General features: G+C 43.2%; 2 protein-coding genes across 5 annotated transcripts; one reads left to right on the forward strand and one right to left on the reverse strand.

Moving 5' to 3' along the window:
* Positions 1-31,296: 31,296 nt before the first annotated feature.
* lrig1 (leucine-rich repeats and immunoglobulin-like domains 1) lies at positions 31,297-68,453 on the forward strand. 2 transcript variants are annotated; one of them, XM_085405937.1, is made up of 18 exons: positions 31,297-32,234; positions 42,274-42,345; positions 43,108-43,182; positions 53,087-53,224; positions 53,448-53,591; positions 54,531-54,674; positions 55,122-55,265; positions 56,908-57,051; positions 59,172-59,252; positions 60,840-60,911; positions 61,094-61,165; positions 61,292-61,455; positions 61,747-62,103; positions 62,790-63,071; positions 64,303-64,737; positions 64,875-65,009; positions 65,239-65,523; positions 65,981-68,453. In XM_085405937.1, the coding sequence occupies exons 1-18, from the start codon at positions 32,032-32,034 to the stop codon at positions 66,175-66,177; spliced, it is 3,144 nt and encodes a 1,047-aa protein (XP_085262063.1). In that variant the 5' UTR covers positions 31,297-32,031; the 3' UTR covers positions 66,178-68,453. The 2 variants fall into 2 exon arrangements, with proteins under 2 accessions (XP_085262063.1, XP_085262064.1); XM_085405938.1 differs by having other exon boundaries at positions 65,984-68,453.
* Positions 68,454-70,442: 1,989 nt separating this feature from the next.
* On the reverse strand, positions 70,443-121,667 carry slc25a26 (solute carrier family 25 member 26). Of its 3 annotated transcripts, XM_085405939.1 has the most exons (10): positions 121,515-121,667; positions 120,846-121,002; positions 118,580-118,698; positions 112,055-112,159; positions 111,251-111,298; positions 91,034-91,078; positions 83,794-83,863; positions 80,983-81,047; positions 75,985-76,058; positions 70,443-70,867 (listed from the first exon to the last, which is right to left on the reverse strand). In XM_085405939.1, exons 1-10 carry the CDS (start codon positions 121,545-121,547, stop codon positions 70,771-70,773), a joined length of 813 nt encoding a protein of 270 aa, XP_085262065.1. In that variant the 5' UTR covers positions 121,548-121,667; the 3' UTR covers positions 70,443-70,770. The 3 variants fall into 3 exon arrangements, with proteins under 3 accessions (XP_085262065.1, XP_085262066.1, XP_085262067.1); XM_085405940.1 differs by lacking the exon at positions 111,251-111,298; XM_085405941.1 differs by lacking the exons at positions 80,983-81,047; positions 83,794-83,863.
* Positions 121,668-121,896: the final 229 nt, after the last annotated feature.

Below are 121,896 nucleotides of genomic sequence, written 5' to 3' on the forward strand. Positions count from 1 at the left end.
CTTCTTCTTTCACGAGACAGGAAAGAAACACAGGAGGTTTTGTGCTTCGCTGTGGTGGAGGCTGAGACTCCCCACCATCACTCCCAGAGTCCCAACTTGATGTTGGGAGATGAGACGGGAAACAGGTGTCACCCATGACCTTCGGTGCTCAGACACTATGGGCCTCACAACCGGGAGTGCTCCATAAGCTCCTTCACCATTCTCCCTCTCATCCTTCGCCTTTTATACTGAGGCAAACCTGCACAAACACACACACAAACACTCCCGTATGTGTCATCAAAGATTACACCCATCGCCACTGATGAGCATTCAGGATTGTGTGTTTAGCATCAGCACTGCATTACAGTTACAATGCATTTCTCTTGTGCTCCCGCCCTGATTTCAACTCAACTCGGAAAGACGACCCCTCAGACAAAGAAGGGAACACAAAGTAATAACCTCTAAATCCCCACGACTGGCTTATGTGAAGCCGGAGACGATTGGGAAGTCTGCCTTTGAGAAGGCTGGTTGTGGGAGCTGGCAGTGTCAGTGTCCTCAGCATGTCTGTCAGTGCCTCTCCTATCGCCCACTCTGTTTTCCTCATAAGAAAAAGATTAATTTTGCAGATTATCAAGCTCCAATAAAGTGCTTACTGTTAGCCAGTAATTGAGAGAAGCCGATGCCTTGTCCAGAAGCAAATAATAGACGGTCAAATAGAGGTAAAGGACACACAATACACTTCTGGTAAATCTGAAAAGTGCACTATACCAAAACCTGTAAACAGTACAGGGTTTAAAGCGCGCAGCTCCCAAAACAAACAGCATGAATATCAGATCAAAGGTGAAATGTATCCAAATGCTGACTTCAGTTATGACTGGAATGGCTGCAAGCTGCGCCTTGTGGGGCCCACGTGGGATAGCAGCGCAATTTATGGTTTAAGCTAGCTATTGCAAAAGATCTGAGAGATAAGAGAGACTTAATCTAAAAGAAAATATTTTTGAACCAATAACTGGATACTTCATACATGCATTAGCGACTGAGTAGTTGGTAAAAAAAAAAAAAAGCTCTGAAAAGTATACCTCAAACACAAGACTCCACATGACTTGTCGTCATGCTAAAAACCGCATCACATTATCCCACATGATCCTCTGTAAGTAGCCCAGTTATTCCTCGACACATAAACAAACCCCTCTCTGTAAAGATCTTCGTTCTTTTCTGGTTAAATTTAGCCTGCATTTCACATGTCAAAGCTTCACAGCCATTATCCCGCCAGAGACATGACCATAGAAATCCCAAACCATTTGTCTATAGAAGGGGCGCCTGTTTATGGACTAATGGTTATCCTGGTTGTGTGTCTATGGCATGAGCCTGACAGCCAACTCTTTGACACCGAGGCCACATAGGCAGATGGCAACCAAATGCCTTTTATTGCCTCCCTTTACCACTTGTGTGTCCCGATCGCATTAGTCATGAACACTGCAGGGACGACATGACACAAAACTCATATACAATCTCTCTCCCTCTCTCTTTCTCCCCGTGCTCTCAGCCTATCAGATCAAAATGAACACTGTGACACAAGCAGTGAATTTTTTAGTTCATAGTTAAACCTGCTTTCATGCATCCGTGAACAGAATGTTAGCATGTGTGTGTGTGTGTGTGTGTGTGTGTGTGTGTGTGTGTGTGTGTGTGTGTGTGTGTGTGTGTGTGTGTGTGTGTGTGTGTGTGTGTGCTTACAATATTATATGCATGGAAAATGTTTGTGTATCTATGTGTGTTTGTGCTTTTGAGTGTCAGATTGCCACGCTATGTGCTGACACTGCCTAGAGCTACAGGTTGCACCTGGTGTGTGAGAGCGGTTTACCAGCTGCTGATCCTTGAGTGTCACGCACACAAACGCACATGCACGCACATGCACGCACACATTCACTGTACTGTATATTTGCTAATTCCACGTTTACATATGCGTGCATGCACCATGCACTGACATATGCTACTCCATGCCCCACATAACTTAGGATGCATGAATGCATATTTCTAAGAGCAGCACGCACGGTACTGAAATGTTAAACGTAGCTCCTCCCGAGACACAAAACACACACACAAGTGCTTTAAAAGGGATTTTTATTCAGTTAAAAATGATCTAGCCGATCCTTTGTTTGTTCATTAGGTGTTTCGACAGTATAGGCCACCTGCTCACCACAAAAGCTTTTTCATACCTTTTCACAAACTGTTAACAATGTAAGATTTCTTCCTTCTCTGTAAACGGTAGGTATTCTTTAACTCTAACTAAGATATTGTGACATATCCACAATTTTGGCCTTCATAATCCTGAGCTTGGTCGTGTTCCTCTGGCTGTTTACTCTGTTCCAACCACAAGTGCAGTAATTTGCACTCGTGCTCACAGTTTTCCACTGATAGCCCATTAAGGGACTTTACGCGTCGTACCACCACTTCAAGCGAGACATGTAAGATCAAAGACTGTCTAGACTCATGACTCCCGCCGTACTGTGGCTGTCACAGGAAAGCGGGGAGTCGCCCGACATTTTGTTGAGATAAAACGGTTGCATTCTGATCCAAAAAAAAAAAAATCAAACAGAAGCTTGTCAAATGTGTGTTACTTAAGTTGACGATAAGGAATCAAAGTTGCTCTGGCACCGGCCGAGCCATCGTTGGGACTTAAAAGGTGATCGTAGCGTAGTTAGCTATCACTTTCTCCCAGTACAGGCTAATCTAATCAGTGTTAGTACAGTAGAGACAGACTGGAGGTGAAGCTGTACGGACGCCAGAAGCCCAACACTCCAGAGATTAAACCCACGTCAGACAGGCGACACATTATGCAGATGAACATGAAACATGAAAGTGGTAGCATAATGTGCTGTGTGTATAGGATTTCTGATTTAATCTTTTTGAATACCTGCTACATACTTTTTTTTAACTCACAGGGCCACCTCATAGCACCTAATGCACAAAATGCTAAAATAGTGGACCTGTTTTTCTCCACAGGAATTTCCTCCACACTCTTTGTTGACACTTGTTTGTGGTGGAGCAAGGAGTGGAGAGGAATTGCGAGGTGAGAGGCAAGGAAACCATCATACCCCCTCCTGAGATGGACAAGCCCCTATTATCCCCTCGTTCGTCCCCCACTCGCTTCTCCGAGTGGGGGCTTATAATTGGACCTTTGTGCTGTGTGTGAATTCTTCGCCTGCACACACTTTCCCAGACTGTGTCCAGCTACCAAACAGATGGGGTTTGTATCCAGGGGACACACACACACACACGCACACAAGCTTACCCAGAAACATCCACACAGAGTGCACCGGTCCAAGGGACATGTCACACGCCCATGCCAGGTCTTTCTCCTGTGTTGCTAATAATAGGAAAAAAGTCTGATTAGCCCTTGGCCTCTGCGAGGACGCTCTGTACCCCTGAGTCTGTGGATCCCAAATGCACAGAACGTTCAGCCGTGTTTTTGTAACCAGGACGTTTGAAGTCATCGTGGTGGGGAGGGGAGTGCGTCATTTTTTGGGGAAAGGAAGGACAAAGAAAGGCAACGGCCTAAGGCCCATTGTTTTTGTCCTTTCTCTGGTTTTGTTCGCATTATTGAACATTACAGCGGTGAGTGGCACGGCTTGGAAGAAAGCAGCATATTGCCAAGGCAACCAAAGCCTGTACTTGTGTGTTAGGACGTTAGAGCTTGCAGCTGCATGGGCTCTTCTCTGAGAGGGCCCTGTTAAGGCCATTGCCAGTAATGGCAAAAAGAGGGCGTTTAAGACCAGGGGGTGGGTTGGTTATGTGTGTGTGTGAGTCTCACTATTTTTTTGTCTTTTAAAAGTATCAAGCTTTTCTCTCCTTTATCTCTCTAACTGCTCACACATTTCTTTGGCTTGTTTCTGCCACTCACTCACTTTCCCTACTCGTCCTTCACTTCATCACAATTTCTGCCAAATGCCCTCTTTGCTCTCTTCACTCATTCTGTCATTGAACTTCTTCCTGGTCCCCCTGCTCCGCCAACATCCCGCCCCTTCTTGTGAGACATAACTGTGTGCCAATTTGCTCCACTTGTTGAGGCTGTCGGATTTGCTCCTATATGACACTGTCTGTCAACAAGTAAACACTACAATCCATATCTGCAGTGTCATGCTGAACCCTGTTTAGTATCACCACAGTCGCAAGAAAAACATAACCTTTTCACAGAGTGGTGGCATGTTGATGGTAAGAGACAAAAGGATATGATTAATGTCCTACGCGGATAGCAGAAAGCAGTAAATTGGTTTCTTGATATGAAAGAGGCAGCAAAAGATTGTGAAGCAAAGCCAAAAAAAGAAAAAGGTAAAAAGCATGTGCGTTTAAATGCACGTCCATCGGGGTGCCTGTGTTGACCTGCCTGTCTCCTTCAAGCCTTATAGCAAATAGGAAACAGCTTCCAGTGCTTCACGAAGAATATGCCTGCTTCCCGCCATTTAAGAGCAGGACAAATTGGAGCAGGGTGCTTTCATAACTCAAAGCGAACCACATGATGGATTCTGGCAGGGATTTCCTCCAAATCAATAGTCATGCTTTTTGGGGATGGAATGTAGCTGAAACATCTGCTGCTTGAGGGCTGACCAACAGGTGGTGCGGAGCGGCACTGTATCGTGAGAACACAGAGCCCGCTGGGAGTAAGAGCGCGGCCAGGTGCTCCCAGGGCCGTTCACGTCTATCTGTGGGGGGAATCCACATTATTAAACCAAGCAGAACTGTAAACTTGATCCAGGACAGAGCAGAGTTTAACACAGGGGCAGCTCGCCCACGCAGGCTTGCAGTGCTCTGCCTCATGAGGTACCCATCTTCTTTTAAACTCCTACGTAGCCGCTGTCAGCCACTGCAACCCAGCTGAAAAAAATTTGAAAAAATGTAAGAAAAAGCTATTTACATAATTTCCCATTTTTAAAGTTTACATGATACCTGCAGGAAAATATTTTTATCTGGATACACAGGCTGTGTCCTGAAATGGGGGTGGGGGCGGGGGTATATCCAGAGGGAAAACTATTCAGCAGGAAAAATAACTGAAACACACTTGTGTTTGTTTTTCCCATTTTGGCGCTATTGACATAGCTGCTCCTTCGTTCCGGCCTGTCCTTTGCATTTCCCAAACACACCCAGGTGCACGTTTTGGAGTGCAGCAGCCAGCCAGCCGGCCTTGTCACTGCAAGCCTTTACCACGGCAACAGGCCCAGTGGAATTGATGATTTTCAACACTTCACCTCAGGGAGCTTGTAGGTTGCTCAGTGTGGGGATGGCAAGGTGTTTTCTATGTCAAAGACTATTACGCACAAAAATCAGATCTAAAAAATAAATAAATAAAAGATTTTTTTTTTACTGGATGAACATTTTCACACCACTTGGTGCTCAGACATGCTTTTGTTAATTTGGGTTTTGGTTCCAGAAATGTGGTGTGATATTTCACTGAGAGGGGAGAATTGTAAAGTCCAGCTGTTGGCTTTGACAGCTTTGGGCACAGCTGGTCTCAGTCTGTTTGTGTGTGTGTGTGTGTGTGTGTGTGTGTGTGTGTGTGTGTGTGTGTGTGTGTGTGTGTGTGTGTGTGTGTGTGTGTGTGTGTGTGTGTGTGTGTGTGTGTGTGTGTGTTGACACATAGGCATTATGGGTGCTAAAAGAAAGTCTCCATGGGGCAAATCATTACATTTTAAGGTGATAAATGCTTTAAGGTTGGGGTGAGTTTAGGTATATGTTAGTGTTAGGCAACGTGTGTGATGTTTGTGTGTATGTGTGCGTATGATAAGTACGCGTGTGTTATTCGACCAGTTGCTCATAAAAGTTTTCAAATGTGTGTGCGTGGCGTCTGAAATACAGGAAAGAGCACTGATGATGAGGTGTTAAATATATGTGAGATGGAGCTATGAAGCCACAGGAAGAAAAAGAAGACCATTACTAAACACTTCTGGGTAACCACTTAAAATATAACATGAAAAATGTAATTATGAACATTTAATTTATATGATGAAACTGAACCCTGCTCGACCTTTCTAAACTATTCTTACCCATCATATAGTGAGAATGGGACTGCTGGGGGAGAGGGGATTGAAAGAGGAAGGACGAGGGAGGTGAAGGGGGGGTCCCATCCCCTGGGTGTGGTGATGAGGTAGATAAGCCTTGGCTGTACCCACAGGAATAAAAGGAAGCAAAGCAAGGCTCAAACACTCTCCTCTCCTCTGCTCTGCTCTCCTTTCCTCTCCTCCTCTCACCTCTCCTTCTTATCTGATCGGGCATCCACTCACTGTTATTTGCAATTCTAATGAAAATCAGACACCTGCCCTGCCAACCATCAGCACTCTCTGTAGATCCCTGCCACAACAACATGGACCAAAAGAGAAGAAAGGAGGCAGGGAGAAAAGCAAGTGATGTGAAAGCGAGTGGTGGAGAGACCCATATCAGAAGAGGGGATATTATGTTACTGGAGGCCTGGTAGATTGGACTGTCAGATGACCCGGCAAGGGAAGGAAAAATGTTCTCTTTCATTCTGGGTTTAACAACGGAGGTCTTCTCACAAAGTGGAAGGATCACAGTATGATGTTGGCTGTGGCACTGCTACGGAGACCAAATCAGCCCTGTGGGCGGTCTAATATACAGGCTTCTGTCATCCCATTGTACATTTGGGACATGTCTGAATAGATGATGCTATGAAACCTACAAGGACGCTGTAAATTCACCTCTGATGAACTCAAGAAGATGCTGTTGTCAGTTTGGCCGAGCTGTAGGATATCACCTTCACGGTGACATTTCAATTGTTGCCCCCTTAAAGCTTTATTTCTGAACAGGACCATATAATGTTACAGAATGTGTAATACCAGCTAAAGCCACTGTTCAAGATGGACAAGAATGCACTGTTTTCTATCCATTACCCACTGGTACCTCATCTATTACAACACACAATCTGCACCTCTCCCTGCCCATCAGTTGCTGATAGGCAAAAGTTGAGAGTATCAGCAACCCTAAATGGGCCCTTTAACAGCCAACAGCCAAAGACTAGAATGGGGAGAATAGAAGCAGGTGGGGAAGTAGGGAAGTCAGCAAGATGCTATCAGTCCATTACAGACCCCCAAGGACAAAAGCAGCTTCTCTCCCTTACAGTCTGGCCTAGTTGTGGCCATGGCTTAGTCACTTCCCTGTGCTCCACATATGGGTGCCCAGGCAAAGAGGCCTTAATGCAGGTGTCAAAAGGTGCCAGTGATTTTGACTGCTTTGTGTGCTGAGTTCAACCCTTGTTTTAGGTTATTTTCTATCCAAGGATAAAGCAGCAGACGCCCCAAAAGGCCTACTTCTACATGAGCAAGAAAAAAAAAGACCGCCCTACAGGTTAGCTTGATGATGTACTAGAATTCAATTATATTCATATTTAGATCCATTTCATTCTGTTACATTCCCACTCTTATTTATTTCAGCATTGACTGTAAGCCTCCAAACAAACAAGAGATCCTTGGTTCGATCCTGGGAGAAGACACAAATCCCTTTTGGGTTCTGTCAGGAAGGCTATTTGGCATAAAAAGAATCTGCCAAATCAAATAAGCAGAGCTACCCGCTGTGGCAACCCTTTGAGAACAACGGAGCAGCTGAAAGTAGCTTTACTATAACCAGCCTCCCCTCCCCAGTGCTGCTTTGCTGGGACAGAGCCCACAGGAGACAGCTAAGAAAATAAAAACAACAACAACAACAAAAGGCACACCTGTTGTAAACTACTTCTCCAGCACTACCCTCCACTTGAAGCAGCCATTTGATTACATTGTGCTTAATCCAGACAGCGGTATTGTCACCCGTTTAGAAGGTGCTGGGTACATGTGGCTCACCCTTTAGCATGCTTGAGGCGGTGAGGGGTGGGGTGTGAAGGCAGGCTGCAGGCCACAGTGGCAGGTGCTGTGACGGATGTTCTGGAGAGTGCCAAAGCAAACACGGGTAGGCAAGGTGGGGTCAGGGTGGGGCAGTAAAGTGGGTATGGGGAGATTAGTGTGCCATGGGCCTGCCCTTTAGAGAGGTGTGACCAGTGATGAAGAGGGGTGACAGCACAAAGGGTCACATTCTGCCGCATCATGCCCCGTGTGTTTTCAAGGGGGGGCGAGCAGAGTTCAGCTTGAAAATAACACAAGGCAAAATGAGAAATGTCGAAGCCAGCTTTCATTTCCCCGGCCAAACAAAGAGGTAGTGTTTGAACGGCAATCAACTCTTCATCTGCTCGCACTTGTAGGACAACTTTGAAGTCCGGCTCCAACTTGCAGCGGCAGCAGCGGGAGGAAGTATGAATCAGGTAGAGTTTCACTTGCCTCATGTCCTCTAATGGCCCACCCAATCACCAGGACATGAGCATTACACAGAACATGTGCACAGGAAACTTGGAGGTATAGCTGTTACACAACAGAAACTGGATACGCCTTGTTCGCTAACCTTGGGTCTCTGTCCTGCCCTCAGCCCCTTTCGCACTATTATGAGGGCGACGAAAGAAGGGCACAGAAAAAAGTGTGAGCTTTAATCTATTCTGGACCGAACACTGATGGGCAGCTTCTTCGGCTACAAGGGCAACATTTGGTGGATAATCGGTTACATGGAGGTTTGTGGAGATTTCCCAAAAGCAGCTAAATCTCCTGGACACATCTGGGAAACTCTTTAATGCTAGCATGAAATGGAAGCCAACAACACAACAGCCAAACGGTAGTGCAACTACAGTGCTCTCTGCTTGTAAATGACTAGCCTGGTACTCAGCAAGAGACACTAGGAATGAGAGTAGCAGGTGGCGATAAAACTTCCTATTGCCTTGACCTGGCCTCGAGTAAAAAAGGAAGTCCAGCCTTTTTCAGGAAGGTTCAGAGCCCAGTGTGACTCAGTAAAACTTTTTACCATTCCTTGTTGCAGTCTTTCTGTTAACCACAATCACTTCCCTTTATCTTCCCCTTAATTCTCATCTTTAAATGCCTTTAAATCCAAAACCCACAAGTGATGTGGCTTAACTAAATGTTTTAAGCCCAGGATAATGAATTAAGATAACAGTCAAATACCTCAGTTAAAGCAAACTAAAAATCTCACTCTATGTATGCACAGTGCTCTGTTTCAAACAGTATATGGGCGATAAACATGATCCAAAGAATGTCTGATAGAAGTTCAGAGGTCAGAATGAAGCATGCCTTGGCAGGGACAGAAGGACATAGCCACCTGGTCATCTGGGTTAATTATAAATGAGGCAGGCCCGCAACAGGGGAAGATGAGCTGGACAGCTGTCTCTCCAGACACACATATAAATGGGATCACAGCCCATATGCATGGTCCGCTCCACTGAGCGCCAGATCCCGGGGGCCTGTCGTGGCTGAAAAGCGCTCCGCTGCAGCCAGGTGGAACTGGGGAAAAGTTCACAATCACAGCTGCCAAACTGTTTTTCACTCCCTCTTTCTTCGCTTCTTCTTTCTTATAGCGTTCCAAGGAAATACAAGATGGGGAGAGTTGTACGTTCCTCGGATTTGTCTACAGTAATTCTCTGGTATTCTCATGACTTTCATGACAGGAAGTTAGAGAGTGCTGATTAAAGAAAGCGGGAATAAATCACATTATTAACGCCAAATGAAGTTGAAAAAGTCCATTATTTGTCTCGGGAATCACTTCAACCGATGCATGAAAATTTCCAGAGCAAAGTCTTTGTCCCCAGACTTCATTAACAACTCCAAATAGATGTTCATAACAGGACCTCGTTCAACTAAATACCAATTTATCACTATTCTGCCGTGCCTGTGGGGTCCTGTGGTAATATATACTCTTTGGCTTAAATGTGAAATAAGCATTTTTTCTTTTTTCAGGCTTAAACTAGGAGACGCCGTATAATACACACACAGCAGGATTGGGAGGAGCCAGACAGCAACATAGCAGATGCAAAGGTACTGGCAATGATTAAAAAAAAGAGCAAAGCGGAGGGAGAAGATGAGAAATGGTAAAGGTGAAAAGGGGAGAAGTGATGGACAGGAGTACGTGTTAATGAGACACCAAGAGAGTGAGCTATATAAAACTGAATATCAAGCAAGAAATGGAGGAGGGGTGATCATTTGCCAAAGAGTCTGATGCCAGCCGTATGTCTTCCTCACAGGTTATGAAACTGGACTCGTCGGATTTGATCAGTCATATTCAGCACCTGTGTGTTTTACTTGATAATATTTCACTGGCTGAGTGTTGATGTAGGTAAAATGATAAGGGTGATTATTTTTTGCTGATTTGGTATATAAGGCAAAGCACTGCCCCGAGACTCCAGACACATGCAACCAGTGAAGCAGTGAAGCATTATACTGTGGTCCCAGCTGAGAGCGAGCTACGTGAAATATGTCTCATTGCTCTCTGCCAGATTCGAGAGATCTAGGAAGCAGACAGATCGTTGAACTTGAGCTTTTGTGGAGGCATTGTCCAAAAAAAAAGTGCTGACAGTAGAGATACAGCCCCAGGTGCCCCCCCTCCCCCAAACACTGTGTAAGTGTCCAGTCACTGGAAAAGCCATTGTGGTAAAGCGGAGGAGTAATCCTGGCGTGGCCTGTCTTTTCACTTAGGAAACCCATAAGAATCCAAGCCCTGAGCAGAATGTCTCCCCTGATACCCATAGCTGAGATAGCAAAGACGGCACTGGGGACACTGTGTTTGAAACAAACAGAAAAACTGCGTCTGCTGGGCACAATACGTCTGATGCTGGCTCACTTTCTCAAAGCAGCTAGAGAGTACTTTTCATGTTGCAACAAATGTCTCTGTGTCTGTCTGTGTGCATCTGTTTTTTTTTAACATTTGAAGAGTCATGCAAATCAGCAAGTGCACAATTTGAAGGACACTGTATATTAACATGATGCTGGACCCTTTCCCAAACCCTTTTCATGACTGTCAAACTATCTAAAGCTATAAAAAAAAAAAAAAATCCACCATCCATTTTCTGATCGTTATGACAACCTGTGTCTTTTCAAGTCCACTATGATCAATAGCTTCACTGTAATGGTGTTTGTCAGATCCGAGCAGCAGAACATCCTTAATGTTTACATTCCAATCACACGATGACAGCTGGGTGGAAATCCACTGTGTATCAGCCATGCCAGCTCGCTTACATTGACCGACATGTTGCCTTTGAGAAATAACAATGTCACCTGTCACTCACAAGCAGGACAAAAACATTCAGGAAACCTGATTTGGTGAACCTGCCAGAATATAATTCAGAAGGAAAACTAAATGCCACACTCTTGCCGTGATTGAAACCCTAACTCGACAGTACACAAAAGCTGGACAGAAGAAAAATGGATGACAAGTCCACATGGAGAGATCTGGTCTAACATGGATTCATTTTGAAGTGCATGTGGCTGGATTAAGAGTTACGTACTCTCAAAGGATCAATAAAGTAATCTTCGTAATGGTAAAATGATTAGCTCCTTTATCACTAACGAGTATGATCGTAGTCTTATTTCTTGCAATATTGTGCAAAAGTCCTGGGTCACCCCTCATTCCTTTATATTTTGCTTGGAAAAGGGGAACGTAGGTGCGGTGAATTATTCAAACATGCAAGCATGCATGAAAATACAGTACATAAGGCAAAAACTGAATTTGTATAGTTACAACAAGTTTGAAAGTCACTATTTGGTATGACCACTTTTATTCTTGAACACAACCTGAACTCTCTTGAGCACTTTTAGGAATAGTTATTCGGGATTCTTGAAGGACATTCAAAGCTCTTCTTTGGATCTTGGCTGACTTTTGTTCGGTTCTCTGTCAACATAATCTCACCCTGCTTCAGTAATGCTGCGATCCAGGTTCTGGGGAGGCCAATCCATGACTGATGGTGTTTCATTGTGTGCTTTTACTGCACTGGCAATGTGTTTGGGATCACTGTCATGCTAAAAAATGAAGCTGATACCAATGAGATTCTTTCCAGATGATACTGCATGTTGGAGCAAAACCTGAAGTTACCTTTCTGCACTCATATTTCCATCAACTTTGACAAGATGTCCAACACGACTGGTTAAAATACAGCCCCAAACCATGTTGTATTTACAGATGGCTTTAGACACTCATTCTTGTACATCTCTCATGATCTCCTCCATGCATGCTGATAATAATTTCAATCACTCCATAAGGCGTGTTGCCACTTGTTTTCAGCCAGTCAAGAAAAAAGAAAGAATATTCCTCTAAGAATGGGCAGGTACAAGAACTGGACTGAAAATAACATGAAAAACCATGCAATGTCCAAAGATAAACTATGAACGACTTTTAGAAAACATATTGCTCAGGACCATTAAAAAATACAAGACAGTCTGGCTCATTGTAAAGAAAACATAAAGAAACTAGGGGTGGTTGAAGACTTTTGCACTGTGCTGCATGTGTTTGGCACATACAATAGAGGAAAACTTGTGAAAAGAAAGAAACTCAAACATCTTTCCTTAAACTCAGGGCAAATATGCCCAGCTTAAGTCTTTGAATTTCATTCAATCTAAACAGTGCTTTTAAATAGACCAATAACTTCCCAAAGTGAATAAAACACTTCTCTTGAAGTATTGGGGCCTTTCAGAGTAAAACCCACTCAACACTATTAAAAGCATAACTTTGAAAACAAGCATTTTTCATTCGTCAAATCTCAGTCTGACACACAGTTTTCTCTGGTCCTTTGCCACCCAGCTGAAGCATCCAAGCTCATTCAAACAAAGCAAAAGTGCCAATCAGCTGCAAGTTGAGCCCAGCTGTTGCCGGGACTGGGTGTCATGGAGAAGATATTAGGTTGGGGTGGTGACTAAATGTCCAGTGCTGGGAAAAGGGAAGGGGTGGCAGTAAGGTAGCTGTGGGACTGCAGAAAGGGAATACAGGGGATGGAAGAAATCAGGCTGGAGTGTCAGATGAGGGATCGGATGATGTTTGGCCAAAGCCTGAGGAAGTATCATATGCGACACCTTCATGAGAGAAGGTTACTCTGGGCTGAGCAGCGGCCAGGACCACAAGTCTCAGGAAACGCTGACGGATACACAAATCTACAGACAAACACACACACAGATTAACACCCACTGCTCACACTGACACACAAATACTCACAAGATGAAGCAAACACCGAGTCACATTCTCAGCATAAGTCCAATTTGCCAGTGCACACACTCATTGATTAATCCATATGGGCTTGCACAAACACAGCGGCTTCTTACAGCTGAGTGGTGAAATTGGAGGGCTCCACCCAAACAAAGCTTAGCAAGTCAGAATTATTTCAGTAGTTTGCTGTCTGGTATTGGTCTAGAGACCACAATAACTCAGCTCAACGCACAAAGTCCTGACCAGTTGTTTAGAATCTCCTCAAAGCAAACAAAACATTAATGTGATAGCAAAACTGTAGGCAAGCAGAAAGTGTGTTAGAAGACGACTGAAGCATCTGGCATACTTAAACACGGGCCGTCCATATGATGCAGCAAGCCTATGCTAATGTTAGAATGATGAAAGAATCCCATTAATCTCATTTGTCAGGTCATAACCATCACTCATAATGCCGAAAGATGAAAAGAACGCTTTCTATAATCATCAATTAGGGATCCTGTGATCCATCTATCCATAGCGCTCACATTCTGCAGAGCTTTTCCCCCTTACTCGAAGTGTCCAAACAGCAGGTGGTGGTCTGGCGATTGACATCTGAGCGAGATGTGACCACAGATAGCCCTCCCTCTCTATTCCACCTGGAGCTGGCGCGGCACTCATGACTGACAGCTCTGTTCTTAATAATTCATCTGGCCTTGGGTGTCTGAAGGTCAGGAGATCATCTGCTTGGACTTGGGCGCTGAGGAGAGGTGGCGCTGTCATCAAATATTTATTGACCCGCTGTACTCCCAATACACTCTCAAACTCAAAATACACAATCTCATGCGCTAAACACAGCACAGATTCGCACCCGGCAGCGGAATAGCTCGACGACACTGATGCTGTTGGACCGCGTGCGAGGGCGCAAAACGAGTGCACGAGTGATTTGCCTGTTGCACATATGGATTGCAAGAAAGTACGCCACTGTAACGGCTGATGAGTCAGAGCGTTGTCCTGGTTTAACTGCAATCAGATGGGAAACAGAGCTAAAAAGAAAGAACACATAGCATGGAACAATGAAAATGCATTTATTTGGCAATCTGCATATTTTTCTCACTGTCTATTTACTGAAGAAGACACAAAATAAAAATCTAATGAAAAAAAATCTGAAACTATTCTTAAAAATCTTTGAAAATCAAATTTGTGTCCATTCATACAATGTGCAACATTAGAGTCCATACCAACCACCTTAATAACAAGTTTATTACTGATCCCTTTGAAAGGAAAAAGTGGTATTTTCTGGTTCCAGTTCAGCACAAAACGTCGTTAGTATAAAATATTTTGAGAGCAGCAAGAACCTCCATATGTGGACATGTCTCCACCAGTCAAGCCCAGCAGCTGTAGAGACGCCAGGAGAAGTGATGACCTAATACTAGCCCTGTTTCATCACGATCACTCCTGAAAGAACATATGCAGACATCCACTCCGAAGCCAAGGCATTACACGCCACTCGCTCCCCAGATTTCGAGCAGGTGCTGCTGCTGTTGTTTGTAGCAGCGTTTGGCAGCACAGTCTTGGATTGCAGCATTTCTCTGCATCTGTATCAGCTTGATACAAGCCGTTACGTGTTCCTGGTGGTATGCTGCAACTCACAGAGCCCAACTGTTCCAGCGCAGGGTTTCTCAATCTGAATCAGGAGTCATACAAATGTTTTATGACTCTTACAGAATGTCTGTTTGCGCATGACGCCATAGCTATCTAAATGTATTCAATATCTTTACACGTGTGTGCGCTTGTGTGCACTTGTGCATCCGCACACTTTAATGGGCTTCTGCAAGTGAATGTACAGCAAGTGAGGTTGTTTGTGCGGCTAAACTACGTCACCTTATGTGTGAAAGAAAACAGCGTGCGTTCCGTCAAGGTTTCTGAAAAGGAGTCACGCAGCGGCACACGTTGAAGCACTGCTGCTGATTTGTGGAGTGAAGAGAAAGCTGTAAAGCTCACCTTAAAAAAATAAATAAATAAAAACAAGCTTACAACCAAGCTGTGTGACCGGCGTAAAAATAGGCAGTGCTGTGTGCAGACTGTCTGCTTCTAAGACATTAAAAAGCAGATTATTTATTTTATTCATGAGGTCAGACGGGGGGTTTGTTCCTCACCCGTAGGTGAGTGAATATCTGCCTCGGATTGAGTGCGCTCATGCATGAGTGTGGAGTAATTTTCTCCCGCTTAGAGCCTGATGGGCTGTGCACGTTGGACTCGAGGTGTGCACATGACAAGTGAATGGTACACTAGCCTGTACCTGTATCCACAGATACAGGCTAGTGGTACATCAGTATCAGTATTGATATCAGCCAGTATTGCTGATATCAATACCGATTCTCATTATTTTAACCTATGGAGGCAGCTCAAGTACGGCAGAGCAGTGTGTCATGATTTATGAGATGATTCATCATCAATTTGCAAATTCTGAACACCTTTTAATGACCACGAAATCACTGAGATTTTTACTTTCCATAATAATTAGTTTCAACAACCACACACACCTTTAAGCTTTTCATGTATTTTGAAACTGGGCTAACCTGGAATGTAAATGTGTCTGTCAGTGCGCCCCAGGGTGGCTGTGGCTACAATGTAGCTTGCCATCACCAGTGTGTGAATGTGTGCGTGAATGGGTGGATGACTGGATATGTAAAGCGCTTTGGGGTCCTTAGGGACTAGACTAAAGCGCCATATAAATACAGGCCATTTACCATTTAAAGCACTTTGGGTCAATGTCTGATGTTTAAATATGCTATAGGTTAAAGATCAAATATAGGAAATGGTCAATACAAAAAAGGTTCAGACTCACCTGTCTCGCTTCTTTTAATGCACAGCACTTACATAATACACACTGCTAAAACAAACAAACAACAACAAGTAAACATCTCTGCAAGTTAGCATCCTGCAAACTAACTGTTTAACGTAGCTTCTTCCACACTGCTGTGTTTCTGTTTTACTTCTGAATTTTGAAGTTCTCAACTCTGAAATGATCAATAATTGTTTGCAGCACATACATAGCACAGAGGGATTTTGCAATCTAGGCATCATAATTTACATCTCTGTAAGGGTGTTTCATTTATTTAGCAGATTATGGAGTCAGAATGTCAATTAGCCTGGCATCGTGGTTCATATGCTGTTTCGCACCCTGCTGGAGGTGACACTTTCCAGCTAATTAACTGGATAATTGCTCTAGAAAACAACTAAACAATCAAAATAGCTAACGAGCACATGGTCTGCTAAATTACATCACTTTTTAATGCACAGTATGGATGTGCATAAGAATACCTACCTACCTTCCTCTCGCCCTCTCTACAGATTCTTCTTATTATCCCACAAAAAATAAGAAGTTTTTGTTGCATTCAGATGTCCAGAGAACAAGCCGTGACAAATGACTTGCGCCTTGTGTGAAGATATGTGGAAGATAATAGCAGTGTTGGAGCACAGAGGGATGAAACCACAGGTGTTAAACAGCTAAGCGCTTTAGCCGCTTCAGGGGAAAAGATGTTATTGAACCAGGAAGCTTCTTCCACCGGCCCCTCTCTGCAGGGCAGCTCAAAGCCCAGGGGTCAAAGGTCGGTGTCAGCAGAAATAGAAGCCATTTGTTTGGTTGTCGGCTCAACAGGTGAGCCCTGGGTGGGGGACTGGGCTTCTTAAAACATCTCATCCGACAAGAAGAAAGAAAAAAAAAGCTGTCTAAATATCAGGAATGTCCACCGCATACGGTCAGTCACTCACCACACACACGTCACAACAACCTGTGTTTACCCTTATTTCTGCCACTACTGTGTTTGCTTTGTAGCTTTGTAAGAAACTGTTACAGAGAGAAGCAGAAAAAAAGGAAAGAATGGCCACCATTGGTGCATACCTCAGTGTTTGTTTGCGTGTCACAGGGTCAAGTTTTGTTCTTGTTTCGTTCTTTTCTTTTTTGTGCTGAATGAGAGACAGCAGAGCTGCACCTGTGCTTCAAGAGCATGTGGTAGCTTTCCCCTCTGGCTGTGTTGTTTTGTATAGGGATCCAACCTGTGGGTTTGGGCCCCAGCAAGACATTGAACACATTTGTGCACACATGCCTCCTCCTTTAAGCCTATTGAACAAACTGTGTGGCCAGTGAAGCATTCTATATACAAGCACCACAGCTCATTTATGAAGCCGTGGGTGACTTACTGTACCGAGCCTCACAATGAAGCCTGATTGCTTAGTGGTGACAAGTCATTTAAAGCTAACTGTTTGTTATATCCCACACTTACGAGGAAATGATTCATTTTAGTTCATCAGTACATACAAGCTCTTTTGAACCATTCATAGAAAGGAAATGCAATGTCAAGAATACTGTAAAGAAATAAATACAGTCATGTGAAAAAGAACGTTTTTCTATGCAATCCCACGAGAAATAAGTGAGCACACTTTATGATTCAATAAACTTTTTAAATGCAGTGTCAATTAAGCCAATATTGATCTTTAGCCTTGTCCCATGCAGACAGAGATTTCTCCAGATTATCAGAGACTTTTGATGATATGTACTTCAGATGTGCTGTAGCTTTTCCATCCTTTTGTTGCCCTTATTCCAACTTCTTTTAGATGTGCCATCAAATTCAAATGACCTCCTTTTTTTGTTTAAAAGTACAATATGTTTTCCACGTTCTATTGTGAATAAAATACAGGTTTATGTTTTAATACGTTTTGGCAAAACACAGCATTCTGTTTTTATTTCTATTTTACACAGCCTCCCAACTTTTTTATTTTTTATTTTTTTTGGCTAGTGTAGGTTCAAATAAAGTTTGGTAATAAATTGACAGAATAAAGAAATAATAAAAATTGAAGAAATTAAATCCACATGTGTTCATCTTGTTCAACATCTGCTGCTTCCAAGGGTAAGAGGCAATGCACTTTTACTTAAATAAAACTCTAGTGGCCGGGACTTTTATTTGAAATGGAGCAATTCTCCATCACAGGTCTGCTGCTTTTGCTCATGTGAGTGGTCAGGGAACTTGCACCACTGACTAACGGCTGTCAACGTATATGTACAGGCATCATACAAGCCCCTAAACTCAAAATGACCTGCTCTTTCAGACAGCACTAACAAGCATGAAGTTACGGTCCAAAGCTGAACACGGCAGGGCATTAGATGAATTATCAGAAGGGGCCTGTGACTATTACAAAGCTGTAAAAACAAGGAGGTACACATGAAAACATCTGCTGCGTGTGCTGGACTGAGAGAGTGAAAAATATAACAATTTAAGACCAAGAAAAATACTTGGAACATCATCATCTCAATTTTCGAGCAGTCCCCAGGCTCAGCAGCACATGTGAACGCGAACACACGTGCACACACGCACATACATACACACAGATGTCCTATGTTGTCCTGTCTTGATGGGCTGTGCAATGGAGATAATTATGTTTAAATACAGGCGGTTAAAGATAAATGAGCAATAGTAGGTAATGATGGCTTATTTCCCATCTGTCGGTGCATTGCAAGGCAGCTGAGCCTTGTGAATGAACATCACTGTTCTGAGCGCACACAACTACTTCTGAGCGGCAATTTATCTCACCCATTACGAGCACGTCATGTTAAGTAAACAGCAATTCAGCGATTGTGTTGTACCCTAGAAACCTTCCCGTTTTCTTGGGAGGAAATTCTCACCTTTTGGGAGAAAGATGTTTATTTCGTGCTTAATAATGTGAATGAAAAACAGAAAGCGTGGACTTGTTGTCCTTTGTTACCACAACAGTCTTCCTGGTTGTGCGTCACTGGCCTGTAAACCAAATAGTGAGAAAAGAGTATTTAAGGAGGGCTTTTAATGCTTCGCACGCTGACAGAAACCAGGTCATTGACATGCAGGAGAGCGTTGTTGGGTGATTGAAAAAGCAACTGCGCAGAGAGAAAATAAAAGGACTGAGCAGGGGGGAGGCCTCAGAAAACATCCTGCAAGCACTTTAAAAGAAACTTTACAGCTACTCCCAGAGGGAGTGAGGAGGAAAATGGAGCCTTCGCCGTGTCGATACGTTATTCTGTTTGTATTTGTCTAACTGTCACCTCTTTTACTGTCTACTTCCTCTAAATCTTAATCTCCTTTTTTTTCCTCCCCTCATTTTCCGTGGGGCGGTTTTTCTTACTCCCTTTTCACTCTTCTTGAACACGAGCACACACACCAAACACATCTAGGGCATGCAGGTGCGACGGTTGTGTAAGCGACTTATTCCAGGTGCAGCTGTTTCTGCTATGACAAACTGCATTTCCACATTCCAGTACATTATGAAGCTTCTGTTTCATTCTAATCATTTGAAAAGCTGAGCGCTGAACTGCAGATCTGAAATTCTGAGGCATCTGTTGTTTATGTCATGCGATACAGAGCCTTCAAAAGATTTCTTGACAAGGTTAAGCTGGCTGTTTAATCTGTTTGGGAAAAGAATGAAAAGTCATTTCTTACGTTTTCAGGTCAGTTGTGTTAAAGTAAACGTGCGCTTGCCTGGAGTTTTTAGGCAACTTCCTCACCAGCAAACAAGAGCACTCAGAGAGCACAACTCCCTCTAAAGGGCAAGGGCCATATTCTCAATCTTTGATGTTTTATGACGCTTTTATTACAGCATGTTGACGTCAGCCAGTTATGGTGTCATTGTGACGTCCTAGTGAGTCGTATTGACAAAATATAATATAATAAGGTGTGTCGTGCAGCTCTTTCCATGCCCCTTCATATAATATATTACACTCCATATGTTTTCTTGAAATTTTCTTTTCAAGGTCAACTTTGAACTTAATAAAAATGAGGGTTAAGGTCAAATGCTTAGCCAGCCTAGGTACTCTGTCTCCCAAGGCCTAGTACATTGTTGTAAAGTTTGAAGAAAATATATAAAAACTGTACGTAATATAAAGTTTTTAATTATTTTCACATTGGTGAGGGGAGACTAAACTAAACATGTCTCAATAAAAGCAGATCTGAGAGGTTTTCTGGTCTGGAGCATTTAGGTGTGTTTAAGACGATGTCAATCAAGAAAAGACGTCCACCATGGGGGATAAGTCTATTTTAAACTGTTTTTTTAGTCCATTATTCTACAGTGACAAAGAGGGGTGGTAAGTTTGGCTTATTTTGCAGTCACAGTACCTGCACCTTGCAGTCTTTGAGCCGACCATGCAGTTCTCTTCATACCAAAGAATTCTAGACAGGCAGATGTGAGGTCATCTGTCCAACAGCTAAAGCATGGATGAAACTGGATCTCGCAACAGGACAATAATCCAAAGCACAGCATCAAATCTATGAAAGAATGCCTGAAAACTAAAAGAATCTATGTGTTGTAATGGCTCTGTCAAAGTGCAGAAGTAAATCTGGTTAATCTGGAGAAAAAAGGCAAATAAGAAGAAAGAAAAAAGTGGACTTAAAGTCGTCTACAATGATATGTGAAACTGAGAAAGACACAGAAAAGGTGCAGAGTGTGTACTATCTTTTACTATGACTAACCAAATTACCAAAATAAAAATCATAATTATAATCATAATTTGATATAAATATTCAGGAGGAGCTGTTAACAACTTTGCTCACTAGTCACTAGTCAACTAGCACTACTATCACACTAAACTTTTATTCAAAGGTTTAATCCACCAACAGTCCAATGAGCTAGTTTGAAAATGACAGCAGTAAACATCTGGAGAATTCACAGAAAGTGACTCAGTGTGCTAAATACAATACTCTTTGCCTGGGTGCCACCCCTCACCTAAAAGACATCGTCATCAGGCCTCTAACCTGGACAATCTGCTGACAAAGGGCTGGGACTCTTGACCTAATTCCCCTGACACTGTCTGTAGTTCATGTATGAAAAAGGCTGAGGTAAACGTTAGCACTCTGAAAACGCTAAGGCAACAATGGTGAGCATGGTACCAAAAATTATACCAGCATATTGACTTCAATAGCCTTTTTAGCTCAAAGCGCCTGTGCCTGACAGAGCAGCTAAGGTGGTTGTAGCCTACTGTTGTTTCCATTGTAATTTGCTGAACAGATTACCTAGCCAAAGCATTTTTTCCATCTCTTTAACAATCAGAAAGGATACACACAGCAAGGGAGTGTATCTCTTTACATTCTTTAATCTTCTCATCTTTCTTCGACAGCTGGCAGAAGCTTCACTAATCTTTCCAATCAGGCAAGCATTTCCTGTCTGATCCACTGTCAAACAGAGCAAAAAAAAAAAAAAAAAAAGAACAAAAAAGAAAAAGAAGAGGAAGAGGGAAGAGAAAGATGAAAACCCACTGTGAGACGGAATAAACTCTTCCAGGAATCATTGGTGTCATTATTGCATTTGACTGTACACGTCTGCAGGCACGCAAGCACATTTTCACACCTGCAAATGGGTCTGCAACTCACAGAGCAAATGTTCCCTCACATGCCGGCATGTAAGCATTCATGCATGTTGACATACTGTGTATACAGACACACATAGCAGGCAGGGCATGTGGAGAAACGCAATACGGCAGGCACACACGGCCATAAAAATCTGAAAGACAGAAAAGGTAAATACACCGTACTTTCACTATGGAATCATACTTTCAAACTACATCAACAACAAATAGATGTCCCTTTTCATTAGGAAGAGCTCCAATTAATTTGCTCGAGCTAAGTATGATAGTGTAAGACGGGGCCCTCGTCCAAACAAGATGAAATGTGAGACGAGGCAATCAATCTGCTCCACTCGGTGACTGCCAGACTTAAGGGCTCCACATCTCACCTCAACTCGAAATGTGATTTCCACTGCAAATATCCTGCTATAGTCATGTTTTAATCAACTTTGTGTGTTTGACTTGGAAGCGAGTGATTATTATTAGGATATTATACTGACGTCTCACTACATGAGGGACAGGCAGTTGCCGGGACACTCAAAATGCCTGTTTAAAAAGAAAATAAAGCCAAGTGTCATTATAAAGATTTCATTTCCTAGTGCATCATCAGTCTTTACCATTACTAAGTTCGAACAGACCGAGGGAAACAAAGAGAGCAGGTTAGAAAACAAGGGACAGAGAGAAACTGCAAGTGTCTGTTCGGAATTAGATATGCAGAACTGAGGCGCATCTGTCCTGTCACGCTTCTGGTCTCCAACAGCCGGAGGTGCCCACGCTAAATAAGCACAACAAATTCACCACAGGAGTGTGTGTGTGTGAGCAGGAATGGGAAACATCAGGAAGCTCTGGCGCGTAGCAGCACCTTTCCGGTAAAAACAAATTCAGCTGGACGTGTCTGCAATGCCAAAGGTTAAACTGATCTACAGGAGTTAAGTTGGAGGTGGAAAAGATCCAGAAGAGTTTGAGTTTGAAGAGTTTGGGAGTTTGAACGACAGTTCGTCGCTGTCAGCAGCTGTAATGAACTAACGAGGAATAAATGCAACCTGTTGAATGAGCTCAGCTCTGAAGTAAAATGATGTTTACAGCACGGGCCTCAGATGTCCATATCTCACTGTCAGCTCAGATGTCCATATCTCACTGTCAGCTCAGATCTAACGTCTCTGCTTCTCCACACATGCAGACATCTGCTGCGTGTTCATGGTTACGACGAATGTTGAGCAACCAGAACCACCAAGAAGCGACTAATTCGTGGGTGTTTTGTGGCTTTTTTTTTTTCTTTTTTTTTGCATCATGCCAAATGCTACAAGGCAGATGGAAGAGATCGTGAAGATGTTGTGCAATGCGAGATGTTAAGTTATTACATTTGAAGACGGGGTAAATTTGATTTTGGAAAATTTAGTTTGCATAGCGTTTCAAATTTGCACGATGCTGCATGCCCTGCTGCTGATTTGTTTATCTTTTCATCAATGATATTTTATGACCCTGACAGACTGACAACCTGTGACAGCTGAGATGGACTAAAGCTCCCACCCCTGCTGCAATCCTGAGTAGGGCTAGTGGTTAAAAAAAAGGCTGTATAGATGGCTGGATGATTTATTATTCTTGAATTTGACATGTGCGGCAGTGTGCAGGGAATGTGCAGAACTCATATGTGTCTTCAGGTGTGGATGATAGAAGTTGCATGTGTTTGTTTGCCCATATGTGAGTTTATGGAGTCAGGTTGGATTTCTGAACTCCAGCATTCTTCGAGCTCGAGCTCCAAGGGATTAAAGCGTAGGCGTATGATAAAGTGTCATGAGTGTCCATGCCTGCTCTTTTACAGAGGTGAGAGCAGTGAGAGTTTCCCCTTTTGAATCATTCCCCATCATACACATACCTACAGTCTTTCTGCGAGAACAACTGTCCCGTGTCGCTTTAAGAACAGAAAAAAAGCAAACATCTGTTATGTAGGTTAAAAAGCACCTTAAAAAAAACACCTGGCTGAAATTCAGAAAAGCTCCCCAAGGTCTTAAGTTATTGTCCATTTTTCTTCCTTCAATAAACAGAAGCAGATAAATGGAACATATTTTCAGTGCCCTATAAATCCGCCTCTATCTCACTTGGTTCACCCTTCAGTAACAAGTGAATCCAGCCTGTAGAAGTGTCAGCGATTTTTTATCCAACATCTTACTTACCTCAAAAAATTACTCAAGTTTGTTTGTTTAAAAAAAAAAAAAAACATCTATAAACTCTTATAAATGCTCCTCAGGGGCTAAAAACCCAGATGTCCCCAGCCCCGGTGCTGAAACGTTAAAGATAATTCACTCCTCCTGCAATCCCCACAAAGTAATTTTACATAATTTTAAAGACGTCCTGCATCCCCATCTCCACCCCCCAAACAGACAAACCAAGCACACACACACACACAGACACATTGACACACACACACATGTATGCACACAGCCCTCAGCGCTGCTCTGTGGGTCTTAAGTGTGCATAACATGGCAGCCATTATCCTATTAGCAGCAACAGTGGCCTGGGGGCAGGTAAGGGAGCAAAGGAAGGAGGAAAGGAACCGGCACTAAAGAAAAAAACAGGAGCTGCAGCCGGTGGAAGGAGGGTAAAGCAACAGTTCGTAGGTAAAGGGAGAGTATGAATGTAAAGTGCACGGGGAAGGAAAACAAGCTGACATGCATTTTAGCAGCTGTGGCAGCGCAGCAGTGTGGTTGGAGCTGTGGAAAGAAAAAAAAGATTAATAAGCGGAGAAGATAGATGCAAAAATTGACTAAAAATAGAAGCAGGGGTTTTACCCACGGCAATCTTCAGAAGAAAGAATTGGGAGGCCCTCTGTGTGCACATCATTACTTTACCTGGCATGCATTGGAAAGCTCTTTAAATGACTCATATTCTCTTTGAGCTTCAACAGACGCCCTGCCGAGCTTGATTTGGCCACCATTTGCAGATCCCAGCTCCAAAGTCAATCTCTCACTTTGAACTGCCCAAATAATGGACTTCAACCGCTTCACTACCGCATGCTAATTTCCTTTATGATAAACCAAGTTGCTCTTCTTCGCTGTCACACACCAGCCCCAAGAGCTGCGTGCACAGCAGGGGTGTTAGCGACGATGTGCTTATGCAAACCCCACATACCCTCTCTGCTCCCAATTAATCCCCCACCGCACCAACCTCCTCTTTATTCCCCCCCTTTCCTTCCTTCCTTACCTAACTTCCATTCCTCACTTTCTCTCTCATTATTCAGCTGCCCTGTCCAGGCTCTTTTCACAAGGTCTCTATTGAAGTCAGGGGAAAAAAGGCTCAGCAGCAGCTGGCCACTCTTTTCTCCAGAGCAGGTATAGAGGAGCTGAGAGCTCTCTGCATGAGCGAGCCCCATTCCTCCAGCTCTATTCAACTCTGCCTTTGCCTCCACTATTCACCAAGGCTCTACTTTGTCAAGAGCAAGGGAGCAAAGGAAGAAGGGAAAAAAAAAGGAGGGATCAGCCTTTTCACTCTTTGTACTCCACATGGCTATACAAGCATTTCCAAAGCCTCCACTAATGAGTTGGCCACAGCGTTGTGTGAGCGGAGAGAGAGTTAGAAACAGGTTTGCAAAAGAGAAAAGGTTTGATTAATACGGGTTCATTCTTTTCTCTGATGGAATGCCGGTCTTACGTTCATCAGCCTACATGGGTGGCTTCACTTTATAAGTCCATTTGTGTCACGTATAACCAGCTCCGGGATATTTAGAGGGAAAGCGCAGCAATTAAAGATGATAATAAATGTACAAGTGCAAATGCAGTGGAGTGTGATTTCACTCAATCACTGTAATTTATGTGGTTCAGAGGGAAAATGTTTTGTGCCCGAGCTGTGAAGTGGCTGGTAAACATGCAGTCTTTGTGGCAGCAGTTAACACGCCGTCTAATTGCCATTTCTCCACAGTTAATGATACACTCAAGATAAAGTAATGATGCTGAATGAATTGCTCGTAAACATATACAACGCATACCAAGAGGGAGGCCATTTGGCTCACTAGTGAATGGGTATCCAGTTACTTCAAATAAATTGAATTTTCCACCTCTGGTCTGCGGTGCCATTGAGTGTGTTTGAAGACCTAATTGAATTGAGACTTTCAGACCATTCTGATTTCGCTAGCTAATTAAACCGCTCACTGGCTATCTAAATGCCAGGCCGGTGGGTAACCAGCCGTGAAATGTGACAGGTCAAACGTAGGCCTAGCGATTTTAAATCCGTGGATTTGAATCAAGTCGTTTTAAAAGCTTTTTTGCTTTAAGAAAAACGTGCACGGTGGAGACAGGTCACCGAGTTCGGTAATTCCAACTGTTTTATAGCTATATTCCACACAAACAACAAAAGCTGTGTTTAATCCCATTCAGAGCCTGAAGAGAGAGCAAAAGACAAGGGCAAGGGAGAGAAAAGACAGAATGAGATCTCTTTTTTTCGTACAAACGTGTTTGCACTAAAAAACACAGAAACAAAAAGCGCTGGCAGACTGAAAGCTGTTTGGCTGCTGCAGCCCTGCACCACCTTTCAAAAAGTGAAACAAGCACATTCCTCTGCTAGGACAGAACAAAAACTGTTCCGGGCCATTGCTTCTTTTATGAAATATTCTATTGACAAGGCCTATTAAAACAACCACAGCCGAATACACAAGAGAGTCACCTTTCCCCACCCTGTCTGTCAAAGTAGCTGTAAACCGACAAGCCGTGGCTTCGACTTCGCAGGGCGAGGATGTGAGCAATGTAGACACAAGCAAACACCTGTTGAAAGGACCTGGAAACTAACTGCCATTTTGGGCCCCACTTTCAACAATGCATGCCTTCACTGCAGCTGACACTGTGGGCTTGAAATGTAAGCATAGTAGACAAGGTGTGCGCTTCTCGCCACGCCTACCTCGTGATGGAACAGGTTAGGGAGCTGGTATGGTTTGTCTCTCATCGCTCGCCGTTGGGCTGCAAAGCTGCGAGTCTTACCTACTGACAGGAACTTGGCATGGCACAGCCTGATTCACCCTCGTCATAAGGAAAACAGTGATGTGAACTGTGAAGGTTAGCTCACTTTCTATGCAGTGAGAAAAAAACAGGAGAATAGCTGGAGCTATGGTGTTTAGACACCTGCAGGTTGCACCACACTTGAAGCTTCTTTGTTATTGTCTTTCATATACCCGTGGTTTAGTTCATTATCTGGTGAAATACTGATTCCTCTCGACGTAGCTATCACTCCTAGCTTATTTCTTTACTACAGGTGTAAATTTCAGGGGTAGTGAAGTGGCACGGTGGTTAGCACTGTTGCCCTACAGTTCTAGGTTTAAATCCACCATGTCGGCATGGCTTTCTCTCAGTGTCTGCATGAGTTCTCTCCATGCACTTCTTCCCAACGGTGTGCCCTGCCTCTTGTACCTGAGTAACTGGCATTGGCTCCAGTAACTCCCCTTGACCCTGGTAAGGCCAAGTGTAGGAGATGGATGCATGGTTGTTCTCTGTGCATTTTCATAATGATAGCGTTTTACACATGAATATCTGTTTGGTTTGTTGCCAGGTCAGTGGAGACTGTACGGTGGCCCTGAAAGGTCAAACGCAATGCAACTTAACAACACCAGGAAATAGAAAAATGCTGTAAAAGCACGAAAAGTTGAAGTTGAAAAAAACACAGCAGAAATACAAAAAAAAAAAAAAACCCCACTGTGATCATAAAAAAAATAATGCAAAACTAATGGGGAGATGATAATGTAACTGAGTAGCTGGGGAAGTGACAATGTAGCAGTAAAAAACAAATAGCAAGCATGTATCTAAAGTAATTGTGCAATTAAAACACACATTACCTGCATCCTTTTCTCTCTCACAACACTGAAAAATGCTCTACTCCATTAAATGTATGTGAGTGTAGCCTGTCGCATGCTTTGGTTTTATATCTTTACATTTATTTACAACACATATCTTCTTCAGACTTTTAAAATTTATAAAAATAAGTAGTCATCAAGTAATCAGTGATTATTCCTAATTTTGAGGAAACCCTAAGGTAGATCAGAGTCAAGGCCAGAGTCTTTCATCCAAAATGTCTTGCACGTGGAGTGTTTATAGACATCCTGCACCTTCTTGCCTTTACATTTTTCTTTCTCTGCATCTGTCACGCTTTCCTCTTCCCCCTCTTCACTCACGTCCTCTGCCTTGTAGGCCACGTAATCACGCCACTTAGCAGGCAGTCTGGTATCGACACAAGTGCCCAAACTGTTTCTGCTTCCTATTAGCCAGGCATCTCTGCACTCCTGCAACACCCGTTAGCCATCTAGTCCCAGTTTGATGAGTTGGCTGCGTTTCACGCCTCTCCACTTTATAGTTGATGAATAGCTGCAGCAGATGGTTTGTTATCTTTGAAGATTCCAGTAAGATGAGCGTGATGAATCGCTCCAGGCCTCGCACGTCCACCCCTCCTCTCCCCTCCTCTCGCCATCACGTTACCCCTCCAGCACTGAAATAAAGTGAAATGTGAACAATGTGTATTTGACTCATCGTGAACACATAAGAAGCTACTGCCTGCACTTCTCATACCGGCCCTGAAATCTGTGGACGTGTCTTTATGGACACTTTGATTTTGTTCCAGCTGCATAAACACCAATATGAATGGTGTTAAAATCATAAAAAACAGATATAAAAAAGAAGAAGACAAGGGCTCATCTGGTGCAATCGTTATCTTCTTTAGAATGGACTCTCATGACAGGAACATGTCCACTAACACAGACAAGAATGGGCGTGGGGTGAGTCTGAGGAGTTTCCCAGTTGTGATAGAAAAGGCCGTTAATGCTTTTCTTACAATGTAACATCGTTGTTTGACTGTCAGTTTAATGAACGGCAAAAGTAGTGCCAAAACATATGCTATCAAAGTAAAGAAATATCTGCTACTGAAATAAGAATTTGGAGGAAAAAATATGAGAAGAAATATTTCTCATTAGTTTAACTTGCTGTCTGCCTGCTGCACTAGTAGACATTATATGACCAGATAAATCACATTAAGAGACAAGTCAACAGTCCACTCAAAATAGAGCCCCAAAGTACCTGGTCCACATACCCTGTTTGTTGGGCTGGGCATTTGTGGCATTGCTGCGATGGTTTATATGAATAAGGACATTTAAATAGCAGTTCAGTGGCTGGAAGTCCAATATAATAAACTCTAGCAATTTGATATTTATATATTTTACTATTGATATATTATATTACTGAGTATCAATTAAAAATATACTGAAAAAAAGACACGATTTAATACTACACCATATATTCCTAAGAAATATAATTATATAACTGGAATTTACTTTCTAAATACATTTCTTATCAAACGAATAGATATAAATACCATATTATATTTTAAAGTTGAAAGTTTGTGAGATATCAAGCATTTAAAATATTTGAATGATTTTCACAACTCCAAAGAACAGTCTAAAAGAAATGCAGTTTCTGGACAAAACTATAGAAATTTGCAGTTCTCCATCACCATCGAAGTCATGTTTTAACAGTGTCTCATTTTGCAGATATTTTCCTCGCTTCCAAGAGCCAGAGGCCTCACCTGTAGGCCACAGCGCTCACTCATACACATGGTGCAATGTGAAACCTTTGCTTATTCACTGGAAAGGAACCGCGCTGCTAAACTGCCTGCAGTGCTCCAGGTGTGAATATCTATGTCCTTGCTACTGTGATTAATAGCAAAGAAATCTGGGACTTCTCCCAACACGAAGCGATCACAATAGCTCCGACAGAGTCAATCAATACTTATCTTTCAGTGCTGAGAAAAGAAATGTGACGAGAAAAAGAAGAAAAAAAAGCGTACAAGGGGCCGGGAGGCTGACGGGGGCATTGATTTATCACAGATGTGCATTTTTGAGGCACAGGGCAAATATGATTTCAACATTTGGGAAAAATTTTCTGCTATCATGTGGCCATTACTGGGCATGCTCAAATGGTGAACGATTATTCTGGATGGACAAATGACACACATGTGTATGGGTGTGTTTGCAGGCCCATACACACATACAATTATACACATCCACTTTGCGTGCGATTGTGTATGCAAATTGTCAGGTACATGTACACAAAACATTTGCAGCTTTTCGCGGATGGTTATGAAAAAGGTTCTTTACTTAATCACAACTAATTTTAAAGACACCCCATTCAAAGTCATTGTGCAATATTATCAACAAGATCGAAAATAAATCGATAATTTAATCACATTATGTTAAGAATTTTATAAGAGGCCTTTCAATTGCTTACAGCGTATGGACAGTGTGTCAATATGGAGCCAATTTGAGCTACTTGGAATGTAAGAAGGCTTTACTCATGCACCGAACATTCATACATTTTCGTCCGTTTATCCAATTCAGGGTCACAGAAGGGCCTGTACAAACCTATACCAGCTGTCATGGAGCAAGAAGCAGGGTAGACTCTGCACAGGTTGCCAGTTCATCACTTTCTACCAACATAGGGACTGGCAACCATTCACACTCACACCTACAGACAATTTAGAACCACAAGTTAACCTGTGGGATGAATCTGGAGTACCTGAGAGAACTTAAATACAGTTATATTTAATTATGCTTTTACTGCACTTTTGGTATTTTGACTTTACACTTTTTTATGCTCCACTACTAGGAAGCAAATCCAGTATTTTTCTCCAGTTTTATTTGTAAGATGTTATTATTTAAGATTAAATACATTTAATTATGATTGGATTAGAATTAGAATATAAAATGATTAGAGTAGATTAGATTAGATAACATATACATAGGTGGAATCATCACCACAGTCACCGCCATTAATGATGTTTGCACAATCGTCTATCGTTAAACAGAGTAATATCCAACCACCTTTCCATCAATTTTCTTAATCGCTAATCTATTTCAGGGTGATGAGGGGTTGAAGACATTCTCACCTATCACTGGGTGAAAGTGGACCAGAGTAATTAGTATATTTTATTTTGACATTTTGATAGCAATTAATTTAACCTTGATTTGAGCCTGATAAGTATCTACTTTCACTAGGAGTATAGCATTTTTAAACTTGCAAATTTTGAACTTTATAAACAAAGTATTTCTGTAGTATTGTTATTTTTAAGTGATGTAAAATGTCTAAATTACTTTCACAGCAACACTCACTGCTGGATTCTATTCTTTATCTGAACACCTGCAAAGTGCAATTGTTCTCTGAAGCGGAGTGGAGATATAAGGGTTCTTCTTCTTATTCTTCTTCTTCTTCTTCTTATTATTATTATTATTAGGCAACAGTCGACTGAGGTGTTCACTTGGAAAGAGAAATGTACTTACTATTCCACAATTGTTAATATTCATGCATACGCAAACTTTACACAAGCAAATGCACATGCACAATTCAACTTTCTCCAGCTGGAACTTTATCGTATTTTACAGAAACTCCTTCAAATGCGCGTGGCTGAGGGGAATACAGCCAATTGCTTATAATCAGCTTTCCCGCTCTTTCTTCTGTATGTAAATCTTGATGTCAGCCTTACTAACAAATACTTAAATCGGGCTTTCAAACCAATTATGTTATTACGGCTTGTTATAATGCGATTACAGAGCTTGATCTGGGTAATTGTCTCTTTAAGAAGCAGTGAGAGTGAGAGGAGGTGGTGCGGTTTCACACCCCGGGGTGGGAAACATGGGCGGGGCCAGAAACCGCTGAGTGACAACTGCTCAAGGGCTCTCCAACTTCGCGAGGCAGTGAGAACCCGCAACGACCAATGAGGTTAGGCTGTAACCCGGCCGTCAACTCTCACCAGCCAATCACAAGCGAACCGGGGGAGGACCATTGAATTGCTGTTGTGTTTCCAACATGGGATTACCGAAAGGTCCCGTAGGAAAAAAAGGAAAAGTAACTGGGTAAGGGGGAAAAACTCATGGTGGTACTGAACGCTCAGAAGGAGGAGGAGGGGGTACTCAATTTAGCTATTAATCGCATCGTCGAGATTTTGTGACCACAGACTGTACCTGATAAGCAGCTGGTGGAGAACACCGGGCGTGCGGGGGATTTAAAGTTGGATGTATTCGACCGCCGCGGTATGGACGACATGCAACGTTCGGCTTGAGAGACCAGCGCTGGAGTTTTCACCACTGTTCCTGCGAGCCCGAAATTATTTCCTACATATTCAAATTTCTGGTTTCGTCTGGCAGTTTTCTTTTGCTTAGTGTTTACTTTTTTGTGCTACTCCGCTGATCAACTGTTACTTTGAGAGGTGTACAGGCGCAGTGTCCTTTAACGTCTGACTGTTGCATGTTTTCAGAGGTCGGCAAAAGCAATATCACTACTGACAAACTACATTTAGCCTTTTATGCACAAAGTTTGGAGAGTTAAAGGAGTTCGCTGTAGCAGAGTTTCGCTGCTAGTCCGTGATTTACCTTTCATTATTTTTTTTAGCCCGCCTCGGACGCTAGAGGAGAAAGTTGGAAGTGGGGGACTTGTGTCAGAGATGAATGTTTCTGGGACGGAAAACATTTGGCTGCCCCAAAGTTGTCCGTGCTAGCATCTTTAGTACAAGAGGACAATTAATGCGTTATAACGAGCTTTCGTTTTTTTTCGTAGCCACATTAAAGACACCAGGTTGTGGGCACCGGGAGAGAGCTCAGCAGCCGCGCTATTAAAACTGGATACAAAATGGCGGCCTTCCTGGGACGATTTGGATATCTGTCTCGGTGTATTTTTTATTTAATTTTGTCGGTCGAATTCTTTCAAAGTTACGGATTGAGTTCAGACACACCATGTGCCCAGAACTGTACCTGCAGTGGCGACTCAGTGGACTGTAGTAATCTGGAGCTGACGGCGACGCCTTTGGACCTTCCAGTTCGGACTGTTTCCTTGTAAGTAAAGCGCTTAGTTGCTCTAACCTATTTATTGACCAGCCCATAACGGGATAACAGTGTAAAAACGTGGACAGCAGCATAGAGTGTTAGGGCTTTATTTGCTTAAACACGCCGACAGCACGGCTTTGAAGCAGAGGACCCCTGTTGGTACGGGGCTTCTCCCCAGGAATCCCGTCAGAGAAGATTTTTGTGGTTCTGCTTAGAGTTGCATAGTTTTGCTTATGAACTAAAACAGAGGGGGGAGTGACGGGCAGCTGTCATAGAAGCTATGCCCGTGCCTCCTTTCTAACTGTATGTAAGCAAACAAAACTGCCCCCCTGCCCCGCGCGTTTTGTTTTCAGTTAGTTACCCCGTCAAAGTACTCCGGAGGCCCCCCGCGCCTCTAGAAAGTGACGGAACATTAAAACTTTACGCAGGTAGACCCTGAACATCATGTTGTAACTCCACTTGAACTTTTTTGTTTTTCATGCTGTTCGTAAATTAAAGTCGCATAATCTTTCACAACATTGTACCCCCCAAACAAATAAAAGCATCTGTGAGTTTGACACGTGGCCAGATGCTGTGTTGAAAGACTTTTTGTGTAGTTCGGGCATTCCCTGCTGATGTTTTTTGTTTTTGTTTTTTTTGCTTAAATAGTCAGACTTGGGGAGTTTTATTCAAAGTAAGTAGGTTAACAGGTGTTTTTGTTATCGCGAGAAGAGCCACGTGCGCAAACGTGTATTCCAAGTTGTCTGCACTTAAAAGGGTGTCAAAGGCTTTGCTTTGTGAATTATCGTTAACTTCAAGTCATTCTGTATTTTATAACGCACTTACTTTTAGAGATGTGATTGAATGTTCCAGGCTCTGGTTTATCTTCATGCTTAAAAAAAAGATTTATCTTTCTGTGCCTGGCACATGTGCCTTCGGTTGCATCTATCTGAAGGTGTATTCATGTTTCCAGTGTTAGAGTGAGCAAACAGTCCCTGCAGCCTGAGCAAACAAATAGACCCAAACATGTCATAACAAATTAACCGTCATTACTCAGTGAGACTTATGACAGGTATCATCCTGATTCCCCTTTCTGTCTCGCTAGATTCACTTCATAAATTCAATTTCTTGGGAAAGTCACCGGCTCCTGGAAGTAAAGCTGACAACAAATGAAACTCTGTCTGCCAGATCATTTAGGAAATGAGCTAATTTGGCACATTTTTATAAAACATCCCCCAATGTATGGGGAACTTAAGCACTTACCAGACTGAATTAGATAGTTTACTTACAGACAACACTGCTCTCTGTCCTCCCTGTTGACATGTTGTTTCTCACTGGAGTATATTGCACCCACTGTTTCCAGTGACTTTTACAAATCCTTAAACTTTTGAGATTTTTTAGTGTTTGTGTGTGTGTGTGTGTGTGTGTGTGTGTGTGTGTGTGTGTATTCCTGGGAATTTAGATAAAGGCCTTAGGACTGTTCTGGCTCCCAGGTTCCTGTTTGAGGCAGTTTTTCTTGCCACATGTAGTCAGGAATGCAATGGCTTTAAAAAGTCCTCAGAAAACACGAATAATGGCACTTGTGCCTGAGTAGCCCCGTTGCCCTGAAGCACCTCTTAGCCATTCTCAAGTGCAGATGCTGTTTATCATGCATGCACGCAGACTCACAGTACTGCCCTGTCCTCTTGGACAATGATCATGTATTGTGGAACAAATGTCCCATCTGAAACTGCTGCACTGGACCTTTTGGTTTGTGTGAAGACAGGGTTCCCCGCGCAAGCCCTGTGCCGCTCCAAGTCGGCTTCTGTTATCTCGTCCAAACCTTATCAGGCAGAGATTTAAGGACCCGCAATCTTTGTTGTTTTCAAAGGGAATGGCTTTATGGCTTTGAATTATCTTTTAAAACACCTAGGTTGCATATTTCCACACCACTTGAGATAGTGACATTGTGCTGGCGGCTAACTCAAAGGGAACCAGCTCTTTGCCTCTGGGGTCCGTAAATGAGCCAGATTAGTGGATGATTACCGTAAACCCAAAGAGGCAAGTACGGACAATTTCACCTGTGGCCCAATGTGATCCCATCATAGTGAACCCTGTGCTAACTCTGTCCACTTATGTGAAAACATTTTATTTTATTTTAGGGTATGCAGCAGTTTGGAAGGTTATTTTTTTTATTTCTGTGCACTAGAGCTTGTCTCGTGTGTGGTGCATGATGTGCACAGCTGAAAGGGAAACTTTGGTATTGTTGAAAAAGACAAGATAGAGCAGGGGCTGTGGTACAGTGCAACAATAATAGTTTTAGCCTGTCAAAAGAGCTGAAAGAGTCAGTGTGCACAGTCCCTGGTTTCAAACAAAGTGTGCTTGTCTATCTCCACCTTCAGGCATCTTAGCCAAGTAATCAGTGTGGAATCAGTTCATTGTTATGATTTCCCCCTGGGGAGGGAGCGGCAGTGGTGGTGCAAGAAAAGGCAGCATTGGTGGTTGTCAATAAACACAAGGCACCCACACCAGTTTTCTTCTCTCACTCAAGTGCGCAGTGCAGAGGCTTCCCATAAAGGAAAAATCTCATCATCACCTGAGGTAAACGAGTAGAGGCTGTTAATCCACAACAACAAGCACCCTCCGTTAGTCAAACATACAGCGTGCATGCTACAGTCGGAAGCTTTTAACCCTTCAACCCTCTGCTCTGCTGTCTGTAAAATGAACATGGTTCAAGCAGCAAATAAATGAACATTTCCCACCCTTTTGTGTGGGTGAAGAACGATAGCGCTGTCATTTAGCTGCTGCAGTTATCCTCACACAGGCGCTTAAATTGGGATTACAGTAATGAACCATGGCTCTTATGACACAGCAGCGCACTCGAGGAAGCTGCTCTTGGAGAGAGTTATCATACCTTCACCAAGATGGAGAATTTCAAAGCTTTTAGGCAGCAAATGATTGCAGCAACATTTTTCTTTTACACTTTGTGTTAATAGAACTGTATAATGTCAGGTTAAAGCCACAACCAAAGCAGCTCTTGCAGTTGTTTCCTGTGTTACAGAGTCAGGGAAAATGGATGAAGAGTGTAGTTTATTAGAATGGATCTGGAAAAGCCGATGAGCTTTTTGGCCAGTCAAGACAAGTGGCCAGTGGACCGGTGTTATACTGCAGTTCATCCATTACTAGCAGCCCCAAGTCCACAGAGTCCACATCCCTTGGTGGAGAGAAAACAGTAATGCTTTCCAGTTGTCAAAATAATCTCTCCTCAGGATCTTGTGAGAAAGTGGCCTTGATGGTGCATTCAGGGAAACAAAAGATGTTAGCACATCCTGCCTGGGCCACAGAAAGAACAGAGACAAATAAGACTCAAACTTTTAAGGGAAAAATGGGTGATTGACCAGGTGTGGAAATGTACCCTTAAAAAGAAGCGTATTAGCTACTTTTTGCTATTTTAGATCATTGATTACTGTATCGCAGTAATATTGATCACTATTGATCACACTAGAATGCTTTATTGCCCCCCCCCCCCCCCCCCCCCCCGCCTTTAAGCACATGAGATTTATGAGTGAATGCCTAACAGCCTGGACATCCAGCCTCTTTGAAACCTCTGTGGTTATGAACTTCTTCGTTGCACTTGTCCTTTCCTGTTTTACATCAGTGCTTGTAACATTTAACAAACTGTCCACCACTCTCAGATGTTTGCCTATTGTTTCTGATTGATGAATAGCCTAACAACATATAAAGCAAGTTTACTCTCACAAAGTCACATATTCCCTCTCAGGAGTGGTGTCTTATCTTATTTGCAGCCACAGTAATGTGTATTAAAAGCATTTTTGCCCACTGTGCCACTGGCATAATGGGATTTTGCAAGTAAATAAAAGCATGAGCATTACAGATTTTGGCTGCGATTGCGTGCTGGGATAGAGATAAAGCAGATGGAGGGTGTCTGTTTGCCAGCGTCTCTCCGTCTTTTCTTTTTGCTATTTGTTGTTATGGAAAGTTCCATCTTTTCTACATATATATTTTTCACTTGAATACTGAGCCCTTGAATCACTCACCTGCTCTCAAATGACCCCCTGTGTAATGTGGCATTTTGCTAGTGGTTTCCCAAGTTTTTACATGTGCTGGCCAAACTCTCTGCTGCAAGTCATCCCCAAAGTGTAGCCTTCAACCTCACTTAAAGCCTTATTGGTAAACGCTACCCCCAACAGCTGGTTTTTGGCTTCTACCTCAGGAAATAGGTTTGTGTTGGTGGTTTCGGGATGGAGAGCCCAGATGGTCGATTGCAGACTGGTTACTGGGGGGGGGGGGTGTAACTCTGGATCACCTGGCCTGTGGGAGTAGGAGTTCGTGGAGAGGGATGCATTAAGCGGAAGTGTCTTGTTAATGCCACAGTCTGCTTCTGCTTACTGAATCTCAGCTCCACTAGTTGGTGAAAGTCCTCTCAGTGGTCAGAAACCTCAACCACTGTCACACATGTTGTAACACACAGTGGAAACCCAAAGGAAATTGCATGTTACACAGCCGTTTGCTTGACTGCCACATATATGCAGAAATAACACTTTTATTTTCAGGTAGTGTTTTGCTTCATCTAAGCTATTAATAGACACACAAAATAGGTTTAACCACTAGTACTATGCTTGCCCTGGGTTTACTTTTTCCATCATGGCCATTTATACTGTCAGGGATTTTGGATTTTATGTTGGGACTGACTGATGTATAAACACCACAGTGCAGAAATGTTTCGTCTCTTGCTTAAACACATCAACATTTGAGCAGCTGGGGCAGAGATACAGCAACAGCACTCAGCAGGGCTGAGCCCTTTGTGGTTTCTAGGGCATTTCTCGCTACGCAGCCTTGTAATCTTGTGGTATTGGTGATTATACCAAGTTTGTTTATTGTCATAGTTTTGCTGGCCTTGCGACTTTCATGTCTGGTAGATATTTTGTAGACCTAACTTGTGTGTTTAGAAGGCTTTAGGATGATATTATCATTGGAGGTGATCTTTATCAGGCCCACGTCACTTTTCCTCCCACATCAGGCCATTAGATTTTCAGGTTAGTAGAAGTATTGGTGGTTCTTAGATGGAAGATTAAATAGAAGTCTTGTTTTTTTTTAACCGGCTGAGATGATTCATGTAACGCATTAGCTGTGAGCAAATTACGAAGAAATGGCTAAAGCTTGATCCTCTACTCTAATAAGAGCAGATAAAGTCTGACATTAATATGGAGATATGGAATGAGCTCATAGCCTCACGCTGGCTCTAATGACAATCAAACAGCTGCTGCCACAACTCATTCGACAGGAATTCAGTCAGCAGAATAGATGGCTCTTTTGTGAAGACACTTTAGGGCGCCAAGTTTTTCTTTTTTCTCTTTTTTTTCCTCTTTTCCCTCTACCCTGAAGTCAGTATCTACAAAGTGGGCTTGATCAGTGAATCATCTGTGAATTCTGTACATCTGGTAAGAGTTTGGGAATCTGGAGAAGATGTTTGGGGGAGAAAAAAAAGTGTGACTTGGAAAGAGTGAGAGGTACTGCGCAAGTGAAGCAGCTTCACCCCAGAAAACAGACAGCCCTTCGAGACACAAGGGGAGATTGGAGTGCTAACTTGGGCCAGATTTTTTTTTTGGCCTCTGTACTTTCTGATACTGTAGAAAACAGCATCAACTTAAATCCCAAAACAACCACATATTCATGTGTAATCATTATTACCATGGGTAATTATTGTTCTGCTAATAAAATAAACATCACTGGGGAAGGAAATTAACGAATGAAAAACTGTCTGTCTTTTTCTTCACTTTGAAGTTAAGAGCATTAGGCCAGACTACTAGACAGGAGTACAACAATACAGTGTTTATGTTATTCTTCGAGATTAATTTGGGACACTCATTTCCCTGTACTCGGAATGATCTAACATGGCGCCATTTGTAAAACATTACACTGTTATCACACTAGACGGCAGGAGCATGCTCCTGCATTAAACCCTTGGTTTGCCTGCTGTGCAGACGGCATCAACGGGTTTGTGCTTCTCATATGGAGTGCCCAGTCTCGGGTCTGTGGGCCCAGCCGTGGGTTCAAGCAGCGCCTCGGGCTGCTGCAGAAACTTTCCCCAACCTCGTCCTGGTTTGTTTGGAGTGCGCTGCTTCATCTCCTGCTATAACCCCAAAGCGGCAACACTCACAACGGGGCTGCACATGGCCCCAAGATGTGCCTGCATCGGAAAACTTCAGAGTCACGCTCCCTGTCGGGCTGATTTCAAAGGCAGGAGCAGCCTCTTTGAGTTATGTGTGTGGGGGCAGTGAGTATCTGTAATGCAAATGGTAAAATATGCTGAGCCCATCAGCACTACATCTCTCTGATCTTGCACCTAAGTTCTCCTTGCCCCCCCTTCCAAGGATCTGGTATTTACTGTGTTTCTTTGCTCCGATTTTAACGAGTCAGATTTATCACTTCTATAGTAACGCTTGTCGGCCAGTTTATGCTTTTAACCTTGTCGAAACTGATAAGATACCGGCCCCACTTCTCATTCGCTGTATGACTTGTGTGTAAAATGGTGGCCGGGAGCTGGTGTTAGCTTTGTGTACACTCTCACTGCAGTTGCCGGGCTATAAACTGGCCTTTAATGACAGGAAGAGCAGCGTCGGTGTGTGTATGTGTGTTTGTGTGTCTGTGTGTCTGGCTCTCTGACACGCAGGTTATTATTTGACCAGTTTTACGATGCCATGAAGTCGACCACATTAAAGAGCTTTTGTCTCACAACTGGGCTACAGAAGGCTCATCCCTGACATCACTTCACACTTTGAGCGAGCAAAGTTCACACTGCATTTATCTACGATAGAAATGGGAAAAGATAATGATGATGTATCTCTGTATGTCTAAGTCCCTGCACTTTTCCTCCCTCCTCACATCTCCTCTCCCACACACAGGCTATGCGCTGACTTACAAGTGTAGTGTCATACGCTATGACATCACTCCACTACTCACAGGCTTCCTCTACTCCCACAGTACCCATAACGAAGCAATTTTTTAAAGCTTTTTAATGAGTTTTATGTGTCACATCGGCTACACAGTCCAGAAGTGATGGTCTTCTGCAGGCGCTAGGCTCCATTTTTCTTTCTAAGACACCTGCTCTATGAAGCAGGCCTTTCATGAGTTTATCATGCTTGCTTTTGAAGCGTTCCTTCCCAGGTATACTCGGATTGAGTCAAACCTTCCAACTAGTTGTTAAGGCGACCAGCTTAGGATGTTGTCAATTGAAGTATGTCTGTTGCTGTTTCATAAAGAACCTTTGATATGTTCCATCTTTAAGTGTTTTAGGGTACTGGTACTGGGCCAAGTTGACTTGGTGGGGTTGTTGTGAGCAAAAACTAAAAATTTTAGGTGCAATGCACTAGAGACGGCAGAGTGAAAGTACATCCGAGTAACTAAAGAGGCAGCAGATTGTATTGTTCAGTTATTTATTTGGAGGATAAAATAATATTTAATAATTGAAAAAGCTGTTCCTCCACATAAACTCGCCCACGCACACCAAAGGACTCAAAATCTGAGGGAAAACATTGGTAGACTGTGTGATGAATGTTAATTGTGCCCCTTTTTGATTATCCAAAATGCTTTACTGGCATCAGCACATTAATCAGAACAGATTGAAGTCATTGCGAAAATTAGCATTTGATTCAACGTTTAGATTTTCCCACACTTTTTTTGGCTAACTACCTGGCTGAGAGTGCTTTTGAGTGTGATCCTGCTGACTAATGTCAAACAGTCCTGCCCATTATGAAGTAGTTGTACCACACAATGGAATGCAGTGTTTGAACCACTCTCAATTTTTTTTAAGGTAAATTGCAGTAGTGTTTGCCATGTTTAATAAAAGACAGCTACACTTCGTTTTCCAGCTGGTTGAACTATACAGCATAAACTTGCAGAGCTTTATGGAACGCTAAACCCAGTTTAGCATTTGAGAGGATATTTGGATAGTTCTTTTTTTTTTCTTCTTCTTCTGAGCATGTTTGTTTCTGTTAGTGTTGGCGTCTGCATCTCTCCACTCGCGGAGCAGTCGAAAACTCAAAGACTTGTATTTTTCTTACCCGATGCAGCAAATTCTTTCAGAAACTGCATGAGTGCAAGGTCACTTTCTGGAAAGCATTAACAATGCTTAAAGCTGGAGTCACATTCCCTCCTTCTTTCCTGCCATATGAGGGAGTGTGTGTGTGGTGGCGATGGGGGTTGGAGAGGGAGAGAACCCAGCCCTTATCATCACCATCGCCTCCTTTACAGTAGGTGTTAAAATACTGTGAAACTTATCTCATCTGATAGGCAAGAAAACAGATTTGTCTCAATGAAGTGGGAAGGAAAAGACGGAGTTGTGTAAATACCATAGGTGACTGAGGAAAAAAAGGCACAGGCGTGCTTGCATATACACACATAAAGGGCCAGTTCTGTTTGCTGCTGTGGCCTTTGGCACCAACCCGACAGGTTTACCCCCCAACCTCGACTTTGTTCCTTCATCCTGCTTTATCCTTCTCCTTATTTTAAACCTTGAGTATCATATCTGCAGTCAATTTTCTCTGCTTAATTCAATATTAAATATGAAAGTTAGAAATTCACAAAGCTCCATGATTGTGGCGTTTTTGGATAAATCTTTTACTTGCTTGTTATGCAGCATGGACTGCTGAAATTTCTTCTGCTATTTTGTGCCAAATGCAGGTTGATTAGAAACTACTGATAGCTTGTCCAGATGACGGCACTGCCTCTCATGCTGTCGGTGTTGGGTGTATCTTTGGCTCATTATACCTGCCTCTAGGCAAATGCGATCAATGGGGACTCTGTGTGTGTGTTGTTTTTTTGGCTTCGTCATAACAAGGTAATTTCCTCCCGTTGCAGGGAACAATAATTTAGCGATCTAGGCCTGAATGGGAGGTGCCCCAGTAAATGATCATGACATAGACATGCATACACACCTCTCTGTCAGCCCCGAGGGCAGACACACGCTCTGCTATTATCTCGTCTCACACACACACTTTGAGAGAAAGAAATGGGGAAAAAGACTGTCATTATCTGCAATTGAGCACAGAAGACAAGAAAGGGAAATCTGTCAAGTGAGATGGCTATTGAGACTGATGGGCATAAATTGTTTAAGAGAAAGTGTTGTGAGCATGAAGTATGAAAATGGCAGGTTTTTTGTGTTTGTTTAGCTTCAAATTTATCTTTTAAAAAAATATATGTCGCTGTCCAGTCTGTGGGCTTTCAAGGCCACTGTGGTAAAAGCCCACTGTGGGACAAGAGCAGAATGAGGAATGCGTTACATCAGGTAAAAGTGTCCCCAGACTCTGGGAACAAGTAGCCATCTCTCGGCAGGCCTGTGAAACATTCCTGGGCCGTCTCTCACGTCTGGACAGAGGGATGGAGGGGCGGGAGGCAGGCGGCTCGGAGCTGTGGGCTCCCTTTGTCTCGCCTAGCCTAGCCCCACCACGCAAACACAAACAGCGCTCTCACTGCGGCCTGCTCTGCCAACAGGCAGGCGACATGCCAGCTAGGCAGGAGGCAAGTGTGTGACACAGATAGCACTTGTCTACGCGAGATAAACTCGATTCATACGGCGTGGGAATCTCGGTGAAAAAGCAAAGGTGTGTTAGCTGTGTTTTTTTTTTACCTGCACTCTTAACCGCAGTAAGGCTGTGTCACTGGACAAATCGCTCACTAATAAGCTTCTGTACAAGTCAAGTGCCAGCTATTAAATACACCGTTAGCTGAAAGTGCAGATTGACTGCTGCAGATGAATGGCCTGTGGGTAATGTTTGGAAAGTGAGCCAGGAGAGAGACGCTCTGTATCGATGGTATCGATTCGGGCCCTCCTTGAAGGCTGGCGTAAATTTATGTACTGCAGTGTTTTCAGGCATACTTAATGCAGACAGATGAGGATGTTTGTCAAATGGGAAACATAATTGCTGCTATTGATTAGGATCCTTATTTAAAGTGCTGAAAAATGCCAAGGACAAAAGCAATAAAAGATGTGAAACACCATTGCCCTGCAGGTATTTCAAATAATTGTTGTTTCCTGTCTTGTAATGAGCAACTTTTTGTTTGTTTTCAGAAATCTCGGCTACAACAAACTGACTTCCATCAGTCCTGAAGCCTTTGCCAACCTTCCCAACTTGAGAGAGCTGTAAGTAGTCACCCGCAGAGCACTCATGGTTTCTGCTGACAGTCTCCTTAAAATCTCCTAAACCCTTTTCAGTAAATGTGTTTGGCCCTGTTGGATTGTCACCTGAAGTGTCACCTGTTTTTTTTTTTTTTTTTTTTTAAATAAAAAAATAAAAAATCAGTTACTTCATTCTGGCTAACTCCCATCTTTGCCGCGCCGCTTCCGAGCAGCATTCTCATATGTGTTCCCTTGAACTAAGTCCAATTGAGAATTAAGTGGTGGTTTTCTATATTAAGCCCTTTCCCCCACCACCTGATACTGTGGCCAACACTGGCCTTGTAAATATTTTATATGGTGAGGAGAGGGCTTGGTTTTGTGTCACTCAGCGCCAGTACACAAGGCACACACACACAGATACAGGAACGTACTGGTGATACACACACTGGTGACATCTTTGGCAGGCCAGCGGGCCAGTCATACGCTCCCGGACATCTGTTTTACTCCCATGTTATTTTCAGTTTTTAAAAGGATGACTTGCCACTTGCTGTGCAGCAGACGTGAAAAGTCCTATATGTTGATTTATACGTGCTTTGACTGAAATGAGTTATAACAACCATATCTAAATATGTGTAGATATCTGTGCACACACATATATCTATCTATCTATCTGTCTGCCTGTGTGTCTATCTATCTGTCTGTCTGTATATAGTCAATTTTCAAGGGTGCTCCTTTATCAGCGGTTTGCTTCTCTAACCCTCTTCTCTCTGTGTTTGTAACTTTCAGTCGGCTAGACCACAATGAGCTGACCTCCATACCAGATTTAGGACAGGCTGCATCCAAGATTGTGTCCCTCTACCTGTGAGTATTACTACACTTACTGATTAACATGGCACCAGAAGATCTGTATCCAAAAGAGAGACCTTTCCCTTGTAGCCTGTGTGTGAGGTGCCCCTGTGTGTTCACAGCTGCAACACACACACATGCCCAGACTCACAAACAGTGACAACAACAAAGAGAGTTAAACGTTAGAGAGTGCGGTCACACTCACGTCTGAAAGGGCACAGCAAATATTGCTCTTTTAGTAATTTTAACAGATTGATGAAGCCAGCCATGCCTATGTATCCCATGTCTGCAGAGGGCTTCTGTTACTGTATTCTTAGGTCAGTTGCCTCACTGGCGTGCTTTTAAATAGTCTGTTGACATATGTTGAGAAAGAATAGGCCTTTGCATCTCATAAGTAATGTTGAATTCATGTGAAGGTAGCCAAAAATTTGACTCGACTGCATTTAAATTAGCTGGTGTCAGTACGAATTTCTGTCTTCACGGATTAGCATGTGATGGAGTGAGCGACCAGTCCTTTTACCTTTCCATGTGGGCTTGTCTGCAGTGAGTGGTGCTGGCTGTTTGGAGTGTCAGCTCGTATATAGTTCTAAGTCGTTGCTCCCAGTTGTGAAATTGTGGCGGGGGGGGGGGGGGCTGGCATCTTGCTGCATATTTACAGCCGTATTTGGAAAGGGCGTGGGTGCACTTGTGTTTGTCACAAACGTGGGCTCAGCAGTGTCTTTTTTTTTTTTTTTTTTTTTGCAATGGAAGGAAATTGATGAAGTGGGGGTAATTCAGTAACTTTATTCATGCTGCTAAAAGATGGCGAAAGCAGTGATGAGGCAAGCCCACAGAAATATGTGATCTTTTTATTTTTAATGTTGTTCATAATAAGATAAAGTTAATGCAATGCAAAGTAATTGAAGGAAATAAAAGAGTTCTGACACCTTGTTTTCTCAGGATGTTACCTAAAGCAACTCATAATGCAAGAGACAAAGGTTTTTAAAAAACCGGTATAAACTTCAACAAAGGTAGTGATTAGTCACATGGCCACAAAGTGCAGCAGTTTCCCTGAACGTTTGTTAACAAATAGAAATAATCAATATTCTGAGGATGTTTCTCCTCGTGAGTGCTGAGCAGCGGTGGCCTCTCTGCACATGCTCCACACATGTGCAGAGCATGTGACGAATGCAGCGCCTAGCCCCTCAGCTCAGGGTACGGGGGCGGGGCTTGCCAAAAGGGGTTCGATAACAGCAAGGAAAAATATGCCATTATTGTCCTAAATTGCTTGTGTTTTAGTTAATTAAAAAATTATAAATATGTATACAGTAACAGTAATGGAACCAACAAAACGAGCTGAACTACATAATTCACTGTGCAAATATAAATGTAGCTGCAGTGCACTTCTTCCCAACACCTCCGATTGGGGTCAACAAGGCAAATAAATGTGGGTAGTGATGCTGGCCTGTGAATGGATATGGCAGCGTTGTGGTTATTGCGGTATCCACAAACATTCTCACAACTCGCTCAGCCTGAAACGAGCAAGTTAATCGGCCATCGTCGAGTGCGAACCATTAGCTTCACTCTGTATTTTCTTTCACACTTTGCTGGCATCCAGGCGGGCTGCATGGTAGTAAAGTACACAGCTGCTGGTTCCTATTACATTGGTCATCGACATATCAGATTCAGCGGGGATCTTTGTGGGAGTCACACGTCCGCCTCTCCCTGTGTGTCATCTGCCTGCTTCTCAGAATTTATCGTGATGCACTGATGTGGTCAGAATATTACTGTAAGCTGTGGACAGTTGGTAAGGGAAGCATCTGTGGTTTGATTATTCAACTCTAACAGATGTCTGTTGACGTGTATCAGAAGTTTGACCTTCTGTTATTGTGTGTCATGGTTTGTTTGTTTGTTTGGGGTTTTTTTTGGTCTGTATCTTTAAGTTTTAGCACAGTCTCATGTTCACTCTGCCTCTGATATAAAACAGACTGGAGCAAGTTCACCTTTACTTGCACAAACTGTGTCCAGTTGCAGGCCCTGCAAATGATTGGGGTGTCTTTTTTTGGGTCTGACTTGCAGCCTGTTGCTAGGGGAAAGGCCAGTAGTGCTGATGGGAGTGGAGGCTGGTGGGAGGGTCAGATTTTTACTAAGCCATGCAGCTGAAGTGAAGGCCCACCGAAGCACTTGCAGCTGCAGCTGTCAGTCACATAGCTTACAGTAAAATGGGTGAGGGTAGGGAAGGGGAGGAAGGATGAGAAATCAGGGAGGTAGTAATAGATCGTAGTATCAGAGCAGGATGACACCATCATATATCGAAAGAGGAATGGTTAAAGGAGAAGTAGTGGATGAGGCAGCAGGAAGGGTGCAGAAAAGAAAGGAAAAAGGAAGTGAGAAGTGATCTTGGGTTCAGTGTCATTCCCAAAAGTAAATCCAATGTGCTTTAACACACCAACCACTAAGTCCTCTGCAGTGTGTGTGTGTGTGTGTGTGTGTTCGCGCGCGTTCGCGCGCATGCACCTTGGCAGACACAGCAGCTCGGGCTGCTGGGCGGTGTTCCCGTGCTGTTGGTTGGAGATCGTCCGGAATGTAGTCTGACTAGAAGTTTGTGTGAGACAGTGGCTTGCATAAACATACAAACACCCAGGGAAGCAAATGGACAGAGAATCTGTCTTCAGCCGCTCATCAAACAGTAAACTCTCCAAAAGCCCAAGAGCATTTTATATGTGGTTGCTACTGACTGACAGGCTGACTCCCTCCGAGTCTTCTAGTCTATCGAATGACTTGTTGCAGACAAGGTATGCAGTCATGAATAAAAGGATCTATCCAGAAGGTGTCTTGACACAGAAACTGAAATAAATGGTGAGCTCCTAGTAGGGCTGGGCGATATATCTTTTTTTTTTTTTTTAAATATCCATATATTTTCATACGAGATATAAGATGTGACAATATCGTTTATATCGATATAGTCTATGTTACGTTATAATTATACTTATGGAGCCGCAGGTTTGCCTCTCTTTCGTCCACTTTTGTCTCTACGCAACGTTACTCAGCCTTGCCTCTCCTTCACTGAACACAACTTCCCTCCCCCATAGCTTCACCTGCAGGCAACGACAAGATGAACACGGCAAATCTCCATTAACGAGTTACCGCGGATCGCCCCGTGCGTGGGGCTGGACGGCGTCAACGTGTTAGCGAGCTAACCGCGCTAATGACCTAAAATCCTTTCATTTTCTCAAAAATCGATAGTGCGCCTTATGTATGAATTCTGGTTGTGCTTGATGACCGCGAACCAATTTTATGTGGTACACGGCGCTCAGCAATCTGTCAAAAAATGTTTTAGTACGACTTTGGTAAGCTATGGAGCTGCACCGCTTGATGGATTGTCGGAGCATTACGGCTACCGTAGTCTGGAGCCTCGCTGAGTGCACGTACTGTGCTTCAACGTAATATTACCGTATTGTGTGTGTATAAGGGCCATAAATGGCACCTGTTAAGAGACATGGTTGCAAAGGCTATGTCCACACGTACCCGGGTATTTTTGAAAACGGAGATTTTTCTATGCGTTTGCACCTTTCGTCCACATGTAAACAGCGTTTTCGGTCACTGAAAACCGAGATTTTTAAAAACGCCTGCCAGGGTGGATATTTTCGAAAACTCAGTTTTTGCATTTACATGTGGACGAGGAAAACGGAGAAAACGCAGCGTCAAAGGTGTGCGCCTTTTTTGATGTCAGACTGTGCGCCATGTTATTGTTTCGGTGAAATGAATTTCTACAATGGGGGAGACTGTTACTGTTAATTTTACTCTCTGCAGTGTTTAAATGCTTACACATACACACACACACAGTCACTGTCCCTCCACACATAGGACTCGGTTCTGCTTCTATGCGCCATCTTTGTTTACTATCTCCCACCGAGGCTTCTAGACTTCTGATTGGCCAACATTTCTACACGGTTAGGAATATATCGCCACCTGTTGCTTTGGCATGTTCCTAGCAGCGTTTTCCTTCATTTTTGCGTTTACGTGTGGACGGGATTATTTTTTAAAACAAAAATGGAAAATCTCAGTTTTCAAAAATACCCGTGTACGTGTGGACGTAGCCAAAGAGGATTTCAAACTCAAGGCTGCCAGCCACGCAGTAGAACTTGGGAATAGAGCAGCTGTGAAATCTGTCTGTCTTTGTTATTATGCTCATCGTCTTTTAGTTTACATTTTGACTGCACAATTGTGAGCTTTTTGTTATGCACAAAAACAACATTGCTTTCTTTTATTTATGGAGAATTATTATTTAATAAATGCTGATAATTTATTTTTGAGTAATTTCTTCATGTACATCTACGCTGTATGTTAATAAGTGCCTGTGTGACATCTGGGACACAGCTTTGACTAAGAACTCTCTTTTTGTTCTTACCTTATGGCTTTAAAAAAATACCGAGATATATACCGTATATCGCCATCCAGCTAAAAAATATCGAGATATGAATTTTGGGTCATATCGCCCAGCCCTAGCTCCTAGGATTTTTGGCATTATAAATTTCTGCCAAATGAAGAACAATAATTGCAAAAATGAACACTTGTGGGTTTTTTTTTTTTGTACATTCATTATTCACCTTCACTGGAAGGTGAAGAACGAAACTGCTGACTGATTCATGTGGGTGTGCAATATACAAAATGAAAAACAAGTACATCAGCCTGGCTTCAACGGAAATAATAGGAATGCTAAAAAGAGACGAGTGGGCAGATGAGTTGCTTTTGTTCTCAATGTTTTGTTTGATTGAGAAATGACTCAGACTCAAATTTTTGGCCTTTTTGGTGCCTCTTGTAGCACTCTCCCTTTGGTGCTTTCATCCTTTCCGTACATGTCTGCGAGCTCTGTTTTTTGCTGCACTTTTTGATCGGGTACAGACAAGCATGGCGGGGTGGTCGAAACTTGTGGTCACTTTCAATTTGATTAGATGTCCATCAATCATCACATAAAAGACATGAATTACTATTAAGTCATCTGAGCATGTCAAACTTTCTGTTAAATCATCCCAAAACAGTCAAATGTCACATGTCTGAACGATTTCAGACCTGTGGCACTCACCCCCATTCCCGCCAAATGCCTGGAGAGACTGGTCATTAAACACATCAGAGCTGCTTTTCCACCATCCCTGGACTCGCACCAGTTTGCATACAGGGAGAACCGGTCAACCGAGGATGCGATCACCACAGTGCTGCACACATTACTGAAGCACTTGGAACACAGGAACACCTATGCACGGCTCCTCTTTGTAGACTATAGCTCGGCTTTTAATACCATCCGGCCATACAAACTCCGTCCCAAACTCCACCAACTGGGACTTAACTCCTCTCTGTGCAACTGGATTGTGGACTTCCTCACTAACCGTAGACAGAGTGTCAGAGTGGGTAAGAACACCTCTTCCACCCTTGTGGTCAACACCGGTGCCCCTCAGGGGTGTGTTCTGAGCCCTCTGCTATACACTCTCTTCACCCATGACTGTATTTCCTCCTGCGCGTCCAATCTCATTGTTAAGTTTGCAGATGACACTACAGTGCTCGGACTTATATCCAACAATGATGAGACAAACTATAGGACAGAGGTGCAACAACTAGAGTCATGGTGCCACGACAATAACTTGGTCTTAAACACCAAAAAGACCAAGGAGATCATTGTAGATTTCCGGAAGAGGGGTCATAACAACCATCTGCCTCTCTTCATTGGCAGTGAGGCGGTGGAGAGGGTGAGCAGTTTTAAATTCTTGGGGGTAACTGTGACCGAGGACCTGTCCTGGGGCAACCATATCACCTCAGTTGTACGGAAGGCCCAACAGCGCCTCTACTACCTGAGGAGACTGCGGAGCGCACACATTCCCAGATCTCTGATGTTGAACTTCTACAACTGTGCCATCAGCAGCGTTCTGACGTATGGATTTCTAGTGTGGTTCCCCAGCTGCACCAAGGCCGATCAGCAAGCACTCCAGCGGGTGGTGAAAGAAGCTGGCAGAATTATTGGAACAAGTCTGCCAGAGATCAGTAATATCTTCCCCACTCGCTGTCTGAGGAGGGTGCACAGTATCCTGCGGGACCAACATCACCCTGCGCGCCACCTTTTCCATCTGCTGCCCTCAGGGAGAAGGTACAGGTCTATACAGGCCAGAACATCCAGACTGGCCAACAGCCTGTATCCACAGGCTGTGAGGCTCCTGAACTCTCTGCCCCCCTCTCACGGACAATAACCATATCCAACTTCTTAATAGCAATGAACTGGTCTGCATTGGTGCATCATATCTTTATTCTCTTCCCCCTCCTGCCCCCCCCCCTCTTTCTTAAATAGATAACTATCATATCTGATATCATATCTCACAGTACAATAATATTGAATGGGTTGCATTGTTGTATTTTGTCATGTTTCTCAGGTCTTTGTCTGAATTTCTACGAACATTATTGCTAAGGATTGTCTTATTGCATTGGAGTCACACTGGGTTAAATATGTACACTTGGGTTTTAAGGGGTATTTATTATTTTCTTCTTTTTTTTGGGTTGTATGGAAGCCCCAAACGCAATTTCATTGTTCTTGACAATGACAATAAATAAATAAATACTAAATACTAAATACAAAGGCCATATGCCAGGCACCCACAGTTCCACAATACAGTTGGCGAGCCTGCTGATGTCCTGCAGGCTCCCAGAAAGCCACAGCAGGATGACAAGCAAACCAGAAGCAAGTAAATGTTTTAAAATCAGAGTGTCAAAGCGACAGCAGAGCAGCACAAACTTTCCTATTGTGCTCATCGCCTGCTTCAGAGGGGCTCTTTAACACAGCTTGGGATAGAATATGTATGGCCCACTGGATGATCTAATTTTCAAATAATTCTCCCTTTGTCCTGACAGTGGACTTCAAACGGAAAGAGACGGGCCAAACAATCGACTTCAGAGATGGCACTGGAAACAGGAGAATGGGCACGCTAGTGTATCCCCCCCAACAAATGCACTTTCCATACATCAAAAGACGTGTCAAAATGAGCCGGGCTCATGATAATCAGATGGTCGATGGGGCAGTGTAATGAAATTTGGAATTAAGTGGAATCAAAGCGAATAAGGAACTCCTGGACATCAAAGGGAGCACGGGTGAACCGAGCTCCTCTTTATCAGAAATGTCACTAGCCGTATGATAATCAGTTTTCATGATCGCTACTATTGTATGTGCAGACTTCAAACACGATGAGCGCCGAGGCTTTATCCGTCTCTCACACGGTGCAGCTGGGCTCTGGCTGTGGGAGGGGAAAGTTTGATTGGAGCGGTGGAGGAGGAACGGGGGGGGGGGTTCAGCCTCTCCCACCAGTTTGAGACTGATCTGTTTTTCCACAGTGAAGGTCACCAGCTGTTGACCTCGCCTCACCCCATAATCCCCCCTCATTTTCTCCTCACCCCTTTGCTTCCTTCCTTCTTTCTTTCCATCCCTTTCTTGCTCTTATTGCTCACTGTTGCCACTGTCTGTTGCTCTGGCCCATGTGTGCGTTTGTTATTTGTGTTGTGTGTTTGCGCATGTGTGCTCATCCTTAACCATTTCTGCCACTGTTTATTCAGGTGGGCCACTGTGGTTTGAACCCTCCTACATCCCATACACCAATAAATGACTGTGTGTGTGTGTTCATCTGCTGGCTGCAGGCTAGAAAAAGAGGAGGGATTGACCTTGTTTTGATGAGTTTGACTGGTAGAGCACCTGCCACCTCACACTTTCCGTGAAGCACGCACACGCACTGCCCTTTTAAATATAACACTATCAAACTCTTAAAAGGTCAAGTGAATTGATTTAAAGATGCTGCACGTGATTTGGTTAAAATCTCTCTGTCCCTGATGTTTGATAAGTAATAAGCTGCCTAACTTCCAAGAAGACCGTGACCTTTTATTAACCGAATTGGTTCGACATGGTGATAGTGTGTATTATCAGATTTGGAAAGAATCTACAGTAAATCTGAATGAGGCAGGCCACGTGACAGTACTCTTAGGTTTGGATCATAGACTGTGTTTAAAAGCCACTGTGGATTTTTGAACGATTAACCTTAGCATTATGAAGAATGTGATGTGAAAGAACACTATTTTAGACCAGAAGGTGCAATGCTAAGCTATCAGCTACTGTCAGCTAGTGTGAAGCCTTAAGTGGGGTTTTGTTGTTGTTGTTGTTTTTCATTGCTAGTTTGCTGTTTTGAAACCATACATGAGATGTGCTCCTTTCTGAAAAACCGTTTTGTTTAATTGTGGCCATTCTAACTTAATATTTCATTCATTATTTCCTGGAATGAGTGACTTAGCCTAACAACTTATCGGGAAAGTCTTGCCCCCTCCCTGATCAGACGATTGGCTTCATTTTTCAGACCTATATCCGTGCTGCCTATTGCTGTACCTTCAGGGTTCGTACGGGTGCTTGAATTTGACCCTGAAAAAGGCGTATGAACCCTGTACCTTACAACAGGTTGCATCGTCTACCAGAGAATTACATTAAGATGCTCCAAAAAGCACCAAAATCCAGTACTGTGACTGGAATTAGGAGAGATGCAGCTTTACAGACAGTACCTGACGAAGGAGGGGAATTAGCTTCCAGCTATATTAATTTCATGATAGACGTTCAGCGATTAGCATTATGATGCAGCAGGACTACTTTTGGAGCCATGAGAGGAACTGTAGTTTTGTGGCACTCCAGACAGCTTTGTTTAAATTCAAGAGAAAAAAGAAGTTGGTGTCATTTGCTGGAAAAAGGCTCTTGGGAAGTTGTGATTAACTAGTTAGAAGCATCAAATGGTTTTGCCTTACAAGGTGATGTCAAACACGTTGCTTGTGAAAGCTAAAAAAAAAAGCCTCCGTCATGTAGCAAAGATCTCCCTTGAGTGGTACATGTCAGATGATGAAGTGGCAGTTTGCTTATTGCTCTGCCTTTTTGTGTTACTCTGTCGTGTTTCCTATCTTTTTAAATGTTTTGTTTTAGTTTTGTAAAAACAATGGATGTGGTACTAAATGGATCCCCTGACCCTAGTTAGCACCTAGTCATGTGTCAAACGTGTCATCCAGCAAAAGCTTTCATGTACACTCAGATTACACAGGCCTTCAGTCTCCAGACACACACACACACACACACACACACACACACACACACACACACACACACACACACACACACACACACACACACACCACTTTGGTTGCAACACGGATAAATGTCAAATATCACACTCCATCAGTCTATCTCACTCTTTATTATATCACTGTCTTTCTCAACCTCTCTGTGTGGAACACGTCTGCTCCACAAAATAAAGTCAAGTCAAGTCAACTTTATTTGTCAATTCTGCCACATGTACAGGACATACAGAGAATAGAAATTTCGTTACTCTCAAAGAGCACAGATGTGGAGGAGGTCAGAATAGGGTAAAGAGAGTCACCCTCATTTCTGAACAAGAGCTCTAAACAGGACAGCCTGAGAGGAAATTCAGTCTCCTTTCAGGCTTCTGGCTAAACCAGGCTAGCACCCACTGACAAAGCTCGGCGGAGATCGAGGTTTCCTTGTGTGAAAACTCCCTGGGTTCATTAGGACCTTTAAAGTAACTCCTCTCCCCATTTCACAGCATACCAAGATTTTCCTTCAAGTGGCTCTGGTTCATCACTGAGGCCCCATCCATCAGACAGATTTTGTGGCTGTTTTTTTGTCCTTGGGAGTTGTTTAAAGAAGACCAGCCTCTGTTTGGAAGCACTTAAAGTACTACATTTTGTGGTGGATGAAGACCACTTTGTTCTGTGTGTTGTCATTCTCTCACTCTCTCTTCCCGAATGGGCTTACAGAAGCCAGTGGGATTGGAGTGGCTTCCCTGATGGGAAGAGTACACAAAGTTTAGGTAACAGTGAGGACCACACCTTATGTCTTCTGTTTGTGTTCTTTATTTTTCAGACATCATAATAAGATTCGCAGTATTGATGGCAGGCGGACTGGGGAGCTGCTTTCTGTGGAAACCCTGGACCTGAGCAATAATGACATTACTGAGCTGCGAGGACAGTGCTTCCCTGCAGGCCTCCATATCCGAGATCTGTAAGTAGCATCTCAGAGGATTCCTGTGGCACGTCATGCACCAGCTATTTAATTAAAACAAAATTAAATAAATTAGTAAAGATAAATATGTTATTTATTATATGAGGAAACTTTAGTTCTGTAACTAATATTAAGTGATGTTAATGGACATGCACATGCAAAATAACATGTTTTCCAAATATAAGATTTCTAACAAACCTCATTGTGGCTTCCCTTTGTTCAGGTACCTCAGTAACAACAAGATCAATGTGTTGGAGCTCGGAGCTCTGGACCATTTGGGCGAAACCCTACAGGTTCTACGACTGAGCCGAAACCGCATCAGCCAGATCCCCGTGAAAGCCTTCCAGCTCCCGAGGCTCACCCAGCTGTGAGTGCCACTGGATTTGATCAGTTTTAACAATGTAGGCTAGTGTGCTGACAAGCTTGAGCTTTGATCTGTCAAAACAGTTCACCCTGCAAAAACATTACGCTGTTGTCATATCATATTTAGGCTGAAAACCGAGCGCCTTTCCCAATTGTAGTGTTTGGAAACTACACAGAGATGAGCCTTTTCCCTGAGAAGGAGCTTCTAGTGTCTGCTGATTGAGCTGTGTGTGTGTTTAACATTTAGAGTGCTGTTAGTGTGAGCTGTACCACTAGGGATGGATAAGACCTGACTAGGTAAACACCAGAGCCATATTATTGGTGATTTATTGCCTTCTTCCATATCCCCCAAAGTGGTTAGTTTAGTCCCCACACCATGCTCCTTTATCTTCGTCAAACTTCCCTCTAGCATAACGGTGAGGTAGACCCATTTGTAGCTCAACGCCTCCATTCTGGAGAGCAAAGGGACTCGCGTAATGGGAGTCTCTCTCCATTGTGGCTCCAGTAGTTTCCCCAGGTGCCTTTTGTTGGACATGGGGCCCCAGTGACACTGTATCACCACATGCTAGAGGTGATGCACATGAGACACAAAAGAAGCTTTGTGAATGTTTATCTTTGAAAAAGCTGAAGGCTTTTACAGCCTACACACACACACACACACACACACGCACACAGCGGCTGTACAGATTCATTGTTACATCCACAGGCACCTCAGGCTTTTTATACAAAGAGAAAATGAGTAAAGTTTTTAATCATCTCACTCTGTCTTAATTCAAGGGGTAATAACACATGTAGTGTACAACCCTGGCCCCATACCACCACCAATGCTTGATAAATGCCTTTGCTGAATAAGGGCAAAACAAGGGGAAGATGTTTTTTCTGCTGCTTCTCTTTAAAATGGTCTTCTGTTTACAGTTATCTGTTTTGTCCTACCACCTTTCAGTGAGCTGAACAGGAACCGTATACGCCAAGTGGAGGGTCTAACCTTCCAGGGTTTATCCAGCCTGGAGGTGCTCAAACTACAAAGGAACAGCATCGGCAAACTGACTGACGGAGCCTTCTTTGACCTGGCTAAGATGAAAGTCCTGTACGTACTAAACATGACCTTTAATCATACCAAAGAGAATCATTTATTTAAAACTATTATCCGACTGGTTTTGTTTTACTTTCACAAGTTCTCCTGCACAGCAGAGGACAAATCCGAATAGTTGGAAAAAAAAAATCTAATTTAAAGAATTTGGGTGCTGCAGTTAGTTTGGAGCGAGCACTATCTGATTGGCTAATCCTATTTGCACTCATTTACTGCCATTACAGGAATACTCACTGACTAAAAAAGATCTTTTTGTACCCTTACTGGAACTTTCTCACAATTACACTTTTCCCCCCTCCACCCAGAACTTTTACATAATCACTTAAATTACACGCAAAATAACAGAGTAATGCTCACAAATTGCATTGTAATTTATGTCACAGTAATGTGGTGAAGTGTTGTGAGATCAACAGATACTCACTGCAGTATCTCTGTGTCATGCAGGCACCTGGACTACAACAGCCTGACGGAGGTGAACAGTGGCTCGCTTTACGGACTGACTTCCCTGCAGCAGCTGTTCCTCAGTAACAACTCCATAGCACGCATCAATCCTGATGGGTGGAAGTTCTGCCAGAAGCTAAGGGAGCTGTAAGTACCAGCATTCAAATTAGCCCGAACGCACACTCTCTTGCCAGATGTACCGCTAAAACGTTTCACCGGAGAGTGGTTAAATATCCGAAAAACTCAGCTTGGTAACGACAAAAAGCGTATATATCAGTGCAGTTTGCATTTTTTAAAATAAAGGTTTAAATGCTAGCTCTTAAAGTTTCCACTAACACTAAATGTGGATTCTTAAAGCCTCGAGAGCCCAACTCTTTTGACCTGCCACCCATATCATCATCACCATCTCCCTTTCAGGGTTAAACGACATTTTGTTTTAACACTCAGTACGCTTACACTATTCTTAGGATTAAGCCTGTTTATCCCATAATTAGAGCTGGGCTCAACAGCACTCGAGCGCTTCGACATGAGTTTTTGTGCTCCGTGTGTAAACCTGCGGCAAACCGGCGTGTAAATCCTCCGCTGGATGTTGTGGTAATTACACTGAAGGATCACCTTCACTGCCTTTGTCTGCCGAGTTATTATCTGAGAGTCTTTCCTGCACTGTTGACACGACTGTCGTAATGCCGCTTTAAAGTGCTTCGCTCAGCTGAGGCGTTGCTAACTACGAGGTAGCCGGGGCTATCTGTGGCGCCTATGTTTGTTTATGTGTAACAGTCAGAATGGATAAAGTGGTAGATGGTGATCGCGCTAGTTTGCTCTGGGTATCTCAGCGCCGCTTCCTGTACGCTCCCAGCACACGTTTCTCCCAGCACCACACCTTTCCACCAGTTATATGATTTTATTATCTGCGTTTTGATGACCCTCACGGCTGATAGAAGTGAGTGACTCGTCTTTATGAGAAGCCTTGTTATTGCATTCCCGATTCGCCGGGCTGAACTGGTCATCAGGGAGAATCTCTGCACACATGACTAGTCAAGCAAACCTGAGACAGACAGAGAGGGCAATAAAATGCACAATACTGCCTTTGAGCACTGTTTGAAAGATACCGTTGTAAGATTTATTATCAGTGGTAATCAGGATTTGCCATAAAAACCACGAAAAGAAGAAACATTCTTAGAAGTCTCTTCAAGCTGTAGTTTCATTTCTTTTCTTTTTTTTTCCTTTTCTTTTTAAGATTGCAAGTAAACCATCTCTCTGAATTCCTAAAACAGGGGAAATCCCTTGGAAACCCATGCAGTGTCGACACCCCATTAGTATGTTCCTCAGGCCTTTTAATAAAAAAGAAAAGATTTAGAGGCTGGATGTGAATATGAGCAACATTTTGAGGGTTCCAGGACACGAGTAGCAGTTTATTCCCCTGGGGTTTACCACACGCTTAAGTAGTCTTATAAACGGAGGTTGTAGACATGCTGAGTCCCAACCCAGAATTTCTTTTCTTTCCTGTCAGACGATGCGAAGCTCATTTAAGCTCTGACTTCTGCTAAATCCATTCTCCGTTAACATCATGCGGTGTGGAAAACCGTACAATGGAAAAACGCATCATAAACTGGCAAATGGTCATCGAATGGGCTTTGAAACTGAAGTATAATGATGTCGTGAGCGGTCTCAGTGGTCTGCCAACCTTCCAGACCTCACACAGAATATTTCTCTCTGTCTGTTCTGTTTTTTTCCCTCACTTTCTCTCTGTCTCTCCTCTTCTTCTGTCTCTATTTCTTTCTCTCTCCAGGAATTTGTCTTACAACAACTTAACTCGTCTGGATGAAGGGAGTCTGGCAGTGCTTGGGGATCTCCACACCCTCCGTCTGGGCCACAACTCTATCAGCCACATCAACGAGGGAGCCTTCAGAGGCCTCAAGGCTTTACGCATCCTGTAAGTACACCAGCCCACCCCCAACCACCATTACCAAGCCCTAAACAGACCCCTAACTCACACATTATGCCCCTGCTGACCATAAGGTTAAGACGTGCCACTTGGGAGCAGTGAAAATTGAGATGCTTAATTTTGTTTTTTGCCTGGGTGACATTTGATAGTTAATCTCATGAAGTCCCTTCGTTTGACATAGGAAAGAGGGAGCTGTTGGCTTTCAGTGAGGGTTTACTGTCATTTGTATTCATGTCTTTTACAAGGTGTCTATTGTCATGGTTTCTGTAGCAACTTCTTACTTTTTTAGTGCCTTTTTTCACTTTGTTTCTTCAGTTTTGTCTGGGGCGTTTGTTTTGTCTCCAAACACCCAGCAATCTTGGATCTAAAAGGGTTCTGTGTCACTCGGCTCCCTTGAGATCCTTCCTGGCTTTTTTGAAGCCATGAATGAAGATAGAGGATTTTTTTTTCCTTTCCCTGATCCACCATGTGTACAAAAAGCCCAAAGAAAGAAAAGGGGAGAACCACAGGGAGAAAGCCGGTGGATAAATCCAGCAGAAAGACTTGGGGGTCTTGGTCCCTAACCAAGGTCTTCTTGGCTGAGCTGTTCACAAGAGAGCCAGAGAGGAGAGTAATACCAGAGCTTGCTAGAAAGGCTCTCTGACAGCAGGGTCAGAAGCCAAGGCACATAAGGCTTCTCCCTCTGCTGGCACGCTGGATGCCAGATAACTAGCTACAGAGGGTGGAACAGGGAGCTTTCACTGCCATATCTCAGCCCTTCTCATGTTTTTCTTTCTTGTCTTTAATTAACCGCTTTGTTTCATTTGGCTGCACACTTTCAAAGCCCTCTTAATGCCCATTTCTTCCCCTCTGTTATTCTAAGTGTGTTCTGTCATCTCCTAACGATATCCCACAATACATATAATCTCTGTCTTAATTTTGGAATTTTTTCCTCCTCTCTTGTACTCCTTCTGCTCGGTGTCTTTGAGGCAGGCCTAATCTAATCAGCAGTGGGGAGGACGTGCATAGGCTGGGCCCTGAAAAGGAGCCAGGGGAGCTTTAATTGGGCCGGAGTGGCTGGTTGCGCTGGCATGGGGCTGGAGCCTGAAACGGGGTGTGAAAGCTCCAAACAAGCCAGCCTGCCCTCTAATTCGGCCACGGGGGTTGTTGGCTCATCGGGGCCCCCCTCTCCGTGCCCCCATCTCTCCCTCACTCTCTCTCTCTCGCTCGCTCCTCTACTCTGCAGCCCCCGCCGCTGCCCTTGCTTTAACAAGGCAATAGCCTTTAACATCCACCCAGCCAGAAAGAGTAGGAAATTGGCAGCTCCAGTCCAGTCAAACAGACACAGTCGTCAGCGCAAAGTGAAAAGAACCAAAAGGGGATAAGAGATGCTTGGAAAGCAAATGGGAGGAGGAGTGGAGGTGGCTATTGTGGTGGGGGCGGAGGGGTGGGGCTGACCATTAACCCCGAAGGCCCTTTCTCAAGTTTGAGGAAAGTCTTTTTTTTTTTCTTTTTAATGGCTTGGAGAAGTTCTCAGACTCTGCCGCTTGTTCTTTTTGATCACCATGCAGCAGGGCGGAGCGGTGGCCCCTCTGCAGCTATGACTTCACTGAAAGAGGTAGCTCTCAAGCAGAAGCATTCAGCAAGTGTTCGGAAACCCCCAACTTTCGTTCACTCAATCTCTTCTGTCTTTGTCTGGCCATGACTAAGCTTGGCTGCTAACCCCGTCGGCACTCTTGGCTGCACCGTACCTGCCAGCATCGGACTTGCAGTCCGAACTGTCTGGCTTCTGGCATTGTGTTCTTGCCAGTCCCTCTACGCCATCATGAATTATACATGTTTCCCTGCACTAGGGTTTGCCTCAACACACCAGCGCGCATGCACACGTTTTCACACGCACACTCCTTCTCCACCCCTCTAAGGAAAGAATATGCTTGGTTGGCAGAGCAGAGCGGGAGAGGGGCTCTTTAAGCCAGGTGCAGCGGGGGCGAAGGGGGTAACCCGTGACTTCCAAGAGCAGCTTCTGCCAGGGCTGTGAAGCGCTTCAGCGCTGCCAGGACCAATCCCTGTTCCTCTCCTCAACTGCCTTCCGCCGTTCTTATCCTCCTCTTTTCTCTCATTCTCCACAGGGAGCTGGACCATAACGACATCTCAGGCACAATAGAGGACACCAACGGGGCCTTCTCTGGATTGGACAGCCTCATCAAGCTGTGAGTGTCTCCCCTCCTTTTCATCCCTCAGCCCTGGCCTGCCACTGTCTCTCTGCTCTCTTCAGAAAACAAAAATAGAGAAAGCGAAGGGAGCCGCCTCCTTTTCTTGCATCCCAAAGCCACTCCAGTTTAAGTTTGTTTAGAACTTTGAGACACTATCATGACCCCACACTTTACTTTGAAAAAAACATGCTCACACTGAGCAACAATTTAAAGGTCCCCTCTTTATTTAGTTTATTAGTTTTTTTTCTCCTCATCCTATAGAGGCCACTTTCTCTTCAGTTCATTCTAGCGTTCATCTTGTGATTTGATTGTAAGCTTTATGGGCAAACTGGGTTCTCTTTGCTGATAATGGCTGGAAAAATGAGTCATGTTTTTAATTACTCATCGGTGCTTTCAAACACCTTGTATAAAGTTCAATATCAAAAGTTAGTAAGCTTAGAAATTACAGAGGCGTGAAGTTTCTGGCAATGAGCAGCAATCATCAACCCACAGGATGAAAAGATGATGTCCAGCCAAGATGGTTCCCAGTGTGAGCACCGCTGAAAGAAAGAATGAGAGAAAGAGGGGAGAGAAAGGGCTTTTCTTTGAGCTGGCAGGGGTTCGCTCCCCAATAGGCGAAGGACTATTTCTCCTCCATAGCCGCACTCCCTCTCATCCCCTCATTCCCAGTCTCTGTTGTTAAGAGCTGAGAGAGGGTGAAATTGAGGGCCGCATTCAGTCATCAAACATCAAACGCCTCATGAGCCCCGCCCTCTGACCCTGCCCCTTTTGTCACGCCGTTGTCGGAAGCTGCCTGATGCATCCCAACGCTGGCAAAGCGAGCCATGGGAAAAACAAGAGAGAGAATCTTACATCAAAGTGTCCATTACACACACAGAGTTCCCATTTTAAAACTGTTTTTAAAAAGCTGCGTGGGAATGCCGCCACATGGGATGGAAGTGGATCTTACTGTTCAAAAGATGATTTTTGGATTTGATTCAGTTACAAGTGCATGTGACAGCTTCATTGAATTCCTTTAAAAACAAAAAATTATACCGTTATCTGTGTGACAAGACTGCCATTTGTTTGTGTACATGTGGACAAGTTTGAACACTGGGCTCTTCTTTGTGAGCCAGCCAGCCATGTCTCCTCTTCCTGCGATCCAAAGGCTACGACGGGTATGAAGAGGTGGCAGTGGCGGGATGAAGGAAGGGGATTAAGACCCCAAATCAGAGCAGCTAGACTTTGGGCTTGACAGACACTGAAATGATTACACGTATGTCCTGTTCGCGGGGGGGCTTTTAGATTCTAATAAAGATAAAAGTGGTCTTTGAAGAGCAGCACAGAGCCCAGGTGCCCCCGCCCACCTCCACATCCCTGTTCCATCCCCTTTACCCTTCCTCTTGGCTAATCTCCACACAGTTCAGGTTTCCAATAACCCCCCCCCCCCCCCCCCGTCAATCTTATCAGATTCAAACCGGCTAATTGTGCTTCTCTCTCTGTTTTGTTCTCTCTTCTCATCCCCTTTCCCCAAAATGTTCCCTCCTCCCTCTTCCTCTCCCCCCTTCTTCATATATTGACACCCCTCGTGTTTGGAAACGGCAGGACTCTGTTTGGAAACAAGATCAAATCCGTGGCCAAGAAGGCCTTCTCTGGCTTGGATACCCTGGAACACCTGTGAGTATCCCAGGAGAGAGAGCGGAAGAGGGGAAAGAGGGGGTGGAGTGTAAGGGGGTGTGGGTTTTGTAAAAGTAGTTGGCAGGGGGAGGCTGCTAGCGTCGTGGTGAAAGAGAATGATATCGGTGTGGGTAACACTAATCTGTTCACACTTGATGAAACAGTATTTAATATTTCAACAGGAACTTGGGGGAGAACGCTATTCGCTCCATCCAGCCCGACGCCTTCACTAAGATGAGGAACCTCAAAAGCCTGTGAGTTTAACACGGATCTTTCTGGTTCTGAGTGTGCTTACAGAACCTGCCTGCAGCAACTCACTCACAAATACAGAAAAGGGTACAGTGCACGTGACATATGCTTGTCTGTTCCCTCTCCTCCAGTCTCATTCAAAGCAACAGCTTGCTGTGTGACTGCCAGCTCCACTGGTTGCCCGACTGGTTGGTGGCACGTGGTTTGCAGGTCGGTATCAATGCCACCTGCGCCCACCCGGAAAGTCTGAAGGGAAAGAGCGTCTTTGAGGTTCCGCCCAGCAGCTTTGTGTGTGGTGAGTGTGTGTGTGTGTGTTCTCTGGTTACATGGCTGTGTCATTGCTTTGTGATGAGTAGGAGGCGTTCAAGGCACAGATGGGCCACATACATGGGCTCCGCTGTCCTGTTATTGACACATTTGCATGTATTTGGGTAGTGTTTTTGTTTAGTTCTGTGATAAACTCTCCAGCAACATGATGTCAGTTTTTATTTTCCCTTTTTACATTCAGACACCTGCTGAGCAACACTTGTGATAATATCCTCACGCTTTTTAAACACACTTTATTTCACCCGCTGCCTTCTTTTAGACGACCTCCCCAAGCCTCAGATCACCGTACAGCCGGAAACCACAATGACAGTCCTCGGCAGTGACGTTCGTCTCACCTGTACAGCTGCCAGCAGCAGCTCCTCCCCCATGACCTTTGCCTGGCGCAAGGACCAGGAGCTCCTTCGTAACGCTGAGATGGAGAACTACGCCCACGTGCGTGCTCACCACCAGGCCGTGACACCAGATCTGCCGGGCGCAGGAGGAGGAGGCGTGATGGAGTACACTACGATTCTCCACCTGCGCCGCGTCACTTTTGCCCACGAGGGTCGTTACCAGTGCATCATCACCAACCACTTTGGCTCCACCTACTCGAGCAAGGCCAGACTCATCGTCAATGGTATGTTACGTCGTTAATAGCTTCTTTGGGTCACTTTTATTCATTTATTAAAACAGACGAATTGTTTCAGCTGTTTATATTATTCAACTGAATTTCAAAATTATAGGGCCCACAGTGAGTTTGTCTTTCGCTACAATAAAGTCCCCTTCCTCTCTCTCACTCTCTTGAGCGTCCTCTCCTCTAGGCTGATATTTGGAACAAATTGATTTAGCTGCATGTCATCGCTGACAGGCTCGATCTATTCTGCGCTCTGGCAGGGAACCAAACTCTGAATAAATACTGTCCAACTGCAGAAAAGCAGTGTGAAAAAGCCTCCATCAGACCTCTTAACCCTTGCTGTAGCCAAGTGCTCGCTCACAGCAGATCCTGTCAAACTGAATTTAGCATTTTGGCAGTTATTTACCTGGTTGTTGCTTTGGCTTACTCATGTATAAATAAAGGTTTCCTGCTTTTCTAACTGAAAGTTTCTTGATTTGAATGTCAGCAGCAGCTGGGAAAATGAATGAGCAGCTCTGTAATCCTTTACAACTGCTGTTGCAGTTCTACATCCTGCTCGGGTAGACTGCCTATATGTTTGTAAATGAGGAAATTACTCAAACTATGAAGTGGATTGTCAACCTTCCTACAATATATAAAGGTCATATTGTTTTGATCTGCTAATACTGAAGGAATTTTTCCATCCGTAGTTCTTCCATCCTTCATCAAGACTCCCAGGGACAGCACCATCCGAACTGGCCACACCGCCAGGCTGGAGTGTGCTGCAGAGGGTCACCCGGCACCTCAGATCGCCTGGCAGAAGGACGGCGGCACGGATTTCCCCGCCGCCCGCGACCGCCGGATGCACGTCATGCCCGACGACGACGTCTTCTTCATCACGGACGTCAAGCCGGTGGACATGGGCGTGTACAGCTGCACTGCCAAAAACACAGCTGGCACCGTCTCTGCTAACGCCACCCTCACCGTACTGGGTAAGAGCTGGGTTTGGTCAGTCCGAAGCAGAATGAGAATCTTTATATTTTGCTTTCTCGCCAGCTGTGGCCTTGCTGCAGGTCAGGGGTCAGAGGTCACAGTTAGGGGTCAAAGGAGGGGATCGAGGGGGATCACAGAGGGGAGTTTGTTAGGCATTTACACCACACACACACACACACACACACACACACACACACACACACACACACACACACACACACACACACACACACACACACACTCTCTGTGAGGGACAGTCATGGCTGCTTCACTGCAGGCCTCAGTGCTCCCAGTTTATTGGCTGTTTTACACTGTTAAACAGAACAGAGCTTCTCTCTTATAACCATCTCAGCACATAGATCATCATTGTCCTTTGTCTTTGAACTGAGCAAAACAACCCACTGTTGTATACAGATGGGATATATTTTTACTTATACATTTTTAATTGACCTTTTAAATTAATCTGTACAAAGCACTACAAAATACTGAAACAAGATACCGTAGAACCACTCTGAATTTCTAATGTTTGAGTTTAAGTGACGGAGAAGGAGGGGTAGTGTGTAGTCAAGGGGCCCCTAACTGAAAGAAAGTGGTGGGGGAAGAAAAATGGGAGCCAAAGAAGAACTGCAGTGGTGGAGTGTGAGTGCGCATATGTAGGGGGAGGAGGTAGTTAAAAGGGATTTAGAGAAAATAAGAGGGAGGGCAGAAAGAGAAACAGGGAGAAGGAGGACGAAAATATTGATAGACGAGAACACAACTGAAGTGGGTTAAGTGAGATGTCTTAATCTGTGTACATCCCACTGTGAAGGGAAGTGCTCACTCTGAGAGGAGAGGCCACCCTTAACACGCACACCATCGCTCAGTCCAGTGTGCTTCATTCACTGAAATGTGAAGCTGGCAAGGAAACAGACAGGTCCTCTGAAGAGGATCCTGCCCCAGAGGAAATGTTTGTGCTCCAATCAAAAAGCTTTTAAGTTTCAGGAAACTTCGGACTTTATCAGCATTGTGTTTGAGTAATAAATATCAGTCTTAGAAGACGGATAGGCTTTCAGTGGCTGGACATGTCCGTTTGTGCTCAGGCTGTCCAGCTGAATCACCACAATCCGGTAGTCTGTCATCAATACAGTGAACAGAAAGGTGCTAAAGAAAACCGTAGAACCACCAAAACCGTAGTTCTAGAAATCCTTGGGCTCTTTTTATGAGGAAACTCATCACCCCACTTTTCCACAGAAACGCCCCACCTGGCTCAGGACCTGGAGGACCGCAGCATTACTGTCGGGGAGACGGTGGCGCTGCAGTGCAAAGCTCTCGGCAGCCCGCCCCCGCGCATCACCTGGCTGCACAACGACCAACCGCTGCGCCCCTCCGACAGACACCACTTCACGCCGGGAAACCAGCTGCTTGTCATCGGCTCCGCCTTGCTGAAGGACGCCGGGCGCTACACCTGCCTCATGTCCAACACTCTGGGCACAGAGCGCGCCCACAGCCAGCTGGTGGTGACTGAGCGCAGGAACGCTTGCGCCACGCCGACAGGCCCGAGCACCGTTACTATAGGGATCATCGTCATCGCTGTGGTTACGAGTATTGTGGTGACATCGCTGGTGTGGGTGTGTATCATCTATCAGACGAGGAAGAAGAGCGAGGAGTGCAGCGTGACCAACACAGGTGAGCTCAGAATGACTTCTTTTTGCTTTTTTAATTTGTAAGTTAAAAACACATTTAATCTAAAAATGAAGAAACCACTAAAACTTCATGCAGCCCACAGTTCTGGCTCTGATGTCTGCCTCTTTTCTCTCTCCCAGATGAGACGATCGTTCACCCAGATGTATCCAGCTACCTCTCCTCCCAGGGGACTCTGTCCGAGCGGCAGGACATGTGCATCCGTGTGGAGACCGGCGGTGGCCCTCAGCCCAACGGACACGTTGTAGACACCACAGGTACCGCTAAAGTTCGCTCTCTGCTTCCAAATGTTTGCGCTCTCCCCGGCAGTTTCTCCCACGTCCCCTGGTGGGTCACGTAATGATGAGACGAGCGCTGCTGTAAAGCTGTAAAGACCTGCTCAGTGTCAAAAATAATCACAGGAGACGCCCTCAGCACAATTTTGACATGCATTTGTTGACTTTCTGCCTCCAAATCATTTATTTGTTTCCCCGTGGCTGCCCGCAGGTTTCGACAGCACAGTGCTGTGCACAGATTGTATGGAGAATGGCAACAGCTACTCCAAAGATCCCAACTACCTGGCACACGGGTTTGGTCCTGCTGCAGGCATGGAGTACCAACAGCAGCTTATTCCACCACCCTACTCTTACTGTTACCCCGGGGAGCAGCACGACACTGGGTCACACACAACCCCACTCTGCAATGGGACCCCCAGCAGGATCCGAAAGAACTCTGAAGGATCAGTGTTTCCAAAAAACCATAATACAACACTGAACCAACACGATAGAAAAGGTACGGTGATTAGTGTAGTGAGTTTAACTGTACTTATCCAGCCTTATCCCATAAATCCACTACTCTTCTTAAAGCTCCACACTGCCCTGATGGAATAACAGTTTTATCAGGTGATGCCATGAGAAGCTATCAGCCATTCTGGAGTCTTCTTTCTGCAAGTGCCTTTGAATGTGATCTTTGATGGATTGTCTCCTACCAGCATCTGACACTGTATCATAGTTACATGCCCAGAGCCCCTCAGGATATGTATCTCCCTCCTGATGATGCACGCCCAGGCCTGTTCTGGGCTTCAGCTCCTTTAGTTATATAGCAGTGGTATTGGCCTTTGAATACCAATTCTCACCTCCACACAGCTCTACACACACATTCCACTGACTCGCTTTCTTCCAAAGCTGAGCACATATTTGTCTTTGTGCGTGCCACGTCACTGACCCCGCCTGTTCCTTCTCTGTTTCAGCAGTGAGCAAAGCGGGACAGACCAAGACATCGCAGGAAGACTCCTTCCACAAGCCGGTGAAGCTGGCCAGCGTGACGAGCCACGGACACATCGACACGGACTGCGAGCCTGAGCTCAGGCAGACTCTGCTGTCCAATGGACACGCCCTCAGAGCCTCTCAGAATGAGAGCGCCTCTCTAAGGAGAGCCAGTGACTAGCAGCCCCAAAAATGTGGACCGATATATACAATAATTTTTTTTCTTGCACTGGGAAATAACCTGCTACCTCATATCGAGGCAAACGGTCCCGAGCCTCCTGCATCTGAACTGACGGAGGAGGGGGGATGGGCATCCGGAGTTTGAAGGCGGAGCTTGTGTGGGGGGCGTCCCATCTGAGCGTATCAGCTGTACATAGTTAAAAACCTTCCTTTGGGAGGTGGCCGCTAAAAAAAATAAAAATAAAAATTTTAGCTGCAAAAAAGAGGAAAAAAAAAGAAGAAAAAAATGTGACTTGCATTTGAAGCATGTAAATGTGGGGAATCTTGTACAATATGTATGTGCAGGGGGACTAAAAAGAGAAATATGCCTTTTGGACTTTTTTTTGACTGTACATAAGAGTTTTCTTATATATTATATAACTTTTACAAAAAAGAGTGTTTAAATATATGTGCATGGCAAAGAAAGGAGTGATGGTATTTTTATTTTTCTTACAACAAGAAAAAAAAAACAGCCTTTTTTCAGCTTTTACCAACATTCAGCTGCAGTGCCTTATTGCATGATCAAAGAAAACTCAAGTTGTAATAGCATATATCCAGAGACTGTTTCTGTGAGAGATCCTGGTACACTTTTTATCGCAAACAAAACACTTGATCGCACTTGAATGTTTTACCTTTTTTTTTTTTTTTTTTTTTTGCCAGCTATGGCCTTACGGAAACAGCTCGCACCACCGTTTTTGTATGAAGGAAGAGCTTGGATGCTGATTATTTAGGTACGTTAGATGTTGGTGCGAGTGGTGGGATATCAGTTAAAGCACTTTTTTCTTCACTTCACAAACATGCAGACTGTGTGTACACGATCCACCGGCAGGAATGCAGTAGCCTCCTCTCTGAGGAGACGTTCCGCATATCTCGACGCACTAAAGTCAACAGTACATACTGTACCCTTAAGGCTCTTCCACCTGTTTCACAACACTACACGTTTACTGCAAAGCCGCTCTCATCGGGTTGGGATGAATGCTTCACGTGTTTTAAAGAGGACTTATTATGCTTTTTGGTATTTCCTTTTCATATGCAGATGTACGTGGAAACTGTTACAGTGTTGGATGCTCGTATTAAACATAGCCAAAGTTTTCACATAACGAGGTCAGTGCATGTAGAAGTAATCCCTGTGAGCCCAAAGCTCAGGCTTCAGACTGCTCGGTTTTCACCCACCTGCTGTTCAGACACTCTGTTTGCCAGAGGATGATTTGAGGGGGCTGCACTTAGGCCCAGTGTACAAACCTAAATAATTGTTTTGAACTGTGAATCGTGCAAAGCTGCTCAAGTCAATGCCAATAATTTTTTACAAAATTAGATCAATCGATCTAGAGAGAGAGAGAGATCTGCAATAAGCATAATAGGTCCTCTTTAAGTTCGATTTTTTTTTTTATTTGTCCCAGAAAGTGACTTTGGTACAATTCTGCAACCACATGTGGCTGCTAACAGCTAACAGCTGTTGCTTGGAAGCTGCAAAAGCCAGTAATAATCTCTCAGTGCAACTGCGTGACACCTGTCATGAGTTACGGCCCACATTCATAACCGAAGCTGCAATTTTTGGATGTTTAATTGGCCGGCTGCCCAACTGTTTTTTTTCTCTTCTTTTTAATAATAAAATCTGAATGCTATGGAATTAGCAAAAGATGCATTGTGATGTTGTGTCATTCAGTTACTGCTGTAATATGGGTCGACATCCGGGGGGGAAGCTGGGGTACGGGGTGGTGCATTTGGGAGCAAAAGATGGCCAGTACTCCACCTGAATCACTGCAGTTCAGTAATAACGATTCATGCCTGAGGTGGATAAAGGTGCAGCTCACTCCTGTGAACAGTTAGGGAGGCTTGTGAAAAGTGCCGTAACCAAACTTTGGGGGGTGAACTGTCACAGTCCCTGAATGCTTTGGTACCATTCAACATGAATACACCAGTGGCCTTATCAAGGTAAGCTGGAGGACATGCTCCTCTGGTTACATCTGATAGCACTTACTGAGGTGATTTTTACCAGCAAGACCAATCAGAGAGTATGTTTTTTTTTTTTTTCCTCCTCTTCTTTGTTTTTTGGGCTTTGGGAAAGCAACCCCCGTGTAGTAGGTAAAAGGGACTCGAAGGAGCGAGGGTGCAGTTCATATCCTGAGTAATTTATTGATGCAGACTGTCTGAAACCGTTGTCCCAATGTCAAAGTTAAAACAGTGAAGTGTCTAACATGGCATTGAAGTGTCTAATAAAAATCCCATTTTGCTATTATTACAAGTGTTGGGCCTGTTTTCTTGCTCATATAAAAAAAAAAAAGCACACATAGGGAGGATGTTTCGACAATATCACAAACAGCTGAGTTAGCATTTAACGCTGCTCTCCTGTCACAGCGGTTATGGAGAAGCCATCAATTCAAATGGAGCATGCACAAAGACATGAAATCCAGAGTCCTTGATCTTCAAAGTAGTCAAGTAGCCACGCACGCACGCACGCACGCACGCACGCACGCACACACACACACACACACACACACACACACACACACACACACACACACACACACAGAGAGAGAGAAAGCTAATCTTCCAACCAGGAATGTCTCTTGGCTCCTTGGAGCTGCAAAGACAGCAGGCTTTTTTTTTTTTCCTTCTGCGGGCTGTTAAAAATATTTGCTATTGAGTCGAGTCTGACTGAAGGTCAGGATGTGCATTCCAGATGGACGTTTGTCACCAGATGATTGACGTGCCCCTGGCCGCGGCCTCCACCAATCACACTCCGACCATTGTTGTGCTACAGCCTAGTGACAAGCAGCATGACAAACAGTCCCACCTGTGAGGACATTTGTCTTCTCGTGCAGTTTTACCTTCCAGACCGGCTGCTGACAGATGAGAGGAGCTAATTCACTGAAAACACACTGATACCTAACTGTTCTTCCATATGCCAGCTAAATAATCCTTCAATAAGATGTATTGGAGCATTTTTTATTAAGTTGTCCTCTTCTTTTAAAAGCCTGAGGAGCAGGGAGGGGGTGCATGAATACTTGTAAAATTTAAAAAGGCCACACTGGAAATCACATCACGCAACAATTTAAATTAAACTCAGAGATTCTCTCATTCATTTCCAAACTTTTCTTATATCTCGTCCTCGTGGCCGGGTCGCGCAACACTTCTGTGGTCCAGGAGTTGGAAACCGCTGCTCCAATAAACAAGATCAAAGCCGGAGTAAAAATGTGCACGGCCTTACCTCTGCTTGATCCAGTCATGCAGATCGGTTCAGCTGTGGGACTGGACCGCTGATATCACACAACCTCAGCAAACAAAATCAAAACCATCTGCTTAAATGAAAGAGCAGAAAATGAAGCTTCTTTGTGAAATCTGGTGTGCTGATCCCTTCAGTGAGTGTATCAGAGCACAAGTGATTTACATAGCCAAAATCAGCATGTTTACCAGTTTCATGACTTCTAATCAGGTCGATCACTTACTCTAATTCTGTTTGACTTGAATGTTTGTACATTGTGGAGAATGCAGTTGCTCAGAGCGTCCCACAACATACAACTGCCATAAGAGGAAAAGCTAGCATGGCTTTCTATAACTGCCTATCAGCACCGCTAATGTGCAGCACTTGACATCAAAACATGGGGATGTTAAGCAAGTGCAAAATTTCAGAGAAGCAGCCATTTTTTATGCAAACTACCCCGTTTTCAGAAACTCAACAAGTCAACTGGTTTATAAGCAGGTTTCTAGCCCATGAAGCCCATTCCTTCTTTCTCTCTTTACAAAATAAGCAGATAACAGATCTGGAGTGTTTGGTTGCTGTTCAGTCGAACTTCATTTGAGTTCCAAAGAGACACTGATACTAGTGAAGGAGGTCAACAAAAGGTTTAAAAAAAAAAAGCCTTACACAAACCTATAAGAGAGACAGCAAAATGCTTAAGCAGTGGCCGAATCAAAAATCTGATCTATTCATAAATAAAAGATCTGAAGAGCCGGAGATGACAAAGTGCGTGATTTTGTTAATAAAAGGCTTCTACTGTTCTGGGATTCTACAAGAAAAAAAGGACAAAAAAAAGGCTTTTGCATGTGGATGAGGTCAGCTTTGCTGCAGCAGGATTGTAACAATGGTGAGATAGTGCTGTGTCTCTCTGGTGGGTCTTTAAAGCAGGTGGCTTAGTCCAATAGAGAGGAGAAAACGCTAAAATGATCATTAAACTATGCAGAGTTCCAGAGAGTCAAAGAAAGCCCCAAACCTCACTCGAAAGATACAAAGACCGTTTTTAATCACATAACTCATTCTCTCACAAACACGTGAAACATAAATGGTCCCAGTCACTGCCGACTAGAATGACTGCGTTGTCCTAGGTGATACAGTGTTGCTTCATTTCAAAAAATTCTGTGGTGTTTTGAGTGCCTAATCAATAAGTATGAATGTGGCACTCTGGGTAATGCAGTCATCCCCGTGAGTGTCTCCTCTCTGCCTCATTTCAAAGGACTCAGCAGGATGCTGGATCCTCCATTTCCAGAGACGATTTCCCTGCTGTTCTGGTTCTCTCCATCAGGTCAGGACTCAGGACAGTCACAGGTCGTGCTGCTATAGCAAAGTGCGGCGGACCTTCTCATAGGCTCCGAGGAAGATGAAACCGCCCACGCTGATGAAGGTCATCCTCGGTATGCTGCCAGCAAACAGACTGGAGAAAGGGGAGAGAGCAACATGTGCTTCTTAAAAAAAAGATATCTTTGCAGCATTTGTCAAAATTGCGGTACAGTAATGCATTTGAGACGCTACAAGACTATCTACAGCGCTTCTGTGCAGGATGAATGGAGTCCTCAATATAAAGAGCAAAATGTCAGTCCACTAATGTTCGCTTACTGTCTAACAACGTAAGATTGCCTTGTTCGTGACACCCTGTTTGTGAGCTAGAGTATGTTTTTTAAAAAAGAGAACACTTGGCGTTTTGTGCAGCACACTTCATCCGTATTTCAAGGGCGTGGTTAGAGGAAGGACTAGATTTTCTTACACTCAGACGTGTGATCAACTCTCATAAAAGTGTGCTGCAGCTTAAATGACTGCCATGAAAAAGCGCTGTGAAAGGAGGGGCCCGGAGCGTCTCGTGTCCAGCTCTGCATGGTGTTTGGGTGCAGAGGGGTCGATGAGAGCGCCTCAAACATGAGGCCATGTTAGTGAGCCACTTTCACAAAGAGCAAAGGCTGGGGCCCGTGTTACAGCGACCGAGGCTCAACGAGGAGCTGCTAACATTGGTGGTGGTCAAAGGATGTGATGGGCCATAAGAGTCTCCCAAGATACCCCCCACCTCCTGCTACACACAGCTGTTTTTGGGATTAGGCTTCAAGCCTCCACCCAAGTCCTCTCTGGAGCTCTCACTCCCCCCACCTACCTCCTTCTCGCTCTCTCTACTCTCTCTCTATGTGACTGATGGCCAGATGACATCTGCACATGTCTCTCTGCTGTCCATCCATCCATTTCTCTGTCTCTCCGCTCAGCGACGTCCCCCTCAGCTGGCTCACTTGTTTGGGGATTTCTCCTCTGACTCCTATTCGTGCTGCGTCATGCACTTCTAAGAACTCGTGCTCACTCGGTCCTGTCAGTTCATCCGGCTTTTTGTGTCCGTCTCTCCATTTATTTCCCCCCCCCCCGCTTCACTCTGTCTGACTTTCTCGCAGTGCATTTGCCTACCAACACCTTCTGTCTGCCAATACGCCCCCACGCTCACAAGGTCTGGCCCAGTCCAAGCCAGATGAGAAGTATTGAAAAAAACAAAACTGTCGACGCATGCAACATGTCTGTCTCCATTCATCATCCGTGTGGGTGTGTTGGCACTTGTGTTTCTGTCCACTTTCATTTCTAGAGAAACTTTTGAAATATTGCAAAGTTTAATTTGGTTTTCATCAGCCTTAAAAATGCTTCTTGAATGCAAATACATCACACACACGCACAAATCAAAAGAGAAAGAAAATAATTCTGAAGAGCTGACAACTTCTGGGCAACCTGACCAGGCCGGTTTTGTGCTTAGGCATCACATTTTTAAGGTTTCAGGTTTTCATAGAGAAGAAATTAAAACAGGACTTCCAGCTAGCAACTGAGAGGTAAAGTATGCAGATTATTTTCCATATCACATTTCAGAACTTCACACCAGCTTCTGCTGCAGAGCCACCCAGTCCAAGATTTGCTATTACTCACTATTAGAGGGGAAAAAAAAGCTGTATTAATGACACAGCTACTGCGGCGCTCCGCTGTGCATTTACTATACTGATGTTAGCATTTAGCTCAAAGCTCTACTGTGCCTAACCATCGGCCCTGCATGTTCAAGTGGAACAGAAGATCTTCCTGCAACAGTCTCTGTGTAAGCTCTGTCATCTTCCTTTCAGTGCCCTACATGAAGCTTCTATTTCTGGACACACACACATAGTTAAGTGCAGCTCTTTTGAGAAATTTGAGATCAGAGGCCATGACAGACTTCCTACTTATGATATTTTCACGTTGTCCGTTGTAAAGTTATACAAGTGTCCAAGCATGCCAGGGATCTTCCAAACATCCCAACCATTCACACGACTCCACCTTTAAGAATGCTCCAGGCCTAGGTCGCCCGGTCTCAACAGACGGCTTAGCTTTGCATGGCTGGCTTTGATAAGTGTGTGAAACCGAGAGGAAGTTGGAAGTGTGAGAGACCTTATACAAGTGTGTTTATCCAAGCATGAACCGAACTGCTGCAAATAAACACGGGACATTAGTCAGAGGCTGTTGCCCTGCCCTTCGACGTGCTCTTTCCATCTCGGCACGGCTATCTATCACCATCTGCTGAAACAAAAGTCGCAGGCTTGCACCGGGGGAGTGCTGTGCATTGCTTACACCCTGATATCAAATACAATCCAAAGCTAATCAAAACCCACTGACAGAAGTAACAGAGGGCAGGTGGAGCGCCTAACGACAACACAGATCCCTGTGTATTCCACTCAACCTTCTCCATCATGTGATGGTCCGATAGCCGCGCTGCGAGGAATGAACTAATTTTAAACTCAGCGCTCATGTTTTGTCTCAGCTCTCTGCTGCCGTTACATTTCCTGTCTGGGATCAGGCCCACCTGTGGACGTCAGAGCAGAGCCGGAGCTCAAATATTCCCCCTGGGACTCCTCGACATCACGGCCTGGCCATTCACAGAGAGCCGTCATCCCCCTATTGTCGGCCAATCGCCTCTCCCGAGGAACCGGGCTAAATATAGTTTCAAAGCTCGGCAGGACAGTATGGAGGAACCGCCGTGAGCTCACGCAAAATGTTTTGGTTGCGGTGAAGAAATATGCCGGTGCTGCTTAAGAAGAGAGCGAGGGAGAAATCTTCAAATGTATCTGAAAGCAAATTTCTGGCAGACAGAATGCGTTCCATGAAAAAAATAAAATAAAAATAGCCGTCCTCGGAAACTCTTTGAAAGGATAAATTTAAGAGGAAAGAGGACCGACTCTAACATGTTTGGGTCTTCAACAAATCTGAGGAAAATCAATCTTTTTTATGTCCTTCTAGCAGGGAGTGGGTGTAGAAAAGTGGACGATAGCTGCAGAGACAAAAACAGACTCGAGCACACTTTCCCTTAAAAAACACTAAATAATCAGTGTCTGGAAAACAAACTACTCATCTGTAGTCACCCTGTTTCCTCTGTGTTATCTTTATCTGTTATATAACTATAACTGCAGTGATGGTGGACATTTTTCATCTGAACAAATAGCACAAACCACTGAGCCTCTAACAAGCACTTTCTGTGTTGTGTGAGTCCAAAACTATAAAAAAAAGAAAGAAAAAGAATAAGTGACATTTTCTTTAATACTGTTCAGTTCTCGTGAGAACTAACAAGTTTGAGACGTGGCTGAGGAATTCTGGAAGACAGAGCGCTACATGTATTTGATAAATCCTTGGAAATAACTCCCTCTGTAGTCAACACCTGTGCTACAGGCTGAATTAACATGGCATTCTAGTAAACATGGTTTCTCCCCACTTGTTGCAGAAGGAAACAACAGTCTGTAAAATGCTATTTAATCACTTCTGTGTTTCCTCAGCGCAGCGCCTAAGAAAAGTTTGACTCCAAAAGAAGAAGACAGACACCTTTTCCCAGAAATCCTATCTAAAGCAAGAATGTTCTGGAGTCCTCGAGATATTTACGAGACAAAAACAGGGACAGGCTTAAATGATGGGCGGACAGCTGCTCATCATTGTGTCTTTGCAGCACAGCTTTACTGTTTCCTGCAACACAGCACGACTCCGTTCATGCTGTGTTGCAGGACCAATAACAGTAAAGTACAATTGCACTTTACCACAGGTTTCTGTGTGTGAGGTGAGAGCGTGTTACTTATTTGCTTTTCTTCTATTCTGGTTTGCACAAGGAGCCAATCAGAGAGCCTCGAGGACATGTTGCCCATTAGTGTTTATTTTGACATGACTCATAGCCGTGTTTGGTTATCCTGCAGGTTAGTGGGGTAGGCCAGTGAGCTGCACTGCTCTCTCCTAACCCGGGCTCTCTGGGGCATGGCACACACATGGAAGCACTTTAGAGCTTCACTACACAGCAATTGGGCCTATTACCATAATTACAGCTTTAAAGCCCCAGCAATCTGTATCAGGCATGCACCAGTGCAACCACCGGGCCACCGGGCCAAAACAGACCCCCCCATTCCTCCCTTTGTACTTAAAAAAAACTTTTTAAACACTCTCCTTTGTTTCTGCATTTAATGTGTCTCTTAGCTACTCTCTTTGTTCTCATTCTTCACCTTCTCTGGTTACATCGCATCATGAAGGAGAAAAAAAAAGTGTTTGTCATTTTAAGCTCATGGTCCTTGTTCTCTGGGTGCAGCTGAGACACAGCTAAGCCCAGGATGATGATACAATGAGTAGAAGGAGAAGAAGAGGGAGACAAAAAAAAGATTTCCATGTGCTGAAGAGTTGGAGGCTGTAAACAGTTCTCCTGTGCTCCAGCAGGGACAGTGGGACTTGTAGTTAGGGTTTTTCCACGGGGGCCTGCCAACTATCAGCTCACTGAGATTTAATCAAGTCTCAGACGTGATCTTTATTAAAAATGATGCCCAGAGTGTTATCAGTGTTTGAAAGAGGTTTTTAGGGAATCACCCTTGGCTCTGATTGGATTCCAGGACTGTGTCTGCTAAAAACAAACACAAAATTTGCCTGTGTGTGCGTGTGTTTGCGAGTCAGGGAGGGTGGAGAGCATTATCCTACTAGCGTTTGGCCCAGCCCCAAACCAAATCTGCTGCGAGCACTACGCCGGGGTGCATCCTGATTAAGCGATGGCAGCCTGTACACAAGCAGGCCTATTACTCACCGGGACTGAGGGTTTGTTTTAGTGCTGGCGGCCCTCTGTGGACCCCATTAGACCTGGCCTTTTGTCCAGTGCGCATCATAAACACATCAAAACACTTAAATAAACCCTTTCACTTGGCCCCTCGTAACACCTTAATCAATAAGGCGCTGCAGCAAGTCGTCAGGAAAAGCTTTTATACAGCTCATTTTTCAGCCGTGGCTGTAAATTCACGCTCCCTGGAGGAACCGCTCTATCAAACTTGATTACGCGAGGGATCGGGAGCCAGGTTAAATCAAATCATGTAAAATATGAGCTTTCTAAAGTGGCCTGGGATAAAATGGTTTGTGTAAAGAGGCTGTTTGGTTTTAAACAATCACAAGGGTCTTTGAATGTTTCACCAAAATCAAGATACACACACACACACACACACACACACACACACACACACACACACACACACACACAAACACACACACACACACACTCACCCTGCAATGCCCCTACTCCTCCACACATCGTAGAGCACCAGTGGGATGTTGCCGCTCGCTGTGGTTGAGCCGGCCTGCAGAGAGGGAGAGAGAGGGAGAGTGAGTGAGTGAGACAGAAAGAGGGACCTGGAGAGCACAAATAGAGGTGCGATGACTGATAAATTGTCTCCCGTGCTTCCTGCTCCTCAGACAGACACCCTGTTTAGTCTTTCTTAGCCCAGCTTCCTCCAGCCTCCCCTTCCCCCCTCTTTCTGCTAATGGACAGCTGTGTCAGCGCAGGTGTCACCTCCAGCACCCGCTCAGAAACACACCCAACCAGCTGCCCACCCAAAAAAACACACTCAACAAGTTCTCCTTGTCTCCCTCTCCTCCTGCCAGTCCGGTCGTTTTATTTATACTAAACGGATTAGCTGGCCAGAGAGTTTTGAATCCATCAGCGTGGAGCGTCACGGGTATGAGAGCGGCACGATAAGGCCACACTGGGTTAAGTGATGGTGGGTGGCTTCAGTTTAAAAGGAAGGAAGATAAAAATGGAAGAGGCAGTTGTGAGATTCGAATAAGCAGGAGGGAGCTGAGCACAGGCTTGAGGAGTTTGTGTGTTGGTGTGCGCACAGCGATCTATGCTGCAGCTTGTTGAACATGTAGGAAACAGTCTGCAGCATCCGCTGTAAATCTAGAGTAGGATTCATGCTTCTTTTCTTCACGGAAATGGGAAAAACACCCCCATTTCTTGTGTTTCTGTTGGAGACAGGTGGTTGAGAAATGAATCCACCACCGCCCCCTCCTCTTCTGGCCTGACAAGTTTTCTTTTCCTTTACTGCTGTGGAATGGTGGAACGAGGGAATGGAGGAACAGGGTGTCCAAAACACACACACACACACACACACACACACACACACACACACACACACACACACACACACACACACACACACACGCACACACACACACACACACACACACACACAGTCCCTGTCTAACTTATGCTGACATACAAAAGTATCTTTATGCATCTCAGTTTATGAGTTTCTTCTCCCGATTCGTGTTTTTTTTGTTGTCCAAATATAAGATTTAAAAGTGCTTCTTGATGTGTTTTTCTGGGTTTTCTGGCATCCACTATGCTTCCTGTGAAAAGTCTGAACAGTAACGGCTGCTCTATAAAGTGTTGCACTGGCTCCTGTCTTTGCCACAGTTGGTTTCAGTGGATATTAGTAAACATGACACTGATGGCAGCACTGTGATGAACAGGCAGAAATCTCCGACTCTAAGAAGACCAGTGTTGTGCGGTAGCAGCATAGGAGGTATGAGGCAGCTCTGTGGTACAACAGGCACGCTGCCACTGCTGCAGGCAGTCCTGTCCTGGAGGGGCTTTGCTCCTCCAGCTGTGCCCTGGATGTCGGCCTGCCTGGGTCTCGGTTGCGCTAGGCTGCATACTGTACAACGCCAGTCTTTCATTCTGTGTCCTGTGGGAAGAAAACTGATGTGACAAGTTCCAACACCCAGTTTCCCCCCATAGCCCGGATCTAAAGCGTCCACAGTCAACACGAGCCCTGCTCTGTCTGTCTTTCTTCAACGCTCCTGCCTGGACTTGTCACCCACAAGGAGCCAACCGAGCGACACCAAACCTGAGCCCCTAAAAATGAGAGTTTAAGATCACTTGAAAATGTATGTTGCATAGTTGGATCTTAACAAGGTTCCAAGTAGAGCTTCAACATGCAACAAGAAAAAATGGGAGTGAGACAAAACATTTTTTGAAAACAACGCTTAAACTGGAACAGGTTGTTTTACAGCTGATCAAAAGTTTAGGACCAAACCCGCCCTTAGTCATGAGGGATGCTCTCTATAACATCTGGACATAGCCAGCGGCCGTTTGACGCCCCTGCACCTCCTGAAGCTCTGTTGTTCCACTGAAGGAAAAAACACCCCAGACCGTTATGGCGCCCCCTCCGCTGTGGCACATAGAAAACATCTCTGCTTGTCATGTCAGTAACATTGGAAACCATCAAGGTTACATTTTTCTCATCAGAGAATAAAACTTTCTTCCACCTTTTATTGTCCCATGTTTGGTGCTCGCTTGCAAAGTCCAAAAGTCAGCTCTGTGGCATTCAAGGAGATTTGTTTTTGAAGCCCTTCAGTTTCAGATGCCGTCTGATGGTTATGGGGCCTTAATTTGGCTCGAGGATCGTCCGGTGTCTTGATTGACAGCCAATTGGATCCTCTGGCTCAGTGCTGGTGAAATTTTTTTGGGTCTTCCACTTGACTTCTTCGTTCCATAACCCCCAGGATCATTTAAGAAATTCCAAATAACTGTCTTACTGTGTCCCACCTCAGCAGTGACGGCGCGCTGCGAGAGACCTTGCTTATGCAGTTCAACCCAACCACGTTCAAAAAGGGAACGTTTTTTTGCCTTTGCCATCAGAACGTCATGACAGTGTGACTACCTGACAGAAAATGACAATGAATCCACATTTTTGCACAGATTTGGCCTTTTAAATGCATGTGGTCCTAAACCTGTGATCAGCTGTAAAACAGCCTGTTTCAGTTTAAGTGTTGTTTTCAATAAACTGCATGTTAAAAAAAAAAAAAAGTTGTATCTCACTCCCATTTCTTCTTGTTGCATGTTGAAGCTCTACTTGGAAGCCACCATGCAAAATATAGCTTTTTGCAGTTTTTCAAGTGGTCTTGATCTTTTGATCGGGACAGTATAAATTCTGATGTCACAGGAAATAATTTATAATTTTCACAAAAAATAGTTTACAATTTCATTTTCAGCACCACTTTAAGAACTATCGGGACCACTGGTTGCTAATTTGGCTGACAGGAAATACATCACAGCCATTAAATATGATGTTTTTCTGGGGGGGTTTTCAGTAATTTTAAAAAAAAAAAAAAGCCAAAGATTTGTTGTTTCCAGGTTGGTGAATATAAACTCAATATCACAGCTTTAAACTGTTAATCATAAATAGACATTTATTGGCATTATTATCACTTTCTCCTAACTCCTAAACATAATGATTTGAGGTTACTGGAGAAAAAAAATCTGCAGCTTAGCTTAGCGATTGATGTTCATGAAAATTGAAAATCCAGTATCTCAAATTATTAGAATTTTTCATTTAAAGTTTGACTAAATTACAATTCAACAGTATTTATACTCAAAGGTAGTTCAGTGCACGCCGCCACGATTGGAAAGCCTGCTGACCTAACCGTTGTCCAGATGATGATGATGATCACTGACACCCTCCATGTGTAGGATGTTAGTAGAGTGCTGTGCTGAAGAATAAAAAGCAAGTGGACTGGAAGGGGAAAGTGTGGCAGGAACAAGCACAAGCTTCAACAACCACTGCTGCTCAGCGGCCCAAAGTCTTATTTTCAGATCAAAGCACATTTTTACTTTACTGAAAAACAAAGGTCCTGGAGTCTGGAGGAAGCATGCAGAGGCACAGAATCCAAGGTGTTTGAAGTCCAACGATTCATGCAGACTTTTCACTTCAAATTAATATTAATTCTACAGCACCAAATTACAACAACTGTTACCTCCAGGTGCTTTATATTGTAAGGTAAGGACTCTAAAATAATACAGAAAAAACCCTAAAGATCAGATTAGCCCCTGTGAGCAAGCACTTGGCGACAGTGGGAAGGAAAAACTCCCTTTGAACAGGAAGAAACCCTCCAGCAGAAGCAGCTTCAGGGAGGCCATCCGCCACAACCAGTTGAGCGTGAGAGGAGAAAGACAAGACAAAAGACACACTGTATAAGAGAGCCGGAGATTAATAATCACTCATTTCTGAGATATTGAGTTTCTGATTGTCATGAACTGCAAGCCATCATCCTAAAATTTAAAACAAAAAAGGCTTGAAGTTATTTCACTTTACATGTCATGAATATAGCATATATGAAAGCTTACATTTTTTGAGTTCAATTACAAAAAATGAAAGTCTGAGATGCACACATTTAATCCTCCTTGTAGTAAAGTGGATGTGGACAGACTTTAAACAGGAAGTAGAAGCGCTTTAAACGGCATAGCAGCACATTCTCGTTTCACTCTCCTTTTCTCACCTGTGGCGCCTTTAGTGAATCAAAGACTTGGCCTTATAAAGTTATAACTGAAACTCGATGCAGGCCAAGTCCTCTGCTGGTGGTTAAATTACAACAGCTGTGTTTCAGATAATGTTTACAGGAAGCTTCTGTAACACAGTGTTCCACCTACAGCCAACGGCTTCTCACCAGAGATCAAGACTGTCGGAGTCTTATGTTAATTCCAGTGTCTCATTAGTTAGGACGGGGTGGGAATGGAACACTGTGTCTTCTCCAAGGACAGTGTAAGTGTGTGTGTGTGTGTGTGTGTGTGTGTGTGTGTGTGTGTGTGTGTGTGTGTGTGTGTGTTTGTGTGTGTGGGGCCGATTGAGGTTACTCTGAACTCACTACCCTTTATACACACACACACACACACACACACACACACACACACACACACACACACACACACACACACACACAGGACAAAGTGAGGGAAGCCAGACATACAGTTAGAGCGAGCCAGAAGAGAAAAAAGGTGGCTTGGAGAGGGAGGAAGAGGAGGATTCGCAGAACACGAGGATTTTGGGGGGGACGCCTTGGAAGACGGACATAGTAGGAGAGTTAACCGGAGGGACAATGGGCCTCTGCTTCACCTCTCAGTGACAAGCAGCCTTGGGATGGAAATTCTCCTGAAGTAGTAACATGTCCGCACTCTTAACACTAACCATTCGCACAAACAGCGTGTTCCCGAAATGGTCCATATTCCAGGTGAGGTGATATATGTGCACACAGGTGTCACTAATGTCCCGGCGCTACCTCGGCCTGCTCCGGTCCTGCATGCTGACACTGTCAAAACGTGCTCACGACCACTGCGGGGGTCGCTCAGCTCCCCGCCTGCGAGGCATCACCTGACAGCAGTGTTTATGAATTCGCTGCCAGAGGAGGCGTTGTGCTGTGTGGCCGTGTTTAAAGTGTGTATACCTTTGCGAGCATGATCCTGGTCTTTGCCACGTCAAGAGGAGTGGTAACAAGCGCGGCTACTGCACCTACAGAAAGACACACAAACGCGCTCAGCAAAGTGAAAACATAAGAGGCCTTTACTCTATGCTCTCAGAACAGACTTTAAATATTAAAAATAAACCCATAAAAGAGACCAATTACTTATCCACAGTTATAGTAATGTATTAATTCAGCAATAAACACAAGAACTATTGGCCCTCTACTCCATTACGTTCATAAAATCATAATATTCCAAGTCCCAGACCTTCCCCTGTTATTAGACCACAAAAACCAGAGACGCGCTTCTATTCCCAGCACCCCCTTTTCTACAGCTTCGTCCAGCCTACGTCTTCCCCTGAGCTATAAACACACACACACACACCTGATTACATGCACATGCATGCAAAAAAAAGCCACGCAGACCCCCTAAAACACACACTCACTCCTGTGAGCTTTATAGAGACGTTCCACCCCAAATTCCCTCCCAACACTCCAAGTTGGAAGCTGGATAGGCAGCAAAATCCAGAGCAGCCTCCAGTGAGCAAAAGAGTGTGTATAACTGAGAAAGTGTGTGTTACGTGTGTGTCGCCCTGACACAAACATAGCAACTGTTCTTGGTAAACATATCTATATGGGCCACTGAGGAGCAATGTGACTGTAAGTGAGGTGGAGCTGCAGGAAAACCGCGTTAGGGTTTATAGTTAATAGCTAATTATAATAGATGGCTTTTGTTCTCTGCTGTGGGAGGGGGATAAGTTCAAGAATAAAACAGTACAGCTGTCTTACTGTGGCATGCTTTACTACGATCATCCCAATAAATAATCTCACATGTCTAGCGCTCAATTAAATAATCTACACTTGGTAAGTGGGGGACGTGAAGGTGATGAAGGTGACTGATATGATGGTGTCTACACAGGCTGAAAGCTGCCATAAATCAACGCAGGATACTCATAGAGATATCTGGGATGATTAAACACGCATGTGTGAGCATTTCCAGCATCAAGCAGATTATGTATGAGTGAGAGAGAGTGAGTGTGAAGCGCAATGTTAGGGGAAGTGACTGAAACTTGAGGATCCCTCTTGGACAGCAGCTTGGTCACGTAGGGACGTGAACTTGACTCCTACCCTGGACCCACAGCACCCTGCCCCCCCGATCCTTCACCCCACATTGTTCTCTCTACAAATACATATTCTCAAACCAATGACCAGGCCGCCTGACTGCTTAAATACTCAAATACTATTTGCATATAGTGAACAGTGCAGTCTTGATCCACTGATTTTGTATTATTTCATGAGGAACTAACGAAACAAGGAATTAGGTGCAGCAATTTGACATCATTCACAATTACTAGCTGCACAAGAGGTTCAAGCCAGCTCGTGCAGAAATCCTTCAATAAATCCAAACGGGGTTTCCTCTTTAAAATGACACCCACTGTCACACTTGTTTCTTTTGAAGCATCTCTATCTACAATCTTCCTTTCACTGAGACCACAGCCCAGATGGGGGATGGCTAAAGGCCACGTCCCATTTCCTCAGGGTGCTGTGTTGTGTGTTTTCTCTAAATCAGTCACACTTCAATCTCAGCATCACGCCCCCAGATCACCTAACCTCCATCTTCCTGTCCTGTCTGGCATGCTGTAGCATTTTAAGAGTTATGGACTGAAAGCTGTAAAAGTCCAATAAATGCTCCACAGACTGAACTACAGAATTGTTCTTTTGCTGAAATATGTCTTTACATTCAGGTTTTAATTTTTTTATCTCAAAAAATGCAAGACTGGGTGGAAAGACAGATGTTGCTGCAGATTTTCTTCCATGAAGGACAGCGCTGCCGCTTTAAATGGCCCCGGGTCGAGATTTCTCTCTCTGGTTACACTGAAACTCCAAGTACGACAAGTCACTATAATAAATACAAATAATAAACAAACAAGCAAAACTCTTTAAAATGATAACAGAGAATCAGTTTTACAAACTCTATTTAGTATAAGCCTGTCGTGTTTCAAAGTTCCATTTATTCTCCAAATGAATTGAAACCCTACATTTAATTACAACTAGTACAAAAACAACATGCAGTAAAATGTATTACCTCCTGAAAATGTTTTGTTTAGTTTAATTTTGTAAAATCTTTGTAAAAAAACAAACCAAAAGAATTTCCCAGATCTGGGATAAAGAAGGTGCATCCGTACCTCATTTATTTAAAAAAAAAAATTCTCATTGTGAATTTTGTTCTAATAAACTGTCTAATCTCTTTCTCCCTTTCTTAAAGCAGCTTAGGCTCCAGTGCCCAGGATGTCACAGCGGTGCAGGGGCGCGTGGCCAGAAACGGCTCCATCTCATGCTTCCCGTCCTTTCCTCTGGTTGTCTGTATATCCCATTCACCCAGATCAAGACAGAACAATAAAGTCTGCAGTGGAATAATAGTCACTGGCTGAATGAGCCGACAATTGTGATAATGTGACTTTTCTGTTGTGGAAACAATCCAGGATCAATGCACCGAGGACTGCCAGTTTAATGCCATCTGTGTGTAAGAAAAATACTGGAATTCATTTTCTCATTTTCTCCTTAGTTGTCTTTAGCAAATCCCGGGTGGAGGAGAGAATGGGATTTGTCTGCAGAGCTCACACTTGAGAAACCTTGCAATAATGTGGTTTTGGGTAAACTTGTGCTGCCCTCCTGCCCATCTATTCACCTATCCTATCTAACATCCATCTGTCCGTCCATCCATCCATCCCAACCCCTTTCCCTCCCCTCCTCCCTCTCTGCCTCTTTCCCAGCACAGCATATAATCCCCTGCACCTGCAACAGCTCCGCACACTGCTGACTGCCAAGAGTAGAGCGTGTGACCTTGCCTCGACGACCACAGAGTCTGGGAGAAAGAGAAGAAATGTCAAGAGAGAGGGTTGCAGATAGAGGAGGATGATGAAAGAGAAAGAAAATGGGGGAGAGAGAGAGAGAGAGAGAGAGAGAGAGAGAGAGAGAGAGAGAGAGAGAGAGAGAGAGAGAGAGAGAGAGAGAGAGACTGCAGTTAGTGGGACTATCAGACACATTGAAAACATATTGTGAACCTTGGTCTGGTCTGGGGTTTAGAGCCCACAGCTGGGAAATGAGCTGTCCAGCTATTTTTGTGTTGCCTTTTCTCCCCAGTGATGTCATGCTACTTGTTTCCCAAGACATGGTGTGGGATAAGAGGGAGGCAAGAGAATATACTTAGTACAACAGGTCATCTCATACTCAGATATTCAGTATAATTATTAAATTATATTAGGATATACTGACACTTTAGTAGTTTTACACCAGGAGCTCAAAATCAATGTACTGGCCAAGCAGCTGTGTCAGTAAACCCCTACTTAAATGCTTCTTTACATATTTCATGGAACATCACAGTAGCAGATTTATTCTTAATGAAAAGATGGTTAGAAGTGTTTCACTATTGTCTTTGATTTCTAAATTTTTTATTTAAAATCAAACCGCTTATAAAGGTATTACTAACATACTAACACATAGTGGGGAGGATTCTAAATCCTCTAATTAGCACTAAATACTAAGTACAGTTAAAGGTGCTACAGCTTACAGCCTCAAGCTGTACTTAGCATTTAGCGCTAATTAGCAAATGTTTAAGCTAACAGTATGTTATTAGCCTGCTAGAACACTATATTTGCTAAATGGCTTTAAATCTCTACAAGTGTTCATCTCAGACAAATGACTTTATAATTTATTTATTTTGTGGCCAATATACTAATTAAAGCTTTCTTTATATAAATGTTCTGTTGAATATTGGTATGCAAAATGTTGATGTTGTTGGTAAAACTGTCCAAGGCACTAGGCCTGCGGTTCTTTTTCAAATTTCAAAGTCGGTCAAGGAATTTTGGTGACTGTTACGTCTCCACATATAGTGAATGTGAAACAAATGCAAAATACCCCACAAAAACAAAATAAAAAAACAACACCTTAATTAGGTTGTTATTAAGGTGTGGCTAACTCATAACCAACAACAGCCTTAGCAACGCTATATGATACTAAACACAAAAGCTTGCATGAACTTCACAACATCCAACATAAACATTTAAAAAATTGAATTAAATTAAAATGAAAACCCACAAGTATCTCATACAGTAAGAATGGATAAAAATCCCCCCCAAAAGAACTGAGTGACTCACCAGCCAAAAAAAAGCCTCAGTAGGCTTTTTTCTGAAGCAGATGTTAAAAAAACTGACCATGACAGTCCCTAAACTTTTCTTTTTTTTGTTGTAGTATTTGCAAATACCAAAGAAATGTTGAATCTTTAACTTTGTTTTTTTTAATATTTACTCAGCAATGAGGAAACTTTTGCATGCAACAACAGTTTATGTAATTAAACTAGATTTTTTGTGTGATTGGAGCTATATTTATTCTTCCCCTTAAATATCCTAAAAGATTTGAAAATTATTTTAGCGTTGCAATTTTACAGACCGAACTACACCGACAAAAAACAGCCCAGAATTGTATCAATAGAATATATTGTTTATATTATATAGATAAGTGTATTTTCCAAGTACTTACTGTGTATAAAAACTCTCACAGTTAAGAGTGGCTACTGAGTGAAACCACCTGATGTTTCTGTTTTAAGATTAAAGTCAGGATGAGAAGGGAGGATGTCTCTTTTTCTGCCCTCACCACTTTTGGCAAAATGGCGAGGAGCCCAACTCTGCAAGGTTAGCCTGCGTATAAAATACATGTGGACAGCTGGGCTGCCTCGGGTGCTGCAAGTAATGATTACTTCTCAGTGAGAGCAATTGAGCAACAGCATGGAGTGATTACTAATATTTTCTTTGTCTATTCACTCCTTCACAAGTTGAATCTGTTTCATGTTAACTCATTCTACTCTTTTTCTCGCACACGTGTGCACACACAAACAAGTAAACACAAAGAGAAAGATAGAAGGAAGAAGCAAAGGCAGAGGCCGTGGATGAGCTCAGGATATGTCATGTGTATTTCATTAGAGGGCAGATTAAAAAGGAGATTTTGTTTTCCACATCAAAGGCCTCACGCTGGGGGATTCCTCTGTTTCTCTCCTATTCCGACTCTCCCCCTCCCTTACTGCCCGTTTCATGAATAAATAATAAGGAGTAAACCTGGGAAAACAAACTTTTTGACCTCTGAACCCTTGTGTCAGGATCAGCCTTTGCACCTGGTTGCCTTCCCACAGGAAAGTGGGCGGTGGGTCTGTGTATATCACGTGTATGTTCGAATTTCTGTCCTGGGAAACGTCCTTTAGTAAAGATGCAATGCTGTGAAAAAGTCTTGAGCCATCCCTCTTTTAAAAAACCCCAATATATCTTATTAGGAAAATGGTAAATAGGTGCAGGGGTTAATACATGTGCAAAACAGAAGTGGAAACACAGTATATAGTGTAGCAAGCTTGAAAGTCAATATGACCACCTTTAATTTTCAACACAGCTTTCCTCTAATTTCCTTAAGTAGCCTTCAGGAATAGTTCATCAAGGCTGAAGGACATTTAAAGCTCTTTTTTGGATGTTATATGCATTTTGTTCCGTCACCAACCCACGGGCCGGTCCGTGAGTCGTTTGGTACCAGCTACCAGTTGAGGCTTGGGTGTGAAATTTATGGTTTTCAGGGTTTTTATCATTAACTCGGCTTCCCTGGGTCTTTTCCCGTGTTGTAGTTGTGTGTCTTATTTTGAAAGAAATATTTACGCCTTACCATAGCGACCGGACAGCATTAAGGGGCAGACAGGAGGATGTTACTCTCAATGTTGTTGGCTCATTTCAGAAGGACGCTGCTAATAAAGTTACACAATTACACAGTGAATTTGCGTTTATTATTTTATTTACAAAATACCAGTTTTTGTCTTGTTCATTTTATTTTGTTGTACAGTGGTCCCTCGCTATAACTTTTTTTTGGTGCAATTTTGCATGATTTCGTTTTTCTTACAGCGCATTGTATTCCGTTTCCTGATTGGCTGTAGACCGTTGTCAATCACTGTCAATCTCGTGCCGTGTCTCCTTTACAGTACAGAATGCTTCAGCTCGTCAAATTTACATAAATTGTCGATCGCTAGCAGTGTGACTCTGAAGTGTTACATTATATGTTTGTAAGTTGTTTCCCCAACAAACACAACAATGTCGACGAAACGTTTTGCACCCTAAGGCAACTGCGTGTGCCTTTGGTTTCATTCTATGACACTGGACTTATTTTTCTACGAAGGTTTGAACATTGAAAGCGTTTAAACAAGAGAGAAAAGTGTGAAAATGTTCCTGCCTTTCTGAGAAAAGTGTCTAAAGTGTGTAGTGAGGGGTTTTACAGCCTTAAAACCAATATTCCCTCTAAGCTGCGCGCGTGTGCAATTGCGCACTGCTGGCACGGTCTCTGCGCACAGAAAATCTGCTTTGCGCACAAAAAAAAAATCCAACCTGAAATGACATTAAAATTAAAACTTTAACAGTTCTGTTTTGCAGTGTTAGTCAGTAAGTGACTATGGGATTAGAACGATACCACCTTATCCCATAGTCCAGCCAATAATGCGATTCACATCCGTATATACGCAGCTAATCAACGTCATTGACAGGCTAGGACAGCGTCCTTATGTGCAGACACCGGTGTTTCAGCTAGCAAAGCGGCGTGCCTGATATGGAGTGAAGCCACGTCAATGACAACGTGTACAACCATTGGAGATGTTGTTTATATTTACTGTTTTATAAGGAAAACGCTCAAAGCACTCTCCACCTGTGAGCAAAAACAAAACCAAAAAAAAATCCCACCCTTTCCTATTGGTGGAAAAATGTATCATGTTGACCAATCAAAAAAATGATATGGCAACATGGCATTTAGTTGTTTAGGAAGGGGGAAGTTTTAGGAGTGACGGCAGTGGTTTGAGATGTGAGAGATTTGCAACGTTTAGCGCAAATCTTGTGTAGTTAGCGTGTAGTGTAGTCAATAGTTTTGTTGTGTGTGTCAGAACAAGCTGATTGTTCTGTAAATAGTTTGAAATGTTTATTTAAAAACACTGCCTTGGCTGCATTTTTAGGTAAACAGCTGCAAAAAACTTTGTTGTTTGCATAACTCAGTTAACTATATAATTAATTACCCAACATTGGTCATTATAGTGCGATCCTCTATGCTGTTGCATGCTGGCACGTTCAGTGAGAGACTGAGATTACCGAAAAGCACCACTGAACGACACAGGAAATCTTTCCTGCCTGTGGCCATCTCCCTGTACAACGCATCCACTTAACACACTGTTTGCTGCTATAACTACACATGTTTCTTGTTCAGCTATTTATTTATGAGTGACTTATGTATATATATATATATATATATATATATATATATATATATATATATATATATATATATATATATATATATATATATATATATATATATATATATATATATATATATATATATATATATTGTACTATTCTTAGTTAGTGTATTGTCTGTCTTGTCTTAATGTTGGTTTATAATGGAGCACTGTAACAAAAAATAATTTCCCCCAGGGATCAATAAAGTATTCTGATTCTGATATACTGTGTTTTGCAGACAGAGAGTTACAGGACTCTCTCCAAGACCACAGACTCCTAATACAAGTCAGAGCTTTATTTAAAAAAAGAAAAAAAGAAAAAAAAAAGTTGTGTTTATAAATTGGAGTTCAAGTTATTTTTAGTTCCAATAGTGTTAACATGCTGCACAGGTCAAGAACAAGATTCTTTTTTTAAATTTTCATTGTAAGTGGGCTAAAGCACTTAATTAAAAGTAGTCTAACATAAATGCTGTAATTAGATTATTTTAATAAACCATGTAACTTGGATGGATTCGATGCTGGCGTGACCACAGTGCACACGTCTAATGTTGCTCACAGCGGTCCAAGAGACCGCTCAGGGAATTTGTGTGTTCGCTCCGACACATGAAAAATTAGAGGGAACATTGCTTAAAAAATCTACAATAATTGTATAAATTAAAGCTGGCTACTTCGCGGATTTCACCTATCGCAGGTTATTTTTTAGAAAGTAACACCCACCCACGATAAACGAGGGACCACTGTATTTACCTGCGACACCTTAAAGGCCGGTCCATGAAAACACTGTCTGCCATTAAACCAGTCCGTGGCTCAAAAAAAGTTTGGGGACCGCTGAACTAGATGATTGGAGTCCCAAACCATGACAAAGCCTCCACCAAGCTTTATAGACAGCTGTAGAGACTCACTGCTGTAGCTTTCTCCTGACCTCCTCTGTCCACATATCTGATGATCATCTGATTTCAGTTTCAGCAGCAGTAGATGGATCAACTGAATTTTCTTAACGACACGTTTTACACCACGCTGACATATATAAAGCTTTCAGCTAATAGCTCTTTTGGAACCTTCTTGTTGGAGCAAAAATACTTATTTTTTGGCTGTGAAACTTATTTTTGTTATTTTTATAGACTGGTTCTTTGCTAAGTTATCTGTTATATGTAGACAACACTGGTTCATCCCTCGAAACTCAAGGAATGGAGAACTATTGCTCAAGACACTTTAAAGAACAGAAGAAAGCATAGCTCCTTGGAAGCAAAATATTAGTAAGGAGGAGAAATGACTCCAGATTTTTTTTTTTTTTTTTAAACAGTGCTATATCTCACTGGCTCGTTTTGAGCTTCCATCATGCCTTTGACTCCACATTCCCTGGATTTTTTGTGGGTCTAAGTTGGTGTTCAATCATAACCTAAAAGTGTTACACCCTCCTGTTTTGCTAATGTTATTTTTGAGGTCAGAACAGATGGAGCAAACTGTGCACTTTATTCTGCAGATGCTGTTGGGAAAACAACTGCGGGAAAACCAAAATATTGTGAAATTAATGTGTGAAAGAACCGTGAGAATTATTCACATGGATATTGAAATCTGGCGTGGAGAAGCTTTAAATCTCAGTGTAGTGACCGATTCCCTCATGATTTACTCCCTGACTACTTGTGTCTGCAAAATGCTGCCTCTGTGATATGCAGATATTTAGATGCTTGGCCATTTTACGACGAGACAACAGCACTGGGTCGTGGGTTTTCTTCATTTGGCTCTCTTTTCTTCCCCCCTTCTCTCTGACAGCTGTGCTGCCTCCATGTGAAATTAAAAAGGAAAAAAAAAAAAAAGCCATAACGCAGCACATTACTATGCCGTGAAGCAGATGGGAAACCATGCCACACACATGCACTGTCTCAAATTCCTTCGGTTTAGCATTTTTTAAAAGTATATCACATTATTTTTGTTGGAGAAATCCTCTTGAACATCCCTGTGGTCACTGAAGAAACAGCAGTAAAAACTTGCTTGCCTCTAAGCAATTGCTTTTTGGGGTTTTATTTTCATCTGTTTTCTTGGCTAGTCTGCCATTAGAACTCAAAAACGGCTCGAGAGGAGAGGTCCAGATTCCAGCAGTTCATTTCTCCACCAACGGATGTGTCCAGATGGCCTGGAGAGAGGAGGCCTTTGACTGAGGGACAAAGAGACACTTGTGAACGACAAAATCTAACTCCCGCAAATGCACAGACACACAGAAACGCATACACACACACAGCTGTGCGCCGTATTGTTCGCCTTCGCTCGGCCGTTAGCTCCCAACATTGATGGAATGTTTGACTGGCCGCCTCTCGCGCCCTTGAGACATGATGTCACTCCAACAAAACGCCATCTTTTCAGAGAGAAATGGCTTTTTATCTGTGAAACGCGAGGGGAGAGCAGCGACATGGGGCAGAAAAAGACATTAAGGACGAGAGGAAGCAAGAAAAAGCTAGAGGAAGAGCAACACGGCTATTCTCAGAGCTCGTGATAAATCGAAAGGCTGGTTTGATGACAGTCGTGACAAGCCATTAAACCGGGGTGCAAAGTCCCATTTTGGCCTGCCACAATGATACAGGAGAATGCAGAGGGTGAGCGTGCTGTAAATGTGTGAGTTTTGACTGTACAGTGGATTTATCCTCGACATAATTTTCACTGGAAATGATGCTACTCTGATAAAATAGATTAGCAATAAAGATGCAAAAGGGAATAAAATAAGAGATAGATGCATACCTTTAAATATTCCCAAAGCGGAAACTGAACCAGAGAGAATGGGATCTGAAAAAAAGAAAGAAGGCAGAGTGTTAATCATCGTCATTATGTCAGCATTAGTTTTTCATTTTCTTTAGGTTCAGGTTTCATCTTTAACCTCTAATCTCTTACACTTGTCATTCCTGCCACCTTTCTCTATTTCCTCTAACTCGTCTGACTGCTCCCTTGTTCCTTCTCAGTGCTGATGATTAATGAATGAGACGGGCTGTGGTCTGGCAGTCCTGACAGACGGATGGATGGATGTATAGATGGAGCAAAGTTGGAGAGAGGAATAGAGGGATGAGGGGATGGTGGGAGTGTGTGTGTTGCTGCTGGAAAGACTAAATCGGCTCAGGCAGGAAGTTACAGTGGAAAGAAATCGATGGCAGTGCCAAGGCGAGGTGCAAATGACACGCAGTCAGACCACACACACATTCTCCCTTTCTCTCACACACACACAGACATAGGAACGAGTATACTTTCTCCATTTGTGTACTAAGCAAACAAATAGAGAAAACACACACGCGCACATATCCTGTCATCCTGCAGTGGACGAAGACAGGCAAGACAGGAAAAAACAAAAGCAAAGGAAGAAATAAATAAAGTGACAGTGAGTTGTGTCATCAGGCTTTGATCACACATACAACAGGATCATTCATCCATCCGAACCACCCCCTCCAACATGTTCCATCAGACCATGTTAGCACATTGGCAAAAACTGAGTCAGCCAAAGCACAAAGACAATGCACCAAGTGTGTTTACGCCACCTAATGAGCTTAGTCCAAATGCACTGACCTCATATAAACACTCATTCTGAAGTAGATTCAATTAAAGGGCATCTGCTTTTTAAGAGTTTAATATAAGACTTTTAAAGATCTTCATAGAGGCCCAGAGTTTTATTAAAGTAAAGACATAAAGCTGTCAAATTGAGTGCAAATTCAACTAAGTGGAGGAAATTGAGTTTCTGAGATGAGCTGATAAAAGACCTAATGCAAGTATGACAAATAAAGAACATGAGATAGTATTACGAAGGGGCAGAGGGTGGAGGGTGGAGGTGGGAGGGGTACAGATTCAAACTTAAAGAAACACCTACTGAATAAAACCAGACATCCATGACAGGTTAGAGCTGTTACTGATACATTTGTACTCCACTGCTTGTAAAATGTTTGTAAGTAATCCCCATAACACTGTCCCACCCACACAGGCACTGCAGCTACACCTGAACTCACCTAGACCCTTAGATTTAAATGCAATTCTGCATTAGTGTAGTTACTACTCAAGCGTTAAAGCTGAAAATACTGCAGGCGGCTTTTGACTTTTCCTTGATAAATGGGCCTGGCATGTGCAAGGTCAGAAATCTTCACCCATCTGGTCTATCTGTGCAGACAGAAGCAAATTCTCTCACTCCTCTAAGATTATCTAAAAAAAAATTTTTGGGACATACTGGAAGCCTGGTATCCAGCCCCCAGAAAGTGGAGTGTTATAAAAGTGCACCTGTGTTTTATTACCACCCTGATGAGTTCTGCTATTCCAGGCTGGGAAAAGAGACGGACAGAGAGAGAAAGAGGGAGTACAGGGATGTTGGAGGGGTAATGGGTACTGCTGCTGAGTGCAAGGGGAACATGTTGTACTGATATGAGTCAAAGTAAACTGAGAGTCAACCTAAGTAAACACATCCTGACAGGTTTTATATTTATATTTTATACTAGAATTCTTGTGCACATAAGTGCAAAACTACTGTAACGTCACCTTAAATAAGGCACAGATAAAGCGACAGTAACTTCTGTTTACAAACTGAAAAAAGCATTAATTATCAAAAACTTGTTTAAATTTAGCCTTAAATGCAACTGACAGGGTTTTTTGTTTTTTACTACATATTAATTTACAAAATTTCATCCAAAAAATACAAAATCTTTGGTTGCAGTGAGTGCAAAGACAGAGAGAGCAAGCGAGACAAAGACAGATGGCTTCAGCAGAGGATCTGGAAAGAATGATCCACCGGTGATTTATGGCTCGCTTTGACACTCCTGGCACACTGAGCTGGAGAGGAGTGCTCGTTTTTTTGAGCGCGTTGCCCGGCAAAGATGAAACATCTGAAAAACCACATGAGGTCTGATTAAAATCGATGAGTAATTTCTCATTAAACCGAGGCAAACCGAGGAACTGGGAAGACGTACCAACCTGACTCCATGTGACATTTAGAAGAATGTCTGCTTGAGTTACAAAATCAAGAACGCAGGCTGGAGGGCATATGAGCTAACGGCTATAGAGTTGTTTCTACAGCATTAATGTGAGGTTCTGCACTTCTACTGTAATGCTTTAACCTGAGGTTGCTGTAGTGTCAGAAGGAGATCAAAGAAGGAATAAATTTTGAAGATAGGTAGAGACAGAATGGGAAGCTGAAAACAACAAAGGGGACTGAACATGTGTTTCTGCTTTCCCTTCTGCTTCTTAGACCATGGAGAAGAACTAAAAACACAAGCAAGACTTTGGGGGAAAAAAAAAACAAAAAAAGCCCCGAAGAGAAATGTATTTTCCATTGTTGGGAAAAGACAGACATGCACATCATGTCACACCTGACTGACTCGCTGTTACTCACAAACTAAGTGAAAGTTCAAGCCACTGCTGAGTGGGACAAACTGTTTTAAACTCTGTCCCGTATAAAGATCAAGTCTGATGACCTCCTCTGTACCCTTAATGATGAGTTTTGACCCTCGATATAAATCAATGCAGACGCAGTTGGACGTCTTTCTTGAGAGGAACCCTCACTAACAAGCACATCCAGTCAGAAACAGTTTCAAGGGTTACAGAGTTGAAACCTGCACCATGTTATAGAAAGGGTGAGAGAAACCTAACATATTCTATAAGTCACAATTTCACCAACAACACTGTAATCAGATAAAGAGGGGCCTAAAATATTCAACTGCTATCCTCTGGAAAACATGACTATGACTATTCTTCAGGGATAATGTGTGACTGTTATTATTCAGTTGGATCATTGTGCAAGTTGGGAAGTACTATTTTTACAGATTTTTTTTGGAGCGTTAGCCCTCTGCAGTGCTGGTGGAAAAACTAAAAAAAAAGCCCAACTGGCTTTTATAAGTGAAGGAGGGACAGTAAAAGTAGCATAAAAACAAAATTACCATTAATCCCTCATGAAAATATCTTACACTTAACTCTCGATATTGAACAAATGACTGTTTAGTGTACTGTTCTGTGCACTGCTGCTTTTAAATGGTTGCAGGTGCTAAATTTCATGGCACACTTTACCAAAGTGTTTGCCAGTGGGCAAAAACAGCATGGTTTTGATATTCTGAGTTACAGACGCGTCTGCCACAAGTGTTGAGGGCACATTTAGACCTCAGCTATGTCATGCTAGACTAACACAAGGCCATGCAGGCATCCCGGGTTATTCTAAGGCTGGTTAGGATGAAGGCAGCCAAGCTGCATAAACTCCATACTCCCCCACGGTGCTAACTGCTCACTCTGTCTCATCCCACCGCCTCATATAATGCCTCAGCTACCATGGGCTATTCAGCTCTGTGAAGCCAAGTTAACGTGTGCATGTGTGTGGAAGGTCCAGGGCTGTTGTGATTATCCTAATAAACATGACTTAATGAATTCCTTTAAATGGAAAAGAAAGTTAGGATTATCAGGCCACACAGGCGAGGAGAATCGCATCATTATCTCATCAATTAAGGTTCAATTTAAGAGCTAATTAAAAAGAGGACATTTCTATCTTGTTTCCTTGTGTTTTTTATTTGACATGGAAGTCACAAAAGAGTAGCTGTTTGTTAAAGTGGGATAAAATACTTCCCTGAAGGCTGAGAACTAGTATTGTTTATGTCCACTGAAAAAGACTGAGGTTTTTCTCTGCTTGCCAACATTTTACTAGCTCAACCCCAGCTTGAGCCAATCAGTAGACTTCTATGGCTGCACGGGCTACAACCGAATCATAACCATGGAGGCGAACACACCCAGTGCAGTAATCACGTTGTTGAGGTCTACAAACATGAACTATCACTCGACATTAAAATAAGGACACACATGCTTAAGGAGCAGAGGCAAATAATTTAAATATTTTAACCAGAAAACAGATCATAAACCTTCCAGTTTATGATGTATTTCCAGCTCTTGCTGCACTGCCCAACAGTATCTACTCATCTGTACATTCAAGTAATCCTCCAGGGACAGGACTCCACGCCTGACAAACAAACAGGGCCCTCACTCAGACCCGTTATCCTGCATATGCATGCCTTAGTTGTTGTTTTTTTGTATGAATACATTGGCGTGCTTAACCATATTCTTGCTTATGTGTGCGCATGTGTGTATGAAGAGCAGCGTTCTGTTTTCTCGCTGATGTATTTCACAAATGATCAAAAGTGACAGTGCCACTTGCTGTGACTGTCAGGTACGATATAATGCAAATATGGAGATTGCGTCTGCTGTGTCATTCTGCTGACAGTGCTCGTGTTTTTTGAGTGTGTACGTGTGTGTGTGTCCTTGCCAACTGTATTAGTCCTAACGTTATTAGTATTCAGAGAGGCTCCGGGCTGTCACAGGTCCTTAGGCACTCAGCGGAGGGCAGGAAAAACACATGTCAAAATATATTCACATTGAGCCTGATTGCAGGCAGGCCAGTTGGCTGCAATTTGACAAATGACTTTTAATAGGTCATACTGCAGCCTCTGCATACTGATGAGCATTTAGCAGGAGAGAAATAGTAAGTGAGATGGATACTGAGACAAGCAGACACATGTATAGATGGCCAAACCAAGCGATGAAAGTCATGGTTTATTTTTTCCAAAAGCTTTCTTTCCAAAAAAAGTATGTCAGCCCTCAACGTTGAATGCTTTCCTACTTTAGAAACTGGGCTACTGGGCTACTGTGGGTTAGCACTCCAAAATCAACTTCACTTGAGGCCAAACTCAAATCTAAAAATTTGCCTTGATACGTCTGACATTTAGCATAATACACTAGCCAATGAGATTAGTGTGTGAATTTGATGTACTTTGATTTAAACTGTTTGGAAGATAGTACTTAGTAACAAATATCTGTCTATCAAACTGTCTGAAGTCTACTTCTGTTGACAAAGTTTCATAAATTCTACACACAACACAAATTTACAAAAGCTCCACTTGGAGGTACGCTAGCTGTAGCATGTTAGCAGTGTTAGCCTTAAAAGCTACATGGTTTTCCCTACAATTTTAGTCAATCAAGCCATTTCCACACAGAGCGTGTTTTTAAAAAATTTTCAGATACAAACTTGTCCAAAAACCTCACTGTGAAAAACATGAAGTCAATATCAAGCCATGATGAGCTGGTCCTAATGTTTCTAAACAAGAAACCAAGATTCTGGTTTCATTCAATTCTCATTAAAAGGCAACAGCAGAGAGTATTTCTTGGTTTGATACAGAAGTTGAAGCAATGGTACATATTTCAGGATGTCAGTGGGGCAGTTTGAGCTCTTGTTAGCAGAGTTGGGACACATAAGGAAGCATAGGAACAATGTCAGAAAGCTGATTGACCCAGAGCAGCGTCTAGCTGTGTGTCTGAGTTTTAACAGCATTGTTTTACTATCTGTATATTCAGTACCGGGCCTTTTTGAGCTACATGTACACTTCTTGGCAAATGCAGTGGCCTGATTGGTCACATCTGTTTATTTGCATTTAAAAAAATGTGGAAAAATTAAACTTGAGCAGAAAAAAAATGCTGCAAATTTGGTATGAACGTGTTTAATGCATGAAATATTCACATACACATCCAATGTGTAAATGCTTTTAGAGCCAGATTTACTGATAAAACTCCTAAAAAGCTACACTCTGTGTTTACTAAACACTGGTTGCAGCTTCCCTTCTGTGAGCCTTTTTCTACTGGAGGTTTCATCCTGTTAAAAGGGAGTTTTTCTTTCCTACGGTCACCAAGTCCTTGTTCAAGGAGGATCATTTGATTCTTGGAGTATATTATTTTTGGGTCTTTACCTTACAATATAAAGCAACATGGGGCAACTGTTGTTGTGATTTGTCGGTGTATAAATACATTGAATTGAACTGAGTTAAAAGAGACATAGTTTATGACTTTCAGTCACGAGCCAAGTATTTTTTCAGCTGCCTTATGAAGGAGCTTTTGTTTCCAAGTGCAAAATGTTGTGTGGCAAATATTTTAAAAAATTACACAAATATGATTTACTAAGGTTTGCTGTTTACTTCTCTCTAGTATTGGAGCCATTTCAAACATACTAAAATCTCGGACTAAATCCAGCTATTATTTTTATGAGACTGTGTTAGCGTGTTAGATTAAGGTCTGAATGTTACAATATGAGAGAGAGAGAAAAAGCACATCCACTGAGGATTTATTGCCTAATGCATACCTTACTCTAATTTAACATTTATTACGGTGTTCCAGTCCAAGCTAAAGTGGTGACCTGGAACACACGCTATCATTTCCATCCATAAAGGCTGGGATTGGACCGATTTAAACGCAACTTGTGTTTAACTGTGGCAAGTGGATAATTAACATCTGGTGTATCTTTCCCTAAGTGGATCACACAGCTTGGTTTAATTATCTGTGATACCAAAAAGCATATTACCAGTTGTGCAAATTTGATTGTTTACACTCCACTAGAGCTGATAATTCACTCTTGGTTGAGCCTTGTGGAAACCCAGCTTCAGTTTTTATTACCACATTACTCTCTCCCTCTCTCACACACGCACACACACACACACACACACGCGCGCACACACACACACACCAGGTTTGCCACCTTGCTAAAAATGTGTTCAAACACACAATTCATGGTCTCACAAAAAAAAAATAAAAAAAAATAAAAAAATGAAAAAGTAAAAAAGCCCGGGTGGTCTTGATGACACTGTTTGCCATCATCACAATGACGGTAAAGGATGCTCTCAAAGATTTTTACAGTTACATTTTGAAATCCCAGACACAAATAATAAATACTCACATTGTAACTCAGTCAAGACACGGTGGTGCAATCTTGAACTCCCCCCTACCCAATTCTTGCCACCAGATGTGGAGCAAATGAGCAAAGAGCAAATGATTCATGAGGCAGAGAAGTCTAGCATATCCTCAGTAAGCACTCGATACTCAACGACCATTCCAAATCCATTTGGCAAAACCTCCTAAATCTGTGGATTTGGAATTTACCAAATGTACCATTTCAAATGAGACCACGTATGTTACGTCAAATTCAATTTATGCACAAGTGAAAACAAACATAAGGTCTTTTCCAAATGTTTAAATAGTCATTTTAAGAAACAGTGAGTCACTTAAGAGCTGTAGCTGACTTTGGATGGTCCAATTAAGAAATAGGAGGAGAGGAAAGGAGAGGAGAGGAGGAACCTTTTTAAAAAAGAAGCAGATGGAAGTCAGATGGTGAAGCATTCAGTAGGAACCTTATTCGAAGGGAAGAAGGACTATAGACCTCTATGGACCATTTTCTCTCTCTCTCTCTCTCTCACACACACACGGGTTATGCAGGCGCAGCAAAGCCCACAGTCTAAGTCCACATTTATTACCTGCTAATGCAACAGGGCTGCAAGCCGGATTCACTTTCCAAAGACACATGAGCGCGTGCATACGCTTCTCACACAAACATCGAGACACACCCACATTCCATCTGCTGTGTGTCACGAAAGTATGACGAGGAACTGACTGCGGTGACACGCTGATAACAAACAGACAGATCATATTTTAATATGCTGAAAGTCGATAAAGTCATTAATCATGTCAGACGGGCAGGTGGTGTTGGACGCTTCTGTAGGTTATGGTGCCAAGGGCTCAACCACAGTCGCTAAAAAGTCACTGAGCGAGAAGAAGCCAGACCTGTTGGACTATCTGCTGACATAAAAAGTAGGTCTGCGTGCAAGGGCAGCTGAAGACAAAAATACGAAAACAATAGATCGCTTAAAAACAAGTTTGTGCATGCCTGCGAGAACGAAAGAACATTGAAAAAACAAACACACTCACCACAGGCATGCTGCTAGTTAGTGCTGTTTTAACGAAGTATCACTGACATGCGATATGGATGCATGTTGCAATGCCCTGAGCTTTGAGCACACAGCGGGCCTGTTTTAAATACAGGTCAGGGGATGCGATTGATACGTATACATGTTCCAGACCAGTTGGCTACAATTTGACGAATCAAAACCCAAAGTAAAACTTGTAAAATGGAAATTTCTACACTTCGCTAAAGCCAGTCGTACTTATATTTCTATCCAAACAATAGTTAAGTAGTGCCATGATTTAAAAACAGAGCTAGCTAACTCCACCTGGCCTTTTTTTTAAATCTTCAAGGGGCTGTTAATTATTTTCCTCTTCTGCACAGGCTCCACACCATGCATGTAAACGCTGTACATCTGTAGTAATGACACAGGTAGTAAGTGGAGTGATCACACATCTCACATCCTGCAGTGACGCAGCAAAAAAAACAGAAAACAACAACCACAAAAAACCTGCCTTGGACTGTGAGAGGAGTTTGAATGTGTACAGTCCAATAAGAGAGACAAAGGGATCCTCTGTGTGTGTACGTGCGTGTATGCACCTAAGTACACTCTAGGGACAGAAAGGTTCAGGTCTTCTTAAATAAATAAACAAATACACATTTAAAAAACACACACACACACACACACACACACACACACACACACACACACACACACACACACACACACACACACACACACACACACACAAGTAAATCAATAGAAAGAGCCTGATCTGGCTCTCTGGGCCTCTGTTTGGCCTGGGGGTGGGGGAGTGAAAGAGAGAGGCAAACGAGAAGGCTCGATTACTTCTCTCTTGGTGGTTGTATAGTCCCGGTTAGTAGAAGCCAAGGCCTGCTCTCTCAATTACAGAAAACAGACTCCCATATGCTTTGTCAGTTGAGGCATGCATGTGCATACATATACACCTGTCTCTAGATTCCCCTGAGGCACGCTTCACACAAATCATAAGCTTATCCAACCTAAACCTACAACACAAAAAAAGCAGGACTTCCCTTGTTCTCAGAGCCTTTCCACCAAACCTAAATTTGTCACAGATTAAGAGGGTTGGAGGCCGTACATCTGCCGTGCATCCGGCAGCAGAAGCGCATGTCCCTTTAAGGTCTATACGGCGTAAATGCGAGGAGCATTCAGCCGCAAGCGACAAGCGATAGCTCATCCCAAAGTTTCTAGCCCCTGTGCGCTGTAAAAACTAGTGTGAGTGTGACTGCACTTGCTGAAGAATTCCACCTGACAGTGTTGAATGCCAAGGGCAGCGAGCGTGTGTGCGTATGTTTAAACAAGCCAAAATAGGGAGAGGTTTAAGCGCCGGCACATCACGCTGGAGCCAATCAAATGGCAGCTGGAGTTGGGTTCCCATAAGCTGCCACGGCCCACCAAAAATCTCAGCACAGCGGAGTTATAGTCCTGACAAATTAAGACTTGTTCGAAGCTGGAGAGAGAGAGAGAAGAAGAGAGAGAGACTGAGAAAGAGTGGAAAAGAAAAGCCTTAAGGAGGTGGTGGTGTGGAAACAGTGTGCTGGCAAAGATTCAAGAGAGCAATTCCATCGACATGAGAGAAATGCTTCCCAGAAACTGAATAATATTTATGTTGTGCTGGAGATCCCCCCCCACTTCCTCCCACCTGTGTGCAGCTTTGTGCAGCTTGTTGCTTCAGACTGGACACACGATACTGCAGAACACGCAAAAACACAAAGGGTCCTATCAACGGATACCCGATGCTACTCGGCCTTTACGACGTGAAGTCTAGCCCACTGCAAATGCAACACTGTTGTGAAGCAAAGGCATCCACATATGATGTCAAAAGGAAAAATATATAAAATTATTGCAAACTTAGTTTAAAAAAAAAAAAAACTGTTGAAGATGTTGAGTTGAACTTGTTATATATGAAGTAAATGTCATACTTATTCTATGGCTGGCTTAAAAGCATGATGGTTTGACCCGCCACAGCCATTGATGGATGACATCAATAGCAAAGGGCATATTAGCCAATCAATGGTGATGTGGTGTGATACAGGATGCCCTGAGGGTCGACCAATTAGCTGTTGACAGGAACAGAGATGTATTGCTGCCTCAGGACTTCGGTCTGAAGCTGAGCGCGAGACATGAGGGAACAGAGATAGAAAAACATGTTGGTGCTGGGAGCTGAGGCGCAGGCAAGGAGGCTAGCTGAGGCTAGAGAGCTGGACACTTGGTACTTGTCTTCCCAGCACACTATACAGCAGGGCAACTGGAGCAGGCATGTTCAAAGTAATGACCGACACACACACACACACACGCACACACACTCTTTTCAGAGGTTTCTGGTTGACTAAACTCATTAGAATTCAAATGTACATCTCCTTTGTCTTCTTCATATGATAAAGTAGCTCAGACCAGGCGAGCATTTCTCTTTAATGTCAACTATCTCACTGTTAGCACCAAAGATAGCTGGTGTCAAGAGAAGCTTCCAGAGATACTGAGATCTGAGAAACCCTGGGTAGATAATATCTGATCAAAATCAAAACTATGACACACAAAACAGATATGGAAGGTCATAAGGGTAAAATATTTTAAGTGTATCTGCAAAACTGCCATGTGACTCAGCTAAAACATTTCAACGAGGATTTTTCTGGAACCAGTCAACATAAGGCATCGTTTAAGATAGTAGGCTGATATGATAAGATTAATCTCACAATGGGGAAACTCACATTATTACAGAAGCAAAACAAAAAATACATGCAATATACCCTATAACACCAATACTACACAACAAAAGAAAAATATGAACTACATAAGGTAGAGGAGAAAAACTAAACTATAGACTGTAGAAAGAAATATAATTTAAATACGTGTGTTTATATTTGATACAAAGGATGACATTAAATTGTTTTAGATGCTTAGTAAGAGACAAGATAAGAAGCTTTGCACTGTCTGACTGAAAACTATTGCACATTGAGATATAGCAGTGAGTGCATATGTATATACACATGTGTATTTATACATGGGGTCTGCAGCAGCGGGAAGGAACCACCTGCTAAATCTCTCCTTCACACACCCTTGGTACCACAGCTTGTCTCTGAAGGAGCTGCTTTTTCAGTGACAGGCTAATTCAAGCTGGTTACAAGCATGAAGTATTATAGGTGAAGGAGTAAACCTGGAAATCACGATGCATCAGTGACACTATGCAGGAAAAAGTAAAAAAAACAACCAATTGTGCCAATTTCAGTAAGGTTATTAAAGTAAGAGCAAAGCACTAAGGTAGGTCCAGAACAAGGCCGCTTGCTTTTATATCTCCAGCATGGCACTCACACATGCCCATCTGAAACCCACATAGCAGAGGAGCAGACACACACTGTGCTCTCTGGGAGCAGTGCCCACGGCAATAAAACACAGACCAGAGTCATTCCAGCTAACCAGTTGGCCAGCTGAAAAGTAACACACACACACACACACACACACACACACACACACACACACACACACACACACACACACACACACACACACACACACACACACGTGCAAGCTGTACCTTATCAGCTGGGAATCAGATAAGCACAGCAGCAGCACAGCTGGAAATAACAGAATCTCCACAGTGAGAAAAGTGCATACTGGCAGTGACGCAACTATTCTGAGAAACACACACACACACACACACACACACACACACACACACACACACACACACACACACACACACACACACACACGAGTAAAACAAGACCATGTATGGGCCTGATTGATCCGTTGAAGGGCTTGACAAAAGGCAGCACAACATAATGCTGAGATGAAACATCGTTAGTGGAAATAAAAACACACACCCTTCATGGATAAGACATCTTAAATCTTAGTTCAACTAACACACCCATCATTATTCAGTCTTCATGCGCCTCAAAAACAATAAATAGTACAGATATCCAGTTACCGGATCACCCAGAATGACATTAAGACGGTTCCTTTAATTCATTTCTAATTCATCATTTACTCCAATACTGGCTTTTGTTTTAGATTTTCAGATGACTGGGCTGAGCTGTCTTTTTTTTTTATAACACATTATAGTTCAGGTGATATGTTTACTATGGTCACTATAGTATACTATGGTATAAAAGTATGAAACTTTTCTAATACTTGTTTACTTGTTCTTGTAATTCCCCATTTACTAGTCACCTGAATGAGATTCACCATCACCTGGGATAGGCCCCTGCAAAAAATAGATTTTTGCTAACTAATCCTAAAAAACAACTTAACTTTTATACACTTGGAGCCCGTTTTTTATAAAGACACAATACATTTTCAATATTTGATCTGATGATGGAGTTATTGCAGTGTGACAGCTAAAGTTAATCATGTGGTTAGGGATGAGTACCGGTATCCGGTGCCATCTGACTTAAACGATAGTAACCAGACCGAAAAGCAGCGGACATTTCGGTGCTTTATTTCGGTGCTTTTTTTTCCTGAGCTGTTATACACTTTAGATTCTAGCCAATCATTTTACATTTCCGAGGATAGTAGGCGGGTCCAGGTACGCATGTTCTTTTAGAGCAGAGCTACAGATTAAAAATGCCCAAGGTGAAGCGGTCAAAAGTCTGGCTGTACTGCACAGCAAAATATGCAAACTGCTGCGGTTCCCAGGTTTTTTCCTCCCACCGGAGCCCGCAATGGCCAAAAACTGCCTTCCCATGTTCCCAGAATTTATCTGCGAGCTAACAGCATCATGGGACAAACCTCTGTCTTCCCGCGTCACTGTGCCCGGCTATGGACAGTACATGGAGTTGGACAGCGCCGAGGAGGCTAGCTTAGCGAACCCACCCCCTATGGAGCCATCTATGGCTGCTTATCTGGCCCCGTCCCATAACCATTGTGTCGGCGGCCCCACAACTCTGCCGTCCAAGGACTGCAGATTCTCTGCTTTGCAGCTGGAGAAGATTTATCGGGCAGTGCTCACGCCATGAGCTCCATCTCCATGCTCCGGCATGGAGATCGGCGCCCACTGCTGTAGTGTGCCACCAGCAGGAACACATCCTCCGGCCCGACCTCCATGCCAGTCAGCCTGGAGCAAAGGCCCACCCTGGTTGGACGTTACAGCCCCTTTGGTGGCTCATGCTGTCCTTTCTGCTGGGTCTACCGCTCACTAAGGTGGTGGTGGTCTGATTCCGGTTCGGTGGCTGCTCTGCGGGGCGTGTATATATGTCCCATACTTATGTGTTGTACGGAGTGAATCGACTGAAAGGGAACAAATAGTTATGTCTATAATTTCTGTTCCCTGAAGGAGAGGAACGAGTTACAACACAAGGTGGCCCCACTGAGCAGTTTGGCTCGGTGAAGAGCGGCCATCGAACTGAGGGATGACTGTGATGACAGCGGCTATATGTGCAGGCGGGGCCGTGCGCGTGTCAGCAAACGTCATCTGCCTTAAAGGTGTGAATAAAGGTTTCTTCAGCCAGGACACGCAAGGGCGCGATATCTCATACTTATGTGCTGTACTTCATTCCTCTCCTTCAGGGAACAGAAGTTATAGACATAACTATTCAATTTAAAGTCAAAAAGCCAACTAATTTGACAAGGAGCGATAAGTTACATTTTGAATTGAACGTTACAGTAAATCCACAGGAAAGAGAGGTGGTTGGCTTTGGAAAGGAAGTGAGGGGAAAGGGGAGGAATAAGGATCTGCATCACTGGTTTTCACGAAAAAAAAAAAAAAAGTTAGGTTAACCTCTAATTATGGGGTGCTTCCTCACATCTGGCTTTTACACAGCACTGATTTATCCTTCTTCCACTCCCACAGCTCTCACTCTGTCCTGTCACTCCAGGATAAAGTGAAAATGAGACACTGGCTATATAGAGTGGATCTGATTGATGAGTTGCCTCATGTAAACATTCTTTTTCAGCAAATGCAGTAACTTATAAAGTGCTGATTGACTGCGATGGGTGTTAGAGTAATTAGGCTGTTGGGGTATTATGTCACTTAAATACCTGCTAAACTCAAGTGGAACAGGCATCCAATTCAAGCTAAATCTGCATTACAAGTATGGCTGTCAGGGGAATAATGCATCACTCTCAATCTTGTGTTATGGCACCAACATACAGAAGCACACTCCTGACACTTATTTCCTTCCACATGACATCCAAAACATAGCCATCGCTTTTCCCTCCATTCCAGACCCCCACCAATCCCACAAATACTCACAGACCGTAAGTCCCTTGCCAGGCTGTCGGCTGTGTGTTATTAGAAACACATGTGGATTACTAAAGGTTTTCTGCCTGGATTGAGATAAACATGCATAAAGTTGTGGGAAGCAAACACAGCCCCAAGACCCCGAGGGATTCACTGACTAACAAGGCCACTGTGGTCATGAATGCAGCACTTACACAGGCACTATACACCGGAAAGCTACTATAGCCGTTAAAGGCAACAGTGCCTTTTTCCTGGGAATATGTTTGGCAGATGATATCGGTAATAAGTCTCAAAAATGCACAGAGTAGCCGTGCATGATGAACTGCAACCAGAATGATGGATTTCGGAGTCGTCGTCAACGGGGACCAGCGTACTTAACATAAGTGTGTGATCCATGGCTCTCAGTGGTACAGGCTTCCAATGTATCATCCTAAACAAGCCAGCAGAGAAAGCCCGGTGCTGTCCCCCAACCGAACTTAGCAAAAGCCACACGTGGGGGTCTGACAGCATGGCAGCTAACTCCTTTAGCCCTACTGACTGCAGAACTCATCAATAAGACCACATGTTGATCTAAGGAAGGTTACTGAGGTTTAGTCAGATTTGCAGCAGATGTCCTACTGCCACCTCAGAGGGACTGGATATACGAGTGGGCTGCAATACGCTACGTGCATGCCAGTATGGCTGCATTAGGAAACACAGAAGAGGAAAAATATATAGATATGATCATATTCACAAAGGCACATTGATGGGAATGACAGGTGCAGCCAGAACCGCATTCATCCGTCATCCATAATGGCAGTGGGAGGAAAACCATTATTCCCTTGAGTGACATCTATGATAAAGTGATACAAATCATCCAGCGACAAGTGGATCGCTTAAGAAGGTCATCACTCTTCTAACAAGAGTCAGCCTGACCTGGAAGCAATGCAAACAGGGGCAGGATTCAAAAAGAGTATCCCATAAGTCAAGAAAGTTGACAGTAAAGAAAGGAATGATACGAACCGAGAAATCAAGCTAAGGCCTCCAATCGTGTATTCTTTAAATTTATTTTATCAAATTCACTGCTTGTCATTAAATGTTCTGGAAGTCACTCAAAGCCTTCTGTTAATGAACTGGCACTTGCAAGGACATCCCCAACACCAATCACCTAATTTGATTGAACATATGGACGTTTCAGCTAGCCACTGGTGACAAATTAAGGTAAACACCAAATAAATCTACATCATCCTCCCCTTACTTTCTATTATCTTCTTTAATACACACTATACAGTCGTACTTTTCTTTGTAATGATAGCTGGACTTCCTGTGGAACAAACTGACTTATTTTGCACTTTTTTTCTTTAGGACATCCTTGGCTATTGGTCCTATTTTTAAATGGTTCCCTATATTATATTATATTATATTATATTATATTATATTATATTATCCATCCATTCGCTTCCGCTTCTCCTTTTCAGGGTCGCGGGGGGCGCTGGAGCCTATCCCAGCTGTCATAGGGCGAGAGGCAGGGTACACCCTGGACAGGTCGCCAGTCTGTCACAGGGCCAACACACAGGGACAGACAACCATTCACACTCACATTCACTCGCACATTCACACCTAGTGGCAATTTGGATTATCCAATTAACCTATCCCCACAAGGGGATATTATATTATCTTAGTATATATTATATTAGTATATATACATATTATATGGGGTGGTCCAACTAATTGTTGACCAAAACAGTTGTAGTCAAAAGTTTACATAGACTCAGTTTGGGTAATTTAGGCTTTTCTGTTTCCAGTGGTACTTGAATGCTGCACAAAGTGGATGGAATAATGCAGGAAGACAACTACCTCTACATTTTTCAACCTCACCTCAGAATCAACAGCTAAATAGTTTAATCTTTACACAATTGTATGTTCCAACATGACAATGATCCCAAACACACACGAAAACGTCTACAATGAATAAAGCAGGGTGACACTAAACTTTTGGAAAAGACTTAGAAGATCCCCAATGTCAATCCCATTATAAATTTGTAAACTAAACTTAAATGCCAAGTCAGTACCAGGAAACCAATCAATTCTGCCAAGAAAAGTAGTGACATATTTGGCTAAAACCATGCCCATGAAGAGTGTATGCAAACTTCTGACCACCACTGTGTATGTATAATGTAAATATACTTTGAATGTGTACTCTGACAGTTCTGACTCAAAACACCAAGATGGCAGACAACCCTCTACGGTTCCTCCATATCACAGGAGCACACGCAAACACACACATATAGCCCTTCACAGGTCAAGGATCAGATCTACTGAGGTCAACAGGCTTCTTCAGTCCTCTTAGCCCGCTCACTGATCACAGAGTAAACAGATAACACCAGCAGCTCCCATTCGCTTCTGATGTGAACCCATCGGAGCAACGCTCCATTTTATTAATTTCAAAGGCTGATAAAAGTCTTATTCTATAACTGTATAATAGCAAACAGTTATGAAATGAAAACGGCTCACACAAACAGTGCAAAACGAATCAAGAAAAGGCCCAAAATAAGTGAACACATTCATCTCACTAGTGAGCCTTCTATTTCATTTTCGAATGACAGCTTAATATTTTCCTTGGCTTAATTTCTCTTTTTTCCAGTGCACTTTCCTTCTTATTTAATCCAGTCTTGTTAAGCTTTTAAAGGCGTTGAAGTAATTTAAGAGTTGGTTTGCTCTCTGGGTCTCTGAGACTAGCGGCAGCTGCTCCGATGAGCTCCAACTCTAAAGCACAACGCAGGAGGAAGCCTTCACTCCTTTACACGTGTCACACAAATCCTACCTTTACATATTAGAGGAAAATAAACAACCTTCGCTTCTACTACCATTTCTTTTTTTCCCTCTTTTTGCTCTGTCTCAGTCATATGAGGGTATATAAACATGAGCCTCTATGGATCAGTGTGCACAGACACAGGATATAGAGTGATTCCACTTTTGAACCCACATCAAGGGTGGAGGGTGGACACAAAAAAGGGGGGGGATGGGGAGAGGGTTCTCTCACACACACACACACACACACACACACACACACACACACACGCTCTGCTGTGTGCCTGTTGAGACAATTTCAACCTTAGGATTCCACCAGAGGAAGCAGCATCCACCCCCACATTGTTTCTGACAATTATAACCCAGTGTACACACCACAAGACCTGAGCTGTCAGACATGTAAACATGGTACACGCTGAGTTTCCTAAATGACCCTAGTGTGGTTACCATTTAAACGCAATTACTTAATGATCATTATGACATCAGAACACTCAATGTAACAATACATTCAAGCAGAGTTAAAGAGAACTCTGTTTAAGCTGGTCAAATTGTGGCAAAATGCGGTCTTTGGTTCATGTTTTTCTCTCATTTGTCACTTTTCTGTAGCTCAAATACAAATCAGCTCCGATTTGTATTTGATCTGTTGGTAACAGTTAAATCCCAGGTTAGCGTGTCTTTCCTTACAGCTAAGCCCTCTGCTGGAGAAGGCGGGGGGGGGGGATCGGGCAGCAGATTGACGAGGAGATGGATAAATAGAAAGCAGAGCTGGGATGGGGGAGCCTGGATGGAGAGGTGTTTCATAAGCCCAGCTGCCAGAGCCTGTACTTTGCATTGCCAGGTCCCAGCTGCTGAAGTGGGGAAGCTTTGAGGTTGACGGAGGGGTTGTATTAAGCAAACTATATGTAATGCTGGTAAAGGGAAGTCATTCTAACACCCGGTTTTGCTTTAACTTAGGTGGCTCAAATGCCTCCCCTGTCTGTGTGCTTCCTAGATTAAATGTGTTTATTAAGAGCATTCAGAGCAGACACTTTCCAGAACATAACTATAAGTGATTATATGTAGACTGGCTGTATGTCAGAGTCACTGAGACAAGGTGCATTTTACAGAGCCAGCTTTACTTACACCTGCCACTCCGCAACCCACACAACACTGCATTACTAAACACTATCTAATAACCCACTTAAGACTCAATTACTCAATATTGCCTCAGAATATGTTGGATCAGAAAAAAAAAGGGCTCGATATAAAAATAAATAATTTCTTTTAAAAATCAGTAACTGCTGTGCATAAATGTCATGGAGCTGGATTGGTACTGATAGGTGAGGAGAGGGAGGAGGGGAAGTACAGATTGTGTGGAATTCAAACAAAAGTCAGGCACAAGCTTCATAAAGGCAGTACCAATCTTAACATGCCATCTAGTGGAGAAAGATGGTACAATCCAAAACCGTGCAAGTGCAGGAAATCCTGACGAAATGAGGACCACTACTACTGATGACATATAATTAGAGTCTTGATTAGACTCGGAAGATTACCCTGTGTGTTTTCATACAATGAATGCAAATGAACACACAGACAACATCAACAGCTTATGTGGGATATGGGGCAAGTGTAGTCTCTCTCAAAGTCCTGAGCAAAGTCTTGCTGGTGTTAATTAAAAAAGGTCCTTGTTTTTCTAGAGCAGAATAAAGTAATTTTTCACCGCGCTCCAGTTTCCTTCACCCCAATCTAAATCTCAGTGATTTCATGCTCTGTTCAGTTGGAACCCATAAGATGCCAACTCAGCAGAAAACTTGACAGAAAGGGTATACCGCAATAAAGATTAATGTGGTGCAAAATTAAAAAGAACTGAAATCCTATTAATCAATAATTTAGATTTAAGTTTTAAAGACAACTTTGGGCAAAGCCAGGGTGCGCTGGGCAAAAACCGCCCGTACATGTAGGCTGGCGCAACAATGACAAACGGATCACAACTGACGTGACACTTGTACTCCTTTACTCCACCCTCCAAGATGATCAAAGTGGATTCTTGCACACTGGGCGCTAATGCGATATCATACCCATCAGAAAAGGTTTCTGAAGGCTGCCTAATGAATATATAGCACAGATAGGACCTCAATTAGTGGGCCAGTGAGAGCAGGGAGGCGCCATGCCGTACCACATAAACAAACTTATCTTGACAGGGTCTCTTGGCCAAAGGAGCGAGATGGGCGGATAGCGAAGGAGGCTGAGAGAAAATGAATTACCTTCCTGACACACGTCAAAGCCAATCACCACGAAGCATCCTTTGCCGTTCCCGTGCCCCAAATCCCTGCCGCCACCGCTGCGTTTCATCTGCCAGTGTTAGTATGCACACAGGCCGTGCGCCAGCCTCCAAATGTATTCATTTATTCAGAGCCCCTCGGAGAAATCACAGTGTCTTGTTGTCCTTTTTTTCCCTGGCTGTCCAGATGGAATTTGCGTGAATAACATCAGTTTAGTGAGGCAGAAAATAAGTACAGGCTAGCACAGCAGAGGGGACTAGATTACACCCTCACCCACCTCCCTAAAAAAAAAAAAAAAAAAAGACAAGTGTCACCTTCATATACTTCTTTCTCCCTCTCCATTTTCTTTTTCCACTTCTATTGAAACTCAAAACACCCATACAATGCTTCCCGCAATTATTTTGCAATATCATGCACTGCAGGTGCAATTAGGCAGAGGATCATGAATCAAAGAACTAGAGCTGCTTTTTTTTCTCCATTACAAAAAGGTGAACGCCTATCAAGGGAGTTTAGCCCAGAACTCATTTATCCTTGTTTTGTTTTGCATTTATAACCAGAGTAATTGAATTAATTAATCAGATTTAGCTCTAAAAAGGAGAGCACACATCTTGTGCAAGTAATTGACTGAATTGAAAGTGAGGGAGGAAAAAAGAAAATCTGTAAATCAATACTACAAACTTCAATCCAACCCCAGAGAAATTAAATTGTCTTCAGTCACAAGCGTGGAAAGCCTCAATATCCGTTCAACCTATCCAAAAAAATCCACCACACATCTTTCAAAGAGCTGAGGAGCTGTTTTTAGTATTGATTTCAATATGATCTGTATGACATACTTTGTAATTACCTGGAACTAAACTTTACCAAAGAGGAAAGGATCTGCTGTGGAACAGGTACTGATGATGGTATCAACAGTGGATGACAGACACAAGTGAGCGACTGAGTGTGAAGTTAACCCGTGAATGAAACCTACCTCTCTGAGAACCGTACTGCCATATCCTCTGTACAAGCCTCGAACCCCCTGCCCCGAGAAACAACAGGAAAAAAAATGTTTAAATCTAACGTATAAAATCTAATTTTTGCTTTAATGCACATCAGTCAATGAACAGATAAAGCACTTGTATAATTCATCTGTGGGAACAACGTTTATTCAGCTTCTTCACAGATTATAGCAGCACATAACTGCTGAGAGCTGTTAGGGTTAAGGCGCTGGTATGCTCCAACCAAAGCACTCGTCTTAAACCCCCCACCCCACACACCACACCCACCCAACATCATAATGTTTAGATGGGAGCGGCAGAGTCTAACAATTTATTACAATTTATGAAATCAGTGACCCAACATCCACACCCATTCAGAACAGTGATTGGTGGATCTGATCGGTACATCTGGCTCAAAGCAGAGGGGACTTCAGAAACTTAATTTACTTATATGTTCAAACATATGAATATGGACAATATACTCATTTAAATCTTCCCCACCTTGATCTGCTACCTTTTGGAACTACTATCAACACCTCAGCCTTGAATCATGGCTTCACATGAACTAGCAGTACACTTCATTACTTGTAAACTCACAGTGCGAGTACTTTAGTTCTGGATTTCAGATAAGTTTGCTTTTTGATAATCTGCTTGCATTTCTTGGCAACAGGCTTGTTTTCATCAATGGCCTCAGATCCCATATCTCAGCAGCGTTACTGATATGAACGACAGCCAAAAATCACACACACATAAACGCAAAATTAATGGCCAAAAACGAGCTTCTGATTGCCACATACCTCTTCTCTAAGAGTAGCCAGCAGTACGTTGTAGGTAGAGGATGAGAGGGAAGCTTGGGCCCTCTGTTTGACCACCTCTGTGGGTACCCGGATCAGACACGCCACCTACAGGATGAAAAAACAAAACATTAAAGGCCTGAATTTGTAGTTGTTGTATTACACTATACTTTCATTTTATAGACCCTTTATATCCATGTTGTGCTTAATTGGAGGTTAGGAAACCCACATCTTTGTGTGCGCACATACCCACGCCACTCCCCTAGATGCCCTTTTGCTGTACATGATATCACCTTCTGTATGTTTCTGCTACGTGGCAGGTGGCCATGATGTGGCACGGCTCGAGGAGAGCAATTACATGAAGCTGGCAGGCTAACGACTGCTTTAGTTAGTGCGCAACTGGGCCAATTAACAAACTGGTACACAGAGCGGACATGACACCAGAGCAACAGTTGTCATGTTCGCAAAAGGTCATCAGGCTGACTGTGTATCTGTGTCCAAGGAACATGCTACCGTCAAACACCCTGATAGATCCAGACACGCATGCACACCCCAGCAGCCACACTCCCTGCTCAAGTCCCAACCCATCCACCATATGTCAACAAAAATATGGACTGCCAACAGCTAGTGAAGACAGACATGAATATTTATGCTTCATAACTCCCATGGTCCGAAAGGCAAGGAGAGGCAGGCAGGCAAGCACAGCTGCCCACCTGGCGGCTTGATTTCCCACTTATCCTGCACCGGAGTGGAAAAACCGGCTAACAGCAAGCAATCTTTGAGAGCGATTTGTGAGCCCCCCCCACCCTACTGTGACTTCCCTTAGTCGCACAGATGCCAGACGCCACAGCAACACCAAGCTAGTAGGATAGCAAGGAGAGAAGGAATGTTAGAGGCAGTGTATTAAAGACGCTTCCCGTTTTGCTCCTTTCCCAGTTCAGCTGTCGCTATAGTGATTTAGCATTTGGGCTCTTTAGGCTCTTTTGGGCCATACCCTGTAAATAAGAAGGCAAAGATACACCGCAAGCTGTTAAAGGGTTCTGGTGGACACTTGCTCTCTCTGTCGTCTCTTATTTTTCTGTACTGCTATAATACCTGCTGACTGTTGAGCAACAGATGGACCAATTCTCAACTTTGTTTTGACTTTCACTACATCATGTTTTCTGCAGGCTACGCAAGTTGTTCCTCTTTTCAGCACACAGTGAACACAGCAGCCTTAATCTCCATACATAACAGCAAAAACAAACGACTTGAATGTGCCTCTATAATTCTGTGCAGGCTGCTGGTGTTTCACATCAGTGTGTCCAGCTGCAGCACAACCACGGAGCAACACTACCACCAAGTGCCCAAACTCGCACCTGCATGACCCATTCGCAACAACTGAGCTTGCTGCATCTGCCTCTGAGATCTCATTTACCCTCCCCCTTTGGTCAAGTTAGAATTTCTAATACATTGTACATCATGTTTACCCCAAACCAACTCTCCAAAGGAGCAGAAAACAGCAGCTAAATGGAAAGAAAGTGGCTATGACAAGTAATTACTGATGTAATTGGCTGGGGGTTTGGACTTAAGATGGCCTTTTCCTTTCCTGTCACTGCAGCGAGGAGGCCAGAATGAGACACAGATTACACCAAATAAATGAGGAACATTGTTTATTTGGGAGTAATTTGTGCAACTAGAGGTGGCGGCGATGATGCTGAGTGGATAAAAGATCGAGTGTGTGGTCTCCGAGGCTATTTCAGATACAGTATCAGAAGCGGCAGCAAACGAGGGAGGGAAATGAGTGATGCTGAATGAGGACACAATGAGGTATGGCTGGGATGAAGGAAATCTAAATAATGGCTAGAGATGCGGAGGTAATATCTCATCGGAGAGCAAGCGAGATACAAAGAAATCAAAGCAGAAAAAGAAAAAGAAAGGAGCACAGAATCAAGAAGGGGAACGAAAGCAAGCATGCAAGCATTCAACACTTTCCTCCGGCTCGTAAACTTATTAGAAATCTGTTGGTAGCCTTTTAAATTTCTGCTACCATTTATCTTTATTTACAAGCTGCTGGATATGTCAAGCAGCCTTCATTAGGAAGCTGCCTGTCTGTGTTTGAAGCTCTTCAGTTTGGCCTGTTGTCGTTTGTCCAAATGACAGAGTATGTTTTCTGTTTGTAGTGAAAGTCCAGCACTCAGTCATGGGAGAACCACAGTAAGGGATGGGAAATTAGCAGAGACTCGTAGCACATTAGAGTCATTAAATCCCTCCATCCGGCAAGCCTTTGCCCCCATGCCTCTTTTACCACGTCTGGCCATCAGGACACGGTGGTCGGTCAGTCGGGACCGGGATTGCCGTTTGGCACCATAGCAACAACAGGTGGGAAAACATATAGGCTGTAATAACTGCATTGGGCCTAACTTATTTGGATTTATTCATCATTAAAAAACAATGCGATCACCACCAAGAAACAAGATTGCCCTTTTGTGGACAATAGTAAATTTTAATCTTTTTTCTTTGTTGACATTTGGCTGCAACTATAGTGCAGTTAACACAATATAAAAAATAAAAAACAAACAGTAAGAGTGCCTTGAGCTGCCCTTTCAAAAAGACAATACTGTCTGTAACCACTGTTTCTTTGGATTTCATTATACTTCAAATGCATTACAGTATCGCAAAGGATAAAGTAAGCAAGGAAAATGGAAGAAAGAAGGAAGATGGAGAAGAAAAAGGTCATGGAGAAGAAGGGTAGAGATGAGGACACTGCATGTCTCCAAGTCTGAAACAACAGCCAATAAATCACAGAGCGTGGCGCTCCTCGAAGGCGATGCATGGATTATTTCTCAGAGCCAAGTTAAGTGGCTGCCAGTTTCTCCTACCTCCCTCCCAAAAAAAGAAACTCCTCCCTTGTGCTCCCTCCTTCTCAATGTCCCCCCTATCTTGTCATGTCACACTGTATTTTCCAGTACATCCTCCCACAGATGTGTGGCAGTAAGAGGGTGTGGGGAGGGGGGGTTATAGATGCGAGAGAAGCCTGCTGCCTGGCCTTGACAAATGAGCTTTCAGGGCAGACGTCGAGCGAATGGGAATGAAGATAAATCTGATCTAATGGCTGGATAACAGCCTGCTAGAGCCTGACAGACGCCATCAGCTTACACATTCTTTATGGGAGCGTCCCACCACTGCGGTCGCACAAACACCGAGGTGTTTGTGGCAGTGGGGATTTTCTCTCATTGTCTCGACCCTCTCGAGTTCTTTCTCTCTACAACTCTCTGTCTGTCTGTTATTGCCTGCAGGTGAATGCAGTGGTAACTAGGTTAATATAGACACTTGAAGAGTAAGATTCAACAGCTCTAGTAAATTTCTGGCTTCGTCCACAAAGACTGTGCACTTGTTAGACCAAAGGATTTTAATTCCACTATCATACGTTGGTACAGAATAAAATCTGAGCAGCAAACTCCCTTTGGTATGGCTATAATAGATTTAGTCTACATTTATTAATAAGATATTGCTAAGTCAAGCACACAATCCACTGAGCTTGGACATCAAAGTCGCAAAGCAATAAGTGCCCGTAAAACATCTGTAGTGAACGTTGTGGAGTGGAAACAGTTGGTAAAACACACTAGCCTCCTGGGGGAAAGGATCGTAGACTGAGTGGGTTAGAGAGGGGAAGTCAGGCGAGGACCAAATAACAAGTTGCTTCTTCTTTAAGTTGTGTGTGTTACACAACTGCTGCTCTGGTCTCCACAAGAGAAAACGAGAAGGAGGTAGAGCAATAAGGAAACAATCAAAGCGAGTCACTCTGATCTACAGTCGCCATCCATCCCACCATCTTAACTGCTTACTAAAGTCAGGCCTGTTTGTAAAGAGGGAAAAAAAAGAAGATTGATTAGATCTGGTTAAAGATAGGTGGTCATTACGATCTGTTTGACATATTACATTTGGATGAAAATGGGGAAGCTGCACAGTTTTCATAAAATCTGTTTGTGAAATATTTTCCTTGATCCCTCAAAATTTTCCTTTGGCAATTTGTTGCCTAATGTCCTTTTTATTTGTGGCTTAAAGGACAAAAACATTTTTAGCACACTGTATATTAAATTATAGCACATATAAGTGCCAAAATAGAAAATAAAGTCTTGTGTGACTGTGTTCACTGTGTTTTTCTGTCACCCATCTCACACACATCTGACAGAGCTGATGTGCTTCTGCTTTAACCTGTTGCCTGGCACTGACTCATAAAACATTTGGACAAGTGAAAAACACACCTAGCTATGATTGGCCAGTTATGATATAATCTCAGCTCAGATGAGATGGACTATTAAAAAAAGGAACTTTGGATGAAACCAAGTGAATAACGTAAGATTCAAGTGACCCTGTCAGCAGATAAGAATTGGGTTTTATTTTATTACACTGGTTATGGCCTGTGTAAGGCCATGACCAGTGTAAGGAGAAGAGAGAACAGTCATGAACATTCAAAAGGAGAAAAACTACAGGAGAGAATCGACAAAATCAAACTAAATGCCCACAACATTATACACATGAGGACTAGAAAATAAGGAAGGGTCAGTACATCATGGGAAGTCCTACAGCAGCCATAGCAGCCTAATTAACGGATGGCTTCAAGTTTACTTATCAAGACCAAACTATAAATTCAATTAAAAAGAAAAGATTTATGCTCATCATAAAAGTAAAGAGGGTGTCTTGTCTCCTGAAGCTAAATAAAAGAGTGCTAAAGTAAGTCAGATACACCTCTCATGAAACAAAACTTCAGGAAGTGAGGATTACCAGAATGTTTGTTAATCACGCATTTTCTGCTGCCTGTGTTATTAATTATTTTCTTGGCAAATACTAAGAAAAGTAAGAAATTGTCACCACTTCTGTCAGACACTCAAAACAAGACTGTTATAAAAAGTCATTAGCACCTACTGAGACAAAGAATCATATTTGGCTGCTGTTGCATCACAGTGCAGAAGTTTAGGTCTTGTATCTAACTCGGGGCAGCACTAGGGTAGGCCTTTCATGGCTAAGCCTGAAGATTAGCCTCTTTGAACAAGACGATCTCAGCTGGCAGAATGCAGGAGGATACCGCCCCTGCTCTGCTCGGCTCCATTCTGTGGATTTGTGCCTTTGATGTGCTCAAATCCACAATGAGGTTAGAGGTAGTGGCAACCTCTGCCTGACCTTTCACATTCAACTTGACTGTAGTATACATAAAAAACCTGAAAAAAATGTTCTGATTGTTAAGTGTTAAACACATACGGTAACCCCAATAACTGATACACTAATTCTGAGAACTAGGGGAAGATTTGCTAATCTTCGAGTATCATTATGTCCTCTTGCGAACACTGTGAGGCCTGAAAAGTTTAGAGACTCCATCTAAAAAAGGCAAAAACTTTTCCCTGATCCAAGTTTGGCTACAGACTTCTGTAAATTAAAAAAACAAAAACAAAACAAAACAACAACTTGTATAGCACCGCGCTGTTCTCTGTGCTTTGCCACACTCGGATCGCTCCCTCCGGAAGTTCTGTTCTGTAAGCGCCTTAAACGACCCGCGCTGGATCTCTTCCACCAAGTCAAAATGTCAAACTTTCAACTTGAATTTCATTCTGGGAAAGAGGAAGAAACATCTGCATGATGCATCAGATCAAGCTGCTCCTAGGAAACTCTCCCACTAGAAGGCTTGTTGGGCTCTAGGTCTTAAACCATGATGCCATGCTTCGCTCCGTTCTTGCAGAACAGGCTCAGTCTCAGAACTTTCTGATCGCACCTCGTAGGTAACCTAAAGTACAGTGAACAACCTGCCATGTGGAATAATCCCATTTCATAAACATGCAAAACCTGGCTAAATTACACCCATCCAAAAGCCATGAATACTGAATGTCTAGCATTTTGCAGACAGCCTAGGGTATACCAAGGGGGGCATCCTATTTTCCATATCCCCCATTTCATGCCAGTGTGAATACCCATGGCCCCCTTATGGCTCAAATCCTGCGGTTCACTACAAGTGACTGGGAGAGGATTCGGCTGAGGAAATTGCGCTGCTTCTCATTGGTTTCAAGCGTGAATTCCCCAGACTAAATTGTCAGAGTCTGGGGTACTGAGATGGGAAAGTAGATGAATCAATAGGCAGTAATGAGGTCTTATTTACCCAGCTGGTTGAGAGAACTGCTGGGACAGTACCGAGGAAGCCCCCTTAACTCACCCAGCTGGACCTTGAGGCCTACAGCCAAAACCACATACTCCCTCCCCAGCTACTCCATTGAAGAGCGGTCTACGAAATTTAAAAGGCGAAAACATTAAGAGACATGCCATTGGTTTTCATTTGGGACATACATTGGTGGGAAAGAAACAACAAGGGCAAGAACACAGAAGAGCAAAAATATGCATGTAAAGACAGCTGGCCTTCTAAAGATGGAAGTGCTGGGAATCATTTAGACCAACAAAAGAATACAAATGACTCAACAGTTTACTGCCAGAGTGAAACAGGGATAGAAATCCACATGAGAGGAGACAAAGGATGGGAGAATGAGGGACAGGCTGACTTACTACTTCTCCCAGGGAGGCGGCCAGCATGTGAGTGACAGGTGCCACATGTGGTAATGCAAACACTCCACCGGTGCCGAGAAGGGCCTTTGTGTATTCGTAGGTGACGAAGAAAGCAGCGGCTGAAACCAAGCAGAACCACAGGCGTTTAAGGCCCATTAGTCAACCAGCATAGAGCAATTAATATCCCTCACTACCACTGACAGGGGAGGAACTGAGGTGTGTGTGTGCGTGTGTGTGTGTGTCTGCCTGCACTTAAACCCAAAGAAAGTTAACACATTCTGCAAAAGTATACAGATGAAATCATCAAAATCACTCTACTCTACTCAAATAAAGAGATGCTTATTGTATTTCCAATTTCTGACTGTGAGAGTGGTAGACATGCAGAAAAAACATACTTTCTTTAAACTGATGCTCAAATATTAGGTACGTTGGAGCTGCTACCCTGTAAGACTGTGCTTGGCACCTTCTCAAATGCTCTCCTTGACCAGGATGCTGCCTGTGTGGAAAACACTAAGCTACAGTTAGAGAGGTTTACATCTATAGGCCCTTTATAGACCACTTCAACTACAAGGCAATTCAAAGTTCCCAAATTAAATCCTAAGAAAACAAACAGATATAAAAGGGACATTTAAATAGGATTGTAAAGCAAAATAATTGATCGAAATGCTAAAAGGAGAGCATCATTTAGTTTAAGGTTCCAGTGAATTCAAATAATCACTAAATTTTCAGAAAGCTACAGTGTTATTTGTGGTAAATTCTTTGAGTGCATGGTTAATTTGCTGCAGCTCAACAAATAAATGAATCAGCTTCAGTGTTATTAATGTTACTTTTTTCAGCAACTGTTTAAAGGAGTAACAAGCAATTGGCAGCACTTAAAGTTGTGAGAAAAGCATAAGTGCATTCCATGGAGATTTTGAAGGGGTTTTTTTTAAACATTTGATCCTCTTTGAAGCAGTGACTGTAGAAAAAGTTAGAAAGCCTGAACACAAACACTACGAATATGCAAAAAACACGCGATAACCTTAAATGAATGTCATGTTTTTAATTCCGCTCCGGACTCGTGAATCTCAACCCAGCAGCAGCGGTAACGTTTGCACGTCCTCTCCCGTTAATGCGGCAGGTAAATAATCAACTAACAGTGCATATTATGTTAGCGCGATCTGCCTTATTACAAAACCTGCCATTACTGTGCATTTAGGTGACCATGATGAGAGAGACAGACAGAGTCTGGCTCAGATGCTGGCAGTTCTCACTGCAGTCTACCGTTAGCGTCTCCTTTCAGGCCAGGATAAACGAATGTCACCGAGCAGTGACTAAGTTTGTGGTCAAAGGCTTGCACCCATTTGCCACAGCAGATGCCCCCGATTTTCAGTAAGTGAATGTGTTTAATTGTAGGCAGGGACATTACTGGATATTCTTGTGTAATTGCTACAGAATAATTTATGTTATACTTTGTTATTGCTACAGAAGAATATTTATTTTATTATTTTACATTTAAACATTTTTTTCCTGGGGACCCTGTGACACCCCATTGAAGAGCCGTAGGCCGGATCTCTTAAGATCTCACTGTTGGGTTTGTAAGGCCATGTTACTCCTAAATTTCTATCTTGTTCGAAGAGAAGATATAAAACAAAGTTCTAAGCTAATCGAAAATGCCAATACTGATAGATTAACAAAAAACTAATATCGACTGACAATATCGGCCCACTGAAAAATCAGCTGGCCTCTTATCAAACTAATCTGATTATGAACTACCAAACTAAAATATCCAACCAGACGTCTATCAGAAGAGCAAAATAAGGTTATGTGTGAACGGTGAAAGATTATACTACCAAACAGGTAAGTTCTGTTAAATGCTGACAGGTGTAGGAAGTGTAGGAAAAGATATGTTCCAAAACAACTCATGACCAAGACATAAGCTATGATTGCAGTTTGGAAGTTCTTCTTTTTGTTGTTGTTTAAAAAAAAAAAATTAGATATATGTTACTGTCATTTCTGGTTGCATTACTCAGTAATCCCTCCATATACATGGACACAGAATCAGGTGAGATTAAGGTAGATTTTTTTTAATATGAGATATAATTTTATATCTTCTTCAAGATGAATGAGCTGAATAAGTCACGGTGTAAATATTATTATTATTTACACCGTGACTTATGTTTACAGATACACAGTGAGACACTGACAGAATAACACAAGAACAGAAATAATGCAAACAATAGTTCAGAGGGAATACATATCCAGCTGTCACAATTTAACATCATACCATTGGGGAAGGAGCCGACAGCAGCAGATGGGACTCCGGCGTAGATGCCCCTAAAGCCTCCAGCCTTGTAAAAGCCCTGCTGACTCTGAAGTCTGGTCTTTATTGTGTCGAGTGGAAACAGGGTCAGATCCACACACATCCCCGCACAGCCACCTGCCTGCGGTGACAGTCACATTGTGAGATGTACAGTAATGCTGCAACACTCACCCACTGTCCACTTAAGAAACAGAAAACACTGCTATATTGTCACGTTAATGTCTAGCAAATATTTAACTGCAAAACAAGGAGAGCTGAGAAATGTTGGTTGTGTCTGTAAGAGTTCATTTAAAATCGACTCTTCAAGGTCGGTTCAAGTCTCCACAAAACTCCAACCGAAAACAGACTGGCTAGAAGATTAACTGAAGTTTATCAATTTATATTTATCTATATATTTATATTTACATTATAATAACGTTTACATATATTCATTTCAGTACCGTTCTTTTATTTTCTCGAGCTAAATATAAAGCGTCATGGACTTTTACCTGTTCAAACAGATTTCATTATACTGTCTGAACAACAAGGAACCGGCAAAGTGGCGTTTTTTAATCCAGATATATGAGAGGGGGGTTAACAGCTTATATTTGTCTGTATTTAAAGTACGACTCTGTGTAAATAAAATTATCTTACCACCAGAGACGCCACGAACTCTCGCCTCTCCATGTTTCCGCTCTCAAAGCTGCCCTTGTGGTCTTTTAGCTCTTAAAAATGCAACTGCTACACATTATCTGACACTTCAGTGAAACCAAATCATGCCTGTGAAGGACGCAGCCATCTTGGTTAAATTACTTCCGCATTGCGTCACGACGCATATGACGTCGACCGCTTGAGCCGAAGCTTCACGTGCGTGTTTGTTTTTCGGAGAGTGTCTGAACGAGAGGGAAATAAAGCAGTAAGACAGACTCTCTGACTGTAACATGCTCTATAACAGTATAATATGTGCCTTTTAATACCTGTGGTGTCATTTGATGAGCTGTGGTAAGTCCTCCACGTGTTTGAGGCTCTGAGGTGT

The sequence above is a fragment of the Rhamphochromis longiceps genome, linkage group LG5, assembly GCF_057381845.1.
Source record: "Rhamphochromis longiceps isolate RC_006_pf linkage group LG5, R_longiceps_female_GT1.1, whole genome shotgun sequence".
NCBI classification, from domain to species: Eukaryota; Metazoa; Chordata; class Actinopteri; order Cichliformes; family Cichlidae; genus Rhamphochromis; species Rhamphochromis longiceps.

Bases quoted from the DNA above. Each gene is read 5' to 3' on its own strand.
- lrig1 (XM_085405937.1), top strand. From the start codon at position 32,032: ATGGCGGCCTTCCTGGGACGATTTGGATATCTGTCTCGGTGTATTTTT. The intron at 32,235-42,273 runs GTAAGTAAAGCG...GTTTGTTTTCAG, and splicing joins CCAGTTCGGACTGTTTCCTT to AAATCTCGGCTACAACAAAC. The intron at 53,225-53,447 runs GTAAGTAGCATC...CCCTTTGTTCAG, and splicing joins GGCCTCCATATCCGAGATCT to GTACCTCAGTAACAACAAGA.
- slc25a26 (XM_085405939.1), bottom strand. From the start codon at position 121,547: ATGGAGAGGCGAGAGTTCGTGGCGTCTCTGGTG. The intron at 83,864-91,033 runs GTATGCATCTAT...TCTTTCTCCCAG, and splicing joins CGCTTTGGGAATATTTAAAG to ACTCTGTGGTCGTCGAGGCA. The intron at 70,868-75,984 runs GTGAGTGTGTGT...CCCTTTCTCCAG, and splicing joins AGGAGTAGGGGCATTGCAGG to TCTGTTTGCTGGCAGCATAC.